Source organism: Pseudonaja textilis, chromosome Z (genome assembly GCF_049901715.1).
Source record: "Pseudonaja textilis isolate UNSWEBS1 chromosome Z, rPseTex1.2, whole genome shotgun sequence".
Taxonomy (NCBI): Eukaryota; Metazoa; Chordata; class Lepidosauria; order Squamata; family Elapidae; genus Pseudonaja; species Pseudonaja textilis.
Genome location: NC_142008.1, coordinates 2,149,504 through 2,293,682, shown reverse-complemented (window position 1 = coordinate 2,293,682; position 144,179 = coordinate 2,149,504). Strand labels below are relative to the sequence as shown.

At 43.6% G+C, this 144,179-nt stretch overlaps 2 protein-coding genes and 1 long non-coding RNA gene across 4 annotated transcripts; 1 reads left to right on the top strand and 2 right to left on the bottom strand.

Annotated features, from left to right (window-relative positions):
• Nucleotides 1-238: 238 nt before the first annotated feature.
• ARF1 (ARF GTPase 1) lies at nucleotides 239-21,421 on the bottom strand. 2 transcript variants are annotated; one of them, XM_026720341.2, is made up of 5 exons: nucleotides 21,297-21,421; nucleotides 9,779-9,962; nucleotides 7,491-7,601; nucleotides 4,681-4,805; nucleotides 239-1,879 (listed from the first exon to the last, which is right to left on the bottom strand). In XM_026720341.2, exons 2-5 carry the CDS (start codon nucleotides 9,924-9,926, stop codon nucleotides 1,718-1,720), a joined length of 546 nt encoding a protein of 181 aa, XP_026576126.1. In that variant the 5' UTR covers nucleotides 9,927-9,962; nucleotides 21,297-21,421; the 3' UTR covers nucleotides 239-1,717. The 2 variants fall into 2 exon arrangements, with proteins under 2 accessions (XP_026576126.1, XP_087771801.1); XM_087915675.1 differs by lacking the exon at nucleotides 21,297-21,421 and adding an exon at nucleotides 20,453-20,567.
• A 39,205-nt stretch (nucleotides 21,422-60,626) lies between these two features.
• LOC148123889 (uncharacterized) lies at nucleotides 60,627-61,890 on the top strand. The gene is made up of 3 exons (XR_015740079.1): nucleotides 60,627-60,718; nucleotides 60,924-61,081; nucleotides 61,685-61,890. It is a non-coding gene; the product is annotated as an uncharacterized LOC148123889 (long non-coding RNA).
• A 13,960-nt stretch (nucleotides 61,891-75,850) lies between these two features.
• Nucleotides 75,851-128,542, bottom strand: WNT3A (Wnt family member 3A). Its single transcript, XM_026720292.2, has 4 exons — nucleotides 128,472-128,542; nucleotides 99,132-99,373; nucleotides 77,077-77,342; nucleotides 75,851-76,450 (listed from the first exon to the last, which is right to left on the bottom strand). The coding sequence occupies exons 1-4, from the start codon at nucleotides 128,540-128,542 to the stop codon at nucleotides 75,971-75,973; spliced, it is 1,059 nt and encodes a 352-aa protein (XP_026576077.1). The 3' UTR covers nucleotides 75,851-75,970.
• Between the last annotated feature and the right edge of the window lie 15,637 nt (nucleotides 128,543-144,179).

Here is a 144,179-nt window from a genome sequence, read left to right as displayed (position 1 = left end):
AATGGGAATGAAAATAAGTGGACGCAGCCAGTACCTGTTGCATCCAGCACTCAGAACACGAAAAGAAACGGGTTGGGAGGGACCTTGGAGGCTGTCTAGTCCAACCCCTGCACCATTTCAGACAGATGGCTGCCAATCTCTTCTTAAAAACCTCCAGCTAGCCAATGCAAGTGTCGCTTACTCGATTATTAAACTCCAGAGCCCGCGCGAACAAGCCAAACCACACACACCTCGGGGGAATAGTTAAGAGATTTTTATTGTAATAGCTTTAATTACAGTGCTCGTTTGTTGAAATGATAACTGAAAACAAGTATACAAAACAGTCGATTACTGTATTGAAAGAAAACAAGGAGAGGGGTTTTTTTTTTCTTGTCCACAACACTAAACAAACCAGTTCTCATCGTGTTTTTCTCAAGTCGCAACAGCTCCAGCTTCTTCAGTGTTTGTTTTTTTTTTAATTATCAAAATACAAAAGAAAAAAACAAAAAGTTAAAATCTGGGATGGCAAATCTCAAACCTCGCAGTATGAAGGGATGCAAAGAGGGCGCTTCTCGCGTTCCAAAAAACGGAATCTAGACACGCCTAAGAACGGAAGGCGTCCCGATCACCAAACCCTCTCGTGTTTTTGGTATTCCCGCCCCGCCCCCTTTTCCCGGATGCGACAACGGAAAGCTTGTGTGACATTTCTTATTTAAGTTACAGTACTTGTGGCTGCAGCTGTGACGCTCGTGCAAGAGGACCGTCTTTGGAAAATTCACTCTAGGCTGGAGAAATTGGGGGATTTTTTTTTTCCTTTTGAAGGAGACAGGCTCCCCAGCGACAGAGGGGAAGAGGAGGATGGTGGCACTCATGGGTTGGAGGGCAAAACGTTGTTTTTTAAAAAATCCGAATCTAAGGGGCAGTTAAAAAGAGTACAGGGGCTGGTGTGGGGTGTCCCAATTTCTCATTAATCTGCAATCTCTAAAGACTTCGCTTTAATTCTGGGCAGTCTCCCATCCGCCTCCAGTCACAAAATGGCCAAGCGCTGAAAGAAGACAGAGGCTATTTTATGATCCGGGACAAGGAAACTTGCCGGCAATTCTTCACGTCTCGTTGCAGAAATCGCGCAAAGGGTCCTGGGCTCCAGCCTTTCCGCCTCCTTCCCACCAGCCCCGTCTCTTCCGAAAAGAAGCTCATACCCAGGCTTAACAACGGAGCTGTGGAAATCAGGCCTCGGCCCAGATCCACAAGCCGAGAGGGATCGCGTTTGGATCTAGCCCCCCCCACGCACACACACGACACAAATAAAACCAGATTCCTGGCAACCGTTTTTTTTTTTCCTGAATTCACTCACAAGTTATTGGGTGGTTAAAAAAACAAACCTTTTTATCATTTTAAAAAGAGCCGAATAACATTGCATAGGAGTACCAGAAACTGCCTTGTGGGAAAAACAAGAACTATTTACATTAAATAAGAAAATAAAAAGTTAAAACTGTTTTTTTTCTTTCCTGGAGTGGTTTTGCCACATGTACAGCGTGGTGGTGGTGGTGGTGGTGGTGAAGGACAAATCCTGTGGACGAGAAGAGATGATGAAAACAGTTTCCGGCACTCAATACTACGAAGTAGCACGGTTTGCCACATTAGAGTAAAGCGAGGAGGAGGAGGGAGAGGAAGAGGAAGAGGAGAGGAAGAGGAGGGGGGGAAGAGGGGGTGGAGAAAAGAGGATTAATTCAGGGGTTCATTTCTGGTTTCGGAGCTGATTGGACAACCAGTCCAGTCCTTCATAGAGGCCGTCCCCACTGGTGGCGCAGGTGGCCTGGATGTACCAGTTTCTGTGGCGGAGAGAATGCAACCCCAGTTTGTCTGTGATTTCCGCAGCATTCATGGCATTCGGCAGGTCCTGGAAAGGGAAGCAACTGGCTTTAGAGAAGGCGTTTCCCACCCTCCACCCACCCTGATCACAGCCGGTTGGGGTGGGGTGGGGTGGCCTATTTTGCAACCTTCCTAAAAAGCGAGTACAATTGAGGCCAAAAATGATGTTGCTAAGTGAGACACTGGTTAGGCGAGATTTGCCCCATTTCACAACCTTTTCTGCCGCAGTCGTTCAGTTAGCAACATGTTTGTAAAGTGAATCTGGTTTCCCCACGGATTTTGCTCCTCGGGAGGTCACAAAAGGGGATCACGTGACCCCAGGGACACTGCAGCCGTCATAAATATGAGTCAATTGCCAAGCATCTGAATTTCAATCACGTGACTGACTAATGGGCAACAGTCACAAGTGTGAAAAACAGGCAAAGTCACCTTTTTTCAGTGCCATTGTAATTTAGAACCGGTCACTAAATGAACTGTCGTAAGGTGAGGACTACCTATTCTATAACCAAGAGGCGGGTGTTACACCTATCACTTTCCTAATATTGAATGCCAGCAGGCCATCAGCTGGGTATACAGATAGTCCTTGATTGGAATCCACCTGTTTAGTGACTGTTCGAAGTTACAACGGCAATGAAAAAAGGACCGTCTAGGACCAGTGGTGGGATTCAAATAATTTAACCACCGGTTCTCTGCCCTAGTGACTGGCTGGGTGGGTGTGGTCGGGTGGTCATATGACTGGCTAGGCGTGGCCAACTCGCCATCCCTGCCTCCCGACCACTCTCCCTTCTCCCCCAGGCCTCGGGGCTTATACACAACACTTCCAGAAATGAAAGGGTTAACCGACCCTCAAGTTCCCCAGTGAAAAGATGGGGAGAGACCAGCAAAGCATTCTGCTCCCATCACCAAGGAAAGTAAGACATCGGAGGCTGAGGTTATTAAAAAGTAATACACTGTGTCATAACAGCCAGCATTTTCATACCTGTGGTGGCCGAGGCAATAAATCCCATTGACTCCTCAGAAGCAATTTACAATTAAAGCCCGTCTGCACCCCCAAAATAATAAATACATAGCAGGAGGAGGATTGGCCATACCTCTGTGCGTGCAATTCTGAAAGAGACTAAGCTAAAGCCGGATTAGCCCCTCTGGATGGCTGGGCCAGTAGAGAGGCCTGCCTGCACCCGCATCAACAGCCCGCTGGAGCTGGGCAGATGCCATGCCCCGATTCTGTCACTGCCAGCAGCACCATGAGGTTTGCGCTGAGAGAAGAGGGCAAACCATGGAACAGCTAATGACGACTTCAAGATACCTCTTTTAGCTGGCTGGAGGCACAGTATAGAGAATCATAATGCCGTGTTCCTCAAGGCATCTTCCGTGGCAGTAAGCCTAGCGTAGCATATTGTAAAGGGTTCAACTATCATCGTACCCCCCAAAAAAATCCCAATAATGAAAATAGACTTTATATCGTTTCAGGGATGGCAAACACCATGAAGTTCATTAGAAATGGAAGAGTACCTGCGTCTACTCTTAGGAGTGAGTGTGTCTGCATTGTGCAAGTAGTTGTAAGATTTTACTATTAGATAATTGTAGGCACACTGCACTCCAAGCGCTGATGGAGCCTTTGAGTGAGTAATCCCTTGGAAGCTAAATTAAGATTATTAATTATTTCTAAGCAGTGGAACAAAGCAATCGCCTTGTGATTCTACATAACTAGTAGGTTTTGGGGCAAGGCTGCTGGCCAAGATGAATAAGCTACACTTTGAATTTTTGCTGTGTGAAGTGTCCCCTGTCATGTACAAATCCAAATACTGAGCCACAGCAGGCTTGCTTTGCACATGAGTAGCATATGATCCAGACAATTTTATTTCACCATTCTGTGTTATATATGTAATAGTAAATGGTGATTTTTCCTTCCTTCCTTTCCTCATTCCCATCTCCTTCCTTCCTGACCTGTTTTTTGGCTGGTTTTGAAGCCATTTTTACCGTTTTTGAGCTATTTTCAGGCAGTTTTTCAGCCGAAAAATGGCTGGAAATGACCCCAAAAACGAGCCGAGGCGGAGGCAGCCAGTGATGGGATTAGCCAGTTTGCCAAACTGCTAGCATTTTAACAATCAGTTTTTGTCTGAACCGGTCCGACCAGCTGAATCCCACATCTGCATACGGCTGTTTTTTCACACTTACAGTGGAAGCATATCTTCATAGTCACATGACCAAAAACCGGACCTTTAGCAACCAACTCGTATTTATGATGGTTGCAGGTAAAGTGATCAACTGAAGGAAAATCCTCAAAACAAGTAAAAATTTCCCTGTGATATTTTTCCATACAGCTGAAGCTTTGAATCCTCCCTGATTTTTTTCATCATCCCAAAACAAGCCGTCGGGGAGATTTCTAAAATAAGACCGTGCAACAAATAGGAGGGCTAACAGTAGCAGAATAACAGGGTTGGAAGGGACCTGGGAGGTCTTCTATCCCAACCCCCTGCTTAGGCAGGAAACCCTATACCATTCCAGACAATGACTGTCCAGTCTCTTCTTAGAAACCTCCAGTGATGGGGCAACCACAACTTCTGTTCCACTGGTTAATTGTCATCACAATCAGGAAATTACTTCTTAATTCCACCTGTTGCTTCCTGTCCTGCCCTCAGGTGCTTTGGAGAATAGTTTGACCCCCTCCTCTTCTTTGGGGCAGCCCCTCAAATACTGGAATCCTTCGGTCATGTCCCCCCCGCCCCCCAGTCCTTCCTTTTCTCCACTGGCCAATCCCAGTTCCTGCAACTGTTCATCGCATTCAAACAGGAAGAGCGGTTCTCTGGGTCATCTCTTCCCACCTACCTGTTTGTTAGCGAACACTAAAAGGACAGCGTCTCTGAGCTCATCTTCTGCCAACATTCTCATAAGCTCTTCTCTGGCTTCGTTAACTCGCTCTCTGTCATTACTATCGACCACAAAGATCAAGCCTGAAAGGAAACAGCAATTGTTAAATAAAAATGTGCCTAGGTTCTAACAAACAGCCATCTAGAACTGTGTTTTTTCGACCCTGCCCGCTTTCAGGAACGTGGAGTTAAATTCCCAGATTGCCAAGACCTTTTGGGTGGGGGGTGGGGAGGAGGGGAGAAAAAGGAAAAGCCTGCATGAACTGGATGGTCAGGGAATTTCGGGAATTGAAGTCTATTTACCTTCAAGTTGCAGGTAATCCAGGCTTACGGTCACCATTGCTCCATTTTATGGAGAAAGAAATATTATATTTATAATTTAAGTCACAGACAGGGAGAGAAAAATCTTGCCACATTAGGCTTCAAGCAATATGAAATTGACTTCTGGGTGTTTGTAAATAGCATCCACAATCACATGTACCTTAATCCGATTTTCTTTGATTACTGGATTTCAAAACTACTCACACGAGAGAGTAAAGGCAGTAAACTTTGCAACGGTGTAAATTACTGTTTCAGGTGAACCACACAGCGCAGAGATTGATCTTCTTAGCCTGCTTCAAAAATTTCACATGCTGCAATATCAGTCTCATGCAAGAGAATTACAGACTTTGGGGAAGGAATATACAGAAAGAGAAACGGGATATTTTTTTAGACAAAGCTGGAAACTGGGCGGAGGGGAAGAGAAAAAATGTTGTCAATGAACTATCAGCCCTTACAGATGGGTGGCCTTCAAACTGGACAAACAAATGAATAAAAAGATTCTGGGTAAGAGGATTGTACACGAGGCAATTAAAACCAACAGTTTGTGTATAAACAGTTTCACAATGCAGGAGAAAACAGCACGCACACCCCTCCACTGTTGTTTGCATGCATCCCACTTTACTGCTCAAAGTTTTTATCAGCAAGATGTGGTTAACCTGCTGGTAGAGTGATGAAAAGATCACCCTGAAAGGGGTTGTGTGACCACAGGAATGAGGGAAGGACAGAGAGAGAGAAGGGAGGGAGAAAGAAAGAGACAGACCAAGAGAGGAAGAGACACAGAAGGCAGGAGGAGGAAGAGAGAGACAGAAAGGAAGAGGAGAGGAAGGCAGAGAGAGGGAAAGAGGAAGAGAAGAAAAGAGAAACAAAGGAGAAAAAAGGGAGGGACAGAGAAAGAGAGAAGATGGGAGAGAAGAAAGGATGCAAGAAAACCACCAACTGGATGAATTCCCCCCCCCCTGTAAACTACCAATTACACTCAGATAAGAAGCTGAAACGCCTCACAAACACTGCTATGTAACACTGCATTTAATCTCTCTTTCTTAACGCCAAACGTTTCTCTGTTTTTTCTCTCTCTTTGATTTAGCAAAAGGTCAGTGTTTCGTGTTTGGAAGAGGCAAACCCGATTAAGCAAAGGCTGCTAGTGTGCCAGGCACAAAGGATCGCCTAAGATCAGGGCAAAGGCAGAATTGTGGATTAGCCTTTTCCCTCCTGGTCTATGGCTCAAGTTTTCTGGGTATTATGCTAAATCGTGTATTTTCTTAATCCACACTTATATTTTAACAGGCTATGTGAATCTGGCAGCTATCAAGCCAAAGCCTTTGTTTGACCCATTTAATTTGGCAACTTGAGGTACGGAATACCCGGCTCCTAAGAGCCAAGCAGAATTGCACTGTTCCTCGACCATGTCAGCTTCGAGGTGGTTGGACTTTACCACCCAGAACTCTCCAGCCGACCTAGCTAGCTCTGTGTATGTGTGTGTGTGTGTGTGTGTGTGTGTGTGTCCCTGGGAGCGGAAGTCTACCATTTTTAAAGTTAGCAACGAATAACAAAGTTGGAAGGGACCTTGGGGGGTCTTCCAGCCCAATCCCCCGCTGAGGCAGGCAACGGTGTATCATTTGAGACAAATGGTCGTCCAACCTCTTCCTAAAAACGTCCAGTGTTGAAGCACCTACAACTCCTGAATAGGGTTAGAAGCTGTTCCACCGATTAATTGTTCTCACTGCCAGGAATCCCAAAAGTGCTTTCGAGAAGAGGCAACTGGACTTTCTGGTTTTTCTTTGAAGATGTTCTTGGAGGAGAAGCGAAATGTCTTTGAAGGAAAACCAGAAACCAGCTGTCTTTTCAAAAAGCACCTTTGGGACAACCATGACCTGGATGACTGAGGATCTCCATAGACATTTGGCTGTAACGGTCAGGAAATTTCTCCTTAATTCCAAGTCGCTTCTCTGATTAGTTTCCATCTGTTGCCTTCTTGTTCTGCCTTCTGGTGCTTTGGAGAATAGCGTGACCCTCTCTCTCTACTTTGGGGCAGCCCCTCACGTATTGGTAGATATTTGCTGTCCTGTCTCCTCTGGTCCTTCTCTTCATCAAACCAGACCTACCCAGTTCCTGCAACCGTTCTTCATATTTCTTAGCCTCCAGTCCCCTAATCATCTTTGTTGCTCTTCTGTGCTCTCTTTCTAGAGTCTCAACATCCTTTTTTTTTTTTTTATACATCTGCAGACCTTCTTCCATTTCAACTACCTTAGCAAAAATACTGAGGGATTAATGGTCACTAAACGAACTGTTGTAAGTCGAGGACTGCCTGTGACCTTCACATTTCCATTTGATTCATGCAGTTTACAAGATTTCCTGGTGACCTCGATGCAATCCTGGAGCTATTTAACGCTGATGCAGATTAAATAGATAGACACAGTATGCGGGTCTTGCAGAACGCAAACAACTCACCTTGTGTATTTTGGAAATAATGGCGCCAGAGTGGTCTGATCTTATCCTGTCCACCGACATCCCACACCGTGAAGCTAATATTCTTGTATTCTACCGTTTCTACATTAAAACCTAAACAGAAATAAGTGAGAGAGAATGTGCTGTTAATAGGCAAAAGATGAATTTTTCGATTTAAGGTAAGCCAATCACATGTGGTCTTCAACAACCCTTTCTCCTTATAAGCAAGCATTGCAACGTTATAAAGAAAAAAAAACCGTAATCTTTCCTTCTACACAGATGTTTCATAACGTGATATTTAAAAAGCTGAGAACCAATTTAGCGTAACGTTTGAGGCACCAGAGAAGAAACCAAATGACTATGAGTTTTAGTCTTGCTGAAGCACAAAGCCAGCTGGGCAACTATTGCCCAATCACCAGGAGACAGGGAGTTCTAGTCCCGCCTGAGATATTAAGCCAACTGTATGAACTTGGGCCAGCCACTCTCTCAGCTCTATAAAAGATGCAATGGCAAATCACTTCTGAAAAAACTTTGGCAAGAAAATTGCAGGGATTCGTCAAGGCAACCAGTTTTTGAGAATCGAACATTACTGAAGAAAAGAAAATATAAATATATTTAAAAACTACACATACACATGTGAAATACTATAGAATTCCAAGATCAGAGAGATCCTCATTTTACTGACCTCGGAAAGATGGAAGGCTGAGACAACCGTGAGCTGGTCAGAATCAAACTGCCAAACACTGGCAGCTGGCAGAAGGAGCCTGCAGTGCTGCATTCTAAACAATGTACCACCACAGGCATAAAAGCACAGAGGGTGCACTATACCTGTACGGGGTAAGCTGTGCCACTGGTGGCGTTTCTATTTCCCCTTTTACAGATATAGATGCAAGGAAAACCCTAGACTGTAACGCCGGGTAAAAACGCTGTGGAAAGGGACTGGTCCAAAGGCACTCAGCTGGGTTTCAGGCCTCAGGCAAGACTAGAATTCCCAGTCTCTTGAGGATTGGCCCAAACCCACCCGGCCAGTTTCCATGCCTATAGCAGAACTAAAATTCCTTGTATCCTGGTAATTGGCCCGGAGTCACCCAGCCAGTTTCTTGCCTAAGTTGGGACTAGAATTCACAGTCTCCTGTTGTTGGCCCAGAGTCATCCAGGTGGCTTAAAGGTGGCACCAGAATTCACCATCTCCTGGTTTCTAGGCCAGTACTTTCACTACCATACAAAACCGGCTCTCTGTTAGCCTTTTGGTTGAAGAAGTGGGCTCCTAGATTCTAATTTACTATGTATAAAGTATGCCACATAGAAAGCTGATTACCAACATAATATTCATACTTTTTTACTTAACTGTTTATCTCCGGAAAGTTTCAAGTGCAATTAATCAAATGAAGGCAATTTAAAGAGTGAATGCTTTTAGATAATATTAAATTTGCTATATTTTCTCTCAGGAATCCTTAGACTTGCCTTTCAAAACAAAAAAAGAGGGTGGATTTTATCCAAACAAGAACAAATGAACGACAATGTTCCTACACGGGGTTTTTTTAAATTAAAAAAAAAAAAAAAGCTCTAAGCAACATTAAACTTCTTCAACAGTGATACTCAGAAGACTAAACAGAAATGAAGGTTCTAAGTTCATGCCATTTTATCTTACCCATCTGGAAACAAATACAGGTAGTCCTCCACCTACAACACTTCATTTAGTGACCGTTTGAACGGCACTGAAAAAGGTAACTTAGGATCTTTTTTCACTTTTATGACCATTGCAGCATTGGTCACATGATTCAGACCCTTGGCCACTGACTCCTATTTATGATGGTCATATAGTGTCCCCAGAGGTAGAGGGAGTTGTCACGTGATTCCCTTTTGCGACCTTCTGAAAAGCAAAGTCAATGGGAAACAAGATTCACATAACAACTGTGTGACTAACTTAAGTGATTCACTTAACAACTGTGGAAGGTCATAAAACAGGGCAAAACTCATTTGACAAATGTCTCACTTAGCAACAGAAATTTTGGGCTCCACTGTGGCTGTAAGTCGAGCACAACTTGCACACAGTATTTCCACAATGCAATTTCATTTAGTTCAAGCAATTCCAAAAATGCAGTGCAGAAGTAAGACTGTGAATTAATTAACTGAAGTAACATGAACTTGGTTACTGCTCATCACCAAATGAGTAACCTACACAAGCTAATCTTACATTTTTATCAGGAGTTGTACAAACCGTATCCATATGCCGTAATTTTATTTTAAACCCAGATTTAACTGCAATTAAGAGATGCTTGAATTCTTACCTATAGTAGGGATGGTTGTTACTATTTCACCGAGTTTAAGCTTGTACAATATAGTAGTTTTTCCTGCGGCATCCAGTCCGACCATAAGTATACGCATTTCTTTTTTGCCAAAGAGGCCTTTGAAAAGGTTGGCAAAAATATTTCCCATGTTTGAGGATGTCGTTCACCCACTGGCCAAGAAAATCTGGAAGACAAAGGGGATTCATTAGCTCAATAAAATGTCTTGATCCTAGCTAGCCCCAAAAGTATATATTAATGGCCCTCAGGAATCCGGTGTGTGTGTGTGTGTGTGTGATTTCTCATGTAAACATTTGTACAGGTAGTTCTTGACTTACAACCATTTGTTTAGTGACTGTTCGAAGTTATGACAGCATTGAAAAAAAGCAACTTATGATCATATTTCACACAACTGTTGCAGCACACACACACACACACACACACACACACTGGTCACATGATCAAAATTTGGATGTTGGCAATTGACTCATATTTATGATGGTGGCTGTGTCCCAGGGCCACGTGATCCCCTTTTGCAACATTCTGACTTAAGCAAAGTCAATGGGAAAGCCAGATTCCTTTAACAACCACAGGGATTCTCATAACAATTGTCCCAAGAAAAGTTGTAAAATGGGCAAAAATCATTAAACGAAGGACTTGCTTAGCAACACAAATATTGGGACCAATTGTGATCGTAAGTTGAGGATTAACTATAGTCAATTTGTGGTAAAAGGTTCAAAACTGAAGCTGAGCATGTAAACAGCAGCTTAGAAGACAGTATTTATGCATATGAAATTGCCATGTATACACAAAGGGAGCAGCAGGTATTTACATCAAAGGGTAAAAAATATTTGGTAGGAGACAGGCCATTTGCTCCAATATAAAATTATTATAATGGCGTTCTTTGACACTACAGTAAAATGGGGAAAATATATAAGGACATTAAAAGATATGGGTCTGACACCCATGTTACTCCTAAAAGACAAAACAGGCCACTTAAAGTTTATTGACTGTAATTATATTTATAAATATATCAGGAAGGAAGGAAGGAAGGAAGGAAGGAAGGAAGGAAGGAAGGAAGGAAGGAAGGGACTGACTTCCAACAGAATATAAAATATGAAAATTAAATACATTTTTCCTGTTCCCTAAATGAGAAAAAGAGTAGCTAGGACAAACCCCCATGATTGTGGCATAATGCTATTCAACATTATTCATACTTAATTAGAACAAACTATGCTAGGAAAAATGTTAACAGCAGCAGGAATCGTATGATTATATGAAATTTTTCTTAATGAAAATAATATCTATCGTACCATGCATGTATTTTCCCTCTCTGGGTCTAGGAACCGAGTCTAATTCTAAGTTGGCAGAATCCAGTTTGACCAGTATGATTCTCTCAAACAAGACTGTGCACAATTCTAGAACCCAAGCATCATCAGATGCTTAGCTAACAATGCTTCGGGGATTCTCAATTTTATTCTTCTGACATCATAATAAGCGAGTTATAGTTAACCAGTGTCCATTCTTGGCAGAGGAAAGGCAGCCAATTTTTCAGAGAAGCACATTACATTAGTTTTATTACAGGCAGTCCTCAACTTTCAACTACAAGGGAGCCCAAAATTTCTGTTGCTAGCGAGACAATTGTTAAGTGAATTTTGCTTCATTTTACAAACTTTTCTTGGCCCAGTTGTTAAGTGAACCACTGTAGTTAAGTGAGTAACAGAATTAAGTGAATCTGGCTTCCCTGTTGACTTTGCTCATCAGAAGGTTGCAAAAGGGAATTGCATAACTCTGGGACACTGCAATCGTCATAAATATGAGGCAGTTGCTGAATATCTGAATTTTGAACACGTGACCATGGGGACTCTGCAATGGTTGGAAGTGTGAAAAATGGTCACAATTCAATTTTCTTCAGTGCTATTGTAACTTTGAACGCATCCTAACTGAACTTTTGTTAAGTCGAGGGCTGCCTGTATAACATTTATTTTTATTTCATTTATTAAATTCATTATATGCTGCCCATCTTGTGTTTTGGAACTAATAGCACAGGACATTTGTATGCTCTTGCCAACTTTCTGACGGGCAATGAAATGTTAGAACGATGATTTGGGAATACAAATTGTGATTACCTGGGAACAGGTATCACAGAACAGTAAATCGGTATTTTATTCATGGCAAAAGATCATCAACTATCAAGGAAGTTTTCACCTGAGCTGTGAAGAGCAGTTCCCCATTGTTTATAACTAGGCAGCTGCAATATTTAGCCTGAAATTTTTTTCCCAAGCACTGTATGTATGCTATTATAAATTAATTAAGTCTACAGAAGTATATTTAGCTCAGTACTTAGCGTGCCCTGTCATTACGGCATTGATTTCCAAGGGAGTCATTTGGGGAACTACTACTGAAAAGACACGAGTGCTTCCTTGCTATATAACACAGCTTGCTATTTCCTTCTCTTTCCTGCCACACCACCTGAAACTGGGGTGATTTGGGGGGGCGGGGGGGGGGATACACATTTTGCTGCTTCCCTTTTGGCTGGGGCTCTAATCTCTATTTCCAGAATCTGGGTCTACAGCCAGTGAGAGGAACATTAGATCTTTCCCCGCTTCCACAGCACCCATCCTCCAGCTCAGGGTGTTTCTTTGGTGCTCCTCTTGCAAATATTTCATTACCCACCTAGGTATAGGTAACATCATCAGTGCTAGAAGGGAGCGTGCTTGCAGGGGAGAAGAGGGGGGCCATGGGGCTGAGATTGGAGGTCTCCTTACAGATGTTTCATTACCCCGCAACATCATCAGTGCTAGAAGGAAGTGTGGTTTGCAGAGTGAAGGAAGAGGAGGTCGACAACTGTGGGGTCCTTGGGGCTCTCTGTGCTTGATTCTTCTCGCAGACAGTTAATGACCCAACTGGAAACACCATCGATGCTAAAAACTAGAACCCCATTCCCTTATAGCACTGATGATATTACCTAGTATGGTAATGAAACGCCTGCAAGAAAACAACCAATCTCAGAGAGCACCGAGGATCCCAAAATCCTCCTCTCTGCAAACCCCACTTCCTTCTAACACTGATGATGTTCCATAGTTGGATCACAAAACTTGGGTGCAAGAAAACAACCAAGCTCAGAGAGCACCAAGGATCACATTATTCTATTGTTTTTTCTCTGTTTTTTCTTCTGCAGGTCTGGCTCCTAAACTCCATGCTGTTACAGCTGGGATAAGCAACGTTTCCAGAGATTAGGCGCTGGCTTACCTGAATGCAGTTTCTCAGCATGCCTTGTTTAGCAACAGAAATTTTGGGCTCAATTGTAGTCCTAAATCGAGGATTACTTGTATTCCATTTGTGGAACTCTTTTTTTAAAAAACAAACAAACTTAGAAGCTGAGTGGGTTTGAGGTTCCAGTTTGCAAATTCTCCCACCCAGATATTCCTTACCGGATAATACAGGAAGAGGAAGAAACAATGGAGGAGTACAACACTGTATAGAACTGTTTGCCTCCTGGAATTGTGGGTGCTTAATTTCAAGAAAAGATTAGACAACCATTTGTCTGAGACAGCATGAGAACTCCTGCCTTGGGAGTGGATTGGACTAGATGACCTTGAAGGTCCCTTCTGATCCTGCCATTCTTAGACTACTGGGTCTAGCGTTGTCTTTGTGACCAGTTTAGTACCTAATTCTAAATTAGTTCTAAATGTGATGCGATACTTTGACAGCTAGCCCTTTAACACTGCAGGTAAGCCTTGACTTATAACAGTTCATCTAGTGACCGCTCAGAGTTACAACAGCACTGAAAAAAGTGACATGACCATTTTTCTAATTACGAGGGTTGCAGCATCTCCATGGCAACAGAATCAAAATTCAGATGCCTGGCAACTGGCTTGTATTTATGACAGCAAACTGAATGGGGAAGCCAGATTCACTTAACAACTGTGCTACCAACTTAACTGCAATGATTCACTCAACAAATATGGCAAGAAAGATAGTAAAATAGGGCAAAACTTTACTTAAGTGTCTTACTTACCAACATAAATATTGGGCTCAATTGTAGTCATTAGGATGGACTATCTCTATATTGGAATACAGTACAGATTGCTAGATTTAGCTAAAAATTTGTGATTTTTTTTTTGCTTACTATTTGCAGTGATGCAATTGATACCATGTGGGTTGAATATTTTGCAGTATTTGCAGAAAGCAATTTCCCTAGCTTTATTGTATGTGTCTATAATGAAATCTAATAAGAGGGTCCAAGACAACACTGCTTTATATGAACAATTTTATAGTTTTAAATTATTAAGCTGCATTACTCATTGGCTCAGCACATGCAGAAATAAGTTTTTACAGTAGAATAATTAAAAAGAGGAAACAAAATAGCAGTATATTATTTATTTAATTTGTATAGCCATCCATCTCATGAAGCAACTCGGAACTATACAAATAATATAAAAATGATAAAAATAAAAAAAATCATTAAAATTAAAATATTCAAAATTGAAACACAAAACAAATATAGATTGAGTGTATCAACCACAATATTTGATGAAAGCGCCATGGATGGAAAAGGCAAATGAAAATAGCAGTAAAGTGGCATTTCTTAGTTCTCCAAAGAACTACTTAGAAATAAGAATTAAAACTATGTTTTTAGCACTCAGCAAGAAAACTGACGAATAATGCAAAAAGTAACTGCTGTAATCGGAATTGTACTAGATTTCTTTGCCTACCAGCTATATAAAAAAAAGGCTGGAATAAAAGTTGCTATTACATTTTCAATTTGTTCCAGGTGAGATTCATAAAAATCTAATTATACATTCACATTTTATCAGTAGCCTAAGACACTTAAGCTTCCTTATAAGAATTAAGAGCAGGTGTTAATATAGTACTGATCCCCCCCCCCAAAAAAAAATATCTAGCTAAGGTTTTTTAGATGATTTTTGCACTTATGCACTGAAGTGGAGCTGGACAATATAACTCATAAATATGTACTAATACATTCTAGACAGTGATTTGAATTTTAAATTAAGGCAGTGATTTGCAGCAGCAGTTGTCATGTCACACAGATCTGCAACTGTGTTTTTTATAAGTTTAACTTGAGAAAAAAGTTGCCATATAACTTGAGAAAAAAGGTCACATTTTGTTTTTAAAATGGCAATACATGCCATGTGGACGTTTCCATAGGCTAAGAAGAACCTTTTAGCCTTTTAATCAGACCTGCTGGGAAGCCATAATATATAGATCCACAAAATTAACCAAGCAAAGTTTCCCATGCGATCAGGGAAAAAAAGTGTAGCTGCTTTATTTAACAAGTTATCAAAGGATGCTGAATTGAAGTTGTGACTTCAATTACAACAGACTTTGCCAATTTGATGCTTACCTAAATAAAAGTCCATCTTCCAAAACAAATTTATTTTATTTAGGTAAGCATCGAATTAGCAAAGTCCGTTGTAATTTCAGATCTGACGCAAACTGGAATTAACCCACATATTGTAAATTAGAAACAACCCACAAAAGTCACATTCCCCAATAAAAGGAAATCAACATCATCTGGTATCTTCAAATTCCACCTGCAGTTCTCAGCAGGGACAGCTTTCTGTTCCCACGGGAAGGAAAATCACCTAGCCAAAACAATCCTCACTATGCACTTACTCCCACCTCAAGAATGTATTGAGCCCGGGAAGAAAAAACCCTCCCTTATACAAGCAAAGAGAAAGAAAAGGAATATATGATTAGAGTATAGAGCTAAATAAACTGGCTGCACAACACATGTGTCAATTTCAGGCTCAACACAAGCATCTCTTCCAAACACAATTTGCAGCCCTCCTTAATTAATAATACAAAATATGAAATGTTAAAAATAACTTTGTTTTATATTTAAACAGAAAATGGAAATACATCAATTGCACAAATCTGAGGCTGCTCATCTCAATATGGGGCAGAGGAGATTTTTAATACCCAGGCAGAATCATATGGAAAAATGGCTGACCAAGATAGTGAAGTACAGGTAGTCCTCCTCAACTTACAACCACATGAGGTGACTCACTGCAATTGTTAACTTGTCACACAAGTGAATCTGGCTTCCCCATTAACTTGCTTGTCGGAAGGTTGCAAAACGGGATCACATGACCTCAGGATAGTTTCCGCAACCATCCTAAATATGAGTCAGTTGCACAGCATCCAAATTTTGATCACGTGACCACAGAGATGCTGCAACAGTTGTAAGTGTGAAATAGGATAGCTCACTTTTTCCAGTGTAGTTATAACTTTGAACAGTCACTAAATGAATTGTTGTAGGTCGAGGACTACCTGTACTAAAGCAACACATTTAATCAGTTCAGTCAAAAACAAGGAGGCAGCCGATGTTATTTGTATAAAACAGGTATAACAAGTTCCACCTGCTTGGCTCCCTCAGCCCCAGGAAATTTTCCTGCCATATCCAGCACTAACCAAAGCTTTCAGAACACCTTGAAAGACAGAGGGTGTTATGATGTGCTAACCTTGAAGTTTCCTTCTTCCTTCAGCTGCAATGCAGCTGCTATTTGCTTGCCCTTGATACAAGGGGTAACAGTCACCAGATTTAATTCAATCTTAATCAGCAAGCAGTTCCAGGTGGTGGGGTCCAGAAGGACCTTTTCTGGTATATTGTGCCCCTTGAGATGGGATTTTAATCCACCCTTTGGTCTTCTGGAAAGGCCTTAAAAACCTGGCTCTGCCAACTGGCCTGGGGTCCCGATGTGGGTGTTGCACGTTGGAGTACAGGCAGTCCTTGGCTTATGACTACAATTGAGCCCAAAATTTCTGTTGCTAAGTGAGACAGTTAATTTTGCCTGATTATATAATCTTTCTTGCCACAATTAAGTGGATTACTGAAGTTCTTAAGTGAATCTCACTTCTGTTGACTTTGCTTGTCAAAAGGTCACAAAGGGGATCACATGACCCCGGGATGCTACAACTGTCATAAATATGAACCAGCTGTCAAGCGTCTGAATTTTGACCATGTGACTGTGCGGATGCTGCAACCATTGTGTGAAAAAAACTCATAGGTCACTTTTTTCTGGGCTGTTGTAACTTTGAACTGTTACTAAACAAACAGTTGTGAGTCAAGAACTTCCTGTATTCCAAAAAGACATGACACCTTGTTCCATCTCCCAAAAGCAGTATACCAAATAACGTTTTTTAAGTTTGAAGCAGGAATAGGGATGGATGAAAACTAAACACTGCTCTCTAGCAGTTCAGAGTTGGAAGGGGTAGGTTAGATAACAGATCCAACTTAGGTGCAATAGGTTGTCCAGATCCTAAGCATCAAAAAACTTCCAACCCGCTTAAAGCTAGAAGTACTGAAAGGAGATAGAAGTTGTCCTTGACTTATAATTCATTTAGTGACCGAAGTTACAACTGCACTGAAAAAAGTGGCTTACGACTGTTTTTTCACACTTACAATCATTGCAGCATCCCCCATGGTCACATGATTAAAATTTGGACAACTGACTCATGTTTATGATTGTTGCAGTGTCCTGGGGTCATGTGATCCTCTTTTGTGACCTTCTGACAAGCAAAGTCATGGGGAAACCAGATTCACTTCACCAGGTTACTAGTTTGAAAATTGCAATGATTCACTTAATGATGGCAAGAAAGATGATAAAAAATGGGTTCAAACGCACTTGATAACTGCCTCATTTAGCAACAGAAATTTTGGGCTCAATTGTAGTCTATGACTATTTGAACAAGGGCTTACTTTTATTACCTCGAGTCATCTTCCTGACTTAAGACAAATTATTATTGTCTTAAGTCAGGAAGATGACTTGAGGTAATAAAAGCATTGTACTGCCATGTTCAAGAACCTGTTCTTCCAAGATGAAGTTGCCCATTGCCTTTAATGCATTATAGCAACTGTGAAGTGATCCCAGCTAGAATAGGATGGTTTATGGTTTGCTACTTTAATTTCAAAGGAAGATATAAATGTTGTATGATTACAGATTACAGATAATCAGAGTTGGAAGGGACCTTGTAGGTCATCTAGTCCAACTCCCCCCCCCGCCCAAGCGGGAGACCCTACACCATTTCTGACAAATGGCAGCCCAGTCTCTTCTTGAAAGTCTCAAGTGATGACGCTCCCACAACTTCCGAGGGCAACTTCTGTTCCATGGGTTGATTGTTCTCACTGTCAGAAAGTTTCTCCTTGTTTCCAGGTTAAATCTCTCCTTGTTCAGTTTCCATCCATTATTCCTTGTCTGGCCTACAGGAGCTTTAGAAAATAGCTTGACCCCTTCCTCCTCCCTGTGGCAGCCCCTCAAATATTGGAAGACCACTGTCCTGTCTCTCCTGGTCCTTCTCTTCACCAGACTAGCCTGGGCCAGTTCCTACAACCGTTCGTTGTACGTTTTAGCCTCCAGTCCCCTAATTATCCTGGTTGCTCTTCTCTGCACTCTTTCTAGAGTCTCAACATCTTTTTTATAATGTGGTGACCAAAACTGGATGAAGTACTCTAGGTGTGGTCTTACTAAGGCTTTATAGAGTGGTATTAGTACATTAGTATGAATATGGAGATTGCAAGAAATGCCAGACATAGCTGCATTAACATAATTGTTTCCCAAGCCTGTTCCAGACAATTATACACTAAATCCCCAAACATATTAGACTAAGCAGTTCAAGCCAGACTATGTGCCATCCGTAATCATGGGCACATTTCACAGAGATGCTTCTAAAGCAACTGATCTGAAGCAATGAAAAGGAAATGCAAGAAAAACTCCTTGAATATTTTGATTTTCATTGTAGCTGAAATTTACAGGAGATTACCTGCCAGATGCCAAACTGTATGCCCACAATTTATTACAGGTAGTGTTCAACTTATGACTACAAGGTCGTATCCCCATGGTCACGTGATCAAGATTTCAGCAGTTGGCAATCAGCATTTGTGATGAACAATTGCAGAGTCCTAGCATTAGTGACCTTTCCAACTGGCTTCTGAGAAGCAGTCAATGGGGAATCAGCAGATTTGCTTAACAACTGTGTGACTCACTTAACAACTGAAGTGGTTCACTTAGCAATCGTGGCAAAAAAGATCATAAAATCAGGCACAATTGCCTTGTTTAGTGATGGAAATCTTGGTTTCCAATGTGATCAAGAACTACCTGAACTGTTTTTTTATCTCTTACCTAGGATGAAGAGTGTTTACCCTATGTACATTCTTTAAGGAGAGCTACACAGAAGAGACTGCCAGCATTGTAAAAGAAATCTCCAAATGTTTCAAAAGTGTGTAGATTATGATAAAGATTGTATAGAGTAGCAAGAACTTTATGGAGGACAGTAACTTTCAAAAAGTTCTGATGAACAAACAAGGAAAAGTCTAGGCTGGAAAATAAAGGGGGTGGGGAAAAGTGAAGCTGAATAACTGAGGTGTTTGCTTCTGAATCTGTATTAGTTTCTGCATCTTGTTTATATTTATTTCTCCATGACACAAAGATGAAAACCTTAAGCTGGCCAAAATTTAAGACAGGCTGGTGAATGGAAAGACAAATAAGACAAATAAGTTAAAAATCAGAAAGTACATGTTAGAATCCACTAAGAATTTTTTTAAACAATGCCATCCTTGACATTTTTTATTGCAAAAGCTGGTTCTTAAACACAAAGATTAATGTTTAAAAATAAGTGCCCTCTCATTATCCCAAGTATTTATGAGAATAAAATAGAAAACTTTATTGGCCAAGTGTGTTTGGACACACAAGGAATTTGTCTTGGTGTAAATACTCTCAGTATACATAAAGAAAAGGTACATTAGTTAAGAATCAAGAATCATAACTATGAGGGGCATGCCATTACCAGATATTGGCAACATGAAAAGCTATTTAACATACTTCCTTAAAAAAAAAATTAATCAAAGAGGACTTTCTCAACTGGAGTGCATCGGCTGATCAGCAGAAACTAGCAATATCAATCTGGCCTGACATTTCCTGGTATTTCAGGAAAAAGAAGTTTATGCAATGAATCACGTAGTCCTGATGGCTTTGATGCCCAGAATTACATTGTACTGTAGTTGCCTGCACGGCAAAGTTCACAACCCTGGAAATTGGAATGGCTAGGAAAACAGCTTGGAGAAGCATAAGCCTGGAAGGGATCTTGCAGGTCATCTAGTTCAACCCCCTGCTCAAGGCTGAAGAACATATGCCATTGTGATCAAATGGATGTCCAATCTTTTCTTGAAAATGTCCAGAGATGGAACACCCACAATTCTGGGATCCAATGATTCATAGCCCTGTCAGGGAATTCCTTCTTATTTCCGGGTTACATCTTTCTCTGACCAGCTTCCACTCCTTTATTCATCCCTCCCTTCTTTCCCCTGCTCTTTTTTCTCCTTTCCTTCCTTTCCCCTCCCTTCCCCCTTAGTTCCTTCTTTCCTTTCTCCTTCTTTTCTCATTGTCCTTCCCTCCCCTCCCCCCCCATACCTTCCCATTTCATGGCTCAGTTTGCTTAACAAGCTTAAGGAAGACACAGAAAGACCTAGCTAAGGTCTTGTACAATAATCTAAGTTTGTCTAATGTGTAATTCACATTTCTGTCATGGGCTTAATATTTGATCCCCACCCCCCCAAATCCTAGGGATGGAAGGGACCTGGGAGGTCATCTAGCCCAACCCTCTGCCCAAGGTGTAGCGTCTTATTCACCACGCTGGCCAAATGAATGTCCAGACCTGTCGTCGCAGACCTTTTGAGTCCGATTTCCTCCACTAATAAAGAGGAAGAGTCTTCACCACCGCCACGATGTATGTACTTGAAACTCCCGAGCCTTGCGCAACTGTTTGTCCTGCTGATGAAGTCACCAGCAAGTGACTAAGGGATCCCAAATCCCCACCCATCCCGCGTCTTTGGGTCCAAATTCCAGCTGAGGAAAGAAAGAACCCCCATCCTCCATCCAGACAACCCCATCCTCCACCCCGAATCCTTTCATTCTCCTCCCAACTCAACCCTCCACCAGACAATCCCACCATCCATCCCCAAACAACATCTTCAAACCCCAAGCCCCATCATCCACCCCAAATCCTTTCATTTTCCTCCCGATCCCCCCATCAACCTCCCCCCAAAACCCCATCATCCACTCTCGGCGGCCACCCTGCCTTCTACCCCGTTTCATGGACGCTACTCAGCCAGGCCAAAGCGCCAGGATCATGTGTGTGCGCGTGTGTGTGTGTGTAAAAGCGATCCTCAACCCCAGAGCAGGGCGAACCATCCCAGATCCCGCTTAAGAGCAGCCTTCTCCCCCTCCCCCGACTTACAGTCCCCTTTTCTTCTGGGCCGGGAGGGCTGGGGGTGAGGGGAATGGTGGTACCCGCTGCACCCCCATCTTAGGGGGGCAGTGGGAAGGTCAAAGGAGTTAAAAAGCCGCACAGCTCGGCCGGGAGAACAACGGGCGTCGGGGACACACTGCCCCGTCCGGACCCGAGCTAGGCCCGTCCGCCTCAGCGCGGACAGCTGGCGAAAGAAGGGTCGGTTCGGACCGGGCCGCCGCCATGACTTCGTGAAGGGTCGGCTGCTTACCGGGCGACGTCGCGGGGTTCCTGGCTGCGAAGGTCTCCGCCGTCGTCCTTTCCGGGCCCGCCGGGTGCCTCACCTGCCTCTGGCCTTCGCCTTCCGCCTCCCTCACAGCTTCCCTCACTGCGCACAAGATGGCGGCTCCCGGCGGCCACGTCAGTGCCAAGGGCCCCGCAAAGCACGACGGGAAACGCGGGCTGGGTTGGGTGTGCTCTTTTTGTTTTTTTTTTTCTTTCCCCGTCTCTCCTGCTTTTTTTTTTTTTTTTCCTCAGGAGACGGACCACAAGAACGGAGAGGCGTGGCCAAAGCCCTGCGGAGGAGGAGGAGGAGGAGGAGGAGAAAGAGAGGAGCATGCGCGCTCCCCTTCCTCGCCTCGCGCGCTCTGCCGACCGTTACAAAGCGTTAGGGAAAGTGGGCCGCGTGCCCCTTTTCTTTTTCCAAAGGGGAGGAGGGGAAGGCGTGAGCGAGCGCGCGCGCGCGCCTGGATAAAGGGCGGGCCTCGCGGGGAACGTTATGTGGCGCGCGCGCCTGGAAGCAAAAAAAAAAAAAAAAAAAGGGGGGAGCCGGAGCGATTTCGTGAAGGGAGGGAGGTGCTTTTTTTGTGGACTACAAAGCCCATCATCCCCACACACCCCGGGTGGCCCTCCTAAAGGTAGTCCCCGACTTACAAGCAGTTTGTTTGCTGACCCTTCAAAGTTACCACGGCACCGACAAAATGTGACTTATGACCGTTTTTCACACTTAACGACCGGTATTGCGGTGTATCCCGACGATCACGTGATCAAAATTCAGACAGCTTGGCGACTGACTCGCATTTATGACGGTCGCGTTGCCCCAGGGTCGTGTGATTCCTCAGATCAAAACATAAAGACGCGGGGGCATCAACCCTGCAATTGAAGCCCCGACCTTTTTTAAACCCCAATGGAGGCCAACGTTTCCATTGCTATGTGAGGTAATTGTTAAGTGAGCTTTGCCCCACTTTACAAGGTGTCTTGCCACATATCTTAAATGAATCACTGAAGCAGTGGCGGGATTGGTTCTGTGGGCGTGGCTTGATGGGCGTGGCAGGAAAAAGATATCCTGCAAAATCCCCCATTCCCTCCCCACCCCGTTAACCTGCTTTCCTGCTCCGTTCTCCTGTGCAGGGCAACCAAAGGAGACCCAGCCAATCAGCTGGGACTCAATGGGAGGCAGAGAAGAGACGGGGTTGGCGGAGCCAGTCAGAGGCGGGATTGGACGGTTCTCTGAACTACTCAAAATTTCTGCTACTGGTTCTCCAGAACCGGTCACAACTGGCTGAATACCCTCCTCTGGACTGAAGTTGGAACGTGAGTTACACGGTAATTAAGTGAATCTGGCTTCCCCATTGACTTTGCTTGACAGAAGGCCACAAAAGAGGATCATGCAAAGATCATAAATACGAACCAGTTGCCAAGTGCCTGAATTTTGGACATGTGACCAGTGGGGATGTCACAATGGTCATCCGTGTGAAATAAGTCATCACTCACTTTTTTCAGTGCCGTTGTAACTTTGAATGGTCACTAAATGAACTGCTGTAGGTTGAGGATAACCTATAGTTAAGGCGACTGAGTTCTAATCCTATTTCAAGTACAAAGTCATCCGGGTGACTTTCTCTCAGGCCCTAGAAGGAGGCAATGACAAACCACTTCTGAAAAAACTTGCCAAGGAAACTGCAAGAACTTCTCCAGGAACTCTTCGAGAATTGGCCATGATTGGATGGACGGGGAAAAAAAAGAGGTATGTATCCTTTTAAAAAGAAGAGGATATACATAATTTTAAAAGCAGAAGTATGCCAGGAAAATCAAGGAACAAGGCCAGGAACAAAGTCTTTTTGGAAGCAAAAAGCCTTTTTTTAATCTTTTCTTCTCTATAATCATTTTTCTTCTGCTGCTGTTTTCCTATTTTCTCATTTGCTTGTTTCCAGTGCTTCATTATTTTGTTGTTTGTTTTCTAATACCTGTAATTCTCGACTTACTGAGTCCCAAATTTCTCTTTAGTGAAACATTTTTTAAATTAGTTTTGCCCCATTTTACGACGTTCCTTGCCACAGTTGTTAAGGATCTCTGCAGTCAACAGGGAAGCCAGATTCAATTAACAACCATTTTACTAACTTATTGTTAGTAAAATAGTTGTTAATTGAATCTGGCTTCCCTGTTGACTTTGCTTGCCAGGAGGTCACAAAAGGGGATAATTTGACCTTGGGCCACAAGTGGCCAAATTTTGATCATGTGACCAATGGGGATGTTGTCATGGTTGTAACAGAAAAATGGCTATAACTCATTTTTTTTAGTGCCATTGTAACTTTGAATTGTTGTTGAAACAATAGTTGTAAGTCAAGGACTATCTATATTTGTATGGTTAATGTTCTTCCACAGACTGCTTTCCATGCTGTCACTTCAAAGAGCAAACATGAACATAAAATGCTGCAGTGTAAGTCCTCAACTTACAACATTTCATTGAGTGACCATGTGTAGCACTGAAAAAAGTAACTTGACCATTTTTCACATTTACAACCATCGGGTCATGTGATCAAAATTTGGACATTTGGCAACTGGCTCATACTGGTATTTATGATGGTTTAGTGTCCTGGGGGATGTCATGTGATGGGATCCCCTTTTGCGAGGCCAAATTCACTTCACAACCATAACCACTGCAGTGATTCACTTAACAACTGGGGCAAGAAAGATCCTAAAATGGGGGGAAATTCACTTAACTACTGTCTCACTTAGCAATAAAAATTTGGGGTTCAACTGTGGTTCTAAGTCGAGGACTAGCTATATATATTCAAAAAGTTCATCTTTCTCTCCCCGGAGAGAGAACATTTGCAAGAGAAAGTTTCCAGATCACCATTTTTAGAAGATTCACCTTGGTGGAGAGGAACCCCAGTTGTTCAATTTATTAAATGCAGTATTTTTTTGGCTACTTAATTTGTGCTAGTTTCCCCATCCTCGGCACTCAATTATTTTAAATCACATTTTGAAAAAGTAACAGAATAAATGCTGGGCAGAGAATATATGCAAAGAATCTTTTTGACACTACAGAAATAACACTCGGATTGCACATCAAGGTTTCCATGTCTCCAAATCAAGCCTATCATTTATTACACAAAGTCTCCCCCCAGTTAAATTGGAGAGATGGTTGAGGGAGCAGCCTATTTTGGAGCCTGAAAAAAAAATGAACATGTCTCTTTTAGAAAGTATAATTTAGATGGCTTCCATATTTATAGGATTCAAGCAATTGCATTTTATCTTCTTACTCTTAAGTTGATAAGCCAGACTCTTTCCTTAAAACCATTAATCCCGTATAATATTTAAGGTTTCCCTGGTATCTCAATTTATGCAAGGGGCCTGCATGCCTCCTATTTCCTTCTTTAATATCTCTGGTTAATGTTATTAAAATATATATACATTTCAAAACCTCACCATCTCAGTGTTGTGGTGGGTAAATTTGCATTTCAGCCTGTAATATTTTGTACATTTTTTTTTTTGCAAAGCTGAGAACCCAGTAAGAGATGTTTAGTAAATATTGTGCACATGATCATTTTGCACACCCCACTGTTATATAAATTCTCTTCCTTTCAGGGGGAAAAAAAGGATCATCTCCCCCCCTTTCCCCCTGAATGGAAGAGAATGAAAGAGTAGTGTGGTACACCTTTGTCAACTTGATTCTTCCCAAGTCAAGGTCACAATGAGGGAGTGTTTCTTCAAATAGATATCATAATCCTCATTCTTTGCAGATAAAAATGCAAAGGTTTGGTGTTTAGGGCTTTGCAAAGCTTTAATTGGAAGCTGATTTGGCTGAATCTCCAGGTGCCTGGTCTGGCATTTTTACCCCTTGGGGAAAAAAACCTTGAATACAAATGCATTTGAATACAAATGCAATTGACGGGTCAAATTGTATCAAAGTTCAACTACACCCTGGTTTTAATTGAAAGGGTGAGCATCTTTTAACTGGAGCTTCACAGGATGGAAGTTTGGGAATTACTATTAAGGAAGAATAATTGGATGCATCAGAAACATAAATAGAAATATAGCCAATGGAAAGTTAAGCTTAGGACAAAATGGTGCTTAGTTTTTTGCTAACTGTTAAAGAAATAACAGAATAGCAAACTTGGAAGGGACTTCGTTGTTCCCATTGCTTCCTTATTCTGGACAAATGGCTGTCCAGTCTCTTAAAATACTCCACTAATGGAGCACCTTCTGGAGGCAGGTTGTTCCACTGATTAATTGTTCTCATTGTTAGGACATTTCTCCTTAGTTCTATGTTGCTTCTCTCCTTGATTTGTTTCCATTTCTTGCTTCTAATCATCCTGCCCCTCAGATGCTCCAAAAGCTTGCATTTCTTTGTATTTATTAAGGTTGAAAGTTGACAGGTCTATGCTGCAACCTTATATTTCCCACTGTTCATTCCTTAAAATGAAACTGCAAGCTTTTAGCGTTGGGCATACTTTAATTTTATTTATTGTTGAATTTATTTGGGACCTCTCTAGATGGCTTTTGTGAGGGGGTCCACTTTCACATTGCCTGGTAGATATGTGGGGCCGGTCATCAAATATTCATTTGCCCTTTTAAAAGGTCAGGAGGTTGTTGGGCACTGAGTAAAGTGTCTAGGGAGTGCCGTGTTAACAGAATAACAGAGTAACAGAATAACAAGAACAGAAGAATAAGTAGAGTAACAGAATAAAACAATAATAAAATAACAGAATAACAGTAACAATAACAGAAGAAGAATAGAGTAACAATAACAAAATAATAGAGTAACAGAGTAACAGAAGAAAAACAATAACAAGAATAACAGAAGAATAATAGGGTAACATAATAAGAAAAACAAAATAACAGAAGAAGAACAGAAGAACAGGGTTGGAAGGGACCTTGGAGACGGAATGAAATAGGAACAAGAGCAGAGCAAAGCAGAACAGAACAGAATACAGCTGAAAGGGACCTTGAAAGATCTTCTAGTCCAACCCCCTGCTCAGGCAGGAGACCCTATACCATTTCAGGCAAATAGTTATTCAATATCAAAACCTCCAGTGTTGGAGTACCCTCCTTTAAAGACAATATGAATAGTACAAGATAACTAGAGGTGGTCCTTAGCTTATGACCACAATTGAATCCAAAATGTCCACTGCTGAGCAAGACGGTTCTTTAAGTGAATGATTGCCCTGTTTTATGACCTTTCTTGCCACAATTGTTAAGTGAATCCCTGCAGTTGTTAAGTTAGCAATGCGGTCATTAAGTGAACCTGGCTTTCCCATTGACTTTGTTTGTCAGAAGGTCGCAAAATGGTATCACGTGACCCTGGGACACTGCAGCCATCACAAATACGAGTCAGTTGCCAAGTATCTGAATTTTGATCATATGAGCCTGGGGATGTTGCAACGGTTCTAAGTGTGAAAAGCTGTCATAAGTTACTTTTTTCAATGCCACTGTAACTTCGGTCACTAAATGAATGACTATAAGTCGAGGATTATTTGTATCATCTTATCCCATAAGCATAAAACGGGACTCTTGGCTGACAAAACAAGCAGGTGAAGCTAAAGAAATCAAGGATAGTTTTGTAGGGTTTTTTTTTTTTGTTTTTTTTAGTGAGGGAACGGAGTTCTATCGTCAGAACTTCATTAGAGTGCTCATTCCTTGGACACGTAGATAGCAGACATCACGGAGAAACCTCGAACGGACAAAGGACCTCTGACCCCTCCAAAGAGGGACGCCAATTGTTCCTGGGGTCGAAAAGAGAAATGGAAGCTTGTCCAATTACAGCATCAATGTCAGGAGGACCTCAACCTTAATGGAACACCTGCCTAGGAGAAAGATAATGTTCAACCTAGTTAAGTGCAGCGAAGGCGAGACGTCATCCTTCTGACTTTATTGTACGTGATTTATTGTATGATCTACTACAAGGATTTCTCTCCCTTTCCATTCTGCCTGTCATTCAGCCCAGCTCACGGGAAGGTTACAGCAACTGCCACCCACCAATGAAACTGAAAATACAGGCAGTCCCTGACTTACAACGGTTAATTTAGTGACCGTTGGAAGCTACAATGGTGCTGAAAAAATGGACTTAATGGCCGTTTTTCACATGTAAAACTGTTGCAGCATCCCAGTGATGAAGAAAGGAAGGAAAGAAAGAAGGGGAGCAACAGGGAGGGAGGGAAGAAGAAAAGGAAGAAGGAGGGAGGGGAAGAGAGGCAGAAGAAGGAAGAGTAGAAGGCAGGGAGGGAGGGAGGGAGAAAAGGAAGGAAGGAAGAGACAGGGACAGAACGAAGAGGGAAGGAAGGAAGATGGAAGGAAGAGAAGAAGGGAGAGAGGGAGGAAGGAAGGAAAATTTCAAGGTGGTCTTCCCTCCTACATTTAAATAGAGATTTTGTAATTAAGCCTCATTTTTATAAGTTACCATTAGTTCCAAATTTGCTATATATTTTTTTTCTTTTTTAAAGAATTAGTCTTGATCTGAGCCAGTCTTTACTCAAAGGGATTCCCTCCTGCCCCTCTGAGGCTTAACGCCTACCTCTTAATTATCCCCAACACAAATATTGCTTGGGAATTTCCAACAGAGGCTAATGACTTCAGAATAGGCCCGATCTCCTCGCCTTCCCATTTTAGCCCAGCCTTTGTAAGTTCCCTTCAATTATTCCTCAGCATTGACAGTTCTATATATACAAAAATATATATCTAAGAATGATAGCCCTTATCTCCAGGGAAACAGCTCCTGATTTATTCTGGGGAATGCATTTCAATTATCGTCTTAAGCTGGTGGTGTCCATGCAGCAGCAGCTCAGACAATGTCGTGAGTCATCCTTATTTAATATGCTCGGCTACTTTTCTGAAATCTGCCCGGGCGGGATATCATCGTCCCTTAGAAGCTGGCATCACGGGTTGAGATATGCTGGTCACAGCAGGAAGGCAAAGCTGCTTCTCTGTTTCGGTCCTCCATCAGAGATTAGAATTCAAATAGAACTGGAAGGGACCTTGGAGGTCTTCTAGTCCAGCCCCCTGCTCAAGCAGGGGATTCTATACCGGTTCAGACAAACGGCTGTCTAACCTCTTCTTAAAAGCCTCCCGTAACGGAGCAGCCACAACTTCTGGAGGCAAGCGGTTCCACTGGTTAATTGTTCTCGCTGTCAGGGGGTTTCCCTTTAGTTCCAGGCTGCTTCTCTGGTTCATTAGTTTCCATCCGTTGCTTCTTTGGAAAATAATTTGACCCCCTTTTCTTTGTGGGCCCTCAGATACTGGATTTTTAATTGTAATTTCAGCAAGACTAGAGGCTTTGGGTGCGAAGGGTTTATAGGTAGGAATTTATAGGTCAAGAAGGAAGGGAGGGAGGGAGGGAAGGTGGGAAGAAGAAACGAATGAGGGAGGTAGGAGAGAAAGAGGGGGAGAGAGAAAGGAAGGGGGATCATGTGACTCCGAGACACTGATCGTCATAAAGATGAACCAGTTGCCAAACGTCTGAATTTTGATCCCATGACCATGGGGGAAATTCTTCAGTGGTCTAAGTGTGAACAATGGGTGATAAGTTACTTTTTCAGTGCCGTTATAACTTTGGTCACTAAATGAACTGTTGTAAGTCAAGGACTACCTGTAAATCCAATGGATACATTTAACAACACAGAAGATTTTGTTGGGAGAGAGGTATTTTGTGTACAGATTATCTTTGATGTACAACAACTGCCCAAAGTTACAAACACACTGAAAAAAAGGGGTTTATGACCAGTCCTTGCTCTTACAACCGTCGCAGTATCCCTATGGCCATGTGATCAATATTCAGGTGCTTGGCAACCAGCATATATTTACAATGGTTGCAGTGTCCCGGGGTCACATGATCACCATTTGCAACCTCCCAGCCGCCTTCTGACAAGCAAAGTCAATGGGCAAGCCAGATTCACTTAATGACTGCATGTTTCATTTAACAGCTGCAGTGATTCGCTTAATACTTGTGGCCACAAAAGGCCATAAAATCAGGTGTGACTCAATAATTGCCTTGCATAGCAATAAAAATTCTGATCCCAAGACCGTTGTAAGTTTGAGACCTGGTCATAAGACACTTTTTTCCATGCTGTTGTGACTTCAAATGGTCGCTAAATGAATGATTGTAACTTGAGGACTACCTCTGTAGACACATTACAGGTGAGAATCATCAAAGTTAAAGTAAAACCTCCCTTGGAGACCCCAGGGCTGCCTTGTGTTTCCTTGCATGCAGTGCTCCAGATTTTAACATCCTGCAGATATATTTAGCCTTGTTTCCCACAACCCCCCTGCGGACAGACTGAGGATTATGGTACTGGATGTCCGCAGTCAAGGGAAAGGATGGACTGCAACCAAAGAGAAATTCATGATTTGTAGTGGATACTGATGAGTCAAGAGGTCACGACATCAAGATGGGGGCTTCAACCTTGCAAATGAAGCCCCACCCCTTTAAAATATATTACAGTTAGTCCTCGATTTATGACCCCAACATTTCCAAGGCTAAATGAGACATTTGTTAGGTGAGCTTGCCCCATTTTACAACCAGTATAATCACATGGTTGTTACCTTTCTTGCCACAGTTGTTAAGTGAATCACTGTAGTGGTTAAGTGAATTATGCGGTTGTTCAGTGAAACTGGCTCCCTCCATTGACTTTGCTTATTGGAAGGCCCTGGGAAGGTTATCACATGACCCCAGGATACTGCAACTGTCATAAATACATGCTAAGCACCCCATTTTTGTTTTTTTGTAAATTTTATTTGAGTTTTCACAAAACAAACAAACAAATAAAACATCTTTTTTGAAAGTAGCGTAATCCCGGGTTACATTTCTTCGTACAGACACAAATTCAATTTCATGCTCATTTTTATATTCTATTACATATCTTATTACTGTTTTACATTTTCTACATAGCTTCTCCCCTCTTTTAATTTTCTCAATCTTATTTTAATTATCTCGTCTCAATTCAAATCATTATATTTATACTTTTTGTCTGTCCTGTTTCAATTTCATATTATCTTTTCTCATTAAACAAAGTTTCTCCTGTAGTTGCTGATTGGAGTATGACACCTTTATATCTTTCAAGTTTATCCATTCAACTTTTATTTAGGCTTCAATATATACCTTAAAGTTATAACATTCAATATAATACATAACTTCCATTTGGATTCTGCTTGGTACATTCTTAAAATACACACTATATTCTTAAAGAAAAAATATATATGAATGTATGTAATAAAAACAACACATTCCATTCCAATTCAATTCTATCATTAATATTAATATTCATTAAAATCTTAACTTCTTTAACATTGCTTTTCAATTAAATATCATACTTCTATGGGAACAGTTGTAAGCTTTCCATAATTAATTCCCCCCCTTCACTTATATTTTATAAAACATTAACTAATTAAAATGTTCCCATCCCTTCCTAATTCAATTTTCTCATTTATTTTATTTCATTTATTTTATTAACAAACATTTCACTAAGTTATACTAACTATTTTATCCCTCATTTTAATCATACATTGTTTCCAATTTTCTAAAGTTATTTCTATTACTAATATAACAATACAGTCTTACGTGCCTTTACAGAATCCCTTTTTCAGTTAAATTTTCACCCATTATCTCTAAATAGAGATATTCCCTATATCTTGTTTTGGTCCTTTGTAACTTCTTTTCCTTTCCTTCTTCCCTCTCTTCTTCTCTCTCCCCTTTTTACCCCCTTGTCTCTCTACCTCTATTTCTTTCTTCTGTATTCCCCTTTTCTGTTGCTTTCCAGTATTATACTTATTTTTCGAATTATTTTTCTTTTCTTTGGTTGTTTTTTTAAGTCTTAAATTCTCCATTCTCTTTCCCCCCTTTCCTTTTTCTTCCCCACATAAAATTGCTTGTTCATTAAAGATGGCTTCTTCTTTGTCCCAGTCTTCTTGTTTTGCAGACGTTTCTTGTTGTTTCTCATAGTTCCAAATCTCCATTTCTAAGAATTGAAAAACGAAGCCAAAAGAACTTCTCCCTTCTTGTGCATCTTCTTTGTACTTTTTAAGTTCCATTTTCAATTCATCCAGAAGTGGTGCCATTGTATAAATTTTTAAACAACCACCCGATTAATTTTAGTCATTCAAATGCAATAACCAAGAATCCAAGATCACCAAGTAATCCAAATACACGCAAGCTGTTTCTTTTTGCTTTTTTTCCCCACTTTCTCTTCCTGGGGTTCTACTGTTTAGTTACAAAGTTACAAAGTTTCAGTTAAAATGTATCTTTTAGAAGTGTTGAAGTTACTGTAGATTCCTTTTAATTCCAGGCAGTCTCCTCCCTCTTTCTAGATCCTGCCCTTTTATTCTTTTCCTCTCCTTTCCTCCTTATGAAAAATTTTTTAGTGTCCAGAAATCTTTATTATCCCTTTGACATTTTGTTTTATTTTCAGCTTAATTGCCTGTTGATGTCAAAGCGGATTTTTCCGATTTCTTGTTTAAATCTCTTAGTTATCAATATAGGGAAAGGGAGATAAAGATAAAAAAGCCAAACCTTTCCCTTTTCATTTTCCTTCGCTGCTTCCGACTCTTCTTTGGGAACGATGTTATTTTTTGGTAAGTTTAAATTCCAGGGTACCTTAGTTGTTGCTTTTGCAATTTAACCCGGTCAGCCAAAACTTTCACTTCTTATCTTCCTCCTGCACATTCTTTTCCAGTCGAGTTCTTCTTTGAGGTGGCCATTTCTGACCACCGCTGCAACTGCCTTTGGGAAGGGAGTAATGGCCAGCTGAGGAGGAGAGATGCGGCTCTCCTCAATCCTGCTGACAGTCTCCCCCTTCTTCACCACCTCTACAGGGTGGCTTAGCCCCGAAACCAGCCAGCTCGGGGCGTTCCAGTGGCGAGCCCAGACCGAAACCGTGCACGATCACGGATTTCTGTCTGTCGCCGAAGAAGCTCAAACTGGAAGCCTAAGCATCCTATTTTTGATCACCTGACCATGAGGATGTTGCAACACAGAGGTAGTATTCAGCAGGTTCTCACCAGTTCTGGAGAACCGGTAGTGGAAATTTTGAGTAGTTCGGAGAACTGGTGGTAGCCTTCCCCAGGAGTGGGGAGGGGATGGAGATTTTGCAGTATCCTTCCCCTGTCATGCCCACCAAGCCATGCCCACAGAGCTACACCCACAGAATCGGTAGTAAAAAAATGCTGCAACGGTCATAAGTGTGGAAACAGATCAAAAGCCACTTTTTCCAGTATTGTTGTAACTTTGGTTGGGCACTAAACAAAAGGTTGCAACTTGCAACCATTGTAAATATATGCCGGCTGCCAAGCACTTGAATCATTGTATTCCTGTGTGGTTGTTACGATGGTCGTATTTGTGAAGTGTTTGCTTCAGGACTGCAGTGTTCACTTAACAACACTTTGCAAAAAGTGTTCAAATATCAGGTCCATCGATGTGCTACCTAGACTTACGATCACAGGCTCAATTATTAAGTTAAGGACCACCTGTAATTCACTTTTCATGTTATGGCTTAGAATATAGAACATAAAATAAAGGGGTTGGAAGGGACCTTGGGGGGTCTTCCAACCCAACCCCCTGCTCAAGCAGGAGAGTTTATGCCATTCTGGACAAATGGCTCTTCTTAAAAACGTCTAGTGCTGTATAGTACCACCCACAACTTCTGGAGGCAAAGCTGTTCCACTGGTTAATTGTTCTCACTGTTGGGAAATTTGTTCTCTTGGTTCTAGGTTGCTTCTCTCCTGGATTAGTTTCCATCCGTTGCTTCTTATCCAGCCTTCAGGGGCTTTGGAGAATAAGTTGACCCCCTCATTTTTGCGGCATCCCCTCACATCTCAGAACACTGCTATCACGCCACCCCCAGTCCTTCTTTTCATTAAACTAGACATACCCAATTCCTTCAACCATTCTCCATATTTTTAGCACCCAATGCCCTAATCATCTTTCTTGCTCTTCTCTGCACTCTTTCTAGAATCTCAACATCTTTTTAAAAAAAATTGGGATGACTGGACGCAGTATTCCAAGTGCAGTTTCAGCAAGGCCTTATGAAGCAATATCAACACAATATTATCTTAATTCTGTCCCTCTGTTAATGCAGCCTAGGATTGTCTTTGGCGGGCTGCAGCACATGGGTGGGTCCTATTCAGGTGATTATTTACTGCTAATAGTTGAAGCAATGCCTCAAATACTGGAAGACAGAGGCTATGCACATACAGGTTGGTCAGTATCTGGAAGAACGTGGCATTTCAGAGTACCCCATCTCCATCAAGAAGCCTTGGATCGGGAGGTGGAGCCAGTGGATGGATGAGGAGAAGGCAGCCTTGTCTCTTTGACATGTCCAATGCCAACTGGTCCTGTTGCAGGAATTGAGTATGGCCACTCTAGAGGAAAAAATGGACCAGGGGCACAAAGAAGACCGGGTCAACTTATTTCCCAAAGCATCAGAAGGCAGGAGAAGGAGCAACGGATGGAAAGTAATCAAGGAAAAAAGCAACCTGGAATTAAGGAGAAATGTCCCGACAGTGAGGACAATTAACCAGTGGAACAGCTTGCCACCAGAGGTTGTAGATGCCCTATCCATGGAGGCCTTCTAGAAAAGATTGGACACCTTTTGTTTGAAATGGTATAGGGTCTCCTGCTTTAGCAGGGGGCTGGACTAGAAGACCTCCAAGGTCCCTTCCAGTTCTACTCTGATTAATCCAATGTCTGTCATCTTCCTTGCAAGCAGGACGGGAATCCTGGCTGGTCACACCCAAACCTCAGCTTGTGGCAGGCCAGCTTTGTTCAGAGGGAAGCTGGGTGGTCCCTGCCTGCCCAAGAAACTCCCCAAAGTTCACCCAAAATGTCGCATAGCTTTATAACCAGAACGGCGGGGAGTTATTTTCTCGGTGACTGTTGGAAAAGCATTGAGGTGGAGGCTTCTAAATTCCAATTATCTGGATCTCCGGGACAAAAAACCAGATTAGGTTGGGTAGACAAAGGCATCCAGCCCCCTCCGACGTCTCTGTTTTGTCTCACGAGACTCTCCTGAAGCTTAATGCCTGGATAACTACAACACCCCCACCCCACCCCCCCACCCCACCCGCGAGTGAGATCCTCTTCTGTTTTTGCCAATCCTTCATTTGCCAAGAAGGGATGGAGAAGTCATTCAATGAAAGAAAAGGAACCAGCTTGAGCCCCCAAAGCGCACCCAGCTTCTCTCATTAACTGTTGAAAGTGAAGGGCCCCGTTGATATGACCCAAACTTTCTCCTTGGCGACCACAATGAACGCGGATGGTGGAAGCCGGGTAGTTTCCCCTGGTGGACCGTTTCGTGCTTCGGCGGCCTTCTCTTGCCAACCTTCTTAAGACAGAGCTCTTTGCAAGCTGTTCTTCACGATGGTCCGTCTTGGAGAACCACCTTGGTGCCAGCTTCATCCCCTCCCATAAAGCAGGATGGGTGCAGCCTTTGGTTTCTCAATATAATTATCAGCCAGTTGTGTCTTGGGGGGTAAGGCAGCAAGCTAGAAAGCAGGAGATTGTGTGTTCTAGTCCTGCCTTAAGAATAAAGCCGGCTGAGTGAATTTGGGCCAACTGCCAGGAGACACTGAGTTCTAATTCCATTTTAGGGAGGAAAACCGGCTGCGAGACTTTGGCCCAATCACCAAGGAGGTGGTGAGTTCTAATCTTGCCTTAGGTATGAAAGCTGACTCAGTGACTTTGGGCCAGTCCCTCAGTCTCAGCCCAGTCCACATGTCATTATAGGGAAAATAGGAAGAGGAAGCTGTTTTGGATACATTCACCACCTTGAGTTATTTGTAAAAAAATAATAAAAGAAAGGATATAAATAAATAAAATCATTTCCACTCACAGGTGCCACCAGTGTAATCTTCCCTAATCCAGGATCACTTGCCTGCAGACCTACAAGTCACCAAATTAGGGGGTAGTGATGCTACCTGGCACACCTTTGAAACCCTGGGCACTCTCACAAAATGGTTGCCCCGGTAAATCGTGACCAGTTTCAAAACATGGATTCCCCCAAAATGAACCATTTCAGACTAAAAAATGGCTAACTTCTTTGGAACCATCCAAGAGATGGATCTAGAAAGTGTGTGTGTGGGAGGGGGGAAAGGAACCCCAATACAACAGTATTTCCCGTTTAAACTTGCCCTGCAATTCCTCAAAATCAAAGTGGTGGAGGAATAATTATTTTAATAAAGCAAGGAAGGACCTGTTGTTTGGAAGCCAGAAATCCTCCTCAGCCTTTGCAATTTCTAGAGAAACACGAGTGTTAATTTTTCTTTTTTTTTTTTAACTCCAAAAATGGGTCACGGAAGAAAACGCTCTGTTTTAGCAAGTGAATCCCACTGACCTACTTTCAGAGGCAAGGAAAGACAAAAAAGAAAGTGGCAAAAAGATTTCCAACAAAATTGCCAGGTTTTTTTTTGTGAGAGCAAAATGACAGGTGTCTACCCACCCACCCAAATCTGACCACTTTAAGATGAGTGAGCTTAAACTCCCCAGGCTGGGGAATTCTGGGAGTTGAAGTCCACCTACCTTTAAGTTCCCAAGTTTGAAAAACATTTGGTTTAATTTCATCCAGACTTGATAGGTTCATCTACAGATAGACCTTGACTTACGAATACAATTGAGCCCAAAATTTATGCTGCTAAGTGAGACTTATTGAGTTTTGCCCCATTTTATGACCTTGCTCACACAATTGTTAAATGAAACACTGTAGTCATTAAGTTGTAACATGGCTATTAAATGGACCTGGCTTCTCCAGTGACTGGTTGTCAGAAGGTCGCAAAACCGTCATAAATACAAGCCAGTTTTCAAGTGTCTGAATTTTGATCACATTTTGTTAAGCAATCATTTGAAATTACAAGAGTGTGGAACAATATGAATTATGATTAGTCCTAATACTTATGACCATGGCAGCATTACCATGGTCATTGAAAGCCAGATGCTTGGCAACCGGTTGTAGCATCCTAATGTCACCATTTGTGACTTTCCCAACTGGCTTGGAACATAGAACATGAAATAATGGGGTAGAAGTGACCTTGGAGGTCTTCTAGTCCAACTCTCTGCCCAAGCAGGAGATCCTGTTTATAACATTCCAGACAAATGACTGTCCAGTTGCTTCTTGAAAACCTCCAGTGTTGGAGTACCCACAACTTCTGGAGACAAATTGTTCCATTATTAATAATCAACTGATTATTGTTCTCACAGTCAGGAAATTTCTCTGAAGTTTTTGCTTGATTTTCTCCTTAATAAATTTTCTCCATTTGTTCTTGTCTTACCCACTGTTGCTTCGGAGAATAGATTGAGCCCCACCTACTTCTCTCTGACAATCTCATCTCTTGGAAGACTGCTATCATACTGCTCCTTCTCCTTCTTCTCCTCTTTCTCTTTCTCCTCCTCTTCCTCCTCCACAATGCTGCCTATATAGCCTAGGTTCTAAATTTCATACTTTGTTGTTATTTCTCCTCCTCCTCCTCCTCCTCCTCTTCCTCCTCGCTGCCTATAGCCTAAGTTCTGAATTTCATGCAACACCCATCTGATCTTTTGAGATGAGGACTGAAAATCCATTTGTGTAATGTCATCTTTTCACCTGACATTGTACTTTTCCTTTAAAGTTTAAATTTTTTAGAAAAATTCCCAAGCACAAATAGCCAGTTCAGGTCCCTGACTGAATTGGGTGGAAGTTTTTGGAACACTAGGGGGAGTAGCAAGATAAGAGAAACGAAAAAGGAATATTTTCTTTCCATCCACCAGACATTCATTGCTGGAGAATTACCACATCTCCTAGCATGAACTAGACTGTGCAATTTTATAGTATGACTCAAAAGGCCTTCCATTATATGACTCAGAAAATTTTTATAATTCCTATTAAATTATGTTATTATATGACTCCAAATGAGAATGACTGTGTTAAAATAAGGTCTGGGCTGTCCCATCAAAGTAAAAAGATCAAACTGGAAGCAGTGATTAGAATTGGAAGAGCTTGTGCAGGAATCTAATGCAGTTACGTTGAATTTTTGCTTGAACACATCCAGAAAAGAGTAGCTTACCACCTCACTTTTGTGTTCCTCATAAACTGCCCTAATGCTTATTTTTTGCTTTGTTTATTTAGCAAATTCAGATAAAGCCCATTTTTCCTACCAAAAAACTCTGAGTGATGTATAATCAGGGGATTGAAACCCACCCAAACCATGTAAAATACAGGCAGTCCTCTACTTATGACCACAACTGAGCCCAGAATTTCTGTTGCTTAGTGAAACATTTATCCAGTGATTTCTGCCCCATTTTACGATCTTCCTTGCCACCGTTGTTAAGTGAATCACTACAGTTGCCAAGTTAGTAACACAGCTGTTAAATGAATCTGCCTCCCCCATTGACTTTGCTTGCCAGAAGATCGCAAAAGGGGTTCATGTGACCCCAGGACACCACAACCAGTTGCCAAGCGCCCGGGTTTTGATTGTGTGACCCTGGGGGTGTTGCATCTATTGTGAAAAATGGTCCTAAGTCAGTTTTTTCAGTGTGACTTTGAATGAACTTTTGTAAGTCAAGGACTACTGTACATTATCTCAAAAGCAGTCACAGGAAAAAGAATAAATATGTTAAGTTTTTAAAAGGCTGGGGGCAGAACATCAAGTTGTCAGAGCTAGATCTTCAAACTTTTACCAAAGGCCAAGAAAGTAGGGGTCTGCCTCATCTCTGGGGGGGGGGGGGGCGGGGGGGGGGGGAGGGATATTCCAAAGGGTGGGAACCACGGCAGAGAAGGCCTCGCTCCTAGGCTCCAGAAGTAAAAAATCCTTTAATCCCTAAGGTCTATAACATACCTTCCCTATCTGCCCAGGTGGGATGGGCTGATGTGATGAGGATGAGACAGTTCCTCAGGTAACCTGGTACCATACCATGTAGGGCTTTTATTAAAAGTCATAACCAATGCCTTGAATTGGGCCCGGAAGCAAACTGGCAATGCACCCAATGCAATGGAAAGTTTTCCTAACCTTGAACAAAAAAGTCTGCTTAAACAAGAGACTATTTGCTCAGAGTTGAATTGAGGGCTCCTTGGTGTTCTTTACATTTAGTTGTTTCTTGCAGATGTTGCATGGCCCAACTAGGTAACATCATGAGTGCGGGATTTGCCAGGGTGGGTGGGGGGGAGGGGGCTGATGACTGTGATGTCCTTACTATTAATTTTTGTTTTTTTTAATCTCTGCTTATCTGGGCTTTTTAGCTTTTTGATTCTTTTGAATGGTGTGTAGATGCTCTTAATGTTTGTGTGCCTGTTGATGCTGATTTGTCAGATTTCCAGGCTTAATTCTGTAATGTTTTTGGATTAGGCTTGGTCTAAGACACTCAGTTTTTATTGTGCCTTCTGATCGCTAGTTCATGGCTTCCCTCTGCTCATTTGCAGATGTTAGCTAATTAGTGAAATATCTGCAAAGCAACGACCAGGCTCAAAGAGCATCCAGAACTGCATAATGTCTGCTTTCCTGGTATTCAAAGACATTATTCAAGACCCAGCAGAATCTGTTACATCAAGAAGGATACAAGACGTTTCATCCTCAGTGCAGGTAGTTCTCTTAGTAACAATAGCACTGAAGAAAGTGACTTAGGCCAGGGGTGTCAAACTTGATTTCATTGAGGGTCGCATCAGGGTTGTGTTTGACCTCGGTGGGCTGGGGTGGGTGTGGCCAGCTCGACATCCCTCTTGTCTGGGCCACCTGTGGTGGCCTGAGCGCTCTGCCAGTGAAAACGGGCTCCTGAACTCCATTTCCAACTGCAACGCCTCCTGCAATCCCCTGCCAGCAAAAACAGAGCTCGGGAGGGCGCAGGCTGGCCCTTCCCCGTTTCCATAATGGCCCCGCGGGCCAGATCCAAGCACCCTGTGGGCTGGATAAGGCCCCTGGGTCTTTGACACTTTGACACTCCTGACTTATGCCCAGTTTTCATACTTAGGCTGCATCCCCATGGTCACGTGAACAAAATTCGGATGCCAGGCCATTGGCCTGTACTTATGAGGGTTGCAGAGCCCCGGTGGTCATGTGATCCTCTTTTCCCACCATCTGACGAGCCAAGTCAATGGGGAAAGCCAGATTCACTGAACAGCCGTGTCGCTAATTTAACAACTGCAGTGCTTCTTTTAACAACCGTAGCAAGAAAGGTTGTGAAATGAGGAAAACTCACTGAACAAATGTCTCACTTAGCGCTGGAAATGTTGGGCTCAATTGAGGTCATAAGTTAAGGACCACCCGTAGCTGCTGGCACCCAATTGACGCTACGTCACAATCATCCATTGCATTTCAGTAGAGCTTCAGTCAAGCCCTCCCCTCCCCCATCTTCCAGGGCCTCCCAAAAGAGTGGCCCTTAAGTCGGCCCAATCATGTTCCCAACCCTGGCTGCCATTCACCCCACTTTTTTTCTCCCCACCCACTACTGAGGCAGCCCTTCGATTTTCCCTTCAATTTAATTTTCCTTTTTTTGTTTTGCTCCGTTGACATTTTTGAGCAGAGATGCTGCAGTCAAGGCAACCCACCCATTTTTTCCCCCCACAGCCTCTTTAGGGTTGGCGTTGTGACGGATGGCACCACCACTGTTGTGAGCCACCCTGGTCCAGACCGAGCCCTGCTGGAGATATACGGTTAATCTCAAAAGTCCCGAAACGAGGTGCAAAATTCAATCTACATGTAAAAGAGCATCGCGCGCAACACTCTCCGCCTGCAGTTGGAGAGATAATATGGAAAATATGGCAACCCAGCAGGGGGTAAAACATGATAGCTGTTCAGTTCCCCTGCAAAGAAAGTAGTTGGCTGGAAGAGATTTTTTTTTTTTAAAAAAATATCAATTGTGCATCCTGCATCGCTTGGAAAATATGCTCTTTTCTAAAAAAAATAGATATATCATCATGCACGGTGCTCTGAAGACTTTTGAGGGATATTTGCATAAAGGGAGATAAAAGTCAGGAAAAACATCCCTAAACAATCTCGCTTCAGGCCTGCCAATTTCCCGAATTTTGTCTGACGCTACTATCTCGAAGGCCATATTGATTCAATGAAGACATCCGGTGCGTTTGGACAGCAGGCTGAGGCTTTCAGGGAGGGGCGGCAGTGGGGTGTTGCATGATGTGCCTCTAACCTCTCACTTGGGGGTCCATTGATAGCCTGGGGACCAAAATGGGGGACGCTTGGAGAATGGGTCTCCTTCACCCAAGTTTGGCCAAACATTTGGGGTTCTTGTTTTTCATGCAAGCAGAGGTCTATCAATCAGTCTATCAACCATTTACAATTACCATATCCTCGTTGTCAATCCTTGCCTTCCTCAGTTTGGGGCTATCAGCCCAAGTCCAGAGGTGCTTGCGGGATGTGAGGGAAAATGGCAAGCGCTCAGCTGCTATGGAAGCTATGCCAGTTCCTGGTGGGCGTCGGTTAAGATGGAGTTTCGATGGCACTGTTGTGATTCCTGGTTTGGCTATTTGAGAGTTCTCGATCAAATGGAGGGACCCTTCTGCTTGGATCTGGTAGTTTCATCCAGATAACAATCCTGCACAACTCTTGAGCCTTGACCTCAAATCTTGGTTCCCTGGCAAAAGATGAATCTTCCACGACTCTGAAGTCTCAAACTGAAATCTTTGTTGTTTGATGGAGGACCAATCTTGAATAATTCCTAACCCTCAATTTCAAACCTTAGTTAGCCTGGATTGTTAAATTGTATGGGGTGATTCCCCGGAGAAAGCAATTTTGTTTGGAAGGATTAACAGTAAAAGGAAACCAATCCACCAAAGAACATAGTGGTTGACTAGCATAAAAGCTGACACCATTCAGAGCTTAAATCAACTCCAAGAAGTAGTGCAAGATTGGAACACGTGGAGAGACCTGGCACTGAGACTCACCAAGAATCAGGCACTCCTCCCCCTCCCTCTCCTCCTCTTCTTCCTCCTCCTCTTCCTCATAATCACAAAGGCCACATTTTTATACTTTTCTGGCAAGGAAAGGTAGTCCTCAACTAGCAAGAGTTCGTTTAGTGACTGTTCAAAATCACAACAGCACTGAAAAAAAATATGACAGGATCGTTTTTCACACGGTCAGAGCAGTATCTTCAAGGTCACGTGATCAAAATTGAGCACTTGGCAACTGGCTCATATTTATGACGGTTGCAATGTCCCAGAGTCACATGATTACCTTTTGCCAAGTGGCTGGATTTTGATCATGTGACCATGGGAATGCTGCAAAGGTCTTTAGTGTGAAACATGGTTATAAGTCCCTTTTTTCGGGGTCATTGTAACTTTGAATGGTCACTAAATGAAGTATTGTTAAGTTGAGAACTGCTTGCATATGTATATGTATTTGTCAATCTGTCTATTGTCCATCCATCCATCCATCTCCATATCTATCTACATCTTTGTCTATCTGTGTGTCCATCCACCCATCTTTATCTACCCATCTATCTACCAAATACCAGTCTGAGTAATTAATATTGTTTACAGAATCAAAACAAAAGAAATTTAAACCAAGGATAGTTCTAAAACAAAGGGATAAATAAGAAAGCAAGAAAAGAAAAGAAGAGACTTCTGATTTCCTTTGCGGCAGTTACAAATGGATTTCACCTCCTTCTCCCTCTCCGTATTTATAGCTGTCTCTCTTCTTTCCATATTCTCTTCTTCCTAATCGTCCAACCCATGGATCACTGGCTCTTCCCCCTTGTTGATCCAAAGTAGCTTCCCCTCCCCCGCATCCTGTATTGCATTTGATAGAGAAAAGGGCATCTCTCCACCTGCCATTTTTGAGGCCCTGAATCTTTATCCTTCCTTGGCTGCAGGTGACCGCTCCCCCCCACACTTCCCGCAAAAAAAATCCCTATAAAATTCATTCGCTCTGCCGTTTACATTATCTTGACCCCTCCTTGCAGCCCAACAATCCTCTTATTGTCAAATCTGAGCTCATGGCTTCTCTCTCCCCCCAGCCCCCACAGCCCAAGCAGACGTTTTCGTCCCTATCTAAAAAAAAAAAAAAAAAAAAAGAAGGCGATGCCATATACAAATCCTTATTTCTGTGAAATCTCGGATTTTTCTTTTTTTCTTTAAAAGGGCGGAGGAAAATGCAGCTTCTGCCGCAGACCTCTCCCTGCTGCTACTTTTGACTTTGGAGGAGCTTAGCGGTTGGAAATTCCAAATTCGATGGGAAGTCTTTGATGGGAAGTGCGATCGCATTATTTTGGGGGTTTTTTTCCCGCACCACTCATGAAGCATTAAAGGATTTTCATCCCCGGAGCTTGGAAGCACTGGTGTGTTTCATCCTGCGCATGTCTTAAGCACTGCCTGGGGCCACAGACGTTTCTGCAAAGGAAACTCAAGAAAGGGGGAGAACCCGCCCTTCCTCCCCCCAAAATCTCTCCCTCCACTTGCCCCAAGGAGATAGAAAACCCTACTGAGATTCAGAAACTTAAATTTACAGGCGGTCCTTGGCTTATGACCGCCCCTGGGCCCCAAATTTCGGTTGCTAACCAATGAGACATTCATTAAGTGAGTTTGGCCGCATTTCGCGAACTTTCTTGCCACAGTTGTTAAGTGAATCACTGCAATAGTTAAATTAGCAGTTAAGCGAACCTGGCTTCCGCATTGACTTTGCTTGTCAGAAGGTTGTAAAAGGGGATCACATAACACACACACACCCCAGGACACTGCAACGGTCATAAATATGAGTCAGCTGCCAAGCATCTGTTTATTATTTTTATTACATGATCGTGGGGATGCTACAATGATCATAAAGGTGAAAAATGGTCGTGTTACTTTTTTCAGTGCCGTCATAACTAATAATAATCAGAATAGAACTGGAAGGGACCTTAGAGGTCTTCTAGTCTAACCCCCTGCTCAAGTAGGAGATCATACACAGTTCAGACAATTTGCTGCCAGTCTCTTCATAAAAACCTCCAGTGATAGAGCACCCACAACTTCTGAAGGCAAGTGATTCTCACTGTTAGGAATGGTCACTAAATGAACTGTTATAAGGTGGGGATTACCTATACTGATTTGGCAGAAAATTCTGCAGAGCGGAAATTGTTTCATGTTACAAGGTAATCCTCATCTTACAACCACAACTGAGCCCAAAATTTCTGCTGTTAAGCGAGACATTTGTTACGTGAGTTTTGCCCCATTTTATGACCCTTCTTGCTACAGCTGTTAAGTGAATTCATGCAGCTGATAAGTTAGTAACCCAGCTGTTAAGTGAATCTGGTTTCCCCAATGATTTTGCTTTGTCAGAAGATTGCAAAAGTGGATCACGTGACCCCGGGACATTGCAACCGTTATAAATACGAATCAGTTGCCAAGCATCACGTTGGCCATGGGGATCACACGGCCATGGGGATGCTGCAGAGGTTGTAACTGAAAAACAGTTGTAAGTCACATTTTTCAGTACTGTTGCAACTTTGAACGGTTACTAAACCAACTGTTGTAAGTCGAGGACCACCTGTCGTTGGGAGGTAGGCAAGGATCCATCTTTAAAATGATCCTTGGTTCTCCCAAATTGGAGGCCTCAGACCCAAAGCTGACCATCCTGGCAGTATTACAGATAATCACCCTTCTTTTAATGGCCATTCAAAGTGACAACATCACTGAAAAAAGGAACTTAAGACTGTTCTTCACACTTACGACAGTTGCAGTGTCCCCATGGCTGTGGGATCAAAATTCGAACACTTGGCAACTGACTCATAGTTATGGCAGTTGCAATATCCTGGGATCATGTGATCACTTTTTGCGACCTTCTGACAAGCAAAATAAATGGGAAGCCAGATTTAATAACCGTGTGACTAACTTAAAAATGGTGGTGATTCACTTAACAACTGAGACAAGAAAGATTTTTAAAAATGGAACAAAACTCACTTAACAAATGTCTTGTTTAGCAATAGAAATGTTGGGCTCAATGGTCATTGTAATTCAAGGACTGTCTATCATGGTAGAGGAATGGGGTTGGTTTCCAATCTTTCAGATGACACCAAGTCCTAGAGGCTTGATGACATCTTCTTGGCAACCAAGGAGAAACGACTTGCTATCATCTCCTTCTTTTTATTTCCAACCAGCTAGCTTTTTGGATTTCCTGGTGGTCTCCCATCCAAGGAAGAGTCATGATCAGTCTTTTGATATCAGCCATGCTTCTGCTCAGCTAGGCAGGACATTTCCCTCAAGATGAGCTCCATTCCTAGGGACCATGTAATTTTCTTGAGAAGCCAATGTTTTGTCATGATCTTCTTTCTAGCCTAGCCAGGCCTAGGGATCTCGTATTGGTCTCCCATCCATTCGCTAACCAGCTTTGTCTTGCTTAGCTTTACTTGTTCTGCAAAGATTTGAATCCCATCAAATCTAACACACTAGTTAGGCAAAGCTAAAAGGATATGCGAGTGTGCTACTCTCCTTTTAAAAGCAGTTTTCAGCAAAATATTTTTTTCTTTCATTACCCCAAAATGCCTTTCAGAAAATCTTATCGTACTTGAAGAATTGGTTGTTAAGTCCCTTCCTTCGGAACAGTCATAACTTCAAATGATAGTTGAGTGAACAATTGTAACTCAAGGATGACCTGTATTATAAAAAACAAACCCAACATTATAGAATTATGTTTGTCATTGAAGCAAATGACCATCGTTAATTTCATTGATTGTCAACTGAGTTCACACAATCTCTTTTAGCCCCAAATCCAATTTAACTTAACACAGTGTTGACTGCCAGAAAGAATGCGTTCCAGTTCTTTTGTTTCCTTCTTAGCTTTCTCATTGTCTCTTTTGAATGGCGGGTAAATGTGATTTATCTCAATGAGTCCGCTGGCAGCTAAAGTATCCGAATGCCATAACTCTGGGAATTCCCTAACAATTTTGGAATTGCTCACAGTTTCCCAGTTGGGAGTATCCATGTGTTGTGAGATTAAGGCATTTTCATTGTATCTTCTGATAGCTAGTTGGTGTTCACGGATGCACTCTTCTAATCTTCTTGTTTGTCCTACATAGTGGCTGTTAACAATCCTTACATTGTATGTTATAGGTGACACCCAGATAAGCAGGGATTGACATCAGATAAACAACCAAGTAGAAAACAATCAAGGCTTACCAAGGAGAAAACCAGCAGTGGGAAGGCAACCTACATTATGTAAACCCAATATTCTTTCCCACTGATGATGGTATCTAGTTGGGTGCTCTTCCTCCTTCCCCCTCCTTCTTGCAAACCCTCCTCCCTTAATGTTTCCTAGTTAAGTCATGAAACGTCTGCAAAAAAACCAACCAAACTTAGAGAGCGCCAAGTATTTCACAGTCCTCCCCCTCTTCTTCCTCCTCCTCCTGCTCCTCCTCCTCTTCCTCCTCCTGTATCTTCCTCCTTCCTTCCCTTTCCTCATCTTCTACTTCCTTCTCTTGCTCTTGCTTCTTCTCCATCTTCTATTGCCATGGGCCACCCCAGATAATTAGGTGGGAGAGGGAGAGCTCTTTTGGGGTCTCCCTCTCACTGATCCATTGAATTGTTGAATGGGCCATCCCAATTTTGCAAGGATGTGCCTACAAGATAGGAAAGGAGGGGAAAAATGCCTTTTTTCCACCACAGATTGCATCAGGTTCCTTTAAAAGGGGGCAGGATGTCAGTACAGATCCTGTTTTTAATCCCCCCGCACCCCCAAAAAATCTCTATCGGTCTTTGATAAAGGAGGAGTCTCTTTCTAAGAATAGCTCTTGTCTCCTGGCTGAGAATGAGGAAAGAACCAAGCCAGATATATATAAACCGTTTAGATTCATTTCCGCTGTGAAGGATTTTGATGCTGCCATGCAAGCCACCCATCCCCGTCACTAAACCAAATTTTTTTAAATGAAATGTCAGGTCTGATTTGGCAGGATGTGGAAGGAAGGAGCCAGCTTGAGCAGGGCACTCCGGAGATGTCCCAGGCTGGCTTAAATCCGAACATCTCCTTAGCTGTAAAAAGGTTCAGGGAGCTGGTGCATAAGCTTTAAGACCTTGGGATCACTTTGGCACAAAAATGCTGAATTCTTCCCTGCTGACATCCTTTAATTTTCCTGCTCTCATCACGATGTAAAAAAGATTTGAAATTATGGAAAAACTGCAGAGAAGAGCAACAAAGATGATTAGGAGACTGGAGGATAAAACATAAGAAGAATGGCTGCAGGAATTGGGTATGTCTGGTTTAATGAAAAGAAGGACCAGGGGAGACATGATAGCAGTCTTCCAAATATTTGAGGTGCTATCACAGAGAAGATTCTCCTATTCTCCAAAGCACCTGAAAGCAGGGCAAAAGGACCAAAGGGGGATGGAAATTAATCAAGGAGAGAGCACTTGAATATGAGCCAGCAGTGCGTTGCAGCTGCCAAAAAAGCCAACACAGTCCTAAGCTGCATGAACAGAGGGAGAGAATCGAGATCATGCGAAGTGTTACTGCCACTTTATAATTCCCTGGTGAGACCACGCTTGGAATATTGGATTCAGCTTTGGTCAACATATTATAAAAAAGATGAGGAGACTCTGAAAAGAGTGTAGAGAAGAGCAACAAAGATGATTAGGGGCCTGGAAGCTAGAACAAATGAAGAGCAGTTGCAGGAATTGAATATGTCTACTTTGATTAAAAGAAGAAGTCGGGGTGACATGATAGCAGTCTTCCAGTATCTCAGGGGCTGCCGCAAAGAGGAGGGTCAGCCTATTTTCCAAAGCACAAGAAGGCAGGACAAGAAGCGATAGATGGAAACCAATCAGGGAGAGATCCAGCCTAGAATTGAGGAGAAATTTCATGACAGAACAATTAAACAGTGCATGCGGCTTATCTCCAGAAGTTGTGGATACTCCCATATTGGAAGTGTTTAAGAAGAGACTGGACAGCCATTTCTCTGAAATGGTATAAAGTCTCCAGCCTTAAGAAGAGGGTTAGACTGGAAGACCTTTCAACTCTGCTTTTCTGTTGTTTTCGGAGCAAAAAAAAATATATACTGAAAATCAAAATTTGTTCTCCCCAGCAGTTCAAGTTTGAATCCCATCAGCTTTTAATGTTAGCCATCCTCTCTCTCTTCTGCTGTTCTTGTTTTTTCTGGCTTTCCAAGTACAGGTAGTACTCAAGTTACGATCACAACTGAGCCCAAAATTTATGTCGCTAAGTGAAACATTTGTTAAATGAGTTTTGTCCCATTGTATGATCTTTCTTGCCTCAGTAGTTAAGTGAATCCCTGCAGATGTTAAGTCGGTCACATGGCTGTTAAGTCAGGAGGTCGCAAAAGGGGAGTCACGTGACCTCAGGACACTGCAACTGTCATAAATACGAATCAGTTGCTGAGCGCCTGACTTTTGATCACATGACCTGCAATGATTCTGCAACGGTCATAAGTGTGAAAAACTGTCAGAAGTCACTTTTTTCAGTGTTGTTGTAGCTTTGAAGTGTCACTAAATGAACTGTTGTAAGTCAAGGCTGTCTGTATCTTTTCTTTCTTTTTCTTTTGGCTTTTTCTGACACTCCAGATCAGATCAGATCAGAGCTCCAGATTATTCACTAAATAATCTCACTTTTTGCACACATACACATACACACCCAGCTCTCCGCAGCCTTCCAGAAGAAATCAGATCTCTAAAAAATAATGTACAAAAAATACAATAAGCTGTAATTTAAGCAACAAAAACAAAACAAGAAATGTTTTCTAATACTGATTATTATTGTGTATTATTATAGATAGATAGTCCTTGACAGTTCATTTAATGGTTGTTTGAAGTTAAACACTGAAGAAAGGGACTCAGGTCCATTTTTCACACTTACGACTGTTGCAGCATCCCTGTGGTCATGTGATCAAAACTCAGACTCATATTTATGACGGTTGCAGTGTCCCGGGTTCAAGTAATACCCTTTGTGAGCTTCCGACAAGCAGAGTCAATGGGGGAATCCAGATTCACTTCACAACCATGTGACTAACTTAACAACTGTAGTGATTGACTTAACAACAGTGGCAAGACAGGTCATAAAATGGGACAAAAATTACTTAACAACTGTCTCATTTAGCAACATAAGCTTTGGGCTCAACTGTGATCTTAAGATGACCAGTCCTAGGGCATGTGGCACATTTTTAAATGCAAATGAAAAAAGCCAAGAAACAAAATGGAAATTCTGACTATTAGTAGTATTGGCTGTCCAATTTAATTAATCAACTTTCATTCTCTGGAGGATTTTCGTGAGTTGATATTGCATGTTTTCTCACATGGTCCACAAACCATGGGTGTGCTAGCCAGGATTTGATCAAAACACCAGCCCTGAGAACACAACAGGTGTCTGAAATCTAATTTCCAACAAAACCAAATGCCTGACTTGAGCTATGGAGTCCTTGGTGCTCTCTGAGCTTGGTGGTTTGCTTGAAGATGCTTTGTGACCTAACTAGGGAGTATCATCAATGTTAGTAGGGAGTGGGGATTGTGGAGAGGAGAAAAAGGAAGAGGAGGAGAAGGAGAGGAAGGAAGAAGGAAGACAAGAAGGAGAAGGAGAGGAAAGAAAAGGAGGAAGAAGAAGAGGAGGAGAGAGGAAAAAGAAGAGGAGGAGGAGGAGGAAGAGGAGGAGGAGGAAGACTTACACAGTTCTGGTTGAGAGTGTTGGGAGTTGTAGTTCCGGCCTCAGGGTTCTCAAAAGTCCCTCCACACCCCTCCAGTCAAGGCGCCTGATGTTTCCCAGGTGGTCCAGTCGATGCAGAAAGATGCAAACCCAGCAAGGAGTGGAATCTTTGTGCCTGCAAGCTAGTCAGGTGTGACGGAGAGAGAGAAGAGAGAGTGGCGGCGGGGGGTGGGGGGAGAGAGGGAGAGAGGGAGATTTTATGGCTTTGCTTGTGAGAAGCCAGCTGGGCAAACGGCGATCATGTCACCCAGGATGCTGCAATCATCTGTGACCAGACTAGCTTTGATCGATCATTGATAAGGTTTCCAGGAGTGGTGCCTGCATCTTACAAGGGGGGTGGAAAATGCATGCCATTGGCTACTGGCTAGCCAATCACCATCCTCAGAATCTCCCTCCTTTCCCCATGAGATGCTGGAGTTGCAATGAGAGACAGGAAAGATTCTTCCCATCCTGGCTGGATAGAAGATTAAGAAGACCAAATCTTTTCTTTTCTTTTCTTTTCTTTTCTTTTCTTTTCTTTTCTTTTCTTTCTTTCTTTCTTTCTCTTTCTTTCTTTCTTTCTTTCTTTCTTTCTTTCTTTCTTTCTTTCTTTCTTTCTTTCCTTCCTTCCTTCCTTCCTTCCTTCCTTCCTCCTTCCTTCCTTCTTTCTTCCACATGCTTTCTTGATTTCATCCTTCCTTTCTTCTTTTTCTTTTCTCCTTCTTACCTTGATTTCATTTTTCCTCCCTTCCTCCCTTTTTCTTTCTTCCTTTTTCATCCCTCCCTCCCTCTCTTTTTCTTTTCTTCTTTCTTTATTTACTTTCTCCTTCCTTCCTTCCTTCCTTCCTTCCTTCCTTCCTTCCTTCCTTCCTTCCTTCCTTCCTTCCCAAGAATACTTCTGAAAACCTGGAAATGTCTCTTGGCATTTAAATATCTTCCTCTCCTACACATCAGGAACATATGAAGGGTAACCTTATAAACTTCTTTATTCAGTCTCTCTCTCCCTCTCTCCCCTCCCCTGAAGCATTCGCACCCATGCAGCTAAGACCACATCTTTCCCTTTTGGAAGTTCTGGAAAAAAATCCCCTGCTTCTCATCATTTCTGTTTGTAAAAATAAATGCCCAGGAAACCCGCCCCCCCCCACCACAATGCTCCAGAAGAGGAAGGGTCTCATACCGGGATGTCTTCTCCCCTTTGCTGACTTCCAGTCTCCTCATCCGCCCGCCTGCCCGTCTGTCTTTCTGTCTGGGCAGCCGCCAATCCCAGGCTTGGCGCCCAGCTGTCAATGGCTGGGCTCAAGGGGGTGACGGGAAGTTCCATTTGTCACCTTCCCTTTATCTTTGGGGCGAGGCCAGGTTTACGGGCCCTGAAGAAGCTCTCACAGACATGCAAAAGGGAAGTGGTTCCAGGGCAGGGTGGGAAGGGGGAAGCAAAGGTCTGGATGGGAGAGGGGAATACAGCGAGGCAGGCCGAGGTTTCTGGTGTCTTTATCTGACTTAGAACCTGGAGGCAGCTCGCTTCGAGGATCTGACGCTTCCTCCCGCTCCTTGTCTACCTTCCCCATCTCCTCCTCCTCCTCCTTTTCCTTCTCTGTCCTCTCTTCTCTTGCATGTTTCCCCCCCTCCTCCTCCTCCTCCTCCCTCTCTCCCTAGGTGCCTTTCTCCTCCCCTCCTCCTTCGGGTTCTTATCCTTTTCATTTTTCTTCTCCTTGTCTCTTTTCTCCTCTTCTCCCTTTCTGCTTTCTCATCTGCCTGTCTCTTGATGCACTGGCTTTCTTTGACTGCTGCAGCATACAACTGGCTTATGTTTAAGTGACTGTCCACTAAGACTTTAGGATCCCTCTCGCTGTCGAGCCAGGTACCACCTGTATCAGGGGGGTGTCAAACTGGTGGCCCATGGGCCAGGTGCGTCACGTGCCCGCAAATGGGGAAAATATTGTGAAATGTCACGTGACAGCAATGTGACGTGGCAATGTGAGGCTACAAGTTTGATATCCGTGACCTGTATACCTGTGCATTTGTTTTTTCTTGCCTAAATGTAGAATTTTATTTCTCTTACCATTTGTTGGATGGGGCCCAGTGTTTCAAGTCTGTCAGGATCCTTCGGTATCCTAAGCCTATCTTCTGCGGGTATTGGCGATTCCTGCCAGCTTGGTGTCCTCTGCAAATTTGACGAATTCCTTCCTTATCTCCTCACGTATATCATTGATTTGGTAGACTTTCAGTGCAACACAGGGTCAGCTCAACCCACTGGACACTACCGTTCTGATTCTGCAAAGGGAACATAATAAGACTCAAAAGCTGAAGTGAAGTTGAAAAGCTACAGCTAAGTTTCACCTCCTTCTTCTTGCTCTTGTCCTTCCAAGACAAGTTTTCATGACTCACGTCAACCCCGAAGGTTAATTAAGGTTAATTATCTTCCTAGCTTAGCAGCACCTACAAGTTCAAAAGAGAGCGGAGGGGATCTAACACCCCTCTGGTTGCCATCAATCACTTACCGTGAGTGGCAGGCTGCCAGATCTGGGGGATCAAAGAGGAGGCTTTTCCACATGCAGAGTCAACTTGTGAACCTGGTAATTTTGGCGGTGCTTAGCAGGGGGCATTTGCCAAAGCCTTTGGGAGAAGGGGAGATGGGGGGGGTCAAGATGGAGCAGAAGAGTCCATTTGATGTCTGCCAATGCTAGAATTAGCCTCTTAGGTCATGTATTCCCCCGTTAATAAAAGGAGGATGCAGACAGAGCCAAGATGAAACATATGATCAAGGAACCACAGGAGATAAGTGACGTCCGCTGACTTGGTTTCCCAACAGCAGGCCTAAAGAGGTCTTGCCCAAGGAGGGGGACTGGACAGGTAGAAGGTGCAATCGGCTGATCCAATGCTTCCCAGTTTCTCTTTAAATAGGAGCCAGCCCTGTGGCTGCAGCCACCAAAACGGCCAACACAATCCCAGGCTGCATTAACAGAGGGATAGAATCAAGATCACGTGAAGTGACAATAATACTCTATAACGCTTTGCTAAGAGCACACTTGGAATACCGCATCCAGTTTTGGTCACCATGATGTAAAAAAAGATGTTGAGACTCTAGAAAGAGTGCGGAGAAGAGCAACAAGGATGATTAGGGGACACTGAAGGCTAAAACGTAGGAAGAACAGTTGCAGGAATTGGATCTAGTTTAACGAAAAGAAGGACCGGGGGTGACATGATAGCAGTGTTCTGATATTGGAGGGGATGTCCCAAAAAAGAGGGGGTCCACATATTCTCCAAGGCACCTGAGGGCAGGACAAGAAACAGTGGATGGAGACTAATCAAGGAGAAAAACCTACCCAGAAATTAAGAGAACAGGGAAGAGAACAGGGAAAGAAAATAAGATAAGAGGCAAAGAGAAGGGAAGGGAAAGAGAGAGAGGAAATGAGTATTTTCTGATGTTTTGTTTCTAGGATGCTGTAAGCCATCCCTTGACAGAAATCAGCTACATATAAATTGAATAAACAAACAGATTTAAAAAAAAAAGCTCTGTCCAGAAGTATAACTCCTTGGGTATTTTCCTGGGGGAAAAATGCGCAAGGGACATTGGTCTATCTGCTCCTCAAAATTGGGAACTCTGTTTGCTGCCCTTGTAGGTTTTCCCAACAGTTGATGTTTTATGGGGCAATTCTCACACGTCCTTGTTTACCCACTCAGCCTGGAAGTGGATAATCTTCACACCTCTGCATCCCCAGGGATGCAAACCTTGATGGAATACCAAAGCGACATCTTCATCCATCACCTTCTCTGGGGAGGCTGTGAGGCAGCTCCGTTAGGAGACTGGCTCATCGGTCCTGCGAGGAACAGAAAACGATGTTTTGGTCAAAAATGCTAGAAAGAACAATCCAAATGGAAAGAGGGACCTGCCCAGGGAAAGAAGGAAGGCCATGTTTATTTATTTGTTTATGTATACTTATATCCCACCTTTATTATTCTTTTAATAACTCAGATATGGTTCTTCCCCCTCTTTTCCTGAACACAAGGACCTTCTAAGGTGGGAGGGAGAGAGGGAGGGAGAGGGGGGGGGAGAGGAGTTGCCCGAGTCACTAGTGGCATAAGGCAGGGATAGAACTCACTGACTCTTGGTGATTGGCCCAAAGTCACCCAATTGGTTTTCACGCCTGAGGTAGGGACTAGGACTCAGAATCCCCTGGTGATTGGCCCAGAGTCACCCAGCCAGTTTTAATGAATCTAAAAGTAAAAAAGTGAAAGTACAAGTAGTCCTCAATTTAAAATCATTGTTTACCTAAGTTTGAAGTTGCAAGAATGTTGAATACTGGCTAAGAAATCCTGGGAATTGAAGCCCACCTCTCTTAAAAAGCACGCTGGGTGGGGAATTCAGGGCGTTGAAGTCCACCCTTTTTAAAGCACTTTGGCTGAGGAATTCTCGAGCAGCAGCATATTCGTTCAATTAAGAAATAAAAAGAAATAAAATCTAACTTGCAAACTCTGCACAAGCATCCACAATTCCCTTTGTAAACAAGGTGGACTTTTTGGCCAGTGGGGTGATGTATAAACGTGATCAAAAATAAATAAAAGAACAAATAAATAAACCACAAGCACTTTGTCCCCATCTCTTCCCTTCTACCACCCTGGGAATGCAGGAAGGGGGTCCATTTTTGTCTAGATCTGCCCCCAGAGATGATGGTTGCAATCATCTGGGCCTTACGCAAAGAACGACTTATCCCTCTCGCCAAGGAGCGAGAGGTTTTTCTGAAGGGTGTCAAATCACCTTGCTTAGCTTGCAGTTCTGTTTTCCCCCAGTTTGCGGTCTGTTTTGGTTATAAACAGCAATTTAGAAGCTGGCAGAGGGCAAATCACTGTTTATCCAAGGGGTTGAGGTCCAAATGCATCATTACTGCAGCTTTTGCAACGGAGCTTTTCGTGATCCTTTTGCGGTCCAGAAGGGAGAAAAACACCTTCCCAGCTGTCGAACAAGGGAGATGAAAGGACCGGTTTTGGGGTCTGTGTGCACTCAGCCCCCACCCCCCCCAACGATTGGAAAGAGAGGGGGGGAGTCCCAACACGAGGAGGGCAGCCGCTTATATTTAATAAATAATACAGGTAGTCCTCAGATTGCAACAGTTCACTTAATGACCATTTGAGGTTACAAAGGCAGGGAAAACAGGGCAAAGAGAAGGGGAAAGAATTGAAGAAGGGAGGGAGGGAGGGGGAGGAATGGTTGAAAAGAAAGACAGAAGGAAGGAAAGTGATGAAGAAGGAGGGAGGAGGAAGGAGTAATGGAGAGAAGGAAAGGAAAAGAAAGGAAAGGAAGAGAAAGGGGGAAAAAAAAGATAGCAGGTAATTGATAAACTGCCCTAGAGAGTTAACGGATTCCTGAGTTGGAGTCCTTTACCTCTATGCTGTAAAAATGACACGGTCATGTTTATGGAAAGAAAAGAGAGAGAGAAAAGGTAATCCCACCTAAACACAGCTGTTGCTGAGCCTTGAAAACAGAGGAGAGAAGCAACTGAGTCTTTTACCCATCCATCTGTCTTGTGTCTGCTGTCTGGGTGTATTTCTTTCCTTCCTTCCTTCCTTCCTTCCTTCCTTCCTTCCTTCCTTCCTTCCTTCCTTCCTTCCTTCCTTCCTTCCTCCCTCCCTCCCTCCCTCCCTCCATCCATCCATCCATCCAAGGTGACATATTTGTCAAGTAAGGGGGATTTTTCCAGGATTTTTTAATGTTGTCCTGGGACACCGTTCATTTTGACATTACCTGATAAGGCTACTTACTTGGTTGATGAAAAGTCTGCAACCAAACAATCAAGTTTAGAGGGCACCAAGGACACCCCCACCCCCCAAGCCTCCCTCTTCCTCCTCTCTGTATACACCACTCCCCTCTAGCACTGATGATGTTTCCTAGTTGGGTCCTGAAAGGTCTGGAAGAAAACTGCCAAGATCAGGCAAGACCAGATTCATTTTGGGACCTTTTGTCCTGCTGAAGGACAACCTTGACCATGGTGGATCTCTTCTTCCCATCAACCAGAGACGGTAGCGTTACCCAACCAAGAAAGCCATATGTTTCCTTCCACCTTTAACGGGAGCCTGCTTCCAAATACAGGCTCTCTAGTCAGCCAGCCATGGAAACGCCCGGCCACCTTAGGATGAGACGACTCAAGCCTGGGATCAGGCAAGAGGAGGACCCACAGGTTATCATGAAATCAAAGAAGGGCCCAACTCTAAATGTCTTCTCTTCATCCTCTCCTGCCCTCTCTGATTAAACTGCCCTCTTCAATTATAGGGGTCAAGGAGTCCTTATATTAATAAAAAAAAGAGAGAGAGAGAGGCTGACTCACGATTTCCATCATACCTCACAAAATACATTTCTTGGGCTTGTAGACCCTCTGTACCGTATCAAAGCCTTGTTTTAGGGGCATTTTCGCCCACCCTTCCCATGTCTCTCCTGCCCCCTCTCTCCCCTTCACAGATACATTTTCCCTATAAGGCTGGCTCACCTGTGATTAAAACACTGACCCAGCAATTATTCACATCTGGGAGGAACGTCACCCTCCCTTTGAAGTCTTCTCAATAACTTCTTCTTCTTCTTTTCATGTCTTCCTCCCCCCTCTGCCGAAAAGCACACTTGAAGGTTCTAGCAAGGGTCTCCCACCAGAAATGAGCTGAGTCTCAAGGTGGAATTCCTCTGTAATAAGTTCAGGTGACGAGGGTGAGATGGTTGAAGATCCCTGAGATGACCTGTTGCACGAGCCAACAAGGGGCCCCCTTGTGCCTCTCTGCTCGCTCTTTCTCTAATTGACAAGGGTGCCTATTCAACCCCTTTGGCCTCTTTCGGGTTTAAGGAATTGAGAGAGAGAGAGAGAGAGAGAGACGGAGAGAGAGAGAGAGAAGTCACGGGTGGAGGATGAGATCATGGCTGCGTTGCAAAGCAGAGGCCCCCACCCAAGGAGATCAGCTGTTGGAGGCGAGGTGCAGGTGAAGATAATGGGGTGGGGGGGGATCTGCGTGGTGGAATTTGGAGTGGGGAGGATTTACGGAGAGCAGGGATTCTCAGCCTCGGTGACTTTAAGACGGGTGGACCTCAACTCCCAGAATTCTCCAGCCAGCATTCTTTAAGAGGGAGGACTTGAAGACTCCCAGAATTCCCTGGGCATCACAGTACACACGTTTTCTCCTTCGCAGTTTGGTGATTAGGATATTATTTTCTATTGGATTGTTTGTCTGGTATTAAGCCCCTCTTATCTAGCAACTGGCCGTTGGAGGATTTTGTTCTGGTCTTTTTCGTTTCCTCCTTACCTTTTTCTATTGCCCTTTTTGACTGGTGTGTAAATATGGCTTGTCTCTATCTATCATGGTTGCCTAGGGAATTCTGGGAATTGAAACCCACCTATTTTAAAGATGCCAAAGTGCAGAAATACCGATTTAAAGAATGCTGCAATAGCACAGTTGAAGAAGTGTTTGGACGGATGTTGCGTGGTTGTTAATGCTGCACTTATCCGTATGTTTCTTTCTAACATAGGCAGTGCTCACGTTATAGTCATAGTTGGGACCAGAATTTTAGTTGCTAAGTAATCTGGTTGTTAAGTGAGTCATCACGTGATTGGACCCAATTTTATGATGATTTTTACTATGGTCCTTGAGGGACTCATGTGGTTGTCAAACAAATCCGGCTTCCTAAATTGACCTTGCTTGTCAGAGGCCTGATGGGGAAGGACGCAAGTCACAATCATGTGACCGCATGATACTACATAACTGTCATAAATGTGAGTTGCAGCCGCTAAACAACGGGTTATAAGGCCAGGACTATATGTATCTCGAGTTAGTAGCCACAAGAGGAACTCAAACAGGCAAAGCTTCCTCCACAGCCCTGTAGCCGCCATCTTGAATTTTTTTACTCAACCCTGCTGACATCTATAGACACAGCAAAAAAAGAAAAAAGAAAAGTAGACAAAGCCCTCCAGAATCCCAAAACAGTACAGGAAATCCTCAACTTACAACAGTTCATTTAGTGACCATTTAAAGTTACAACAACGGCACTGAGAAAAGTGACTTGTGACCCTTTTTTGCACACTGACAACCTTTGCAGCCTCCCCATGATCACAGGATCCAAATCTAGACACTCGGCAACTGGTTCGTATTTATGATGGTTGCAGGGTCTTGCGATCCGTTTTTGCGACCTTCCAATAATCAAAGTCATCGGGGCAGCCAGATTCGCTTAATAACTTAACAACTGCAGCTATTCCCTTAACAACAAGAGAAGTCGTAAAACGGGGCAAAACTCACCATCTTGCTTACAAACTGAAATTTTGGACTGAACTGTGACTGTAAGTCGAGAACTCTCCATATGGCTGGATCCGGTATCCCTCGCCTCATCCTATTCTGAAACGTGATTTACAAAATGAAATGGTATAGGGTTTCCTTCTTGAAGGAAGGGGGTTGGACTAGAAGGCCTTCAGGTTCCCTTCCAACTCTGTTGTTCTGTTAAAGGTCCTTTGGAGTGTCTATTCTAACCGGAAACCAACTTCATGCTAGCATTAAACCCTTCATCATTTAAACCCCTTTTCATAAATAAAATCGGCCGAAGTTGGAGAAAACAGATGTCAATTTAACCTTCCCAACATATCGAACTGCAGTGGATTAAAAAGTAAATAAATAAATAAAATGACCAGCAACAGGATAAGGCCTTGGACTTCGTTGATGGACTATTAAACAGAGCAAAACAATACATTTCCTTAGGAACCACAGCATGAATTCACCAGGCAGTTGCCCAGGAGCCTGGCTTGGCTTGGTTTTTACAAATCTTGTGTTGGAAACACACAATTGTCGAACTTGCATGGATATCACCGTCAGAATTTGCAAGCTTGAGGTGAGGTCCTGGTCTGCTTCCTCTTTGCAAATTAAGGTTCAGAGTCTGCCCTTCCTTCCAGGGTGCAAGGACGCACAATGCAGATAGTCCTTGACTTACAGAAGTTCGTTTAGTGACTGTTCAAAGTTAAAACACACTGAAAAAACTGATGACCACTTTATACATTGCAGCATCCCCATGGTCACATGATCAAAATTCAGACGCTAAGCAGCTGGCTCATATTTATGACGGTCGCAGTTCCCTAGGGTCACGCGATCCTCTTTTGCAACCTGGCAAAGTCAACGGGAAAGCCAGATTCACTTAATGACCATGTGATTGACTTAATATCTGCAGGGATTTACTTAACAAGTGTGGGGAAAAAAGGTCATAAAATGGGGCAAAACTCACTTAACAAACGTATCGCTTAACAACAGAAATTTTGGGCTCAATTGTGGTCATAACAGGGAGGCCTCAATTTAATGACCACAGTGGCAACCAGAATTTCCATTGCTAAGCTGGGCTGTGATCAAACGAGCTGCGCCTCTTTTATGAACTTTTTCCCTTGGTTGTTAAGTGCACTACTGCGGTCGTTAAGTGAATCGTGCGGACGTTAAGTGAGTCTGGCTTCCCCCATTAACTTTGCTTGTTGAAAGCCAGCTGGGAAGGTTGCAAATGGTGAGCATGCAACCCTGGGAGGCTGCAGTGGTTGTAAAACATACCGGTTGCCAAGAATCCGAATGTTGATCTTGTGGTTATGGGAATGCTACATCGGTTGTAAGTACAAGAACTAGTATAAGACTCTTTTTTCAGTGACGTTGTGACTTTGAATGGTTGCTACACGAATAATTGTATTAAAATGCACCCAAAATAAATGTAAAAGATAAAAGCAAAGTAGCAAAAAATAAGGGATGAGTTCCACTTAACCGTCATGTAACAAAATAACAGAGTTGGAAAGGTTGCCGTCCAAGCCCTTTCTCAAGCAGGGGACCCAATGCCATTCCAGACAAGTGGCTGTCCAGTCTCTTCTTAAAAACTTCCACAACTTCTGGAGGCAAGTTGTTCCACTGATTCATTGTTCTCACTGTCAGGAAATTTCTCGTTAGTTCTAGGTTGGATCTGCCCTTAGTTTCTACCCATGGCTTCTTGTCCTGCCTTCGGATGCTTTGGAGAATTGTTTGCCTTTGTAAGAGCCCCTCAAATATTGGAACACTGATATCAAGTCTCCTCTAGTCTTTCTTTTCATTAAACCAGATATATCCAATTCCTGCAACCATTCTTCACATGTTTTAGCCTCCAGTCCCTTAATCATCTTCATTGCTCTTCTCTACACTCTTTCCAGAGTCTCAACATCTTTTCTATATCATGGCAACCAAAACTGTATTCCAAGCGTGGTCTTAGCAAAACATTATAAAGCCCCCCTAACACTTCAGGTGATCTTGATTCTATCCCTCTGTTGATACAGCCTAGAATTGCATTAGCCTTTTCTGGCTGCTGTAGCGCACGGCTGGCTCCTATTTCAGTGGTTGTCCACCATAATTCCAATTGTCCACCCTCTCACAATTTCTACTATCGAGCCAGGTCCCCCCTATTCTGTACCTGAGCATTTATTTTTTTCCTGCCTAAATGCAAAGACCTTACTTTTCTCACCACCAAATTGCATTTTGTTGGATAGGCCCCAGTGTTCAAAGTCTGTCAAGATCCTTTTGAAACTCAGCCTTGCCCCAAATATTTTCATTTATGGAAGGAAGCCACTGTGGCAGGGGAGAGAGGCACCATAGCTTCCTCCAGCTTGGTCATAATTCAGTGTACCATTTATTTGCCATTCTAACAACCACAGAACATCTCTTAATGGTTTCTTGAAATTAAATCTGATTTAAAATAGTCAAGTAACATAATGCTTGCAGTAACATGTTCTCATTTAGATGGAATTCCTCTCCTCGGGGTTTCCAACCAACTCTTTTTCTAAAATCCCTTGTATCCTTCCATTTTCCCTTGTCTTCTAGAAGTTTGGCCTTCTACACCCAATTCCCGATGAGGTCCTTTAAGATCCTTCATTTTTATTTCTTTTTTTTTTAGAATTTTGCCCCTGACGCTTCTGCTAATTCATGAAACTTGAGGTTCCACAAACCACCTAAGATGGTTAGGATTGTGGCTCATGAAACTTGAAGTTCTGTTCATGAAGTTTGAACTGTTCCACAAGCTACTTAAGATGGTTAGGAGTAGGGTTCATGAAGCTTGAGGTTCTCAACACTCCCAACCCACCCCCCACTCCCAATTGGATCCGAAGTGGACATTTATTAGGTGACTTTGCCAACGAATCTTTAAGCGAGATTTGATGGAATTGTGCACTGGAGGCCTTTGAAAAGAATTGCCTTGATACACAATAACTGGACCATTGGAACCAGCAGTCACAGCAACAAAACTTTGCTGATCAAGATCAGCATTCAGAAGAAGGGGGCAGCATGAGTTTAGGAGTGTTGGCACTCAGAGTCAGAAAAATATCTGTCGTTAAGGATAATGAACTGTGGGGTCCTTGATGCGCTCAGAACTAGATTCTTGCAGATGATTCGGGACCCAGTGAGATATCGTCATTAATGCTAAAAGGGAATGGGGTTTGAAGAGAGGAGGAGGAGGAGGAGAAGCGGAAGGAGGAGGACTGTAGAAGGTCCTTGGTGTTCTCTGAGCTTACTTGTTTTCTTGCAGACGTTTCATGACCCAACTAGGTAACATCATCAGTGATAGAAGAGAGTGGAGTTAGAGATGGAGGACGACCAGTGCGGAGAGAGAGAGAGAGAGAGAGGGAGAGAGAAAGAGAAAGGGCTGGGGAGAAAGAGAATGAATATGAATTGCTTTAGGTGAGTTCTGCACGCCTAAAAAAAGGCTGTTTTCCTTTTTGCACCGCGCAACCTCCAAGTGTCAAGAGAGCCTCTCCTTTGAGCAGGGATCCCTCTGTTCCTTTTCAACAACCCAAGCAGATGCAGGAAGATCCCAGCAATTAAAACCTGCCTTTTGCCGTTTGGCTGACAGATGTGGTAAGCGAAATTTTCTTCCTAATCCCGCACTTTACGATTATGGCTCCAAATGTAAGATGTTCTTTCTTGCTTGCTCTTTCTTCCTTTCTTTCATTTTGTTGTTCAAGAGGGGGAGAGAGATACTTTTTTCTGTGGTTAAGGCAAAGCACAAACCTTGGTTGTGCTTTTTTTTAAAAAAAAATCCTTTTCTTTTTAATCCTCCCAGACTTTAAAGAGACAAGCCGTCTGATGCTTTGATTTGCGCTCCGGCTGACAATCGTTGGTTTATCCGTCTCAAGATGAGACAAGGGCTTTTCATCCAGTCTTCGATGTACGACCACAACTGAGCCCAAAATTTCTGTTGCTAACCAAGACAGTGGTTAGGTGAGTTTTGCCTTATGGCATGACCTTTCTTCCCACCATTGTTAAGTGAATCGTTGCAGTTGTAAACTCAGTCACTTGGTTGTTAAATGAATCCGGTTTCTCCTTCGACTTTGCTTCGCATGACCCCTGGAACACTGCATCCATCATAAATATGAGTCAGTTGCCAAGCCCCTGAATTTCGACCGTGTGGCCTCGGGGATGCCACAACAGTTGTAAGTTTTGAAAAACATCCATGAGTCATTTTTTTCCAGTACCGTTGTAACTTTGAACCATCACTAAATGAACTGTTGTAAGTCAAGGGCTTCCTTGCTGTATTTTTCCCCATTTCTCCATTTGCAATGCTTTGCAAAAAAAAAAAAAGCACCGTGCACGGCTCCCCTGAGAAAAACCAGCCTTGGTGCAAATCCATCTCCCGCCCCCCACCCTGCACCACCAACAATCACGGGCCATGAAATTGTGTTGCCTGCCACACAAAGCGCCTGGCCGTGGACCCTGCCCCCCGCCCCCGCCCTCCCCAGAGTCTCCATGCAAACTCTCGGGAATCCTTCTGCCACCCAGCCCGGCTTCTTAACCGATGTTAACATGTTGTTATCTGCTCCGCAGGTGGGTTAGCTTGACATTGTTTCCGCAAACAGCAGGATGTGAAAGAGAGAACAGGCTCATGGCGCCAACTCTGGCATCTGAGATGGTCGGACGGCCCTCAATGGTCGCTAAGAAAGAGAAGGCGAGAACGGCCAAGCCGAGCTCAACCCATCCCATTCAGCCGACAGTCCTAGGCTGCATCGACAGAGGGATAGAATCAAGATCGTGCGAAGGGCCAATACCGTTTCATAATGCCTCGGTAATGCCATACTTGGGATGTTTGCATCTGGTTTTGGTCTCCACGTGTAAAAAATAATGTTGAGACTCTAGAAAGAGTGCAGAGAAGAGCAACAAAGATCATTAGGGGACCGGAGGCTAAAACACACGAAGAGCGGTTGCTGGAATTGGGTCTGTCTAGTCTAGGGGTGACATGATAAGAGTCTCCCAGTGTTTGAGGGGCTGCCACAAAGAAGAGAGAGTCGAACTGTTGTCTAAAGCACCTGAAAAGGCAAGAGAAAAAGCAACGGATGGAAATTAATCAAGAAGTGAAGCAACCTAGAACTGAGGAGAAATTTCCAGACAGTGAGAACGATTAACCAGTGGAACTACTTGCCTCCAGAAGTTGTAAATGCTCCGACACTGGAGGTTTTAAAGAAGAGACTGGACTTCAGCCATTTGTCTGAAATGGTAGAGGGTTTCCTGGCTGAGCAGGGGGTTGGACTAGAAGACCTCCAAGGTTCCTTCTAATTCTGTTATTCTGTTAAATCCAAAGGAATAGGCCTGGATAATTTTTCCATTGACGTTTAGATTAAACAGTGCATCAAGGTGACTGGAAGAAACAATTAATTATCTTGGGCTTGGCTTGATCCCTCTTCCTCCCTTCCCAGCTATCTATTCAGCCGTTGCCATCCGGGTTCCTAGTTCAGTTCTTCATTTTACATCCCTTTGGGCCAGCTTTGAAAAAGAAAATATCCAGGGGACCCAAATTTCTCTTGGGTGTTGAAAAAAAAAATTAACGAGGTGAAACTAGATAGGGAGCAGAGCATGAACTGATAAAAACCCTTATGATGGGAGGAAGGAAGGAAGGAAGGAAGGAAGGAAAGAAAGAAGAAAGAGAGAGAGGGAAGGAAGGAAGGAAGGAAGGAAGGAAGGAAGGAAAGAAAGAAGAAAGAGAGAGAGGGAAGAGGGAGGGAGGATTGAAAAGAAAAAGAAAAGAGGGAGTGAGGGAGAGAAAAAGAGAGGAAGGAATGCAAGATGGATGGAAGGAAAGAACAGGATAGGAGGAAGGAAGGAAGGAAGGGGAAAGCGAGAAAGAAAGAAAAAGGAAAAAGGAAGGAAGGAAACAGGAGGGAGGGAGGGAACAAGAAAGGAAGGAAGAAAAGAAGGAGTGAGGGAGGAAAAATAGATAAACAAACAAGGGGAGAGGAAGAACTGGAGGGAGGAAGTTCGGAAGGGAGGGAGGGAAGGAGGGAAAAGAAAGAAAAACAAAAACAGAAAGAAAGGAGTCGGGAAGAGCACATCTTGTGCTCAGTTAAATATTTTCTTCCTTTCGAAAGGGTTAAGGCTACAAAAGCCGACTTGAACCACCACACAGCAAAGAGCAGCTGAGAACCTTCTCCTCCGGAGACACAATGCCATCCTTCTTATAGAATAGTTCCATTCTCCTTGGATTTTCCACAAAATCTTTAATAATTTGATTCCTTTCAGGCCCGGCAGCCCGCCGAGGTCTTTAAGAAACAGTAACAAAACCCAGAGAAAAACCCACCACTGGGCCAGGAATTTGAGGGGCGAGGAGCAATGAAACAGATTAGCCACAGCCTGAATAGAGCCGGGCAGATCCTCGCAGTGCGTCCCAGCCTGGAGTAGCCAGCTTCATTCATGTCCGCACAATATCACACCGGAGTCCAGACTAACCGCCTCAATTACACCATTATGGACCTTGAGGGATGCCGAGCTGGAAGGCTACGTCGCAAAGGAAAGGGGGTTTAATTTTAATTTAATTTCTTTTTTCTTTTTTTCTTTTTTTCCAGCAAGGTTTAGAGTGCCTCCTGAGGAATTCCTCGCTTCCTGAAAAGCAGATCAGCTCGGAATTGTGAATTGCCGCACACCCAAATTTGCACAGGGGAAAAAGTCATAGCTGATGTCCTGCACACACAGACATACAAACCCCGCTGGAGACTAAGCGCAGGGGGGAGGTCTAACTCGGTTTTAAAATCCTGTTGGGTCTTATGGATGGAGGACAAACACACCTATGGGTTACCTATTGGGGTTCAGCCATAGGATTTGAATTTCAGTTCATCACCCATGCAAAATCGGGCAGAGAGGTTTGCACCCAGAGATGCTCATCGCCCCAATATCACTTGTGCAATATCTCTTTCTCTTTCTCTATTCTCTCTCTCCCTCGCTCTCCCCACCTCTCTACATATAATCTATCTATCTCTGTCTGCCTGTCTGTCTGTCTATCTATCTATCTATCTATCTATCTATCTATCTATCTATCTATCTATCATATCTCTCTCTCCCCCCCACTTCCTCCCATCTATCGTCTATCTCACTATTATATATCTCTCTCTGTATCCACCCATTATCTCTCTCTCTCTATTTTATATATATATCTCCTCTCTCCCATCTGTTATTTACATCTATAATGCTATTATCTCTCTCTATATATCCATCAATCCATGATCTATCTTTCTATCTATCCATCTATGCCTATTATTTCTCCTCTTTCCCTCCCTCCCCCTCCATATCTCTATTATCTCTCTCCCCATCCCCATCCCCCTCTCCATTTATCATCTATCATCTCTTATTATCTATCTATCCATCTATCATCCATCCATCCATCCATCCATCCATCCATCCATCCACTCCTGATCCCTCCCTCCCTCCCTCCCTCTCACAAACACACACACCTCTGAAATATCAAAAACGTTGCAGAACCACATCTGTTTGTTTGTTTTCCCAGGCACCCAAAGAAACAAAAATTACATTTTTTTCTCCCTCCTCAGACGTCGTCGCAGAAGGAACCTGAAAAATTAATGAGGCGAAGAAAATAATTTAGAAGAAGGGATGGGTGATTAAATCCAACCATCTCAGGAATGTTTGGGCAACAGCTACCCAATTCAGAGTCATTAAAAGCGTGTCAGAGCTCTGTCAACAGGCTGGCTGAGACCCAAATCTCTTAACATCTTTTAGTTAATTTTTTTTTTTTCTTTTTCATTTCAGCAAAAAAAATAAAAAAAAGATAAAAGATTGAGCAGAGATGTTTTTATAGCTTGGAGCTACAAAGAAGGAAGGGAGTGAAAATGAGGTGGAAAGTAACATTTTTACCTCCGGCTTTTCATTTTAATCGTCGTGTCTGGCTGACTCATTCCTCTGGCTTTTCTCAGTTTTGTGGGCAACCAAATCCTTTGCCGCAATATTTACACAATCTATTTACCGCCTGACACAAAATCGACTTGCATCCTCCAAACAGTAAGTATCTATTTTTTTCTTCGTTTCTCTTTTTTTCCAGGACCAAAAAAAATCTTGTTTTTTTAAAAAATCTCGAAAAACGGGCTGGTCCAGATCGTCATTTTGTCATCCGGATCTTTCAACCTGCAGTCTTCCTTGGGGTCCACTGCAGATGGTCTCATGTGGTTTTCGGGGGCTGATGTTGAACAATTAACTGGTTCTGGTTAGCAACAGGAGGGGAGACCACCACGAAAGGGTGTTCTGCTTTGGACTAGAACAGACATCTCCAAACTTGGCAGCTTTAAGAGTTGGGGGCTTCAACTCCCAGCATTCCCCAGCCAACCATGCAGCTTTAAGACTTGTGGACTTTACAATCCCAGAATTCATTAGCCAGCCATGAACCTTTAAGACTTATGGACTTCAACTCCCAGAATTCATCAGCCAGACATGTTGTCTGGCTACCTAGGGAATTCTGGGAGTTGAAGTCCATAAGTTTCAAAGTTACCAAGTTTGGAGACCTCTGGACTAGAAGGAAGAAAAATTGGGAAGAAAAATCTTCAAAAACAAAACATGGCAAATCATTTTCATAAAGTTGCCCAGAAAACAATATGGATTTCTTTTCTTCTGGTTGCCAGCCCAATGACAAAAGCAACATTGTGGTGTTTTATGCTGTGTTGTAGTGAGGAGGAAGAGGAATACATTTTATTGTGTTTAAAAAACAGCAGAGATAGTCTTCGACATACAACCGGTCATTTAGTGAACATTTGAGTTACAAGAAGCACTAAACAGTGACTTATGACCATTGCAGCATTCCCGTGGATACATGATAAAAATTCAGATGCTTGGCAACAGACTCGTATTTACGACCATCACAGTGTTCTGGGGTCACGTGATCCCCTTTTTAAAGACCTCCTGACAAGCAAAGTCAGTGGGGAAGCCTGATTCACTTAGCAACTGTGTGACTACCTTAACAATGGCAGTGATTCACTTAACAACTGTGGCAAGAAAGGTCATTAAAAACCCCTCACTTTCTCGCTTAGCAACAAAAATATTCAGCTCAGTTGTGGTCATAAATCAAGGACTACCTATATATAAGGAACAAAGGAAAATCATTTTATGTTAGGCAAAACGTAGAATTAATTGAACTTATCAATCAATGGTAAATTTTAAAGGCGATATAAGGGACTAAAACATTAGCAAAAGCCAGGAAAACAGCTGAGAAAGAAACATCAGAAGGAGAAAAGGGGACAGGTTTTAAAGAGGCTTTTCAAATCCTATTACAGGTAGTCCTCAAATTACAACCACAATTGAGCCCAGAAATTATGTTGCTAAGCAAGACAGTTATTGTGAGTTTTACCCCATTTCACCACCTTTCTTGCCACCATTGTTAAACGAATCGCTGCGGTTGTTAAGTTAGTCACCTGGTTGCTAAGTGAATCTTAGAAGGGGATCACATGACCCCAGGACATTGCAACCGTCATAAATTTGAACCAGTTGCCAAGCATCTGAATTTTGATCGCATGACCATGAGGATAATCATAAATGTGACAAATGGTCATAAATCATTTTTTTCAGCGCTGTTGTAATTTCAAATGGCCACTAAATAAATGTTGTAAGTCAAGGACTACCTGTATTATAGCCCAGATCAGTGGTTTTCAGCCAGCATATCGCAGCATACAGATGTATGATTGGCTTGTTTCTAATCTTCCGTGAGATTTTGTCTTAAAAGTTATTTTTTTCAAAAAAAAAAATTCTTTTGCTACTGCTGGTAGTCCAGAACTTACGACTGCAATTTGGACTGGAATTATGGCCATGCTATGATCGTTATGTGTTGAGGCAACCATATGACCAGACCTGATTTTATGACTGTTTTTACAGCTGTTGTTAAATGAATCGCGCAGTTTTAACTCTGAATTCCTTCTGCTAAATGAGAAGGGCCTTTTTTTGCCAGAAGTTGGCAAAATATGTCAGAAACCAGCAAAAAAAAAAAAAGTCACAAATCACAGTCACGCGAATGCAGAATGCTGCAATCGGTTTGGTATAGTGGTTAAAGCAGCAGGCTAGAAACTGATCCCACCATAGGCGCAAAAAACTAGCTGGATGGCTCACGCAATCACCAGGAGACAATGAGTTCTTGTCCCGCCTTAGAGCTGAAAGCTGGCTGGCTGACTTTGGGCCAATCACCAGGAGATGGTGAGTACTAGTCCCACCTTAGGTACAACCCCCCGAGTGAATTTGGGCCAATCACCAGGAGACTAAGTTCTTATTCTGCCTTAAACTTGAAAGCAGACTGGATGACTTTTGGCCAATCACTAGGAGACGGTAAATACTAGTCCACCTTAGGCATAAAAGCCAGCTGTGATTCAGCCAATCTCCAGGAGATGATGAATTCTCCTCCCGTCTTAGGCATGAAAGCCGACTGGATAGCCAATCACCGGGATACAATGAGTTCTAGTCCCGCCTTAGGCATGAAAACCAGCTGAGTGATTCTGGACCAATCCCTGTCTTTCAGGCCAAACTAACTCACATGGCTGCTAGGGAATTCTGGGAATTGAAGTCCATGTTGGCTGAGGGATTCTGGGAATTGAAGCCCAGCCTTCCTGCATTTATCTATATTTCAATAGACTTGTAGATCCCTGTCCATTCTCCCAAAACAACCCTGCAAGGTAGGCTTGGCTGAGAGGCCAGGGCTAGACCCCCAAGACCCCTTCTCCCAAATGCTGGAAGTGAAACCCTACGGACCCCTCTCCCAAAGTCTCTCTTCCCCTCCCTCCGTTCCTCCCTCCCTCTCACACATACAACCTATCAATCTCTCTCTTCTCTCCACACTTCAAGCCCTTGAAAAGAATTTTATGGCTGGAGTTTTGGGCAGATGTGCCTCCCCTCTTCTTCCCTTTGTATTGCCGCTTCCCCTGCGGGGGGCTGTTCATCTGGGAAGCCCCCCCCCCCAGTGGTTGAGGCAGCCAGAGGTTAGCAGGTACTTGAGAGGCTGTGAAAAGGAAAAAAGTGAGGGGTTCCGGGTGTATAGAGGAAAAAGGCGAGAGAACGGAGGAGGAAAACCCACTCTAATGCCCAATTGTGGGGATGTCTCAGGTCTTGCAAGTTGCAACCTCTTTGCAGAATGCTAATTAGTTCAAAAAAGTGTCTCCCCCCCCCCCACTTTGCCCCCCCTGCAGGTCGAAAAGTGTCTGACTCTAGTTGCCCCCAACCCAAATTAAACATCACATTGTAAGAAAGGGCAGGATAAAATTCTGGCTGGCCTTTGATGTGCGCCCCCTCCCCCACTTGGCACCCCTCGGGAAAGCAGGGGTGGCCCATGAAGGGGTTGGCGACGGGGTTTCTGTGAGAGGCAGGAATGGAGAAGGGGAGTGGGAAACACAGTACGAAATCGGAGGGGAAGAGCAGGAACAAACTTCCAAACTTTAAACAAAAAAATCGTGCAGAATGTGTGTTCCAGTGGCAAAAGATTAAGGCAAAACACAGAGAGTCAACAGTTCATTTACAACCATTTGAAGTTACAACTGAGAAAACTGACTTAGCACTGTTTTTCACGCTTCCGACCATTACAGCCTCTCCATAGACACGTGACCAAAATCCAGGCGCTTGGCTCATGTTTATGACGGTTGCAATGGCCCTGGGGTCATGTGATCCCCCTTTGTGACCTTCTGACAAGCAAAGTCAATGGGGGAAGCCAGGTTCATTTCACAACTGTGTGACTCAGTTAACAGCGGCGGTGATTCACTTAACAATTGTGGCAAGAAGGTTCGTAAAATGGGGCAAAACTCACTTAACAAATATCTCATTTAGTGACAGAAATTTTTGGGCTCAATTGTGGTCGTAAGTCAAGGACTACCTGTATTATCAGTACTATTGTACTATTACTATTATAAAATGAAGGCATGACCTATCTAAGTTAAAAGACAGTGGCAGCCATCTAAAAACTTAATCACAAACAATCTAAACACGATTTAAAATTAAAGCTAAAAATCTGAATCTAAAAATTAAGGCACAATTCTAAAATCCAAGGCGTTGAAGTCCACGCATAGTAATTGAGGAATTCCGGGAGCTGAAATCATGCAAAGTGGCTGGGGGATTCTAAGAGTTGAAGCCTACCCACCTCAAAGTAGCCAAGATTAAAAAAACTTGTTTCTAGATCAGGGGTGTAAAGCTCACATTGTCACAGCGGAGTCACGTGATGTATCGGGACGTTTTTTTTCCCCCTTTGCTAAACCGGGCGTGGCCCTGTCCGGCGCGTGACACCTGTGGGCCGGGAATTTGACAGCCTTGTTCTAATTTTACGACCTGGATTGCATTTTGGAATTGGTTTGATAAAGAGCTGTGACCAACTCTTAATGTGCATGTTGATTGGGACAAAAGCCCCCTCTTCCTAATTTTATTCCTCACACATTCATGGATCTCAGAGGCCCTGATGGAGACAGGGCAGGATTTGAATCCATGCCCGGCTCGAAGCCTCTTGTGGAAAGGGAAAGAGAGAGAGAGAGAGAGAGAGAGAGAGACTATATTCACAAGGATGATAATGACCGGTAATCGAACAGACCACCTTTTGAGCCAGAGAACCAAGACCTGGCCACCCAGGTGTGGTTGAAGGACACCTCCCACAAAATCTGTCAACACCCCGGTCTGTTTCAAGTGGTTTCAGCCAGAGGCAAGCCGGTTGCTTTTTCTCTGTCTGAGCCGCTTCTGTGATGGATGGCATTGGGCCCTCTTCAAAAGAGTTGGTTGCTATACATGCCTCACCTCTTGAAAGTCTCCTTGCACCCAGGTGAACCTCAGCGTGGTCCATCCATCCCCCTAGGGGGTCAAAAACCTGCCCGGGCTGGAACACACACCTTGCGGTCCTTCCAGCTGTGATCCTCAAATCTGTTTGGCAACCCTGTTCAAAAGTTAGGCAAAGCCCAGCTCTAGCTAGGTGTCTTTCAACAGACAGGTAAAGGTAGACAGATCAGAGAGCAAGAGCAGGTAAGCTCCCCAGGTATCCGTATCATACGCCCACCCGGTCTCTCTTTGTACAGGTAGTCTTCGACTTACGATTGCAATTGAGCCCAAAATTTCTGCTCTTAAGTGTGACCTTCGCTAAGTGAGTTTTACGACCCTTCTTGCCACCGTTGCTGAGCGAATCGCTGGAGTTTTTCAGTCAGTAACCCGGTTGTTAATTAAATCCGGATTCCCCCTGGACTTTGCTTGTCAGAAGGCCACAAAAGAAGATCACGTGACCCCCAGGACACTGCGACCGTCATAAATATGAGTCAGTTGCCAAGCATTTGCAGTCTGATCATGTGACCGTGGAGACGCTGCATAGGTTGTAACTCTGAAAAACATTCATAACTCACTTTTTTTCAATGCTGTTGTAACTTGGAATGGTTGTAAGTCAAGGACTACCTGTATTTATTTTTTCCCCATGTTTAAGATGCCAAACAGATGGTCAGCATCAATCAATCAATCACCACTAATTTCTTGCATGCAAGAAATGTGCTGTCATTTGCTAACTATCCTTAAAATAGTATACAGAGCAGTGGTATACAGGTAGTCCTCGACTTACGACTGCAATTGAGTCCAATATTTGTGTCAGTAAGTGAGACATCAGCGAGTTTTGTCCCAATTGACAAACTTTCTTGCCGCTGTTGTTAAGCGAATCCCTGCGGTTGTTAACTTAGTCATAGGGTTGTTAGGTGGTATTCCCATTGATTTTGCTTATTGGAAGGTTGCCAAAGGGGATCACGTGACCCCCGACTATCATAAACATGAGTCGGTTGTAAACTCTCTGAATTTTGATCAAGCCATCACAGAAGGATGCTACTATGGCCGTAAGTGTGAAAAATGTTGATAAGTCGCTTTTTTCACTGCTGTTGCAACTTCGAACGGTCACAAAACAAACAGTTGTAAGTCTAGGAATACCTGTATTTATTTTCCCCCATTACCAAGCTAGCACATTTCCAAGGAAAGAACCATCCAAACATATCGAAGGCCTGGAGACTAAAACATATGAAGAATGCCTGCAGGATTTGAGTTTGGCTAAACTCAAGAAAAGAAGGACCAGGGGTGACATTGTAGCTGTCTTCCAGTATTTGAGGGGCTGCCCCAAAGAGGAGGTGGGGGGGGGTCGACCCATTTTCCAAAGCCCCCGAAGGCAGGACAAGAAGCAACGGATGGAAACTAATCCAGGAGAGATCCAACCTAGAATTGAGGAGAAAGTTTAAGAGTGAGGACAATGAACTAGTGGAACTCCTTGCCTCCAGAAGTTGTGGTTGCTCCATCACTGGAGGCTTTTAAGAAGAGACAAAGCAGCCACTCATGTGAAATAGTGTAGGTTCTCTTGCTTGAGGAGGGGGCTGGACTGGAAGACCTCCAAGGTCCCTTCCAGCTCATTCGTTCTATTCTAAGGAGAAACTTCCTAACAGTGAGGACAATTAACCAGTGGAACAGTTTTTTTCTTCAGAAATCATGGGCGCTCCATCATTGGAGGTTTTCAATAAGAGACTGGACAGCCAGTTGTCTGAAATGGTATAGGCCAGGGTGAGCAGCGGGTTGGACTAGAAGATCACCATGGTCTCTTCCAGGTCCTGTTCTGTCCTATTCTATTCTATGTACCCTGAGAGCATTTGCACCAGGACAAATTCCTTGTGTATCCAATCACACTTGGCCAATAAAAGAATTATGTTCTGTTCTGTTCTGTTCTACTCTATTCCTTATTCTATTCTATTCTATTCTATTCTATTCTATTCTATTCTATTCTATTCTATTCTATGTATACTGAGAGCAATTGCGCCAAGACAAATTCCTTGTGTGTCCAATACCACTTGGCCAATAAAGAATTCTATTCTATTCTATTCTATTCTATTCTATTCTATTCTATTCTATTCTATTCTATTCTATTCTATTCCGTGCTGTACTGTGCTGTTCTGTTCTGTTCTATTCTATTCTATTCTATTCTATTCTATTCTATTCTATTCTACTCGATCATCCTCAACTTACAATCATTCATTTAGTGACTGTTCAAAGTTACAATGGCATTGAAAAAGGTGACAGAATAGAAAAGGTCAACGAAGTTGGAAGGGACCTGGGATGTCTTCTCCTCCAACTTCCTGCTCAGGCAGGAAACCTTATACCATTTTAGATTTACGACTAGTCCTTCCATTTACCTCTATTTAAGGTCCTCGCACTTATAATTATTGCAGCATTCTCACGGTCAGGTGATCCTCAAATTACAACCAGTCTTTTAGCACACATTCAAAGTTATAGCAGAACTGGAAGAAGGTACTCAGGGCCAGTCCTTGCATTTACAATGGTTGCAGCATCCCCATGGCCACATGATCAACATTTGAATGCTTGGCCACTGGCATGTACTTATGACAGTTGCAGCATCCCAGTGAATACTAGGGGTGGGCTTCCAAACCAGCTTCCGACAAGCAAAGTTAAGAGGGGGCGAGATGCTGAATTTGCTAATGACATGTTTCACTTAACAAATCAGTGATTCACTTGACTGTGACCAAAAAAAATCAAACCACTGTCCAATTACATTACTCATGTTATGTAAATTACACACAATCTAGTGGATTGTTTGGACATGGTTGATGGCTGCCTTGCAGGCCTGGCTCTGCTAGAGGCAGTCCCTGTCTTAAAACCATTGGTTTAGTGCATTTGAAGTTACAATGCACTGAAGTGACTTATGACCATTTTTCACACTGACAATCGTTGCAACCTCCCCACTCCCTTCTACCATTGAAGATGTTCCAAAATTGGGTCATGAAATGTTATAAGAAAACCTCCAAACTCAGAGAGCACCCAAGGACCCAACTCTTCCTCCTCCTCCTCCTCCTCCTCCTCCTCCCTACCAACACTCAAGATGTTCCCTTATTGGGTCATGCAATGTCTGCGGGCAAACTTCCAAGTTCAGAGAGAACCAAGGACCAAACACTCCTCCACCTCTTGTTTCTCCTCCTCCTCTTCTTCTTCCTTCGTCTCCTCCTCCTCTTTGAAACTTCCTCCTCTCTTCTAGCACTGAAGATGTCCTCTAGTTGGCTCATGAAATGTCCGTGAGAAAACCTCCAAGCTCAGAGAACACCAAGGACCCCACAGTTCTCCTCCTCCTCCTCCTCCTCCTCCTCCTCCTCCTCCTCCTCCTCCTCCTCCTCCTCCTCTTCCTTCTCCTCCTCCTCCTCCTCCTCCAAGTTCAGAGAGCATTAAGGACACACTAGTTCAATCCTGAACAACAAATATTTTATCATATCAGTGTTCAGTCACCTGGTCTCTGGGATTCAGTTTATGCTAACTGTTTGGCAGTTAGTTGACCATTGCCTGGGGTCAGTGCACCTGTGGAGATGGTGGTGTTTAACCGTATAGGCGTTCCCTGGAGCACTATTTCTAATATTTGTTGGGCCTTCAAATAAGTGTTCCACCACAGCAACACAAGCACCTTCCTTTCATTGGTGTACAGTATTGTGACACCCTGAGCATGAACACAAAGGTGCAGAACAGGCACAATGAGCGTGCAACTCTGCATTTGTGTCGCTTTTTTCTCAAAAGTGTGTGATCCCCTAGATGTCTCTGCAGAAATGCTACCTAAGCGTACTTGGGAAGACTCTATGGGCTTCTCTGGACTCCATAGCCAGTCTAGGCTACATTAATAGAGGGATCATGTGAAGTGTTCGTGCCACTTTATAATGCCTTGGTAAGACCACACTTAGAATACTGCATCTGGTTTTGGTCACCACAATATAAAAAAACAGATGTTGTGACTCTGCAAAGAGTTCAGAGAAGAGCAACAAAGATGATTAGGGGACTGGAGGCTAAAACTTTTAAATAACGGTTGCAGGAATTTGGTATGTCTAGTTTAAAAACAAGAAGGACTAGGGGGTGCCATGACAGCAGTGCTCCCAATATTTGAGGGCCTACCCCAAAGAAGAGGGGGGGGGTTGACCTGTTTTCCAAAGCACCTGAGGAGGGGACAAGGAGCAATGGATGGAAACTCATCAACGAGAGAAGCACCTGGAACCAGGGAGAATTTTCCTAACAAGTTCTGGGTGCACCAACACTGGGGGCTTTCAAGAATTTCTCTGGAATAATATAGGGTCTCCTACTTAAGCAGGGGGCTGGACTAGAAGACCTTCAAGGTCTCTTCCAGTTCTGTTAGTCTGTAATTCTATGCCCTGAGGTCATCTGTGTTTATCTGTTGTGCATGATTCAAAAAACACCTATTTGAGGAACTTTTGGTCTTCATGAATCCTTTCTCTTTTCCAGTCTGGACCCTCTCTGAATGCAACTGGGAGTACACAACTCGGTTGTAATTAATTGTGCAGGAAAAGATTTAGGTAGCTCTATTCTAGAATCTGCCAGAATATAACTACAGGTAGTCCTCGACTTACAACCATTTGCTTAGTGACTGTCCAAAAATTACAACGGCACTGAAAAAAGGACTTACGACTGTTTTGCACGCAACTGTTGCAGCATCCTTAGAGTCAAGGGATCAAAATTTGGACATTTTAGCAACTGGCCCATATTTATGATGCTCGCGGTGTCTCATAGTTACATGATCCCCGTTTGCAAACCTCTCACAAGGGAAGTCAACAGGGGAAGCAACTTAACCCACGGTGTGATTGACTTAACAACGGGGGCAAAAAGTTCAGGTAAAGGGGCACAAATCACTTAACAACTGTTTTACTTAGCAACGGAAATTTTGGGCTCAACTGTGGTCATAAGTTGAGGACTAACTGTACCCCAGGTGCGGACATGTGGAAGAAGCATTTTGACGCGGGACAACGGGCGCACAGCAGGCGGACATTTTAACTTGAAATCAAAAACCCGTCAAATCAGTGGTGACCATGGATTCAACACTTTATTTCATGTCTTGCATGGCTCAAATAAAGATGAAGACTATCCAGAGAGAAGGACCCGGTTTCCCCTTTCTCTCTACCACGGCAATACAATATTGGTTGGCTAACCATACAATAAGGCATCGATCACAAGAGAACCATTTATTGGATCCATATTGTCCAAGCATAGCTATCAAGACCAGCACTACGAGACGGTTTCTTGCAGCCTGAACGAGAATAAAGAAATGTCCTCGAGGCTGATTCCAGGCAGCACGAGAGAGTCCTACTTGACCCACAGTCTGTGTCTGTGCCTGTGTGTGTATGTAGGTCTTTTCTCCATCATGCTGTACGAGCACAATTGTCTCCTCAAAGTGTGGTGGAAATATCACCTCCAATAATGGTACGAGACACTGTTATCATCCAGGTTGGGAGACAACACACATGGCCCATCTACAGAGTAAAAGGTCTCTTCAGATCCTTTTAGTTCCCTCAAGAAGTTACGGGAGATCTTTGATAAAGCATCACCTGTGGACCGTTTTCAATCCTATACAACAGTTAAAAGTCCTGGCTGACATTGGTGCTGTAACAGGAGGATCCTTGCGTAGAATCGTCTTCCGAGTTCAGAATTCGCATACAGATCCGGTGACTTGTGGTTTCAAAGAAGGAAGGGGTGACACCCCCAGAAGTCAACTACAGAGCACCCCCTGACCCAATTCTATGTCTAGTTAAAGAAATCACCATCTCTTCTCTGTAGAACGATAGTGAGAATGAATGACCCCATTTGTTCGTTTCTCTCGTTGATGGCATTGCAAAGTTAACTTCCAGGTGTGACGACCCAGAAGACATTAGAACTATCCTAAGTCCACCCATTTTAACTTCTCGTTCCCTCTCTCTCTGTCTCTCTCTCTCCGTTTGTCTTCATTCACTCTCAAGAAGTTGTTTTTTTTTCCCCCAACTAAAAAAAAAAAGATAAAAGAAAAGTTCCTTCTGGTTCATCTCCGGCGATGGAGCGGGTTATTCCTTTTTACTTGCACGTGTGAACGTCGTAGATCCTTATACATTCCTGGCAGCTGACATAGCAGCACCAGTGGAAGATACAATGGCACTTCTCCTTCCTCTTCTCAGTCCTCGTGTTGTGTCCGCGGCCGCAACACAGCAGGTCACAGCCATCGATGCCGTGCGAGGTGATGTTGCATATTCGGTCGCGGGTGCCGAATGAGCCGGTTTCAGGGTTGGGCTCGCAAAAATTGGGGGAGTTTTCGTAGTAGACCAGGTCTCTCTCCGTGGGCGCTTTGAAGAAATTATACTTGGGGCGCAGGGTTTCAACCCAGCCGCGGGACTCTCGGTGTTTCTCCACCACCATCTCAGAAGCACTGTCGTACTTATCTTTAAGGTAGTCGCCGATGACCCGGAAGTCTGGTTGAGACCACCAGCAGGTTTTGACCTCACAGCTGCCAGACAGGCCGTGGCACTTGCATTTGAGATGCATGTGGTCTATGATGGACTGAAAAAGAGAGAAAGAGAGAAAGAAAGAGAGAGAAGGAGGGAGGGAGGGTGAGAGGGAGAGAAGGAGGAAGGAAGGAAAGAAGGAAGGAAGGAAGGAAAGAAAAAGAAGGAAGGAAGGAAGGAAGGAAGGAAAGAAAAAAGAAAAAAGGGAGGGAGGGAGAAGGAAAGAAAGAAAAAGAAGGAAGGAAAGAAAGAGAGAAACAAAGAAAGAGGGGGACAAAGAAGCAGAAGATTAATTGACCATAATATTTGTACGGGAAGTCCTCAACTTACAAGCATTTGTTTAGTGACCTTTGGAAGTTGCCACAGCCCTGGAAAAAAAAAGTGACTTAGGACCCTTGCAGAATCCCTTAAGGTCACATGATCAAAATTCAGGCGCTTGGCAACTGACTCATACTTATGATGGTCACAGTGTCCCAGGGTCATTGATTGCCTTACTTAGCAACTGAAATTCAGGTCCCGATTGTGATCGTAAGTCGAGGACTACCTGTACTGGAAGTGGAATAGATGGGTGTGTCCCTGCCATGATGTGCGGACATGTCTGTACGTCAGTCTCAAATCCGAAGGAAAAGTTTGATGCGGACCCCGTTAAGGGAACGCGGACAAGAGGACCATAATCCTTACCGTCCGTCCTGCTTCGTTGTTGTGCCTGTTCATGGCCGAGCGAGCATCCGGCCGGTTCTCTCGTGCGTCCGCAAATTCCCGCGACACCATGCTGCCAAACTCCACATCCTCACTGCAGCCGCCCCATTTCCACCCCTCTCCAGGGGGACCTTTGTGACGGCTGTCGCAGCCACAGATGGTGGAGGATCCTTCTGCGCAGGATCGGGTGACAGCGAAAGCCACGCCGGCTGACGCGATGGCATGGACGAAGGCCGATTCCCGGGTGGCTGTGGAAAAAAGGAAACAGCTCCACTGAGATTGGGTTGTGTGTGTGTGTGGGAAACCACTGCAATCGGCCATCTCTTCAACCTGCTGACTGAAAGAATACGGCCAGTCCTCGACGTACGACCACAGCTGAGGCCAAAATTTCTGTTGCCAAGTGAGACATTGAGTTTTGCCTCATTTCACTGCCTTTCTTGCTAGGGTTGTTAAGTGAATCACAGCAGTTGTTAACAGTTGTCATTTAACATGGTTGTTAAATGAACCTGGCTTCTCCACTGACTTGACTCGTCAGAAGATCGCAAAAGGTGACCAGTATATTGCAACTATCCTAAATGTGAACCCACAGCCAAATACCTGAATTTTCATCACGTTACCATGGGGATGCTGCAACGGCTATAAGTGTTAGAAATGGTCATAACTCACTTTTTTCAGAGGCCTTGTAACTTTAAACGGTCATTAAATGTACTGTTGTAAATTAAGGACTACCTGTAACAGGATAACAAGGTTGGGGGAGACCCTGTAGGTCTTTGCAGGAAACCTTATAGCAGGGGTATCAAACTCGATTTCACTGAGGGCCGCATCAGGGTTGCGTTTGGCTTGGGGGGGGGCGGGGGGGCGTGCCCGGGGTGAGTGCCCCGGGTGGGCGTGGCCAGCTTGACGTCACTCGTTCAGACTCCGTTTTTGGCTGCGATGACTTCCTGCAGCCCTCTGCCAGTGAGGAGGACTTCAGGAGGCCATCACAGCTGAAAACGGAGCCCAGGTGGGCCAAGGCCGGCCCTCCCAGGCTCCATTTTTGCTGGCAGAGGCATCGTGGGCCAGTCCTTCCCTGTTTCCAGGGCGTCCCTATGGGCCAGATCTACCCGGCCCCTGATCCTTGAGTTGGACACCCCTGCCCTATACTATTTCAGACCAAGAGTGGTCTAATCTCTTCTTAAAAACTTCCAGTATTGAAGTCTCGGGATGTGGAACAAGGGATTGTTGCCTCTTCTGGCTGGGATTATAGGTAATCCTCAGTTTATAACCATTCACTTAGTGACTGTTTGAAGTTACCACTGCAGTAAAAAAAAAAAAAAAGGAACTGATGACCCTTTTCACACTTGCAACCGTTGCAGCACCCCCAGGGTCGCGTGATCAAAATTAAGACGCTTGGAAACTGACTCGTATTTATGACGGTCGCAGCATCCCAGGGTCCCGTGATCCCCTTTGGCAGCCTTCTGGCAAGCAAAGTCAATGGGGAAGTCAGATTCGCTTAACAACCGGGGTTACTAATTGATCAACGGAAGTAATTCACTTAACAACAGTGGCAAGGAAGATTGTAAAATGGGGCAAAACTCACTTAACAAGTATCTCCCTTAGCAATAGAAACGTTGAGCAGAATTGTGGTCGTAAATCAAGGACTGCCTGTAAAGCAAAGCAAACCAGTGCAGAGCAGAAAGGAAAGGAAAATAGAGTAAAATAAAACCAAATAAAGTAAAACAAAATAAATATGATAAGACAATAAAAAATACAATGAAATAAATAAAAAATAAAATAATAAATGAAAAATAAAATAAAATGAAAAATAAAATGTAATCATATAACTTCATGTAATATAACATCATATATTATATAGCATTATATCATATAGCATAATATAGCATAATATCATAGTATAATATAATATTATATTACATTATTATATTATTATTATATTAAATAAAATAGTCGTGCACTGATCCAAACAGGTAACAAATGGAAATTTCCCTCTTGACCTGGAAAGGGTTATCAGCCACACTATAAATGCCGTTTTATCATATCTCTAAATTCACACCTGGCCTCTGGCTGTTTCCCTCAGGCTTGTACAAAGATAAACCAAAATTCCATTATGCTACCTTAACAGGCCGTTCTAAATTTTTACATTAAAGATCGCCCGCCCACAGCTTTTTCAAAATCACGAAGATTCCAGGATTTTCATTTTAATTGTACCATCTCAGACACATATCCAGAGAGACAATTCACACCCATACTGTTTGCTTAACCATAATGTGGGTAGCTACTTTTATCTTAGTGGATGTAACCCACTTATTGTGGTTTAAGGCCGAGCCAGACCACATCCGCTTGTTTGACCGAGTGTATATGTTTGTTTGTTTTTTTAAAATCTGATTTCGTATTAAACAAAGGGGGAGGGAAGGAAGTGGGAGGGAGTAAGGAGGGAAGGAGGAAGATAAAGGGGGAGGAAGGAAGAGAAAGAGGCAGAAAGAAGGGAGGAAGGAAAGGAAAGGAAAAGATTACTCCTTTCTAAGGTTTTCTCAAAAGCTACCTTCTCAATCCTGGAAGGTTAAAGATGTGTGGACTCCCAGAATTCCCCAGGCAGCATGCAACACACTGTTGCGTCACACAATTCCTCACGCTGGCTGGGCAATTTCTGGGAGTTGAAGTCCATCCACTTTCAAGGTGCCACGGTGGAGATACACTGTTCCCGCGTGCCATACCAATAGAAAATCCAAAATAGTTAGGGCTCTATTTCTTAAGAGGCTTCTTGGTGGCCCTATCAAAATATCTTTGAAAGGATCTCCTCTTTCTTGCAGCTTTGAACAGGGACAGAGAAAGACGAGACAAAGCCCCCGGGGTCTCCGAGAGACCTTCTAGTTTCTCACCCACCCCTGCCCGGATGCTTCGGAACAGACCTGACCCTTCTGAGCTCCAGTGAGGTGCCTCAGGCTTTGCAGAAGAGCGAAAGAGGATGAGAGGAACGCAGTTGTAATGGAAGTGAAGGGTTATTAAGATGCCATATAAAAATGTAAGCCCTTTGACAGAGATAAGAGCTGAGGGGGCTGGGGGCATATTTGTTAGCCAGCCTGGGTGGTTCGCCAGAGGTGTAGCCATGACAAGAAGCAGGTCATGACTTGAGATGTTCGTGGTAGGCCTTCTGGAAGGACTGGGGTGGGCCGGGAATGGGCAGAAGGGGGTGGAAGGCGAAGCTTTCGAAACAAGGGTATGCAAAGCCTCCACAATTTGACAGACTTCCCTCCCTTTGCATCAGAGCCACCGTGGAGGAACCTTGTAGAGCAGTTGGCCATGTCTTAGACAGGTGGGAGGAAAGAGAAGAGGAGGACCAGCAGAAGATGGATGGACTCAGTTATGGTGGTAACGGAGGAATCGGTAGAAGAGTGGAAGGACTAGGTTGGACACAGGTCCTTATCAAGAAGTTCTACTTGGGTAGCTGCTCATAGTCAACTCTCTTGAAGGCACATTATCCATCCAACATTCAATTGGTGCAAAGAGCCAGCTTTCTGGAGAAGACCTTAATTATGTTGGTAAAGGTAGAAGAAAAGAGAAAAAAACAGCGATGAAAAGGTGGTTAGACTCAGTCTACCCTGGTGACAGGGTCACCTTTGGAAGACTTGAAGGATGAAGGCAGATTTTCTGGAGAAGATAGATCTGTGTGGTCATTAAAAGTCCGCAGCGATTCATAGTGCACCATCAACCAAGGCAAGAAATCAGCTCTCTTGAGAAGTCCATAGTGCAAGGAAAGATGGAAAAGAAGAAAAGACAGAAGAAGAAAAGCGGAAGGTGGATGGGCTCATTTATAGTAGTGATGGAAACACCGTCAGAAGATCTGAAAGGCCACAATGAGGACTGACCTTTCAAGAGAAGACAGATCTGTGTAGTCACTAAGAGTCAACAGTGACTTCATCAATTAATCAAACAATCAGCTCCTTGGACAGACCTTCCAGGAGAAGGTAGAACTACAGAATGTCATTAAGACTCAACACTGATGGTATGCCATCGATCAACCAATGGGAAGAGTGAGCTCCCTTGAGAAGTCCATAATGCAAGTAAAGGTGAAACGAAAACGAAGACAGCCAGCAGCAAGGTGGACAGACTCAATAACAGTGAAGATGGGGGGGCCACCAATGAAAGAAGACCTGGAGGGCAGGGCATGGACAGACTTTCCAGGAAAGGATAGATCTATCTGGTCACTAAGACTCAATAGTGACTCGGTACATCATCTATAAATTAGTGCAAACAACCAGCTCCTTTGAGATGTCTGTAGTGCAAACGAAAGGTGGAAAAGAAGAGTAGAAGAGGACAACCAGGAATAAATGTGATGGACTGAGTTACAGTCAGGATGGAAGCACTTGATGAAACTTGAAGGACCAGGTCATGGAAAGATCTTCCTGGAGAAGATCTATTTGGACACTGAAACTTGATAGCAGATAATCAATCAGTCATTCAATGCAAAGACTCAGCTTCCTTGAGAAGTCAACAATGTTGGGAAAGATGGGAGGAAAGAGAAGAAGAGGGTGACCAGGAGAAGGTGAATCAAATCAATTATGGTTGTAATGGGTGCATCGATGGAAGACCTGCAGGACCAGTTTAGGGACAAATCATCCTGGAGAAATTATGTCTAGGTGATCACTAGTGTTGAAAATGACTTGATAGCATACCATCCATTCATTCATCCATACATCATCCCATCTGTCACACCACTCTATCTATCTATCTATCTATCTATCTATCTATCTATCTATCTATCTATCTATCTATCTATCATCTATCTATCTATCCATCCATCCATCCATCCATCCATCCATCATCTAATCCATCCACCATCCAATCCTCATCCCATCTATTCATTGTCCCATCCATCATCTCATCCATCCATCATCCCATCCATCCACCATCCTATTCTCATCCATCATCCCATGCATCCATCCATCCTTTCCTCATCTCATCCATGCATCATCCCATCCGTCATCTCACCCATCCATACTTCCCTCCATTCATTTATCCATCATCCCATCCATCCATCCATCCATCCATCATCCCATCCATAATCTCATCCATCCATCCATCCATCCATCCATCATCTAATCCATCCACCATCCAATCCTCATCCCATCTATTCATTGTCCCATCCGTCATCTCATCCATCCATCATCCCATCCATCCACCATCCTATTCTCATCCATCATCCCATGCATCCATCCATCCTATCCTCATCTCATCCATGCATCATCCCATCCGTCATCTCACCCATCCATACTTCCCTCCATTCATTTATCCATCATCCCATCCATCCATCCATCCATCCATCCATCATCCCATCCATCATCCCATCCATAATCTTATCCATCCATCCATCCATCCATCCATCCATCCATCCATCCATCCAAGGGGCTGGTGAAAGTCTTGTTCTCTGAAGGGTGACCTTGGAGATAGAAGCCCTTAAGAAAAGAAAGTTCTCCTTCGACGAGAAAGGTCTGTAGAATTCAGTTTGAAGAGTATCTACAACACAGAATGAAACCTTCTTGACCAATGACCTCTTGGGACATTTGCTAGGCTGCCAAACCTGTAACATCGTGTCCTTCAAAGCCGGCAACCATAAGATGGATGGACTTCAACTTCATGCTGGCTGGGGAATTCTGGGAGTTAAAGTCCGCCCATCATGAAGGGGATGGTTGAAACAATGATTTAGGCTCTCACCTCCTGCTTAAGGGCACCACAGGATTATCTTTTAACTTGCAAATTTAAACCTTGTTTTAAATTTCTTTTAACTGTTCTTCTAACCATCCTTTTACATGGTTTTATTGTATTGTGGGTTATCAGAGTCACTTAGATAAGATGGTCTATATTGAAATTTGATCAATAAATAACATAAATAAAACAGATATTTTAAGATTGATTATATTATATTGATAATATAAGATTGATAATAAAGGTATTTCTCCTCACTTCTACAGATAGTCCTCAACTTACAGCAGTTCATTTAGTGAAAGTTACACTTTCAATTCAAAGTTGCAACAGCATTGAAAAAAGTGACTTATGACCGTTTTTCGCACTTACAACCATTGCAACATCCCCGAGGCCACCTGATCGAAATTCAGATGCTTGGCTACTGATTCATATTTATGACGGTTGCAGCGTCTCCTGGAGTCACGTGATCCCCTTTTGAGACCTTCTGACCAGCAAAGTCAACAGGGAATCTGGATTCACTTCACAAATGTTTTAGTACGATAGCAATTGCATTGATTCACTTAAAAACTGTGGCAAGAAAAGTTGTAAAATGGGGCAAACTCACTTAACGAATGTTTTACCTAGCGACAAAAATGTTGGGGTCCATTGTGGTCATAACTCGAGAACTACCCTGTATCGTGTGTAAAGTGCCAAGAGCCACTTAAGGTAAGATGGGTGATGTAAAAATTTGATGAATAAATAAAATAAATAAAACAGAATTTTTAAGGTTGATAACAATAGTGTTTCCCTTCACTTCTACAGATAGTCCAAGACTTACTACAGTTCATTTAATGACTGAAGTTACATGGCACTGTTTACTATCGACCTCACCCCTTTCCTAAGAGGTCTTGTAAGGGGCGTGCATAAGAGCACCAACGTGCCTACCGTCCCTGTTCTATTGTTTCTTTTATATTTTATTTTTCTTATATGTATCCCTGTATTCATAACTATGTTTTTACTTATACCTATTACCTTGTAAGCGATTGACAAAAATAAACAAATAATTAAATAAAAAATAGATAAAAAGTGGCTTATGACCATTGCTCTGTTTATTTTATTTTATTTATTTTTATTTTATTTATTTTTATTGATTCACGGGTAGTCCTTGATTTACAACCGTTCGCTTAGAGATGATTCAAAGTTACAACAGCAATATCATGGTCACGTGATCAGATTTCAGGCACTTGGCAACTGACTTATATTTATGACGGTCACAGTGCCCCTGGGTCATGTGATCCCCTTTGGCAACCTTCTGACAAGCCAAGGGTTGAAACAGATTCATTTAATGGCCACATGACTAAACTAACTGCAGGGATTCACTTAACACTGTGGCAAGAAAGGTCATAAAATGGAACAAAGCTCACTCAGCAACTGTCTTGCTTAGCGACAGAAATTTTGGGCTGAATTGTGGCTGTAGGTGGAGGACTGTCTGTCCTGAGTTACAGTCGTTACTGTAACTCTAAAAAGACACTTCCATTTGTATTTATTTCACTTTATGGCTCTGGGGCTTCACTCCAAAACAGGAATTAAAATGCAAAATAAGTTTGCATATCGTACTAAAATTATTTGTTGCCTAAGTTGACATCACCTTAGAAACATGTTGGTTAATCTTCTAGCAGCTATGTTGCATACCTGCAAAGCATGGTTAGTCCTCAGTCCAGTCTGCTTAGTTAACAGAGGGCTCCCCGGATTATATGAACCCCCAAACAGATTAATTCAGGAAGCAGGCAATTAAGGAGAAACAGCAAATGCTTGCTTAATCCTAGCCAACTCCGGAAGGCGGTTAGACAGGTTTTGGTAGAGCACCAAAGCAATCTTCCTAACCTCAGGCCCCGAGTAAGGTGGGTCTTCAACTCCCATAATCCCCAGCCAGTACAGCGGGGCTTATATTCACACAATATTCACCAATGCCTGATACAGATGGTCCTCACGACCCAAATTTATGTCGCTAAGCAAGACAGCTGTTTAAGTGGGTTTTGCCCCATTTTACGATATTTCTTGCCCACAGTTGCTAAGTGAATTGTGTATCTGCGATTGTGTATCTGTGAGTATCCTACACCAATTTAACTCCAAAAAGGCTAGGGAATTCCTGAGAGTTTGGCATTCAGCCACCTCAGCCATCCATGGACACATTGAGATAAGCCACCTTTACGCAGCATTCAAAAGAGACAAAAGTGCCGTAGGAAAGGAAAAAAGATCCAAGTACATCCTCTCCAGATAGGTAAGGATTAAGACCAGACAAACAATTCATCAGAAAACAGAATCCTCAAGGTTCTACCAAGAACACCGCACCCTGGCCACAGGGCAAGTTACTGTATATAAATCGGGAGCAAATTCCACTCCCTTCTAGCACTGATGATGTTCCCTAGTTGGGTAAAGAAAGGTCTGCAATCAAACACCAAGGACCCCACAGCTGTCTTCCTCCCTTCTAGCACTGATGATGTTCCCTAGTTGGATCACGAAACCCCTGCAAGACCGCCAAATGCAGAGCGCACCAAGGACCCCCTCCAACCCTAACCCTACATATTATAAAAATTGCCAAAAAAAACAAAAACCCCAAACAAACACCAGGTATCATTCAGAACCACAACTCAGATCCATCTCAGCCTGCAGAAATTGAGAGGCAGCCTCCTCTGTCAATGCATTTCGATAGCACCTATCTAGGCAGGCATTTGCTCTTGGCATTACAAAAAGCAAAAAAAAGCGAAAAGCAATTCCGAATCAATATTTGGTTTCCAACGTGCGCAATATTTTCGCCGAAAGCAAGGATCCGAAAATTGCGGTTTTATTCCTCCCATCTTGTTTAATTCCCTTCCAGCCTTCAGGTTTGGCTTCCCACGCATCTATGGCGTTCGTTCTCCATAAATTACAGGCAGGTTAAAAAAACTTCCAAGTCTCTCTATTTTTTTTCTCCTTCTGGGATAATTTCCACCTCGACCTGGTGCCTTGCCAAAGTTTAATAGTTTTGATTGCTGCGTTATATGTTCCTGAGGAATCATAAGAGGTTATTATTTTATTTTATTTTTTTGTTTGGAAAAAAAAGAAAAAGCAATCTCTCTCTCTCCCTTTGCCCCGAGAAACCTAGTTGTCTAGGGAAGGAAACTTCCCATGTATCTTCATGATTTCATCGCGATGGGATCTGTAGAAACAGATTGTTCGCTTCAAGCATTTGTATAATTAAAAAAAAATCCTTAGCAATAAAGGAAAGCAGGGCAAAAAATTCAAAATGGTGGTAGCCCATATATGTGTGTGTGTGTATAAAAAATTCAGAATCAAACATTAAGATATAAGCTGAAATAAAAGGGCAAAGGAAAGAAGTCAAAAGTGCTCCAAAATGCATTCAACAAATGCATAATAAGAGATGCAAATATTATTCTTTTAATTTTCATCTCATACTTAAGACATTCTCCAAGGTAAATAAACTCATATTGGAAAAGCTGCAATATAGGCCATCCTCAACTTACAACCAGAATTGAGCCTCAAATTTCCATTGCTAAGCGAGATAGTCGTCGAGTGAATTGTGCTCTATTTATAGACCTTTCTAGCCACTGTTAAGTAAATCCCTGCCATGGTTAATTTAACACAGTTGTTAAGCGAATCCAGCTTCCCCATTGACTTTGCTGGTCAGAAGGTCGCAAAAGGGGGATTACGTGACCCCAGGACCCTGCGACTGTCATAAATATGAATCTGTTGCCAAGCATCTGAATTTTGATCACGTGACCATATGGGTGCCACAGTGGTCGTAAGTGTGAAAAATGGTGATAAGTCACTTTTTCAGGACTGCCTGTACAGTGTAGCTGGTATCGACTTACAATCACAATTGAGCTGAAAATTTTGTTAAGTGAGACAGCTGTTAAGTGAGTTTTGCCCCATTTTGCACTCTCGACTTACAGTTGCAATTGGGACCAGAATATCCATTGCTAACCAAGGCAGCCTGCTTTTATGACCCTTATTGCCACAATTCCCATACAAATCTGTGCAGTTGTTAAGTGAGTCACATGGTCGTTAAATGAATCCAGCTTCCTCCATTGACTTTATTCATCAGAAGCCGGCTGGGAAGGTCGCAAAAGAGGATCACGTGACCCCAGGACACTGCAACCATCATAAATACGTGCCATTTGCCAAGCACCTGAATTCTAGTCACGTGGACATAGGCATGCTGCGATGGTCATAAGTGCGAGGTATGGTCCCCCTTTTTTTCTGTGCCGCTATAACTTCAAACAGTTGCTAAACAAAGTCAAGGATGGCTGTAGCTTCTAACAGGCACCCAAAAATTCAGTCTTGTGTTTGAGCTTTGTTGAAACTGATAACACCTTGTCATATTTGAATGGGTGCATGAAATTATCCTCGGGGCACCTGATGCTCGTTTCAGATAAATAACCCATTTAATAATTTCAGGAAAGTTATTAAAACCGAGATCCCTGCCAAGAAATGGTGTATCTGCTTCACGGTAGGTGGAACATATGTTACTCAGGCAACATGGCAAGTTTGTAAGAACACGGCGAATTGCGCACCTTCAGATCAAAATCTGATTTCCCAAAGATCAGATCTGGGGAACTTCCAAATTTAACTCCAGAGACAATTCGCTTTTTATTCCTGTTGTTTTGACATGGACCCACAAATAGGCTCTGATCATGGAGCAGGCATCCTATCACAGCAGGTTTCTGCTTAATCAATCAATTAATTTGATTCTGATTTTCTTTAAGGCCAGGATTAGGGTTCAGTCACAGTGACTGAGGAAAGCTTATAGGAACAAAAGAGCCCGGGGGGGGGAAAGTCAATATACAGATATCTCCAGTGACAACAATCGAACCAGTCTCTTGTGGGTGTCCTCAGTGCTCTCTGAGCTTGGTGGCTTTTCTTACAGACATTTCATGACCCAACTAGGAAACATCATCATGCTAGAAAGGAGTGGGGTTTGCAGGGAGGAGGAGGAGGAGGAGGAAGAGGACGACTGCGGGTCCCTTGGGGCTCTCTGAACTGGACAGTTTTCTTGTAGACGTCTCATTACTCAACTAGGGAACATTATCAAGGCTACAAGGGAAGAGGGTTTGGGAGGAGGAGGAAGAGGGACCAACCTTGTCTCTGCAGGCATGCTGTTCCACAGGGAGGAGGCCACTGCAGAGAAGGCCCTTCTAGACAACATTGGATGGACCTCCTTAAATGAGGTTCATAGCACCACTCCCTCCCCTCCCTGGTGGGTCATATAGGGGAAAAAGTGACATATGACCAGTTTTCAGACTTAAAACTTCTAGCATCCCCACGGCCATGCGATCAAAATTCAGGTGTTTGGCAACATTCGTATTACGACGGTCGCAATATCCTTGGGTCATGTCACCCTTCTGACAAGCAAAGTCAACGGAGAAGCCAGATTCACTTAACAACCGCGTTACCAACAACCATAGTGATCCACTTAATAACCGGGGCAAGAAAGACGGAGCCAAACTCACGCCCACAGCTGTTTCGTTTAGCAACTGAAAGTTTGGTCTCCCTTGGTGTCGCAGGCCGAGGACCCTGTTTTTCAGTATATTTAAGCCTAGCCTTGCGGAGCACTGGGCATGTTTTGCACAGGGCCCCTTCCCTGCCCCACCAGAGGTGGTGACCTGCAGCCCCTCCGTCAAAAATGTTCCGTCTTTTAGGATGTGTTCACAAGACCCCACTTTTCACCCACACCTTGTTTCGTCTTGCTGGGGGAGGCTACAACATCAGTATATCATTAACTCAGGCCAAGAAAAAGGGGCCGTAGAGGGGGACCTTCATCTCACCACCCTGCTGGGGTCTGCTTGGAGCACAATATCCCAGCGACGAGGAGATTAAGGCCCCGGGTATCAAGCAGAATGCGTTTTCCTCCCCACAATTCACACGCCCTCGCAATTGTTCGATGCCACCGTTTGAATGGAGAATTTCCCATTTGCCGGCGAGCGACGCATAGTTTTACGTTGCTATGACTTACTTCGGGGTCTTGGTAATCAGGGACCAAAGCCATCTTCATATAAAATATCTCCGGGCCATTGTGAGCTTAACGCGCCATGACGTTCTCGTCACAAAATAGGGATAAAGTCACCCCAGCAGGTATCCGGGGCCAACTTTGCAAGCCCTCCCAGCTCGGTCATCTGAGGGAGTCAAACCGAGATGGATGAAATCTTGAATTTTAGGCTCAGGTAAGCTGAGCGGAGATGCTTTTCTCAGCCAAATTTAAAACAAGGACGTTTTCCACAGAGGGGGGAAACTTTTGGATTGGGGTTTTGTTTGTTTGCTGTTTTAGTTCAAAAAGAGACACTCACTTTCCTATTTTCTAGAATAATTGGATCAGGCGAGGCCAGGTTTTCTCAAGTTTAGCAACTTTAAGATGCAGGGACTCCAATTCCCCGAATCCTCCATCCAGCATGCTTTAAGATGGATTGACTTCGACTCACAAAATTCCCCAGCCATGCTGTAAAAATGCATGTTCGATTCATGCTGTAAGATGCGTGTTTTAGACATGACCACCATGGAACGCCAAATTTCCACTGCTAAGCTGTTAAATGAGTTTAGCCCTGTTTTACCACCTTCATTGCCACAGTTATTTGAATCCCTGCAGTTTGTTAAGTTAGCAACTAAACTTAACTAGTTAAGTTAGTAAATAAATCCGGCTTCCCCATCAACTTTGCTTGTCAGAAGTTCTCAAAACAGGAGCATGTGACCCCTGGACACTACGATCATCATAAATATGAGTCAGGTGCCAGTCGTCCGAATTTGGGTCACATGTCTGTGTTGATGCTACAGTGGCCATAAGTGTGAAAAACAGTTATAAGTCACGTTTTTCAGTGCTGCTGTAACTTTGACCAGTCACTAAATAAATGGTTGTAAGTTTGAGGGCTGCTTTGAGGCCTTTTTCATTGCTCATCAATGAATCCTGGGCCTCAGTGCATTGCAACTGGCCTTAAACAAAACCCCACGTCATGTGCTATTAACTAAGTGACATGGATAGACAGGTACTCCTCAACTTATGATCATAATTGAGCCTGGAATTACAACAGTCAGTTGTGCCAGTCATTAAGTGGATCATCATGACCTTTTACAACTTTTTTTTTTTTGCCGCAGTGTTAAGCAAATGTGATGGTTGTAAACCATTTGATTTGTGGGGTCCCTAAGGCTCTCAGGGCTTGGTGGTTTTCTTGGAGACGTTTCAGAACCCAACTAGGGAACAGCATCAGGCTAGAAGGGAGGGGTTTGGAAGGGTCCTCGGGGCTCTCTAGCTTGGTGATTTGTTTTGTAGACGTTTCCTGACTCAACTAAGGAACATCATCAGTGCTAGAAGGAGGTTGGCTTTGGAAAAAGGAGGATATTTGTAGCTTGTGGGGTGAACTGTGGTCTCTGAGCTGGGTGGGTTTCTTGCAGATATTTCTGCGGGAACATCATCAGTGCTAGAGAGGAGTGGAGTTTGTGGGGAGGGGGACGGAGGAAGAGGAGGAGGAGGAGGAGGGAGAGGAAGAAGAGGACCGTGGGGTCCTTGGTGCTCTCGGTCTGTGATTTCTTGCAGATGTTTCATGACCCAACTAAGTATCACCATCACTGCTACAAGGGAGGGGGGGGCTTCTATCTTCTAGCCTTGATGATGTTATCTAGTTGGGTCATCATTTCTAAACCTCTTCACCCTCCTAATTTCCCTCTCCAGGGGTTTCATTCTCCTTCCTTTTCCACATGATGTTTTCACCCTTTTTTTCAAATTCCTAGTCCCCTAAACCTGGTAGCTTTTTGCTGCGATTTTGAGCATCCTTTGCGGTTTTGATCTATTTCCTAAGCTGTTTTCTCACCCGGGGAGACTTTATCCATGATTGTTCAGTGATGTTATCTCTCCTTTTAATTATCCATTTTCTTGTTCCAGCATCCTCTACCTTTTCTTTTAAAAAGCAGAGGGTGTTTCCTATCAAATGTTAATCGACGAATGCCTCCTTACATTGACTCACTGGGACATGATGTCTCTCATTTGCCTAACTATTTCTTTGTGCATAAGATGTAGGAATTTAATTAAAGTGCTCTTCGTTCCATCTGGGCAAAATTTCAAATATCCAAAGGGTACATTCAAATGAACAGAAAGATGCCAGAAAAATAGATTTGAAAAATGTCTTGTTTCTTCCTCTTTCTCGTTCTCTCTTGGATTTTTCCCCAGAGCCAAAATCAAAGCCTACAAATTCAATATACGGTAGTCCTCAAATTACCACCTCATTGCACGTGGTCCTTGACTTATGACCACAACGAAGGCCAAAATTTCTCTTGCTGAGGGAGACAGTTGTTAAGTGAAGTGTGCCCCCATTTTGGCGAGCTTTCTTGCCACCTTTGTTAAGTGAATCACTTCAATTGTTAAGAAAGTAACCCAGTTGTTAAGTGAATCAGGCTTCCCTGTTGAACTCTGGACACCGTAGCTATCATAAAGTGACTGAAAAAAGGGACTTATGACCATTTTTCACATTTATGACCATGGCAGTGTCCCCATGATTACATGATCAAAATCCAGGTGCATGGCAACTGACTTGTATTTATGACGGTTGCCAGGGTCATGGGATCCCCCTTTGCGACCTTCTGACAAGCAAAATCAATGGGGAAGCCAGTTTCGCTTAACATCCTATGTTACTAACTTAACAACTGCACCGATTCACTTAACAGCGCTGTCAAGAAAGGTTGTAAAATGGGACAAAACTGACTTTGCAACCATTTCAGTTAGCCACAGAAATTTTGAGCTATGGTTTTAGCGCCCATTCCTTATGTCAGAAATCCACACAGTAAAAATGACCCTCTCCACGCCACTTGGATCAGGATTATGGGTCCTGCAATCCAACTTCTAGAGAAACTCAGGAGAAGCAACTTGACTCATAGCTGGCAATTTATGCTCAATATATATATATATATATATATATATATATATATATATATATATATATATATATATATATATATATATATATATGCACCCAGGTTTAATTTTTGTCACAATTTCCTCTGAGTATGGCCGTAATATAACAGTTCCATAAAAGGATGTTTTAGGAAGTTCAGCTTTGCAAATTCCCCTACGGAAATCCAATTATTCTTTGTGTTTTGTCTGTCTTTCACACATGCCCAATTTTGCAATTCAGATTCAGACTCGCGGCGGGAAGAAAAGAAGAAGAAATCCCACCGGCATTCAATGCCGGGGGGGCGAGAAAGCATTTTGGAATATACTGCACATCAAAAAGCATGCCGGTAAATGGTCATTGACCACGAAGCACCAATAGTCTTTAATTTATAACCCGTTCAAAGTCCCAACAGCACTGAAAAAAAGTGACTCATGAACATCATGGTCATGTGATTAAAAAATCCATATCCTTAGCAACCGACTCGTATTTACGACAGTTGCAGTACCCCAGCGTCACGGGATCCCCTTTTGCGGCCATCTGATGAGCAAAGTCAGTGGGGAAGCCAGACTCGCTTAACGACTGCATTGCTAAATTAACAGCTGCAGCGCTTCACTTAACAACGGTGCTAGGAAAGGTGGTGAAATGGAGCAAAACACACTTAACAACTTTCTCGCCTAGCAACGGGAAAGTTTGGGCTCAATTGTGGCCTAAGTCAAGGACTGACTTGCGTATTACAGTGCTTAGAAAATTGGGGGCTGGGCATAGCTATTTTTCCTGACATCCACAAGTATCCTGAGTTTATTGCAACTGACAAGAGGAGCTCCTTGACATCAATGAGGTCTTGATTTATGACGAGGGAAATTCCTGAAATTTAACGATGGCTTGGGTTAAAGACCTGAGGCCATTGGCAAAGTTTTCAAGACATCATCTGGAATTGGGGACTGCCAAGGAAGGTTCAACCCACCTCACAATAGAGGTGCTTTTCTGGCAATACCTGGGTGAGGATGCATGTAGTTCTCCACTTAGGACAATTTGTTTAGCAACCGCTCGAAGTTACACTGGCGTGGAAAAATGACTTAGGACCGGTTCTCACACTTATAGCAGTACGCACACATTGTCTTCTGGTGAAAATTCAGAGCCTGTATATGTTGCATCTGATAAGGAATAACCAGGAGATTGGGAGTTGTAGTTCATCCTTAGGGATAAAAGGTGGCTAGGTGTCTTTGGGCCAATCACCAGGAGACAGTGAGTTCTAGTCCCGCCTTAGGCATGAAAACCAGCTGGGTGACTTTGGGCCAATCACCAGGAGGCGGTGAGTTCTAGTCCCGCCTTAGGCATGAAAGCCAGCTGGGTGTCTTTGGGCCAATCACCAGGAGACGGTGAGTTCTAGTCCCGCCTTAGGCATGAAAGCCAGCTGGGTGTCTTTGGGCCAATCACCAGGAGACGGTGAGTTCTAGTCCCACCTTAGGCATGAAAGCCAGCTGGGTGTCTTTGGGCCAATCACCAGGAGACGGTGAGTTCTAGTCCCACCTTAGGCATGAAAGCTGGCTGGGTGACTGAGCCAGTCCCTCTCTCTCAGCCCAGCCCACCTCACAGGGTTGTTGCGGGGAAAATAGCAGGAAGGAGAACTGGGTATGTTCACCACCTTGAATTCCTTGAATTCCTCCACTTGTAAAAGTGGGATAAAAGTATATACAATACACCTGGTGGGATCACGTTAAAGGGCCTTCTCAGTGGTGGCCCCCGTCTCTATGGAAGATGATTGCCCCTGCAGTATGGACGGGAGGGAGGGAGGAAGGAAAGAAGGAAGGGAGAAAAGGAAGGAAGGATTAAAGGGAGGGAGAGTGGGCAGAAGGTGAAATGTGAGGAGGAAGGAAGGAAGGGAGGGAGAAGAGAAGGGAGGGAGAAAGGGAAGGAAGAATTAAAGACAAAAGAGGGAGTGGAGGAAGAGAGAGGACGGAAGGCGAGGAAGGAAGGAAGGAAAGAGAAAGTGAAACCAGAAGGGAGGAAAGGAAAAGAAAGGATGGAAGAGGAGGAAGGAAGGAAGGAAGGAAGGAAAGAGAAAGGGAAAGCGGAAGGGAGGAAAGGAAAAGAAAGGATGGAAGAGGAGGAAGGAAGGAAGGAAGGAGGTGAATTACATTCCTCGCTTGCAGGCTCCATCCCTACGCGTGGCAGGTCCACCCTCCTCTCCTGCCTCTGTTCCTCCCTTCCTTTCCCATTGACAAGCCTCCTCCAGGGTCCTTTGCATCTCCCCTCCGACAAAGCTCTTAATCCCCTTGGGCACAACCCTTGACCCTATTAGGGACCATGGTGACCCTAATCCAATCAGATTGATTAACTGGAACCCAGAGCCGGAATGCTGACCCTCTCTCTTTCGAGGGCCCAACAATAGCAGGCGGCAGGACCCCCATTTACACCACAATAGCCAGAGAGCCCAAATCCGACTTCTTCATTAGGTTGACTTCGGTCTTCCCCTGGTCAGCCCTCCTCGAGGTCATTAAGAGAGGCTCCAGATCACCTCTTAGCCCAACGGGGTCCAATGTTTGGGTGTCTTTGGGAGGGCAGTGAAAATTAATGGGTTTCCTTTCCTTTTCGAACCATTTAAGTGAGAGGGCTGGCAAAGACTGAATATCGGGGCGTTTTAGATACACGGTGGGTGGGTGTGGGGGAGAGATCATTGACGTGGAATGAAAGGAGGAGGAGGAGGAGGAGGAGGAGGAAGGGGATAGTTTATTCTGGGTTAATCACCTTCCGTGCCCGACTTGGCCTTTGAGAAAGGCAGGAATTTCTAATCAAAGTTAGGATGGGTGGCCTTAAAAGAACCCCCAAACAATCGGCATTTTAGAAATTGTGTTTGGCTACTCCATGAAAAGAACTTAATTGAATTAAGGAGAACAGCTTGCATGGAGAACCGAGAATTCATAGAAACATCAGCAGCGCCAGAAGGGAATGGGATTCACAGGGGAGGAGGAAGAGGAGGAGGAGGAAGGGTGGACTGCAGGGTCCTTGATGCTCTCTGATCTTGGTGGTGTAATTTGTAGGCATTTCATGACCCAAATAGGTAACATTATCAGTGCTACAAGGAACTGAGGGTGCCTATCTGTTTATATATTATTTATATTATTGAACTGAATTATTTCCCTCTTAGAACTAATCTAATAAGTATAGTATTAGTATAGTAATAGTATAATATAGTACAGTACACTACAGTATAGTATAGTATAGTATAGTATAGTATAGTATAGTATAGTATAGTATAGTATAGTATAGTATAGTATAGTATAAAAATACAATGTAATGAAATATAAACTGAGCAAACCTCACACTCCCTTCAAGCATTGATGATGTCACCTAGTTGGGTCATGAAATGTCTGCTAATTATTCCAACAATCTCAGAGAGCATCAAGGTCCCTCACAACATTTATTTATTTAATTTTTATCTGCCTTGATGACTTTATAAGTAAATCAAGGTGACAGACATATGTAATATTCTGTCTCCTAGTGATTGGCCCTAAGACACCTAATCTAGATCTCTCTCTCTCTCTCTCTCTCTCTCTCTCTCTCCTATCTAATTTCTTTATTTACAGTATTTCTCTTTATCGTCTATCTATCTATTATCTCTCTCTATCTATAGCTGTCTGTCTGTGTCTGTCTCCATCCATCCATCCATTCATTTATCAATCATCTATCTCAATCTATTATCTATCTACCTATCTAGTTCTATTTCAGTTTTAGGCGTGTGTGTGTGTGTGTGTGTGTGTGTGTAAAGCATTGTTATAAAGAGGCAATTATGTGTTTAAAAATGGAACCATGGCTATTATGTTTTTAATCTGTGCTCCTTTTCTTTCCCCCAGGTTCTCCTTCCTTTCAGTAAATTAAAAAATCCCCCAGCTTGATTAAATGTGATTATACTTTATTTTAAAAGTTAGCCATCCGTAAGGCCTGGAAGACCTGGCACTTGCCTCGGGCCAAAGTGTTTGTTGTTCAGGTGGATTTCGTCAGCTAGAAACCTCAAAAACATTGCACTATACGTATGCGAGTAATTAAATTAGTTATCTCAATTATGAGGGCTTTCTTTTATTTTTAAATTATCCTTTCTCGTGTTTTTAGGCATTGTCAGCCATCCAGACTCACCGGGCTGAGGTTGCTTTAGAAATAATATCAATCCTCAACTTACGACCACAATCAAGCCCAACGTTTCTATAGCTAAGTGAAGCTGTTAAGTAAATTTGGGTCCATTTTGCAACCTTTCTTGTCACAGTTGTTAAGAGAATCACTGCAGTCATTAAATGAGCGACATGTTGTTAAGTGAATCTGGTTTCTCCATGCTTGTCAGAAGGTTGCAAAAGGGGATCACATGACCCCGGGATACTGAAATCGTCATAAATATGAGCAAGTTGCCAAGTGTCCGAATTTTGATCCTGTAACCATGGGAATGGTGCATTGGTCATTAAGTGTGAAAAACGGTCATAAGCCACTTTTTTCATTGCCATTGCTTGAACAGTCACTAAATGAATGGTTGTAAGTCAAGGACTACCTGCATAGAATCACACTTCCTATGAAGATATTTGTGAGGAAGAAGTAAACCCACAAAACTTTTTATTTCATTCAGATCTTCCTGAGACCCACAGAAACATCTCCTTATCAACCAGATTCAGCAGATAATGTTTACAATTACACGTATCACATATCACAACAAGCCATAGAAGCCACAACCACACACCAACTCCACAGCAGAGTTTATAAACCACAGCATTAGCATCTCCCCAACCTAAGCTAATATCAAACCACCTTATGGCTAACTTGATGCAATAGCTCTAACTGGGCTTCTGGGTACACAACAGGTCAGACTAGATGACCTCTAGGATGTCTTCCAACTCCATAAGATAACAGGAGTCCATCAAACCATCCAACAATCAAAGTGGCTGGATTGGCCTGAGCCACAAAGCCACAAACCAGGTTAATGCTAACCGCACAGAAGTGTTGCACGTCCTCTGTCATGCAGCCCCCGCTTAATTATGATGCTCAGGATCCCCAAATTCCATTCAACAATCCAACAGGTAGAGTATAGCCCCACTGGTGCAGTTTGCTGGTCCTGCTTCTCGCTTAATGGAGCTCAAGGTTGTAAGATTGAAGATCAGGATAGATGTTAGCGGCCCTACAACCTAGTTATCTTTCCTTCCTGCCCAAGCCAAACTGAGCAGGGAGGTTTATATGACCATGCAACTCACTCCTGGGCGGCTTACAGCCATAAAACACCCAATGAATCCACACACTTTTGGAGACAACAGTCAACAATCACATGACGGGCTCCATATCACCCTGGAGTCCTCAGACCTATTGGCCAGACCTGGTCTTCAAGGCCTTGAGGAAAAATCTCAAGGTGGAGACCAATGTTATCTCCACAGGGGTGATGTTCCAGAAGGGAGGAGCCACCATGGAGAAGGTCCCACCAGATGGACCTCCTTAAGAGAGGAGACCTGTATCACCTCCTGCTCTCCCCTCTGGTGGGCCAGGTAGATGTAACTGGGGAAAGATGATCCTTCCAACAACAGAGAGGGAGCCACCCTGGAGAAGGCCCTTTTTCTGGGTTCTGCCCGATGGACCTCCTTAGAAGAAGGGCCCCATAACATCTCCTGCCCTCTCTGCGCTCTCTGGATTTGAGTAGGTGCAGTTGGGAAAAAGATGGTCCTTCAAATAACCTTTGAAGGGCTTGGAAGGCGGCCACCGACATCTTGAATCAGACCCGGAAGCAAATCCTCAACCAATGCCGAGAACTTGTGACTTGTGCGCAAATCCAGGCTTGCACAAAACCACCGCATTTGGAATCAGTCGGAGGAGGCTTTTCAAGGGCAGCCCCGTGTAGAGGGCAGCGTAGCAGTCAAGGCTGGCAGCTCTAAGATTCCAGGAGGAATCACTTGAAACTAGGGGGGAAAAAACACAACCCAAGGAATTTCTCTGTGGTTTGGGTTGTGTGTGAGGTTCTGCGAATCTGGATGCGCAAGGATGACACGCTACTTTGGTTTTGAACGCGGTCAATAGGACATGAGGGAGTCGGGGAAGAAGAAGGAGCGTTGGCATCGCTGAAATCCAGCCCTTTCCTTCTGAGCAAAGCTATGTTTTTCCTCCCCGAGGCCACCCTAAAGAATGTGGCTGAGATGTTTAATCCTTGTTCACCTCCCACCCCCAAACCCCGACCCAGCCGGCTGCTGCTGTAGGTGAGGGAGACCAACGGGGGGGCCCGTATTCTGCCTCCAGGGACTACATTCTTCAGTTATGAAATAGTATCACGCCCCCCCCCCCACCCTGAGCAGGCCTCCCTTCACGACCCAATTTGGCTGATTACTTTGGGGTGGGGGGAGAGGAGAAGGAGAAGAAGGGAAGAGTAAATGTGAGGAGGGGGAGGGAAAGGGGAAGGAGGAGATAGACAAGGAGGAAGAGAGTGGTAGACATGGAGGAGGAGGAGGAGGAGGAGGAGTTAGATGAGAAGGAGGAAGAGAAGGAAAGTAGAGATGGAGGAAGAGAAGGGGTGGGAGAGGAGGAGGAGGAGGAGGGAGAGGAGAAAGAAAGACAACAACAAGAAGGAAAAGATAGACAAGCAGTGGGAGAATGATAGACATGGAGGTTGAGGAGAAAGAGAAGGAAAGTAGAGGAGAGGAAGGGAGAGGAAGAGAAAGAAGATAGACAACAAGAAGGAGAAGATAGAATGGTAAACAATGAGGAGGAGGAGATAGACAAGGAGAGAGGGAAAGGTAGACCTGGATGAGGGGACGGGGAAGGGGAAGGAAAAAAGAGAAGGAGAAGTTAGACGAGGAGAAGGGAAAGGAAATGTTAGATCTGGATGAGGAAGAGGAGGATGAGAAGGAGGAGGAGGAATGGGGGATAATATAGATGAGAAGGTGAAGAGGAGAGGAGGAGGAGGAGATAGACGAGGAGAAGGAAAAGATAGACAAGGCTTTGCTGGATCTCACAACACCACAGATCTTAATTCCATTTGCCTGAAATACCCAAGGTAGCCTCTTTTGGTTCCACCAGACCACAGATCTTAATTCCATTTCTTTGAGATATCTAAGGTGGCTTTGGTTAATCTCACCAGACCACAGAACTTAATTCCATTTTCCTGATGTGCCTAGGTGACCCCTGTTGATCTCACCAGATTTATCCTTGGCTAGAAACCTCCACAATTATACAAGAATGCTGATGAATACTCCACATAACTTCACCCCAATCTTTCCACGAATTTGCACAACAACAGGAACCAAGGAAGAACCGAGATGTTCCACCACTATCTTCCCTGCTGATGACGTTCCTTCATTTCTACAAAGACCTCTTTTCCTAACACCCGCCCCCGAGATCCTCCTTGTACCACCACCCCCTCCTTTCCAAAAGTTGGGTGACCTTATTCTAAAACAGGACACTCACCTTTGTCTAACACCGGTCCAAAGATGGCCAAACTGTCATTGACGGTGGTGCAGTTCCACCTCCTTCCACGAAACTGGTGCTGGCATTCCTGAATGCCAATCTTCACTCCTTCGGCCACGCTGGGCATAATCTGGACGTAGTTCCTGCAGAATCGAAGCTGCTTGGGTACTAGGCCAGGAATGCTCCCACAGAGGATGGGCTGAGTTCCCAGTGAGGAGTACTGATGACCGATAGCCAAGGACCTTCAAAAGAACAGGAAAGGGGAGAATCAGAAGTGAGTTTTCCCCCCAAAATGTCTCCCTCTGCCTCATCTTGAAGCTTCCACCAGAAGAACCAAGGTGGTTGAGAACTTACGGGAGTCTCCTGTCCAACCTTGTGGACAAGGACTTCCTTCAAAGGCACGGGGTCCTGATAACTAACTTTGGAGTTGATGTGACCTCTTTCCAGGTGGACTATTTGTGAACCACCAACACATTAGACAAGGTTGAGAAGAGGGCTTGGTCATTTATGATACTGTACATTGGGAATATTCAATCCTTGTCTTTGCATGTTAGATGGACCGATGCTTTAAACCGGAATATTTGCCTGGACAAATCATCTTAGAGATGAAGAGTTGAGTTTGACCATCCATTTAGACATCAGTGTTGAATTTATTTTTCATTGGGCAAGAAATATTTTTTTGATTCCAGTGAGTTTCATTTCTCACGGAGCTAACTTGTGATTGTATAGATTTTGGGGCATTCAGAGAGGGCCAGTTGATCTAATATGGTTAAGGCGCCAGGGTGGAAGCTGGGAGACCAGGAGTTCTAGACCTGCCTTAAACCGGAAATCCCAACTGTGTGACTTTGGGCCAATCACCAGGAGATGGTGAGTTCTAGTCCTGTCATGCATAAAAGCTAGGTGACCCATCCACCAGGAGACGTTGAGTTCTAGTTCCACCTTAGGCATGAAAGCCGGCTGGGTGACTTTGGGCCAGTCACCAGGAGTCGGGGAGTTCTAGTCCCGCCTTAAGCATGAAAGGAATCTGGGTGACTTTGAGCCAATCACCAGGAGACCGTGAGTTCTACTCCCACCTTAGGCATGAAAGCCAGCTGGGTGACTTTGGGCCAATCACCAGGAGCCGGGGAGTTCTAGTCCCGCCTTAGGCATGAAAGGCAGCTGGGTGACTTTGGGCCAATCACCAGGAGCCGGGGAGTTCTAGTTCCGCCTTAGGCATGAAAGCCAACTGGGTGGGCCAATCACTGGGAGATGGTGAGTTCTAGTGTCATCTTAGGTATGGGTTAATCCCTGTCTCTTAGCCCAGCCAACTTACAGGGTGATTGTTATGGAGGAAAAGGAAAGAGGAAGGAACTTTTGCATATCTGCCACCTGGAGTTATTTATCAAAAACAATAAAGGTGGGATAAAAAAAGTTACACATTTAGGATTTGGTGTCTTTTGAAAATCACGACGGGCACTTTCCTCTAACCCAGAGATGCAAAATTCCAGGGGAACGAAAATCTCCCAAGAAACGAGCCACGTATGAAAAAAGGACAATATTTCATAACACGAAATGTTGAATTCGTTAGCCACCTTTTCTTCATTCAAAAGGGGTGAATCAGAGGCTGATGAGAAAGCGAAGAAAGATATTATGACAACTTCTGACAAAGTCAATGAGTTGGACTCCTTAAAAAAATAAAACCATTTGTAAAACGGATGTGACAAATGAAATACACACATATACACACACACACACACACACACATACAACATTCTCATTTTCCCGAAGCCAACGTAAGTGGCATTGCCTAACGTATCTTTGCTTTTTTGCATAAATTCTTAACCTTTTTCTAGTAAACTACAGGTAATCCTCGACTGAGACAGTTGTAAAGCAAGTTTGGCCCCATTTGATGACATATGCTGATGTGGTTGTTAAGTGAATCCCTTTTTAAGTTAATGACACAGTTGTTAAGTGAATCTGGCTTCCCCCATCGACTTTGCTAGTCAGAAGGTCACAAAAAGGGATCATTGCAACCGTCATAAATATGAGTCAGTTGCTAAGCTTCTGAATTTTGATCAGATTGAACTGGTCAAAAGTGTGAAAAATGGCCATAAGTTACTTTTTTCACTACTCGTTTAACTACAAACAGTCATTAAATGTTATGTTAAGGACTACCTATAATTTTAGTGCAGGTAGTCCTCAGCTTACAAGAGTTCATTAATTGACCATTTAAAGTTACAACGGCACTGAAAAAGTGACTTACAACTGTTTTTCACACTTACGACCTTTGCAGCATCCCCATGGCCACACGATCAAACTTCGGCCACTTAGCAACTGACTCCTATTTATGACAGTTGCGGTGTCATGTGATGCCCCTCTTGCGACCTTCTGCCAAGCAAAGTCAACGCAGAAGCCAGTTTCACTTAACAACCGTGTTACTAACTTAACAACTGCAGTGGTTCACTTAACAACTGTTGCAAAAAAGGTCATAAAATGGGCCTTTTCAAAGTCTCAGTTAGCAGCAGAAATTTTGGGCTCAGTTGTGGTTGTAAGATCAGGACTCCCAGTATTTTTAATTGGATGACAAATTTTCCCCTCCGAAAAGGAAATGCGTTATCAATTTTCCCTCCCAATCCATTCAAGACAAAACAAGAGCAGATTTGCATTTACGTGGTGCTTCCTTTCGGCTATGATAAATCGAACAAAAGGTTATATACCCCAGAAGGAAGAATGGAAAACAAAGGGTTGAACTATCTGCAACCCAAACAGCCCAGGGATGAGTCGAACTCAGTTCGTCTGCGACCTTGTGGATTTTTTTTTCTTTCCTCTGGATCTGGTTCAGGTTGCCCTTCTTGAAATAAAATATAATCCTCCGTAAAATTGGCTCAACGTCCATCTTTCTTTTGATCTCTCAACTTGAAAAGATGTGTCAGCCATTAGGTCGAAAGCTTTATTTCTAGCTCTGGGTTAAACCGGGGGGTCCTTGGTTCTTTCCGAGTTTGGTGGTTTTCTTGAGGACGTCACGTTACCCAACTAGGAAACATCATCAGCGCTAGGAGGGGGGTACAAGGAAAAAGACTGGTCCTTGGTGCTCTCTAAGTTGGAAATTTTCTTGCAGATATTTCATGGTATTCATGGACCCTGCAGTCCTCCACTACCTCTTCCTCTCCAGAACTTTCCCCTTCTAGCACTGATGATGTCACCTAGTTGGGTCATGAAATGTCTGCAAGAAAACAACCAAGCTCAGGAAGTACCAAGAACCCCAGAGTCCTCCCCCTCCTCCTCCTCTCCAGAACCCACCTCCCTTCTAGCATTGATGATGTTCCTTAGTTGGGTCAGGAAACGTTTGCAAAAAACTACCAACCTCAGACAGAAAGCACCATCGGATTCCCGCAGGCCTGATTCTGGAAGAGATCGCTATTCTAGGAACTTTATTTCCCGGTGTTCCTTGCAATTTATTAAAGATCCTTTAATGAGGCAGGGGAGGAAGGACCCAGGGGACGATGAGACTACAGTATGTAGTCATTTCTGCTCCAAACCTCGCCGGCCCCCATTCTGAGCAAAGTCGCTTCCTTGTGACTTCATGCTTTTTAAACAACAGTATGGAAACTTTCCCCAAAACCTTCTTTTGAATTTTTTTTTCTTTTACATTCCTAAAATTTGCCCAAGTCACAACTGCAAAATTTGTGGTGTCTACCACTCCCATGAGCGGACCAACTCTCCGATTCAGGTAGTCCTTGACTTACAATCATTCATTTAGTGACCATTTGAAGTCACAACAGCACTGAAAAAAGTGATTTACGGCCATTTTTCCCACAGTTACTATCATTGCAGCATCCCCATTGGTCACGTGGTGAAGATTCGGACAGCTTGGCAGCTGACTCGCGTTTATGATGGTCGCAGTGTCCCAAGGTCACATGATCCCCTTGTGTGACCATCTAATCCGCGAAGTCAGTAGGGAAGTCAGATTCAATTAACGACCATGTTACTCACTTAACAACTGCAACGATTCGCCTAACAACTGGGGCAAGAAAGGGGCAAAACTCACTTAGCAACTGCCTGGCTTAGCAACAGAGAATTTGGGATCAATTGTGGTTTTAAGTCGAGGACTACCCATATCAAGATAAAGAAAAGGATATTTTTTTAAAAAAAATGGTTTTGTTACAATGATAATGGTTTTATCTTAGCTTCTGCACAGAGCTGTGGCCATTGTGGTTTGTGTTAACATTAAATAAGTAGAAATAAATAAATAAAATGGACCAGATGAGCATGCCTTAAAATGGATAAATCCTTTTTTTTTTCTTTTTGATCTCATTTCCCAAAGCAATGAGTAGATAATGAGTAAGATGCCAATTGAAAAATTTTCAAAGAGGAAGAAAGGATGTATTTACCTAAATATTGGCAATCCAGTGCTAAAACCAGCATCCTGTGGTTGGAAATAATGTCTTTTTTTTTCTTTTTTCTAGCCTGGGGCAATTCCTGACTGTAGAGATAAAATCAGGATGAGTTGGCGATTCCAAGGAATTTTTGAGAGGTTGACAAGATCCCTCAAGATTCCTGAAGGCTGGTTGCAAAGTTGTGCGGTGTCACAACAGAAACCAAGCCGAGATGAATCAGTTTTGGCGAATTTGCAGTGCCCCAAAAGGGAAGAATCACAGTTAGCATTTTTCCAACTTTGAAAAAAAAAAAAAAAAAAGTAATTTTGCCTCTCAAAACCTGCCAGCACATCAAAATATCTGAACTTAACCTGGCCTCACAACACTGATATGAAAAATAAAACACAAAGGAAGGGAAACCATTTTGAGCCATTTGGTCTCTTGGGGTGAAAGGTGAAAGGTGAAAGTGCAAGAAGCCCTGGACTAACAAGCGTTCGTTTAGTGACCGTTTGAAGTTACAAGGGCACTGAAAAAAGGGACTTACGGCACATAAACAGCACCCCCGTAGTCACATGATCAAAAATTCAGAGGCTTGGCAACTGACTCGTATTTATGACGGTTGCTGTGTCCCCGGGTCACACAATCTCCTTTTGCAATCTTCTGACACTCCAAGTCAATGTGGGAGCCAGATTCAATTAACAACCGTGTGATTCGCTTAGCAACTATGGCCAGAAAGATTATACAAATGAGGGAAAACTCACTTAACAATTGTCTTGCTTAGCAATGGAAATGTTGGGGTCATTTGTGGTCATAAGATGAGGACTACCTGTAGTTAATAAATTAAGTAAAAGAATGAATGAATGAATAACTTAATACAATAATCATTTTGATGAAAATAAATGAGGAGGAAGAGAAAAATTTGATCTCTTGAGATAGTTTGAAAACAAAACTAGTTTATTTTTTATTTTATTTAAATTTCACATTTCTGAAATGTCTCAAAGAATTAGCAAGTACAGGTAATCCTCGACTTAATGAATAAAATGGAGCCCCAGATTTCTGTTGCTCAACAAAACAGTTGTTCAGTGAGTTTTGCCCCATTTTATAACCTTTCTTGCCATAGTTGTTAAGTGAATCACTGCCGTTCTTAAGTTAGTGATTGTTATGTGAACTTGGCTTCCCCATTGACTTTCCTTGTCAGAAGGTCACAAAAGGTATCACGTGACACTGCAACCGTCATAAATATGAGTCAGTGGCCAAGTATATGGATATTGATCACATGACCTTGGGGATATCTGCAATGGTTGCTAAGTGTGAAAAATGGTAATAAGTCACTTTTTTCAGTGCCCTTGTAAATTTGAATGCTTACTAAACTGTTGTAAGTCAAGAAGTAGCTAAAGTTATTGAATTATGTTAGCGAGCAAGCGAGTGAGTGAGTCGCTTAATGCAGCATTGCAATTACTTTTGGGGTGAAATAAACTGCAGGGAAAGCAAAATTCATTTGGGCTGTTTTGATCTCTCAGAATTTGAAAGAAATTTTATTTGTAAATCAGGCGAGTTGAATGAACAAACAACAAATGAATAGCTGAATGCAATAATCCTTTTTTGGGGGGGGGTGGAAATAAAATGAAAAGAATAGACTGATGCTATTTTGGTCCCTTGGGGTGAAAGTTGAAAGTTAGAAATTGAATGAATGAATGAATGAATGAATGAATCGATCGATCGATCAATGCAATAACCCATTTCTGGGGTCGTCCAATGCACAGCTCCAGACATGAACCAAACAGCCTGGATTGGAACCAAATATTAAGCCATGACAGAAACACAAACCATCATTGGCCAAACAAGGTTATTATACAAGGTCTTAGTCAGGTCTTTCTGCTGTGATTCACTTAAAATGTGTAGAAAGGTCACAAAATGGGGGGGAAAACTCCCTTAACAACTGTCTTGGTTAGCAAAGGAAGTGTTGGGCTCAACTGTTGTAAGTCGAGGATCACCTGTATAAATGTTTGCAAACAAAGGCCAAACCAAGACATTGATCTGTTTATATTTATATTAAATACAAATATCCATAAATATATTTATTTACAGTAAATATATTTATTAATTTATAAATAAAATATTTAAAATATATAAGTATATTGGTATTCATAAGTATAAATATTTGCAAGCAAAGACCAAAACACAGACATTGATCCACTTATATTTATGCATATAAATATTCTTAAATATATTATTTATTTATAAAAACATTATATAGATATAGATATAGATAGATAGATAATATTAATATAAATATATATCATAAATTTAGATGTTTGCAAACCCAGACATCCATCTATCTATCTATCTATCTATCTATCTATCTATCTATCTATCTATCTATCTATCTATAATGTTTTCTTAAGTTTTTGCGGGTATTTATATGTATGGTATTCAGCTTTGTTCGGGTATTTTCCCACATCATTATAAAAGCACAACATCTTTAAAAGCACAACTATAATGATGTGGGAAAATACCTGAACAAAGCTGAATACCATACATATAAATACCCGCAAAAACTTAAGAAAACACACACACACATATCTATCTATCTATCTATCTATCTATCTATCTATCTATCTATCTATCTATCTATCTATCTATCTATCTATGTTTATATTCATAAATGTTTGCAAATAAAGGCCAAACTGAGACTTTGATCTATATATATGTATGTGTGTTTGTATAAATATAAATATTCATAAATATATTTAATTTATAAATAAAAATATTTATATTTATACATATGTTTGCAAACAAAAGCTGAACGGCAGAAATCCATTGCAGCCAGCCAGATGTGTAGATTAGAGAAAATTCACCTCTAAAAGTACACAGTTTTTTTTTTAACACAACTACAAAACTGTCAATTTTAACACAGGCAATATACCTGCAATTTGGGGACCGTCTGAATTTTTCCCCCTGTTGTCCCATTCAAGCCCTCATTAAAGACTTAGATAAAAGTCTTGCCCTAACCAGGTTCTCCGATGCACGGGAAGCAAACAAAGAGAGAGTGCAAACTCTTTAAAGGATCAACTTAAATCACACTTTAAAAGATCAACTTTAAATCACTCCGTTGGCTTCCAATGCCCTGAGGCTGCCCAGATTTTAACAAACCGCTTGTCTCTCTTCTCTCTCTCTCTCTCTCTCTTCTCTCGCAAATCCCTGCCAAGTTGCCAGAACAGATGCACAGTTCACCTTTTTGTCTTGGGGAGGTGTGTTAGTGTTTGGCTTTGTGTCTGAACCTAAATTTTTGTGTTTGTTTGTTTGTTTGGGTTCAAGCATCTGTCTCCTCTTCTAAGGCTGAGGCAGGAAGGGTGGCCTCCATGACCCTGAGAGGAAAACCCAAATATTTCGGTTTCTCTCTCTCTCTCTCTCTCTCTCTCTCTCTCTCTCCCTCTCCCACTCTCTCTCTCTCTCCCCTCCCCATCTGGACTGGTTATTAACTGCCTTCTCTTTATTCCCTCCTCCCTCTTCTCCTTCCTTTCTCCTTCCTTCCCTCATTCACTCTTTCCTCCTTCCTTCCATCCTTTCTCCCTCCCTTTTCTCCTCTCACCATCTTCTCCTTCCTTTCTTCTTTTTCCTTCCTCACCCCTCTTCCTCTTCTCCTCCCTCCCTTTTCTCTTCCCTCCCTCCCATCCTTCCTCTTCTCTATCCTTTCCTCCTTCTTCATTCACTCACCCCTTCCTCTTCTCCTCCCTTCCTTTTCTCTTCCCTCCCTCCCATCCTTCCTCTTCTCTATCCTTTCCTCCTTCTTCATTCACTCACCCCTTCCTCTTCTCCTCCCTCCCTTTTCTCCTCCCTCCGTCCCTCCCATCCTTCCTCTTCTCTGTCCTTTCCTCCTTCTTCATTCACTCACCCCTTCCTCTTCTCCTTCCTCCCTCCCTCTTCTCCTCCCTCTCTCCCTCCCTCTTCTCCCTTTCTTTTCCCTTCCTTCCTCACTCACTCAGCCCTCCCTCCCTCTATCTCTCTTCTCCTTCCTTTCCTCCTTCCTCTTGTCAGTTATGTAGTCACTGCCGATTAGTTAAAGCAACTTTGCAACGTGTGGCCTTAACTCTTTGAGCGACTCACTTAGTAGCCGCCGTGCTGTGCCACAGAAGTGACTGCTCCTGAGCATGGTCATAAAATGAGGACTGGCCGTGCACCTGAGGGCATCCGAGGCACTTTGCCCCCAGCCCAGCCCAGCCCCCTTCCTCCATCGCTTGGGCTTAGTGACTCAGGGACCCGACTGAGTCTTTTATCACGGAAGGAGTCTTTTCCAGCCAATTGAGGGGATCTTAATTTCAACAAGGCCTCAGTGTTCCCCCAAACAGAAAGACAGGCCCAGGGATCAAATTGAAGGCACTTGAACCTTTTTTTTAAAGGGGGGGCCGGGGGGGGAGGGAGGATAAACCTCAGGTACTTCCCCAAACTTTTGAAAAAAACAAAACAAAAAACCTCACGAGTCAAATTCAAGATTTGATTGAGTGATTATCTGCCTTGGAATAATATTGCTAGTTCTGAAATTTCCTTTCTCTTTCTCTTGGCTGGTTTCTTCCCCGTTGAAAGGAAGAAGACACAGAAAAAAAAAAGAAAGCGGACTCAAATACAGGTAGTCCTCGACTTATGACCACAGCCGAACTCAAAAATTCTGTTGCTAAGAAAGACAGTTGTTAATTGAGTTTTACCCCCGACCTGTCTTGCAACAGTCATTAAATGAAGCCCTGCAGTTCTTAAGTGAGTCACACAGTCATGAAGTGAATCCCGGGTCCCGGCGACTGTCATAAATACGAGTCAGTAGCCAAGCATCTGAATTTTGATCACGTGACCACGGGGGATGCTGCAACGGTTGTAAGAGTGAAAAACAGTCCTAAGCCACTTTTTTCAGCGCCACTGCAACATTGAACGGTCACTCAATGAACCGTTGTAAGTCAAGGATTACCTGTAAAATAACCCTCCAATAAAACCTAAATCCCTCCAAGATAAAAACTTAAAAATAGAAATTTCCAAAAAAAAAATAGACTTAACAAATACAGGGCTAGTATTTTGATGGTCAACTGAACGTGTAAATTTTCTCAGGTTTGCATTTAGAAGCACACCGCTCCGTTCATGTCCACAAACATGATCAAAGCCGTCTCAAATGTGCTCATTTCAAAGGCATCGTATTTTAACAAAACCCACAAGTCATATCCATAGAAGTGGGGGGGGGGAATCACATCTTGGTGAATTTGGGGGGTGGGTGGGACTATTCATGTGGAAATAAAAACTCCTACAAATTTTCATACCAATATTTTAAAATTCATTCTGAAATCAGTACAGGAACCTGTTAAACCAAACAAACAAAATGTAGGTAGGTAGGTAAGTAGGAAGGAAGGAAGAGAAAGGGAGGAAAGGAAGGAGGGAGGAGGAAGGGAAGTTGAAGGGAGCGTGACAGAAGGAAGGAGGGAGCAGAAGGGAGGAAGGAAAGAAAGGAGGCAGGGAGAGAGGAAGGAAAAAAAAGGAAGAAGAGGGAGGGAGGGAAGAAAAAAGGGAGGAAAGAAGGAGAGACAGGCAGGAAGGAAGGAAGAAGAGGAAAGGAGCGAGGGAAGAGAAGAGGGAAGAAGAAAGGAACGGAGGCAGGGAGGGAGGAAGGAAGGAAAGAGGGTGGGGGGAAAAGAGGGAGAAAGGGAAGAAGAAAGTAAGAGAGAGAAAAAGAGAGAAAGGAAAGAAGGAAGGGTGACATAGAGAGAGGGAAGAGAAAGAGGGAGGGGGAGAGAAGTTGGACCGATAGATAGGTGGACAAAGAGAGAGAGAGAGAGAGATTTAGCATGTCCACAGACTCTCCAGGGGAAATACACAATGCGCTCCGATATTACAAACTCCTTGCAATTGTTGAGAGGTGTTAGACAACTTTCAAAAAGTAAAAGCCCTCCCCACCCACGGGGGTGAGGGTGGGAGGGGGCTAAGAGGAGTTTAAAAAGTCAAGGGGGCAGTTAAATCTCCATTCCTCTTTTTACATCCATCCTGCCATGGTCCTGGGACAGCTCCCAATTTGACATCCTCACCTGAGGGTGCCCCCGAAGCTCAGATTTCCTCTGAACAGAATTCTCAGCATCCCTTGGGAGATGTCTAAATTCAAGGCCAAAGATGTGTTGAGCACCGTTTCCAGCAACAGCACAACAACAACAACAACAACAACAACACACACACACACACACACACACACACAAACTAACCATTCCTTCTGATACCTGTGGAGACTACTATCTACATCTGGAAAGCTGGACAGTTCCTCGTGGCAGAGTTGGCAGAGTCGTCTACCCATCCTTACGCTGGTAGGCAACCATCCCACCATGAAAGGTGACCTCCCTGTTCCTTGACGTCCTCTGGCCCACCTTCAGCCAGTCTCATCACCCTCCAAGATCCCGGAGGACCAAGCCTCCTCCAACCTTTGAGGCTCTGTTGGAAGGCACGAAAGGAAAGAACCTTCAGCCACCTTCCTTGAACATCAACACTGTTAAGGAGAACCTCAAACTCTCCTTCACGGGTTATGAGATCCATCAAAGAAAGACATCTGCCAGGACATGTTTGAGATACCAATGGGGAAAGTTGACAACCAGGGATGACTGAAGCACATGGAAATGTTCATCCCCCAAAAGATATTCCCTGGAACATTCTGTAGAAGGCCACCAATAGCTCAAGATGAAGATGGCACTGGTCCAGAAAACAAGAACTAAAGGACAGATGGGTCATGCTAAAAAACAACTTTGGAAGACATTTTGAAATATTCTTTGAAAGACATGAGGATGGTCATTGGGAGGTACCACCAAATTGGTGTCCTTCCTCTTCTTAGCAGAACCAGAAGATCTCACTGACATCACCAACCGGGAAATTATCCAAGTTAAACCCTTTCATGATGTGGAACACGAGTGGCCTTCCCTTGTCTGGGACCATCCATGAAGAGTTCCACCTAGCCGAAACATTTTTGATGGGAGAAACTTATCTTGAGGACATGAATGGATCATAATTTTTGTTTCTTCATTCAGTGGGAGAAGACTTCCTCTAGGACTACCTTGTATTCCCCATATTTCATTCTTTAATAGACATTCTCCATAGCAACCTTGAGTGAGATAAGAGTTTCTTTGAAGCTATGGTGATCTCCACAAATTTCATCCCTTAAGAGAAGTTCTCCATAGCAGTGTTGGGAAGAGAAAGATTTTCTTGAGGATCACAATTTTCTTCCTTTGTAGAGGTTCTCTGTAGAGGTGATCTTGGAGTGAGGAACAATCAATAGTAGGACTGCCAAATAGAGAACCACCAACATTCCATGAAACTACTATTAATCTACTATTAACCTACTTATTTGGGATAAGTAACTCCATATTTAGTAGACTCAGACATGGAAGAACGAAGTTTAACATGATACATCAAATGGAAACTGAGCATGTTCTTCTGCATCTAAGGCCTCCATAGACATGAGAGAGAGGGGGTGAGGAAAGAGGGGTTCAGAACTTGGATTAAAGGGTCTGCAGACTCCAGACCCCCCCAAAAAACATTTCATCAGTGCAACATCAATTAATGATTTTCTTCCAAAGCTTCAGGCCCCTTTCCAGTTGTTGATCCACCAGCAAACAGCTGCTCATTTCACGCTGTGTGAAGACACCCACTTTGACTCGTAGAGAGAGTGTTCAGTGTTAAGTCGCACACACCAAGATCCTGGGTTGTGTTGATTTTTTTTTGAAAGAAGAAAACACCATCTCAGCTTCCTTTTCCTTCAATCAAGGCTACAAGGACGTTTAGTTTGACAGATGGATGTCTGGTTTGAGAGAAGGATGGTCTACTTAAGAAGCTTCCAACCAGGTCCAATGGAGAAGAGGAGGAAAGTGGATTAATTAAGGGCAGACTCTATCTCCTTGAGAATGTTTTGTGTTGACTACAAGTTGGCTACAGAACTTCCTTTCCTCTGTTCTATCTTCTTTCAAGAGTCCAGAAAAGGACTTTCAAAACTTGGCGACTTGAAGCCTTCTGAATTTCAACCCCCACAAATTCCCCAGTTGGCCAAGGAGTTCTGGGAGTTGAAGTCCACAAGTATAAAAGTGGCCAGGTTTGGAGACCTCTAGTCCAGAAGAACTGCCTCTCATTTCCAAGGTCCATCAGCCACAAAGAAGTCAGGGGTGGCTTCTCTACATATGTTCTTTGACCTCAAAGCTCAACTGACCCAGATCAATGGTGAAGAAGAGCAGGGAAGAAGAGTTGGCTGGGTGGTATATCTAGGATAAATTAGAACTCAAGACAGTTAGGAGAAGCAGAAGGAAGGAACAAGATAAGATCAGGCAATGAGAGAGACTTGAATGTCCACACAACCGTTGCTGCATTCAAAAGACCATTTATGGACCTTCCTATCCAGGAGAACTCAACGGCCAGTCAATCCAAGTTCAGGAAATATAAGGTAGTCCTTGATTTAGACCACAATTGAGCCCGAAATTTCTGTCGCTAAGCAAGACAGTTTTTAAGTGAGTGTTGCCCCATTTTACAACTTTTCTTGCCACGGTTGTTAAGTGAATCACTGCAGTTGTTAAGTTAGTCATACAGTTGTTAAGCGAATCTGGCTTCCCCATTGACTTTGTTTATCAGAAGGTCATAAAAACGAATTATGTGACCCACAAAACACAGCAACCGTCACAAATATGAGTCAATTGCCCAGCGTTCAGAAGCCCAGCTTAACTACAATAGCTAGGTTTCCCAGTCACAAACCATGGGGTACTTAAACACAGTTTGTTAAATGAAGTTACAGATAGCTGGATTACGGTTAACATATCTGTCCATAAACCAGGATTCACCAATCTAGCTGGTTTGGCCCACTTGGCAATTAAGCTAAAATGAGACAGCAGATAGCTTGGGATTCACATAACGTATTTCCAGATAGTCTTCAACTTACGATGGGTTGTTCAGCAAAGCTTCAAGGTTCTAACGGACTTACCTATGATTTGAAGTTACGACAAAGATTCGACGTTGTGATGCTACTTTGGGCTCTCGGCATTTATAACTGTTTTCAGCATCCTGAAGTCATGTGGCCATGTCTCTGGGGAAACTGGCTTTTACTTCAATTTTGGCAAACCACTTCCTCCTCCTCTCCAGCTTAGTCCCTTCTAGAACTGATGATGTTACCTACTTGGGTCAGGAAATGTCTTGAAGTAAACCCAGCTCAGAGAGCACCGAGGACCTCACAGTTGTCCTCCTCCTCCTCCTCCTCCTCCTCCTCCTCTTCCTCCTCCTTCGCTCCTCCTCCTCCTCCTCCTTCGCCTCCTCCTCCTCCTCCTTCACCTCCTCCTCCTCCTCCTCCTTTGCCTCCTCCCTCCTCCTCCTCCTCCTTCGCCTCCTCCTCCTCCTTTCACCTCCTCCTCCTCCTCCTCCTTCGCCTCCTCCTCCCCTCCTCCCTCCTCCTCCTCCTCCTCCTCCTCCTCCTGGTTCCCTCTTTCTCCTCCTCCCCCCTTCCACTCTTCTCATCCTCCTCCCCTGCTCCTTCCCCTGTTCCTTCTTCTCCATCTCTCCTCCTCCTCCTCCTCCTCCTCGTTCTACTTACTCCTCCTGCTCTTCCCCTCCTGATCTTCTCCCTTGTCCCCATCCTCCTCTTCTTCCTCCTCCTCCCTTCTCCTCTTCCTCCCTTCCCCCTCTCCTCCTCCTCCTCCTCCTCCTCCTCCCTCTCCTCCCCTTCATCCTCCTCCACCTCCTCTCCTTGTCCTCCTCCTCCCCTCCCCAAATTCCTTCTAGCTCTGGTGATGTTCCCTAGTTAGATCACGAAACACCTGTAAGGAAGCTCAGAGGGCACCGGTGACCCCCACGGTTCAGCCCTGAGCTAAACGCGTCGTCTTCTATGTGTGCGAAGGCTGCTTGTTAGGGGGCCACAAATCTCCCTTTCTCCCCCGCACCTCACAAACGACACCACCTTATCTCAACCTCCGGGTCTCTTTGACTACTTAACCGTGTGTATCCATCGACGTCCACGAAAGAACGTTCTTCGGAATGACAGCTTTTCTACAACGCCATTTCAGAAGAACACAATTGGAAGGGACCTCGGAGGCCATCTATTCCAGCCCCTCACTCAGGCAGGAGACCCTAGATCATTCCAGACAAGCGGCGGCCCAGTCTCCTTTTTTTTTTTTTTTTTAAAAGAAAAACCTCCACAACTTCTGGGCGCTCCAACTTTTTGGAGGTTTCTGAGAAACCCCTTGCGAATCCTTAGTGAGACCACAGCCGGAATATCCCGTCCAGTTTTGCTCAACACGTTACAGGTCTTCTCCCTTGACTTGAGGATCCACCGTTAAGTAAATCTGTCTTCTCTCCCAGTTGGATTTTGCTTTCGGAAGGCCTGCGTGGGGAGGGGGCGGGGTTGGACTAGATGACCTCCCAGGTCCCCTCCCCACAACTCTTGTTATTTCTATTCTATTCTGGAAGACACGCCACCCCACCCCCCAAGTTCTAGACTGGGGAGGGATGTGCCGCTCCCTACAATCCTTCCTTCTTCCTCCACCTCCCCAATTTTCTCCTTTGGCTTGACCAAAAGAAGATTTATGGCCTCCCGTCTTTTTTTTTTCCCAGCCAGCCAGCAGCGCACAATCTCCCTCCTTGGTACATATTTCAAACAAGCCCATGCAAAGGACACAGTTCGCATCCCTTCGCCCTGGGGGGCGGGTGGGGAGGGGCACGCATTTCGCCTCTCTCTGCTTTGACATCATATATATATCTATATATATATCTATATATTTTTCATTCATCAAGAATGTATGACCACACGGCCCTCACCGCAAGCTATTTTTTTTTTTCTGGAACAGGCAGGCGTGGGGAAGAGGAGGAAAAAGAGAGAACGATAAAATGAAATAAAAATAAGACGCACGGAAGATCTGAAAAGCCAAGCTGTCATCGGACGGATTCGGGCTCTGCAGTGCGTCCATACATCGCCCTTTCTTTTACAGGTAGGTCCTCGACTTACGACCGCAACATCGGAGCCCGATGTTTCTGTTTGTTCAGGGAGGCTCGCCCCGTTATGTGGGACGTTTCCTGTCCCTGCGTGGAACACGGTTGTTAAGTGAATCGGGCTTCTCACCCCCCCCCTTGATTTCGCGCGTCAGAAGGTCGCCGAAGGGGATCACGTGACCCAGTGACGCAGCAGCCGTCGTAAGTATGAACCAGTTGTCAAGGGTCAGGATCCTGATCCCGTGACCCCGGGGAATGCGACAAAGGTCGTAAGTGTGAAAAACGGCCATAAGTCACTTTTTTCCAGTGCGGTTGTAAGTTTGAATGGTCACTAAACAAACAGTTATAAGTCGAGGGTTGTCGGCATTCACTCAGGCTGGACTTCTTTAATTAGAGGAAAGGCTTTTTCCTCCAGAAGTTGTGGTTTTTAAGAAAAGCCCGGACAGCCATTTGTCTGGAACAGTATAGGGTCTCCTGCTTGAGCAGGGGGTTGGGCTAGAAGACCTCCAGGGTCCCTTCCCACTCTGTTATTCTCTTATTTTTATGTTTAAGGGTCAGTGAAATAGTGGGTTGTTGTTGTTTTTTGTTAGGTCAGCTGCTACTGCACATGTATGTGTGGATGCAATTCAGACCTTCTAAGTTCCTGATAAACACGATTTATTCGGTATTTTACAGATTGACAGAGCTGGAAGGGACCTTGGAGATCATCTAGTCCAACCCCCCCTGCCCAAGTAGGAGATACTGCACTATTTCTGACAGAGTTGCTTCTTGAAAAGCCTCCAGGGATGAAACTCCCACAACTTCCAACGGCAACTTCTGTTCCATTGGTTGATTGTTCTCACTGGCAGAAAGTTTCTCCTTATTTCCAGGTTGAATCTCTCCTTGTTCAGTTTCCATCCATTATTCCTTGTCTGGCCTTCGGGTGCTTTGGAGAATAGCTTGACCGCCCCCCCTCCTCTCTGTGGCAGCCCCTCAAATATTGGAAGACTTCCTTCCTGTCTCCCCTGGTCCTTCTCTTTACTAACTAGCCAAGCCCAGTTCCTGCAACCGTTCGTTGTACGTTTTAGCCTCCAGTCCCCTAATCATCCTGGTTGCTCTTCTCTGTACTTTTTTTAGAGCCTCAACATCCTTTTTTATAGTGTGGTGACCAAAACTGGATGCAGTACTCTAGGTGTGGCCTTACTGAGGTAGACTTGGATAACAACAGCAAACAGTATACGAATAAACCAAGAATCAACCTAGTTTCCACCAGAGGCAGCCAAGAAATGGTTGCCCTGTACATTGGCGGAGCGGGATCCTTGCATGTAGAAAATTAGCATCTCAGGGAAAAGGTTTCATCCAAGAAACAAGGAATAGGTCATGGCCCAAGTTCCCAAGTTGTGTTTCTGGCAACTTGGCAGCGTTTTGTGGTCACGCAATCCATTATCCCAGGGTCCTGGGTTCTAACTCTACATTAAGTGCACAGTTTGGCCTTGTGGTTAAAGCACCAGATTAGAAACTGGGGGACTATGAGTTTAAGTTCCGCCTTAGCCATGAAAGACAGGTGGGTGATTTGGGGCCAGCCAGCAGGAGACGGTGAGTTCCAGTCCTGCCGTGGGGATGCTGCGACAGTTGTTAAGTGAGCTTCGCCTCATTTTACGACTTTCCTTGCCGCAGTTGTTAAGCGAATCCCTGCAGTTTTTAACTCAGTAAACAGGGTCACTACATGAATCTGGCTTCCATGTTGTCCGACTGTCGCAAAAGGGGATCGCGTGACCCCCTTTTATGACACTGCAATTGTCATAAATACGAGTCCATTGCCAAGCGCCCAAATTTTGATCACCTGATCATAGGGATGGCTGCAACGGTCGTAAGGGTAAAAAACGGTCATAGGTCACTTCGAACAGTCACTAAATGAATTCCACCAACAGCTGAATGCAAGTGAAATTGATCAGACAAACACACCGTTTTGCCTGAACTGGGCTGTTGAACGCAGAACCCGGTCTCTTTGTCCCTTCCTACCCAACCCGCTAGCCCTTCCTTCCTTCCTTCCTTCCTTCCTTCCTCCCACCCACCCACCCACCCACCGACCTCCCCTATCCCCAAAAACCTGTTTTTGAAACCTCTGCCATCACCCAGCCAGGCAGCCCATCCACACGGCTGCAAAGCCTCCCTCGGGGGACAGAGAAGGGCTGAAGATTGAAGGGACAGTTTGCTGAGCCTGGCCCGCTCATAAATAGCTGCCCCTGGGAGGGAAGACAATAATGCCCGCATGCTCTGGGCCTGGACACACACACACACACACACACACACACACACACACACACACACACACACAGAGATGTGCCCCCTGCAGCTTTTGGTCAGCTCAGCTTTCCTGGTGCGTGGATGCTGCTTCCTCAGGAAACTGGGATGAAGAGCTCCAGGAGGTAGGTAGGGAGAAGGAAGAAAAAAGGGAGAGAGAAGGAAGGAAGACAGAAAGGAAAGGAGGAAAGGAGGAAAAGAGGGAGGGAAAGGGGGAAGGAGGGAGGGAGGGAGGGTGGAAGGAAGGAATAAGGAGGAGAAGGAAAAGCAGAAGGAGAAAATAAAGAAAAGAGTGAAGAAGAAGATACAGGAGGAGAGAGTAAAGGAGAGGGAGACAGTTAAAAAGAAGGAGCGTACAGAGGAGAAAAGTAAGAAGGAGAAAGAGAAGATAGAAAAGGAGGTAGAAAGGAGGGGGAGAAAGCCAAGGAGGAGAAATAGAAATAGAAGAGGGTAGGGGAAGTGGAGGGAATGAAGAGGACTAACGAGAGAAAGATGAAGAAAGTGAAGAAGGAGAGGAAGGGAAGGAGCAAGGAAAGGAGGAAGAGTATGAAGGAGACTCTCAAGAAAGAGCGAGGAAGAGGAGAAGGAAGGGACGAAAGAGTTCTGTTAACTAACTACAGGCCTGGTTTCCATCATCAAGGCTTCCATTTATGGGATCCTAAAATCAAATCCAATACATCAGTCATATATAAACTAGCCTCACAGGGCTGGCTCCATCTCTTCCCTTTTGTAAATTAAGCCACAAATTTTGATGACCATTCTCAATAGCTTCCTATGGGGGACAAAGACGCCCTTCACATGCTCTGGAGATGTTCTGGAGAACATCTAGGTTCCTAGCTTCTGTCTGCAGTTAACCTCAAAAGCTGAGGTCCACCACCTCCTGACCTTCCACCAAGACTCAAAGAAGACCCACCGTGTAGTCAACTCCATCTTGAGTGGTGGGCCCAATTTAATTTCTAACGCAAGAGACTTAGATCCCCAAGCCACCAGGTCTTATCTTCCCGAGACCACTCCTGTTGATAGCCAAGAAAAAGACAAATTCTTCATGCCTATCTAAGCTGATATGGATTTCAGAAGGGGGTGGACACAGCCCCCGGCAGAGGCATCCATCATGATCTTGTCAATGCAACTATTTCTCCCTTGGGGTCGTCCTTGAAAGATCTCATGATGGAAGTCTACAAAATTTAAAGCACTTGGAAACAAATATTCCCCAATTATTTAGACACTGCCCTGAGAAACCAGATTTCTGTGTGTTTTCAAGGTTGGATTGGAAATTTCCAGAGACAGTCTTGTGAAACCATTCTTCTGTTGTTGTGTCCAGATGCAAAGTGGGTCCATGACGGACAGCTTGATTGGGTATTTCTCCTTCTCTGGATTACCTGCTGATTGCAATCGGAATTCCTAAACTTCAAATTTTTCCTAGGAGCCCCGATGACCCCTAGTAAACTTCAAGTGCAGGCAGGCCTCGGCTTATGACCACAATGGGGACCAGAAATCCTTTTGCTAAGCAAGGCTGTTGCTAAGAGAGTCATGCCTGATTTGATGGTCTTTTTCTTCTACTGTTGTTAAGTGGATTGCAGCAGTTGTTAAGTGAATCATGTGCGGTCATTAAGCGAACCCCGCTTCCCCAGTTGACTTTGTTGTTGGAAGCCAGCAATGGTGGGGACGTCATAAAAATAAACCTATTGCCAAGTGCCCAGTTTTTAATCATATGACTGTAGGGTTCTGGGATGGTTATAAGTGCAAGGACTAGTTATGTCACTTTTTAAAGTGCCATCATAACTTTGAATTATTACTAAATGAATGGTATTTCTTGATTTGCGATGTTACAATGGCACTGAAGAAAGTACCATCTCTATAATCACATGAACAAAATTAAGATGCTTGGCAACTGGCATGTACTTATGACAGTTGCAGGAATTCTTGGAATTGAAGCCCCCAAATCTTACAGTGGCCTCATTCGAAAACATTTCTCAGCCTTAACAACTTTAACAGAGGGTGGACTTCAACTCCCAGAATTCCTCAGGCGGCCATCTTGATGAAATCCAAGGCTTGGATCCAGACCATGCTGGCTGGGGAATTCTGGGAATTGAAGTCCACCCTCTGTTAAAGTTGTCAAGACTGAGAAATGTTGAACCCTGGGGAATTCTGGGAGCTGAAGTCCCCACATCTTAAAAGTGTCCAGAAAAGGAGACAGAAGAGCTGCCAACTGGATGAAACTCCGGGCTTGGCTGCCTCTGTCTTCTGAAATAGCCACCAGTGACTCCCTTGTAACCCCTGCCCCCACCTTTTTAGACATGGGCTTTGTAGTCGTTTGGAGAAAAAAAAGTGTTGCGCGTTTGCACCTGGCTTGGCTAGTAGTGCTTGCTTCCACATCTGCGGCACTGCCAGAAAGCTGCAGAGAGGAGCTGGAGCGAGTTCAAAGCTGTGCAAGTGAAGCTGGAGAAGAGATTTCAAAGAAGGAAATCTGTGTAGCTAGGCCACACCTTCGCACAACCTGGCCGTCCCAACTGGGGATAAGAAGGGACTTGCCTGGGTGGAAATTATCTCACACTTGGGAGAGAGGGGGGGAAGAGGGGGTCTGGGGAGATGTCAGCTTAGCTAGTGAGGTTCTCTTGGCCAGAAGACCTAGGGGTGGAGGACGGAAGGAAGGAAGGAAGGAAAATAGGAAGAGAAAGGGGAAGAGGAAGAAAGGAAAGAAAGAAAAAACAGGAAGAGAAAAGGAGAGAGGAAGGGAGGGAAGGAAAAGAGTAGGAACAAGGAGAGAGGAAGGATGGAACTATAGGAAGAGAAAGATTGAGAGGGAAGGAGGCAGCAATAGGGTGTATGGCCCGCCTAGAGAAAATTAGGGTTAGGGGCAACGTGATAGCAGTCTTCCAATATTTGAAGGGCTTGCCCAAAAATGAGTGGTTCAAACTATTCTCCAAAGCCCCTGAATGCAGGAGAAGAAGCAACGGATAGCAACTAATCAAGGAGAGAAGCAAACCTAAAAATTAGGACAAATTTTCCTGTCAGAACAATCAACCAGTGCAGCAGAAGTTGCCTTCAGAAGTTGTGGGTGCTGGTAGGGGGTTAGACTAGATGCTCTCCAAGGTCCCTACCAGTTTGTTTGATTCGATTCTGTTTGATTGATGGATTGATTGAATCAGGAAAGTACCTGTCTAGGTTGCTTCTGAATGTTATCTGGGTCTTCTGAGCTTAAAACATATTTCTTTTGTTTAGGGAAGTACCCTTGTGTCTTTCCAACTATGCTATCGTCCTTACTTTTTATATGCACACACTGTGCATATAAACACAGAATGTGTTTATCACACAGAATGTGAAAAGGAGGGAAGCAATTTACCGAGTTAGATCCTCATGTTAAGCATGTAAATTTCTGAGGTCATTGATATCTCTCTTTCTCCAAGGATAGCAACTCACCCCAACTAAATCCTATCAACTTTGCAGTAGCACTTAGACTTACAGTGCCTTAAAAGCTCTAAGTGGTTTACAGAGCCAGCCTCTTGCCCCCAACAATCTGGGTCCTCGTTTTACCTGCCTTGGAAGGAAGGAAGGCTGAGTCAACCCTGAGCCAGTCAGGATTGAAGTGCCCCAAACGGCTGGCAGCTAGCAGGAGCAGCCTTCCTTGCCATTTAAGTGAATCACTTTTCACTTAATCACACGGTTATTAAGTGAATCAGGCTTCCTGGTTGACTTTGCTTGTCAGAAGGTTGCAAAAAGGAGATAACGTCACACACACACACACACACACACACACACAAATGGACACTGCAACCCGTCATAAATATGAACCAGTTGCCAAGTGTCTGAATTTCCATCACATGACTATGGCGAAGCTGCAACGGCTGTTAAGTGTGAAAAATGACCACAAGTCACTTTTTTGCAGCCCCGTCATAATTTTGAACGAATGGCTGTAAGTCAAAGACTGCCTGTACTCCAAGGTGCATCCAGAGAGTTCCAGAGTGTTATATGAAGAACCATCAGCTCTCAACTATGACGGGGTGTATTCTCGATGGACCTGCATAAATACTTCAAGCCATAAACCTGTTATAGAGTCTAGAGAGGCCCATGGGGTCACCCCAATATTTATTTCCACAGAGACCACCACAGTTTGGTCTAAAAAGTCAACAGTAGCCTGCAAGCCCTCCCTACAAACGTCAGAAGAACAAAAGGGTTGACTGATTTCTTCAGCCTTGACATCTCCAGGCCCACCTAGACTCCTTACCTGAGAATCCCTACAGGCCTTTTGCCATACAATTTGGGGTGAACATCCTTGGAAGGGTGTGGGAGTAGGAATAGATTTCAGAGGGGTCGGGGGAAATGGCAGACTACAAAAACAATTTGCACCACTCAGGGTGACCCCGAGGACGCAGATAAACCTCCAAGCGGCCTCAACGACCCTCTAAAAGGATGCGAACGACCAGCTTTGTCTGCAAGGAATATAAATCCTTCCATCCTTCACCACCCAGTCAGAGCTGAAGAAGCTTCTTGGATGAGAAGAGAAATGTCTTCAAAAGACAAAACACTGAACAACAAAAAAAGCACCTTTGGGACAACCATGACCTGGAAGACGGAGAATCTCTACAGATTTCTACCTAGACGTGTTTGTGGTGGGCCTCCACAAAGGACCTTCAGGGCTTTCCTTGATGGTGATGGTCTGTTCAAGGGAGATGCCACCTCTTGCTCGTTCCTAGCTCTGGAATCTGAGGGGAACCACAGAAAATGCCAGGAACCTGGTTCTTTGGCAGCAACTTAATGTGATTTTATTAGAGCTAAGCTGGTATAATAGCAACGGAGGTGGTCCATCATGTCTCCTTGCCAACATCAACAGAAGACAGCTATTAACTCATTTTCATTCCTCTCCAGCAGGAGATTCAAAGGCTCCTCCTACAGAGTCAAGGAAAAGTTCCTCTACCTGCATCCTCGTCTCACCTGTCTGATTTCACCTTGATGAGTTTTCCTTGACACTATGGGATGTTCGCCCTCATGGGAGCTGGTAGGTCCAGCCTTGAGACTTTATGATCCCACCTGCTATCCAATCAGGTTGCTTAATTAGGGCCTCTAGTTACAAGTATTCCTTCAGCAAACAACACTGAAAAAGGGACATAGAGAGGTCCTTGCAGTTACGACCATCACAGTATCCCCATGGTCATAAGAGTCAAAATCCTTCCTTCCTTCCTTCCTTCCTTCCTTCCTTCCTTCCTTCCTTCCTTCCTTCCTTCCTTCCTTCCTTCCTCTCCTCCTTGTTCCCATTCTTTCTTTTTCTCCTTCCTTCCTCCATCTCTCCTTTCCATTTTTCATTTTCTTCTTTCCACCTTCCCTTCCTCTTTTTACTTCTTTCTCTTCCTTCCCTTTCCTTCCTTCCTTTTCCTTCTTTCTCTCTTTGCTTTTTACCTTTCCTCCTCGTTTTATCACCCCTTTCTTCCTCCCTTTCTCTCTGTTTCTTTTCCCTTTCTTCCTCCTTCATCCCTTCCCTTCCTTCCTTCTCCTTCCTTTTTGTTTCTCTTCCTTCTTCTCTTCTTCTTTGTTCTCATTTCATCTTCCTCCCTCCCTTCCTCTTCCTTCCCTCTTCCTTCCTCCTTTCCTTCCTTCCTTCCATCCTTTTCTTTCTCCTTCCTTCTTTCCTCCATCTTTTTCTCTCTTTTCCTTTCCTTCCTACATTTTTCCCTTTCCTTCCTCTCCCTCCCTCCCATTTATATGGCTAAGAATTCAGTCAGCAACTACAGCAATAAATACAGACATACCATCAACCTCATGTCAAGGACCACAAATCACAAGGACCTAATAACTACCCAAGAAGGGCACAGCCACAGATATTACACCTCTTCCCGAATGACCTCACCTTCACATCCTCCTCTCAATGCCCGGGGGAGAACATCCAGGGGTCTTCAAAGCCTTCTTAAAGGCTCACTTCCTCCCCCCCGCATCCTAGACCCCCCCCTCCACCCCACCCCAGAAGCCAAACCTAATCTCTCCGCTGATCCTTTCAAAGCCTCTAATGTTTCTCTAAGGATCCCATGGATTGCTTTGCGGGATAACCAAGCGTCTCTAAAGAAAGTGGCTTGAGTTCTGAGTCTGTTGGAGACCAATTCCTTGTAAGGTCCATTGGACAAGAAGCAACGGGTGGACACTAATTAAGGAGAGAACTAGAACTAAGGAGAAATTTCCTGATAGTTTGACCAATTAGTCAGTGGAATTTCTTGCCTCCAGAAGTTGTGGGTGCTCCAAACACTGGAGGTTTTAAAAGAAGAGATTGGACAGCCATTTGCCTGAAATAGCCATAGCACTTAGACTTATATACCGCTCCATAAGTGCTTTGCAGCCCTCTCCGAGTGGTTTACAAAGTCAGCCTCTTGCCCCCAACAATCTGGGTCCTCCTTTTACTGACCTCAGAAGGCTAGAAGGATGAGTCTGCTGCTTGAGGCCGGGGTTGGACTAGAAGACCTCCAAGGCCCCTTCCAACTCTGTTCTCTCTTCGTACTACTGCAGTTCTTCTCCTGCACAATTTCAGGAGAACAACAGGTCTGGGAAGATCACGTAGATTCAAATCCTTTTCCCATGGGATCTGTGACCAGACCAGGGAAGGTTTCTGGCATGGGCTGATCTGCCAGTCGAAGGAGGAACTTCACGGATGCAACCCATCAATTGCAAAAAAAGGCTTCCCTTGTTGGTAACGCATGACCCCAAATCTTCGACATCCACCCCCAAGGGAAGGTACAGAAGGTAAAATAGCCCCAGCGAGAAAGAAATACAGATAACCCTCAACTTAGGACTGCAAATGAGCCCAACGTTTCTGTTGCTGAGACACTGCTGAGTTTTGCCCCATTTTATGATCTTTCCTGCCACCGTTGTTAAGCGAATCACTGCAGTAGTTAACTTGGCCACCCCGTCGTTAAGTGAACCTGGCTTCCCCCTTTTCAGAAGGTCACAAAGGGGGACCATAGGATCCCAGGATTCTACAACCATCCTAAATACGAATCAAGTTGCCAAGCACCCGAATTTTTATCACGTGACCACGGGGAGGCTACAATGGTCGGAAGTGTGAAAAGGGGTCATAAGTCATCCTTGTCAGTGCCACTGTAACTCTGAATGGTCATTAAGGGAACTGTTGTGAGTCAAGGACTCCTAGTGAGGATGCCTCTGTATCAACCCAGAAACAGGAAGTGGAAGGAAAACAGAGAGAGAGAGAAAGAACACAAAAGAAATAACTCTGCAAAATATAAATTATTTTTGCACGTCCATGGGCAAAACATACTTTCTCTCCAAAACATTAATCATCAATTGCAGCCTGTTAATTTAAAAATTCCTGCGGGATTCCCATCATTTCTACTCCCTGGCTGGGTATGGGGGGGGATGTAGCCTTCGTGATCCTATAGAAGTTGGGGTGGATTTTAACCTCTAGTGTCTGGGACAACCCCTTTCCTCCAGTGGGACCGCCAGGCACCTACCTGGGGGTCCCAAGCTTCTACATTGGGAGGATGGGAGAGAGAAAGACAACGAGAGAGTGGGAGAATAAGAAACAGAATGAGGGAGGGAGAGAGAGAGAGAGAGAGAGATGAGCAATGACAGAATGAGAAAGAGAAAGGGAGAATGAGGGAAAGAGACAGCAAGAGAGAGGAAGAGAGAGTCAGACAATGAGAGAGAAAGATAAAGGGAGAATGAGAGAGAGAGAGAAAGGAGAAAGGGAAAACAAGACAGAATCAGAGAGAGAAAGAGAGGATGGGAGAGAGAGGATAAAAGAGAATGAGTGGGAGAAAGAGAGACTATGAAAGAAAAAGAACAGAAAGAAGCAGAGAGAATGAGAGAGGGAGAAGAAGAAGCAGGAGGAGAGAGAATGAAAGAGAAAATGTGAGAATGAAAGAGAGGATGAGAGAGAATAAGAGAAAGGGGTGAGACGAAGCAAGAGAGAAGATACGATAGAACGAGGGAGAAAGAGAGGGAGAATAAGAGACAGAGAGAAGAGAAAATGGATGAAAGAGAGTGAGGAGAGAGACCGGGACACTAAAGCGGAGATAAGGCCAAAACGAAGTGACTCCGGATGCCTCCTGTCCCTCCTTAAACGGATGGAAAGAGAAGGGCGGCAGGTGAGAGGGTGACAAAGGGCGAAGTAACCTATAAAACTGGAGCGCCTCTAGGAGCTGGCAGGGGGGCGGCCATCTCTAAATCCGAATCAAAAAGCCTTCGCATTTCTTTCTAAGGTCCGCGCGCGGCGTGTCAGCCCTGAGCCGTTTTTACGCTCCCTAAGCAGGGACTAGAAGTCCCCGTTTCTTAGGAATTGCCCCAAACTCACCCAGGCGGCTTTCATGCCTCAGGTGGGACCAGAACTCACCTTCTACTCTCTTTCTAGCCCGGAGCCTTAACCACTAGACTGAACGGTGTTGTTCTTTGTTCATCTACGAGCAAATTTGGAGCGGATAACAACACACACAGACAAGCACGCCTCAGCCACAGGTCCCAAGCAACGGGTATTTGCGCTACATTTTTGGCACCTGGAGTTCCTTAAGCAGTTGGTAGTCCTGTTTAAAAACAAAAACACATTTTTCCTGCCCCTGAAGCTGCCGTTTTGCGTGCAGATTTTCGCAGATTCACAAAACCGGGCGACAAACCCCGGATTTTTAAATCGCCTCGCGCTGCTTAGGCGCTTTGAAAGCTCCCAGATTTGCTGACGTTCGTTCCAGCAAGATGCGTTTAAACCGAATTAGGTCTCCAACGATTCGGTTTAACGAGGCCTGGTACGGATCCTTTCCACGGCAAGCAGCTTTTTTTAAAAGTGCAAAAATTTAATAACGAATTTTAAAACCTGAGTTCCCACGAAGGTGAAATTTAATATATTTAAATCCCCTTTAAGCTTAATTTTATACATATATAGAGAGAGATCCTGATGGGAATGGTCTCCGTGAAGAATGCATGTATGCAATTACTTTTTAATTGCATACACGCATCCTTCGTGGAGAGAATTCTCATCAGGGTCTAGATAACTGAAATCGTATACTTGAACTATCATTCGTAGGTCTCTCATCCCTAAAGGTGTTTGAAAACCTATAGGTATCATAACTGGGGCACTATCAAAGAATCCAGAACGAAGGCGCTTCGCCCTTTCGGGCACCTTTGGCATCCGACTCGCGTTTATTGCAATGTAACGCGTGAATGCCTTTTATATTGCTTTGATTGCAGCGAAATGTGTGAATGCCTTATATGTGTGTGTGTGTGCGTGTATGCCGCCCGGAATCACCCAGAGCGAATGGGGTGGGGTGGGGTGTCATATGTATTTTCTTAAATAAATTAAAAACAGCAACCGACGATGGGTTGAGGTGAAATATTAATTGGTCCGGATAGGATAGCAAGGCAGACTTCAATATAATGCATTTTTTTAAAAAACAAAATTTTTTAAAAAAACTTGGCTTCTTTCACAGGTGCACACTTTAATTCCCGAAATTTAGCCTGGGCAGTTCTGGGAGTTGAAACCCACATCTCTTAAAGTGGCCCAAATTGAGGGGGAAAATTGACATAACGCCAGCCTAAACATGGTAACGATACCATGGTAACGATTAAAAAAAAAAAAAGGAAGCAGGTGAATTTGATAGAGACTTTTATCAAGTGGATGAGCTCTGCCCAGACTGTACCATTCACACCGCTGGGCAGGGGGAGGGCGAGGGAATTTAGAAATTCTTTCGTGACTTCGAGAGGCGATTTGCCCACCTGCAAAAAGTACCTCCCCCGCCCCACGTTCTTCCCGCCTCCTTTTCTTCCTCCTCCCTCAACACCCCCCGCCCCCCCGCCAAAGCGGTCCAGCCCAGACAAGCTACGTTATTTGCCTCTAGTTCTCTAGCCTCGTTACATCTGTAAAGCTTCTTAAAGCAGCACCTGGGGGACGGGGGGAGCAAGGACACACGTGTTTGCGGATTTTCACGATCTCTGACCTTGGGAAGCGGGACCCAGCTTTTGGGGGGACGAGATTGGCAAGAGGGCGCGGGGGTGGGGAAGAGACTCCGCCGCCAGGCTGCAGAGAGCTCGCCTCGTTTTTCTCATCTCATCTCTCTGAAGTCTGTAATTACCGCCGACCGGCCGATTTGCTGCAACTTGCCCGCCCCGACAGCCTGCCAGCCCCCCGCCCCCCGCTTCCCTCGCGGGGCTCCTCCTGCGAAGGTAGCGAGGCGGCAACCTTCGGCGAAAGAACCGGGCGAGCGAGTCGTCAGAAGCCGGGGTTCAGAGACGCGCGAAGGTTGGATGCAGGAAGGGAGGGAGGGAGCTTTGCCTCCCGACCTCCTCACCCCCACCCTCCAAGATCTCCCCCACCCCCACCCGGGAGAATAGAAGGTAGCTGCACCCCTCCGAAATCAGCCGCGTTCCCCTCGATTTCTGGGTTGCAGCAAACCCGCTTCCGACAGCAGCCAATTTGCTTCCCGCTTCTGACAATTGCGATCCGCCGGGCAGGGAGGGGCAGTTTCCCAGGCCAGCCAGGGCCCCGGCGCCTCACCGGGGCAGGGGATGGGCAAGTCTCGGGGTGCTTTCCGAGGTTAGGAAGGTGCCCGACCGGTTGGATCGAATCGGATCGGTTAAAATTGCTCAGAACCCGACCTCTCAGCTATATATACATATATAAAAAGGGGGGGTGTTTGGAGTCGGGCTAAGGCAGCCGGCAGGGGGCCAGAGATGACCCCTTCCCTTCCCCCTCCTGCCCTCCAAGCCCCGAGAGCGAGGGCAAGGGAAACATCCTCGCATCGCAAGGACGAAGCTTGGATAGCCGGAATCACATCTGGCCAAGAAGCGAAGGGTAAAAGCCCGCTTCGCTCCGCGTTTACCCAGCAAATCGCTTAAAGCTTCACCCGAAGCTTCGGGGAGTTTGGCTTCCTCTCCACCGCCCCCCACCTTCCTTACCATCAAACACTCCCCCCATCATGTATTTGCAGTTATAAGCCAGAAGGCAGAAAAACAAGCCCGGGCGGCTGTCGATTCTCAACCATTTACCAAACGAGAGAAAGAGAGAGAGCAGCCACTTTCGAAAATATCCTGCGTTTTTTTTCACTGGGGTTTTGTTTTTTTGCCCCGGGTGGGGGAGAAAGGGGCACGAAAACGAGCGAAGTCCCCCCACTTCTTTACAAGGCTAATCTTCTAAACAGAGGAGAGAGAGAAACGGCGCAGAAGAAAAGTAAACCTGTTCTTAAGGAGAAAGTATTTTCTATTTTTACGCTTCCTTCCCAAAGCCGCCTTACTTTGCCCCTTTGGTTTGATTCTGTCTCTAAAAAAAAAATATCATTTTGTTTCCTGCTCTTTTTTAAAAAACCATAATTAAGTTAAAATCACGTGTGTGTTTTTTTTTTAAAAAACCCCCAAATCTGACTCGTATCTTCATTTAACTAGCCCGGGAGCGCATCAAAAGTGTATTCCTTTACAAAACAAAAACCAACCAATCTCTTCTGCCGTTCATTCCCTTCCCCACCTTTTCACGGTCCCCCCACCACCCATAGTGTCCTTAATTTTTTAATTATTTTTTTGTGCTGAGTTCATCCATTCAAAACAAACACCGAGTTGGGGAAAAATCTAAGACAGCAAAATTACCGAGGTCTTAAAATTATCTTAGGAACCGCAATGTCCTAGGTGCCCAGTGACACCCGGTTCCCGACAACGGGTTAGGAAAAGGCGAAACCCACCCTTTCCTGGGCAGCCTAACTTCGTCAGAAAGTGGGTGTCCCCCCCTGCCCCGAAATATTAAGGAATTAGACAACTAACTTACCACCAGATGGGATAACTCGAAAGAACCTGGGTCATTCCGCCAATGAACAGCAAATATCCCAGAAAGAACATTTTTGTCGCCTGGGAAAGTTGGGTTTTTTTTTTTTTTTTAAGATGCAAGTCAGAGAAAAGTCGGGCGAATAATAAAATAAAAAGAAGAAGAAGAAGAAGAACGCAAGAATTTGCAAGAATTCTCCAATCTCGCGCTGGGTAGCCGGGAGGGAAAAAAACTACGCCTCCCCTTAAAAAATTTTTAGCCTCAACAGGTAGCTGCGTTTCCGTCTCTCGCGAATTGTTCCTCGGCGCCTCTTTCCAACTTTCACGCAAAAAAAACAGAACAAAAAACACCCCGAAAGAAATCACCCCGAATTAATTTCGGAGAGAGGGGGTTCCCCCTGTTTGTTTCCTTTTGGCCGGGGTCGGTGGGAAGAGGGAGTCTTTGCGATCTCAGCCAAGCTAAAAAAAAAAAAGGAAAGAAAAGAAAGAAATATTTAACAGAAAATTAAGTTTTCAGAAAATCAACCGGCAATTCGAGGAGGAAAGCGCCGAGCTTGCCTCGTCTCAAATGCCAGAAGAGCGACTGAACTACTTCCGAGAAGGTGCTTCTTTTAATACCCAATTAAAGACACGTTGGCCCACAATCCCATGTGTGTGTGTGTGTGTGTGTGTGTGTGTGTGTGAAACTGAGCAGGGTGCGAAAGGGGGGAGAGGAATAAAGGAGAGAAGGAGTTAAAAATAGAATTACATTTTGGAGAAGGTATAGGTAACGCAGTGATGCAGCGACTGAAACCTAATTCGGGGTGTGGCCTCCATGTATTGCCCCCTCTCTATAAAATGGGGGTGATTTTAAGGCAGGCTGGTTTTAAAGACCCCAGACTCTCCCAGCCACCCCTTTTCTCTACTCCGTAGATCCGACTCCGGGCGTCGAAAGCAGTGGCAAGAATCGCAATTTAGGGATTTATTTGTTGTTGTTTTTAAGCCTTTTAAACCTATTTGGGGAATTTATTTAACAGTTCCACAAAACAGGAGGCGTTCCGGAAGTTCTCAATCCGTGTCAGACGTTCCGGGAGGGAGACGATGTCGGTCACGACCTCCCCCCGCCCCGTCCGAATTTGACACGCTTGTCGCGTTCCCACGAGACGCTGAACCAGCGCAGGGGACAGACGCGGGTTGTGCGGCCCTCCGAGGCTTCTCTTGCTTAAAACAGACCAGTTTGGAGATGCCACCAAAGAAAGAAAAAAAGGGGGGGAGAAGGGAGAGCGCTTTAGAGGGAGGGTTCAATACGGGGGCAGGTTGAACTGGTCGTGTGAATGCAGTGTGCGGGAAGGGGCTTTACCCGCTTAGGAGAAGCGATTGTGGGGAGGAAGCCGCCCGAGTTTAGCTTTGTTCTGCTGTATTCTGGTGCGACTACGGAGCGAGGTCGGTCGGAGCTGGCTGCGTCGGTTAATCCCTGCGATCCGGATTGAGCCAGTTTTCTTTGCCAAGCTTGATTCGATTTCTGCCGAGGCGAACAGGAGGGGTGTCCTTGGAGGACGAGGACTGGGGTGGCGGTGGTGGGGAACCCGCACGCGGGTGTTAAGCGGCGCGGTTTTCTTACGAAGCGAGGAGCAGCCGTCAGCTCGTTTCTCCGCGCGAATTCGGATTTAATCCCATCGGACGAAAGGTCGTCTGAGAATCGGGCGCTTCGAAACTGGGAGACCTGGGACCATCCCGCCCCCCCACACTCCCTCCAGTTTTCTCCCGAGCCCGACCACCCGGTCTGGGTGGCTGTTGAAGAAAGTAGCACCACCCGCGGTGGGCATAAAAGCCATCTGAACGCGGCCTCGCGTGTATTTGTCGGCGGGGACGATCAAGAAATCCCCCCGCCGCGATCCTTCATAGGCCGTTGAGGTTTGGGGGGATCTCGGTTATGATCCTTCCTTACCGACTTTCTCGGGAGAAAACGCTTCGCACATCCTCGAGTCCGGTGTTCAGACAAATGCACACGTGCACAGACACACACCCCTGGGAGAAAAAGACCTGATTAAAACCACTCGCGTTTGGGGAAAGAAACGAAAAAGCTGTATACACACACACACACACGTGTTTGCTTTCAGAGATCGATACACGTGTTGATGCCGATGCACGCGCCAGTGTCTACAGCTTACCTATACCCCTCTTCCACGACCCCTCCTCAAGGAATGGGGAGAGTCGGAAAGAATGGGGGGTATATTTTCCCTATTCAGACAACATCCCGACATTTGATTGAAGAAAAAGACGCGTGAATGTGTAATTGTGTTCAACGCGGTAAAGTCAAAGCGAGGGGTGTGTATTGCATCTAGAACGCGCGTGTTTCTGCCCGAGTGCCTTTAGAAACTCGCGGGCTTATGTACGCACCTAGGAACCAACGCGTGTATTTAAATCTCTGCGCGCGCACGTGTGAAAGCACCTTGAAGGTCCTCACAAACGCGTGGGAGTGTAGGCATATGCCCCTGCCCCCCGGGTTCTTTCATGATCGTCCGGCAACGCCAGGAATTTTTCCTGGGTTCTCTTTTCTTAACGTGTGTGTCCGTGCACGCGTGTATTCGTGTGAACGCCGATCATGGGCGTTTGTAAGAGGGGGATTCAATTTTATTCCCCGCGTTTTCGATCCCCGCTCCCGACTTTGCTTCCCCCACCTTCCTGTCTGGGATCCAGAGGTATTTGTCCCGGGGAAAACACGCAACTGTGCGAGACGAGCTTTGATTCCCAACTACGCCTAAATCAGCAGGTTTGATTTCTTTGCACCGAATTCGATCCGGGATTGAATCTTTCCCGCCTCTTTCTTCTCCCTTCTCCCTTTCTTCTTTCCGTTCCCTCCCTTTTTTCTTCCTTCTTTCCTGCCTTCCATCCATCCAGAGAATGAGAGAGAGAAAGAGGATGAGAGAGAGAGAAAGAAAGAGTGAATGAAAAAGAAGGAAGATGGAAAGAAAGAGAAAGAGGATGAGAGAGAGAGAGTGAATGAAAAACAAGGAAGATGGAAAGAAAGAGAAAGAGGATGAGAAAGAAAGAGTGAATGAAAAACAAGGAAGATGGAAAGAAAGAGAAAGAGGATGAGAGAGAGAGAGAGAGAAAGAGTGAATGAAAAACAAGGAAGATGGAAAGAAAGAGGATGAGAGGTGGGAGGGAGCATTCCTTCCCTTAGACTTCAAATTTAAAAATCGGGTATAGGAATTTGCTGGAAAGTCAAAATCTGTTTTTTTCAAGGCCAGGAAGAAAGGAATCATTCCAGGCTGGCTTTCCCCGGGTTCAAAGCCAAAGAGTTTTTTTCCTCCCTCACTTTTCACCTGAAATATCTAAGGATTTTTGGAGTGACTATCTTTTGGGGGAGACTGTCTGGGAAAAGTGCCTGCAGTTTTCTGGGCAAAATTTCCAAAAGTGATTTGCTTCTTTGGTGGAGCTGAAAGGGAGAGGCTGGCCCAAGGTCAGCCAGCAGCCTTTGTGCCTAAGGTAGGATTAGAACTCACGACTTCTGGATTTGGTGTCAAGCACTGCAGCTGCCGGAAAAAGCCAACATAGTCCTTGGAGGCATAAACAGAGGGACAAAATGAAAACCACGCGAACTGTTAGTACCACTTTATAATGCCTTGGTAAGGCCGCATTTGGAATGCTGCATCCAGTTTTGGTCACCACGATGCAAAAAGGATCCACACCGTTTTTTTTTGCAGCAAACGGTTGAGGGAATTGGGGGTGAAAACAAGGAGTAGGAGTGACATGATAGCGGTCTTCCAAGATCTCAGGGGCCGCCCCAAAGAGAAGGAGGAAGGTCAGCCCCTCCTCCAAAGCACCTGAAGGCAGCAGAAGAAGCCGAGGATGGAAACTAATCAAGCTAGAATAAAGGAGAAATTCCTTGCCACCAGAAGTTGTGGGTGTCTCATCACTGGGAGTTTTTAAGAAGAACTCCAACTCTGCTATTCTATTCTATTCTATTCTATTCTATTCTATTCTATTCTATTCTATTCTATTCTATTCTATTCTATTCTATTCTTATCCCCTATTCTATTCTATTCCTTATTCTATTCTATTCTTATCCCTTATTCTATTCTATTCTTATCCCTTATTCTATTCTATTCTGTTCTTATCCCTTATTCTATTCTATTCTTATTCCTTATTCTATTCTATTCTTATCCCTTATTCTATTCTATTCTTATCCCTTATTCTATTCTATTCTATTCTATTCTATTCTATTCTATTCTATTCTATTCTTATCCCTTATTCTATTCTATTCTATTCTATTCTATTCTAATCCCTTATTCTATTCTATTCTTATCCCTTATTCTATTCTATTCTATTCTATTCTATTCTATTCTATTCTTATCCCTTATTCTATTCTATTCTATTCTATTCTATTCTATTCTATTCTATTCTATTCTATTCTTATCCCTTATTCTATTCTATTCTATTCTATTCTATTCTATTCCTTATTCTATTCTATTCTATTCTGTTCTATTCTATTCTATTCTATTCTATTCCTTATTCTATTCTATTCTTATCCCTTATTTTATTCGATTCTTATCCCTTATTCTATTCTATTCTGTTCTGTTATGTTCTGTTCTATTTTTATTCTGTTCTATTCTATTCTATTTCTATTCTATTCTGTCCTACTCTGTTCTGTTCTATTTCTATTCTGTTCTGTTCTGTTCCATTCCCTTCTGTTCTGTTCCGTTCTGTTCCGTTCCGTTCCATTCTGTTCTGTTCTATTTTTATTGTTCTATTCTATTCTATTCTATTCTATTCTATTCTATTCTATTCTATTCTATTCTATTCTGCTCTGCTCTGCTCTGTTCTGTCCTATTTTTATTCTGTTCTGTTCTGTTCTGTTCTATTCTGTTCTGTTCTGTTCCATTCCGTTCCGTTCTGTTCTGTTCTTTTTTTATTCTGTTCTATTCTATTCTATACTTATCCCTTATTCTATTCTATTCTTATCCCTTATTCTGTTCTATTCTATTCTATTCTATTCTATTCTTATCCCTTATTCTATTCTATTCTATTCTATTCTATTCTATTCTATTCTATTCCTTATTCTATTCTATTCTTATCCCTTATTCTATTCTATTCTATTCTATTCTATTCTATTCTATTCTTATCCTTATTCTATTGTATTCTATTCTATTCTTATTTCTATTCTATTCTGTTCTATTCTATTCTACTCTATTCTACTCTAGTCTTCTACTCTATTCTTCTATTCTATTCTATTCTATTCTATTCTATTCTATTCTATTCTATTCTATTCTATTCTATTCCTTATTCTATTCTATTCTTATCCCTTATTCTATTCTATTCTATTCTATTCTATTCTATTCTATTCTATTCTATTCTATTCTATTCTATTCCTTATTCTATTCTATTCTTATCCCTTATTTTATTCGATTCTTATCCCTTATTCTATTCTATTCTGTTCTGTTCTGTTCTGTTCTGTTCTATTTTTATTCTGTTCTATTCTATTCTATTTCTATTCTATTCTGTCCTACTCTGTTCTGTTCTATTTCTATTCTGTTCTGTTCTGTTCCATTCCCTTCTGTTCCGTTCCATTCTGTTCTGTTCTATTTTTATTGTTCTATTCTATTCTATTCTATTCTATTCTATTCTATTCTATTCTATTCTATTCTATTCTGCTCTGCTCTGTTCTGTTCTGTTCTGTCCTATTTTTATTCTGTTCTGTTCTGTTCTATTCTGTTCTGTTCTGTTCCATTCCGTTCTGTTCTGTTCTTTTTTTATTCTGTTCTATTCTATTCTATACTTATCCCTTATTCTATTCTATTCTTATCCCTTATTCTATTCTATTCTATTCTATTCTATTCTATTCTATTCTATTCTATTCTATTCTATTCTATTCTATTCTATTCTATTCTATTCTGTTCTAATCTATTTTATTCTATTCTATTCCTTATTCTATTCTATTCTTATCCCTTATTTTATTCGATTCTTATCCCTTATTCTATTCTATTCTGTTCTGTTCTGTTCTGTTCTATTTTTATTCTGTTCTATTCTATTCTATTTCTATTCTATTCTGTTCTACTCTGTTCTGTTCCATTCCCTTCTGTTCTGTTCCATTCCATTCCGTTCTATTCTATTCTATTCTATTCTATTCTATTCTATTCTATTCTATTCTGTTCTGTTCTGTTCTGTTCTGTTCTGTTCTGTTCTGTCCTATTTTTATTCTGTTCTGTTCTGTTCCATTCCGTTCTGTTCTGTTCTGTTCTTTTTTTATTCTGTTCTATTCTATTCTATACTTATCCCTTATTCTATTCTATTCTTATCCCCTATTCTATTCTATTCTATTCTATTCTATTCTATTCTATTCTATTCTATTCTATTCTATTCTATTCTATTCTATTCTATTCTATTCTATTCCCATTCCCTTCTGTTCTGTTCTACTCTACATTCTACTCTACATTCTATTCTACATTCTGTACTATTCTATATTCTATTCTACATTCTTCTATTCTATATTCTATTCTACTTTCTATTCTATTCTATATTCTATTCTATTCTATATTCTATTCTACATTCTATTCTATTTTACATTTTATTCTATTCTATTCTATTCTATTCCATTCCATGCCATTCCATGCCATTCCATTGCACTCCACTCCGTTCTATTGTACTCTATTCTACTCTACTATTCTATTCTATTCTATTCTATTCTATTCTATTCTATTCTATTCTATTCTATTCTATTCTATTCTATTCTACATTCTATTCTACATTCTATTCTATATTCTATTCTACATTCTATTCTATATTCTATTCTACATTCTATTCTATTCTACATGCTATTTTATTCTACATGCTATTCTATTCTACATTCTATTCTACTCTATATTCTATTCTACATTCCATTCTATTCTACGTTCCATTGTATTCTATATTTTATTGTACATTCTATGTTCTGTTCTACTTTCTACATTCTATTTCTGCTCTACTCTATTCTATATTCTATTCTACCATTTTATGACCCAACTGCGGAATATCATCAGTGCTAGAAAGTCTCTGCTCAAATCGTCAATTCTTGTCCAGCTTCTTCTTAAGTTTTCCAGAGATGGACAATTCACAACCTTCCTAGTTAGAATGTTGCACCATATCATAGTTCTTGTGGTTCGTCCTTTGCTGTGCCTTTTCCACTGACCTGTTTCTATCACACTTCTTTCTCAGTTATGAGTCCAAACTTTGCCATTTTGGGTATCTCCAAAGTCAGAGAATCAGGGAGGCTGAATCTTAGATGCCAACAAGTCACCAACAGGAACTCTTAAGAATGTGGTTCTGTTAATACAAAGACTTGTTAGACAATGAGGTGGTTGGTATATAAAAGGAAGAAAGGAAGGAAGGAAGGAAGGAAGAAGAGAAGGAGAAGGAGGGAGGAAGGAAGGTGAAATGGAAGGAAGGAAGGAGAGAAGGGGGAAGGAGGGAGGAAGAAAGGAAGGAGAGAAGGAGGAAGGAGGGAGGAAGGAAGAGGAAGGGGGAAGGAGGGAGGAAGGAAGATGAAATGGAGGAAAGGAAGCGAGTGGGAGAGAGGAAGGAGGGAAGGAGAGTAGGGAGGAAAGAAAGAAAATTAAATTAAATTAAATGGCTCGTACGATATTGTTAGTGTGGGAGGCAGGGGGTTATTTTATTATATGATTCTCTTATATTAGTTTCATTGTTTTTTATATGATGTTTTTATATTCTTGTAAGCCGCCGTGAGTCGCCATAGGAGGCTATATAAATCTGTTAAATAAATAAATGGAAGGAAGGAAGAGGGAAAGAGGGAGGGAGGGAGGTGAAATGAAAGGGAGGAAGGAAGGAAGGAATGAGAGTAGGGAGGGAGGGAAGGATGAAGGAAGATGAAATGGAAAGAAGGAAGAGGGAGGGAGAGAGGAAGGAAGGAAGGAAAAAAGGTGAAATGGAAGGAAGGACTTATTTGAGGGAACTTGATGAATACAACCCAATGTTAAATGAGGCCAACTATGTAGGTTTGTGATTATTAATTCTTTTGATTGGATGCAGGTAGTCCTCAACTTGAGACCATTCATTTAGCAACCAAAGTTTTAACGGCACTGAAAAAAGTGACCTCTGTTTTCACACTTATGACCATTGCAGCATCCCCACAGCTGCGTGACCAATTTGGACGCTCAGCAACTGGCTCATATTTATGACGGTCACCGTGTCCTGGGGTATGAGGTCTCGTAGAGATACAGGTAGCCCTCGACTTACGACCTAAATTGGAGCCCTAAAATTACACTGCTAAATGAGACATTTGCTAAGTGAATTTTGCCCCATTCTATGACCTTACTTGCCACAGTTGTTACATAAATCTCTGCAGTTGTTAAATTAGTCACACAGTCGTTAAGCGAGTCTGGGCTTCACCATTGATTCTGCCTGTCAGAAAGCCTCAAAAGGGGATTAATTATATAACTCCAGGACAGTGCGACCGTCATAAATATGAGTCAGTTACCAAGCGTCCAAATTTTGATCAGATGCCGCAGCCGACGTAAGTGTGAAAAATGGTCATCACTCACTTTTTTTTAGTGCCTTTGTAACTTTGAATGGTTGCTAAGTGAATCGCTATAAGTTGAGGACCCCCTGTACAGAAAAGCAATTTCTTGCTGAATTTTTCCACTTAAAAATTATGGATTTGCACAAAAAAAAAATAGAAAAAGAAAAAGCCATATGTGAATTTGCACTGCCATCTTGTGGTTGAAAATCTCGAACAATTTTTCTTCCTGGTTTGGGATTTTAGACATAGAATAACAAGAGTTGGAAGGGTCCTTGGAGGTCATCTAGTCCAACCCGCAGCTCGAGCAGGAGACGCTACACAGGTAGCCCTCAATTTACAACCGTTCATTTGGCAACGCTTCGTACTTACAAACGCACATGGAACAAGGGACTTACGACCAGTCCTCGCACTTACCACCGTCACAGTATTTCCCCACTGCCATGGGATCAAAATTCCAGCCCTTGGCAACCGGTGCGTGTTTGCGATGGTCCTGTGAACGCCATTTGCGACTTTCCCAAGCTGGTTCCTCACCATCAAAATCAAGGAAGGAAGCTGGATTTGTTTCACCGCTGCCTGATTCACTTAACAACTGTGTTTCTTTGCAGGGCGGATGAATCTTATGCCGTTCCTGATGAGAACCAATTATAGGGATGACAAAGAAATGGCTTTTATTTCGGATGGGCTCGGAGGCTAAATTGTGGTCGTAAGTCGAGAACTGCCTGTTACACCCTATCGCTCCAGCCCATTGATATGGATTATTTGTCCCCCAAAGTCAGCCTGGTATAGTTCTCAATGTATCAGACTAGAAACTGGGAGGCTGTGGGTTTTAATCCTACCCCAGGGACAAAGCCAGATGAGTGACCTTGGGCCAGCCACTCTCAGCCCTAGGAAGCGGGCAGTGATAAGCCACTTTTGAAAAACGTTGTCAAGAAAACTGCAGGGATTTGTCCAGGCCATTTTTAAGAATTGGGCAGTATTGAACAGAAAAGGATAAACATTTAAAATTACAATTATACGGGAAGTATAATTTTCGGTGATGATTTATTGACACCAGGGGGCGACAAACACCCATGAATTAAACACAGCCCAAAATTGGAATATTTTTTTAAAAAAACACAGTTCAGGCAGTCCTCAAATTACAACAGTTTGTTTAGTAACCGTTCAAAGTTATAACAGCACTGGAAAAAGCGACTTAGGACCGTTTTCCACACTTACGACTGTTGCAGCCATCCCTGGGGTCACGTGAGCAAAATTCAGACCCTTGGTAACTGACACATATTTATGACGGTTGCAGCGTCCTGGGGGAATCCTGTGATCCCCTTTCGCGACTTTCCGACAACCAGAGTCAAGGGAGAAGCCGGATTCACTTAATGACTGTGTGACTAACTTAACAATTGTGGTGATTCACTTAACAACGGTGGCAAGAAAGGTCGCAAAATGGGGTGGAAGAACTCACTTAACAACTGTCTTGTTTAGCCATGGAGATTTGGGGCTCAGTTGTGGTCATAAGTCAAGGACTAACTGTGAAAGAATTGACTAAATAGGCTTCCCAAATCCATTTAACAACCATTTTATTAATTGGCTTATTTATTTATCAAATTTATATGGTGAATGTAAAATCCTGGTGATTTTATCCATCCTTCTTAATAGATAATTTTCTCAAAAGCTATGTTCATTTTATTTCTTTGTTTTTTTAATTGATTAAACTCATACACTGCCCATGCCACCGATTATTAGATAACTCTGAGCAGTTTGCAAAATGGGAAAAAATAAATAGAAAAACAATTAACATTTGAAATAAATAAGAATATATGTAACTGTTTTGTCTTTTTTTAAAAAAAAAACTTCCAATATATTTCTTCTTCAGTTGGTTCCAGATTGGCCCAACAGCGAGCCTGGAGCTTCACCTGATGGTCTCCCATCCAAGTATCAATTAAATCTCATTAGGTTTAAGGTCAGCTGAGGTTGACTAGGGATTACTATATCAATAAAAATAAATAAATTGTGTTAGGAAGAAAAATGTTCTGGGTGCAACTAAATGAGAGCCTGCTAAACTCGGTTCATGTTAAGTCCGGTTTATTCTCTGCTGGCATTTGGGAAAACCAGAGATTGCGATTGAATATATTATGCAATCTTGAAACAAAAACAACAACAAAGGCTGAATTCAGGAGCCAAAGAAAACCTTGTGATTCACATGTTTCCTTTGTAGAAATAACCAAAAGCTAATTTATAATCTTGGCTTGTCCATCGGGACACACCCAGCCCTTCCGCCAAATGACTGGATTTTGCAATTTTGGGGAAGTATTTTTTAGTTACTGGGCCGGTCAAGAGACAGCTGGCTTTGGCTGTAACTTCCCATCAGGCCCTGCCAAGGAGACGTGGCTTATGGTTTCAGTGGTCTAGCCTGCCGTATCTCCCATCCGAGAAGTGCAAAGTTTGCCAAATGTTGTTTCCGCGTTCAGGTTTTCCAAGTCTTTGCTTCCTAATGAAACTGATGATGGTTCAGAAGTGGTTGGGATGATGGTTTGTTTAAGGTTTGACCTCTGGACTCCCAGATGCCTCTTGGCTGGAAATGATTTACACCTTCGTGTTTTTTTTTCTGCTTGGACTTGCAACTGCTTTGCTACTTGGTGCAGACAAAGGGAGGCCACAGATCACTGGCTACACAGGGCAAGGAGGGGACTTTGTTTTAAAGGGTGACACACTTAGACAGTCGAGGGGAAAAGCAGAGGAAGAGTGGGATTGGTGACCTGCCTCTTCACCCCTTCGCTTTGATCCCCTTCATTCTTCCTGCAGAAACTATCTTTCCTTCCTCTGCGCCATTTTCCCTCTCTTTTCCTTTTCTTTGCCTTCCTTCCTTCCTTCCTTCCTTCCTTCCTTCCTTCCTTCCTTCCTTCCTTCCTTCCTTCCTTCCTTCCTTCCTTCCTCTCCTCCTTGTTCCCATTCTCCTTTCTTTTTCTCTTTCCTCCCTGCCTCCCAACTCTCCTTTCCCCTCTTTCTCCTTTTCTTCTTTCCACAGTTTCTTTCCTTCATCCTCCCTCCCTGCTCTCCTCCCTCCCTCCCTCCTCCTTCCCTTAATTTCACTTTCCTTCTTTCCCTCCCTCCCTCCCTTCTTCCTTCCTTCCCTCCTCTTTTTCTCCTCCTCTTCCTCCCCTCCTCTACCCTTTCCTTTTCCCTTTTCCTTCTCCTTCCTCCTTCTTATTCTCTTTCTTTCCCTTTCTTTCTTCCATTCTTCTGATGATGTTTCCTAGCTGGGTCATGAAATGTGTAAGAAAACCATTAAGCTCAGAGAGCTCCAATGACTCCACAATCCTCCTCCTCCTCCTCCTCCTCTTCCTTCCTTCCTTCCTTCCTTCCTTCCTTCCTTCCTTCCTTCCTTCCTTCCTTCCTTCCTTCCTCCCTTCCCTCTCTCCCTCCCCCCTTCTCCCCAGAGACCTCAGAACACAACCCTGAGATGTCATCCAAACTTTCAGCATCCATAAGCCCGTATTCTCATCCTTCTATGAAAATATAATACGATCTAGTAATGCCGCAGGAAAGTTCCCGTGTTTTTCTAAAGGTATTTTTTCAAAAGACAGTATTTGTATTTTTTGCGATGTTCAAAAAAAATTCTTTCTCAAGTCGGCCGAACTCTTGTGATGTGATCCAGAACACGGCTTGGATGCCTATTGGAAGAAAAGGAAAAACAATCTGTGATGGAGGAGGCGGTCGGACTAGTCCAGGGGTCTCCAACCTTGGCCACTTTGAGTCCGAAGGACTTCAACGCCCAGGATCCCCCAGCCAGCAAACCTTGAAGTCCAAGTGGCCAAGGTTGGAGACCCCTGGACTAGATGACCTCTGAGGTCCCCTCCAACTAGGCTATTCTTTAATTCTGCTTTTCCGTGATTAAAACAACCCCGAGCCAAAGAGCAAAGCAACTGAAGAACCAGGAAATAGAAGGGGAAAGAAAAAAAAAGAACAGATTCACAATTTTTATCCTTTAAAAAAAGAACCGACCTAGGAAGGAATACAGACCTCAGGAATACAGGTAGTCCTCGGCTTATGATTATAATTGATCCCAAAATTTCTGTTGTTAAGTGAGACATTTCTTGAGCGAGTTTTACCCCTATTTTACTCTTAGTAAGATCAGCGGTGGATCATCAGGGATCCTACCTGTTCCACTAGTGGTTTGGTGATTGTGTGTGCGCACCTAACACTTGTGCGCAGCTTTCCCCACACCAGCCGAGGCCCTGCAGCGCCAATCAGCTGAGCGGAGAAAGAAGAGAAAAGCACAGGGGCCCGTGGGTGGGCTTCTTCTGTCTCCACTCAGCTGATCATTGGAGGCGTTTTTTTACTACGGGTTCGGTTGGACCAGGGGTGGGATTCTACCAGTTCGCACCTATTTGCTAGAAGCGGTTGTTAACATTCTAAGCAGTTCGGAGAACCGGTTGTTAAAAGGAATTACTGGGCTAATCCTGTAAGGAAGGCAGGAAGGAAACATTCTGGTGTTGCTTACAGAAACTGCCTCTCCGTTAACCCTTATTACATTCTTGGCAGGACTAGACTTCCTGCCTCTGGAACTTCTCTGGAGTTTTTTTCCCCTCCTTTGCTGGTACTTTGCTTGTGTGGAGTGACCATTCAAAGTTACAATGGCACTGAAAAAAGTGGACTTATGACCGGTTTTCACACTTACGACTGTAGCAGCATCCCCACAGTCATAAGAGGCCAGGCGAGGAGATGCGTGCCTCGATGTGAGTGATGTTGAGTTGGCCACGCCCAGCCAGTAACATATCCACCAAGCCATGCCTATCTAGTCACATGACCAACAAGCCACGCCCACCAACTAAGCTACGCCCACAGAACCAGTTGTTAAAAAAATTGAATCCCACCCCTGCGTTGAACCGGCGTAAACCGATAGGGATTCCTCCACTGAGCAAGATGATTGCCAAGTGAATCTGGCTTCCCCATAGACTCTGCTTGTTAGACGGCCAAAGGGGATCGCGTGACCCGGAAGGACATTGTGACCGTCATCAATACGAGTCAGTCGCCAAGCATCTTAATTTTGATCACGTGACCCCAGGGGAGGCTGCAATGTCCCTAAGGGTGAAAAACAGTCCCTTTTTTTTCCAGTGCCATTGTAACTGAAACGGTCGCTAAATGAATCGTTGTAAATTGAGGACCACCTGTCATCAGGATCACCTCCAAGACTGGATTCACTTTTTTGTTTTTGCAAGTCAGGGTTAATAGGTGAACACATGCTCTTGCCTGAATGGCTAATCATTGACCAACCTAGTTAAAAAGAACTGCGGACACCTAAAACACCAGATGGCGATCCGTCCGGGAAAGGATCTGCTCTGGATCGAAGCAGGAAGCACCAAAATAGTCCTCCACTTACAGACATTTGCTCAGTGGCGGCACTGAAAAAAGGGACATAAACTGTTTTTCACACATATATGACCATCGCAGCAACCCCTTGGTCACATGATCCAAATTCAGACCCTTGGCAACTGACTCGTATTTATGACGGTCGTAACGTCCCTGGGGGGTCACGTGATCCCCTTTTGCAAACTTCTGATGAGCAAAGTCGATGGAGAAGCCGGATCCACTTAATAATTGTGCCCTAATTTAATAACTGCAGCTATTCACTTAGCGACACTGGCAAGGAAAGTCATAAAGCGGTCTTACTTAATAATGGGCAGGGGCCAAGCCTCTCAATCATTTAGCCACGGGGGTTGCAGCAACGGTCGTAAGTGAGAAAAAAAACCCATCCTTTTTTCGGTGCCGTTTTAATTTCGGCCACTAATTTATCTTTCTTCTCCCAGAGTCCAGTTCTGGCTTCTTTCAAAGGTCAGCCTGAAATCTCTTGTCCGGATGATGCCACAGCAGGCGCCTTACATAATAGGATTAAATGAAAAGAAAGAAGCGTACACCCACGCAAAATAGTGATAATAAAAAATTGAGGGTGAAAATATGCCCAGCGAAATCCAAGAACAAGGAATCTTTTCTGTCGAAACACCTGTCCGCTTTCTAATTCTTCTGAAAAGCCCGAAAACTTTGCCAAGCAGGAGAATTTCGTCTCATGAAGGATTAGCCTCGCAACTTTCAGCATCGCTCTGCAAATAGCTGAAAGTGGTGGATTTAGGGTGGAAGAGAAAAAGGGCACACATTTTAAAATATACAGTGGATGAATTAATGGATGCTAGAAGTGTATAATGAGAGTATTTTATTATGATTAAAGTAGGGGAACGAAACTTTTAAAAATTAGATAGATTGAGGGGATATACCGTGTGGATCCTAAATACAGCCTATTAGCTCTATTTTAGTTTTACTCTTTTTAGATTGTTTATTATATATTGGCTTAGAGAAAATTAAGGATAATCATGATGTGCAATGTAAAATAAAACAGGTGGCAAACTGAAAATGGAAATAATAGGGGATAAAGAATTGAAAATTTATGTGTGGATGAATTGATTTTGATATTGAATTAATGAAATATGAAACGGAAACTTATTTAAAGATGAGTGAAATGGATAATGGTATGAGATGATATTATATAAGTTTGACAGAAATGAAAGTATGACTACACACAAGTGTTATAATCCAAAATCATGTTGCTCATGTGAAGAGATGTGTAAAAATAAAAAAATAGAAACCTTTTCTTTAAAAAAAAGTTACAAGGGCACTGAAAAGAGCGAAATGGACTGTTTTTCACACTTGCGACCGTTGCCGCATTCAGCAGCGATCAGCGGAACAAAATTCGGATGCTTGGCGACGGACTCTTAGTTATGACAGTCGCCGTGCCCCTGGGGGTTATGTGATCCCCCTTATGTGACCTTCTGACAAGCAGAGTCAGTGGGGAAGCCGGATTCACTTAACAACTGGGTAACTCACTTAACAACTGCAGTGATTCTCTTAACAACTGCATCAAGAAAGGTAGTAAAACTTGCTTCAGAAATGTCCCACTTGACAATAGAAATTTCAGGATCCATTATAGTCATACGCCAAGGACTACCTGTATTCACTTAACGACAGTGGCAAGAAAGGTTTTTAAATGGGGCACAAAGAAATGCCTCACTTAGCAACAGAACGTTTGGGCTCTATTGTGGTCGTAAGTTGAGGACTAACTATACTCTAAATGTACCAAGTGGGAGATCTTGGTACAGGACGTGCTCGATTTATGACCATAATGGGGATTAGAATTTCCACTGCTGAGCAAGGGTTGCTAAGCCCCTAATT

Coding starts and splice junctions, on each gene's coding strand:
- WNT3A (XM_026720292.2), bottom strand. CDS start 128,542: ATGTTCTTTCTGGGATATTTGCTGTTCATTGGCGGAATGACCCAGGTT. Junction 77,343..99,131: donor TGGACCGGTGTTAGACAAAG/GTGAGTGTCCTG, acceptor TTTTTTCCACAG/CCACCCGGGAATCGGCCTTC. Junction 76,451..77,076: donor ACAACGAAGCAGGACGGACG/GTAAGGATTATG, acceptor TCTCTTTTTCAG/TCCATCATAGACCACATGCA.
- ARF1 (XM_026720341.2), bottom strand. CDS start 9,926: ATGGGAAATATTTTTGCCAACCTTTTCAAAGGCCTCTTTGGCAAAAAA. Junction 4,806..7,490: donor TTATTTCCAAAATACACAAG/GTGAGTTGTTTG, acceptor GTTTCCTTTCAG/GCTTGATCTTTGTGGTCGAT. Junction 1,880..4,680: donor TAGTGTTCGCTAACAAACAG/GTAGGTGGGAAG, acceptor TTCCCTTTCCAG/GACCTGCCGAATGCCATGAA.